At 40.1% G+C, this 144,179-nt stretch overlaps 2 protein-coding genes and 1 long non-coding RNA gene across 5 annotated transcripts in view; 1 reads left to right on the top strand and 2 right to left on the bottom strand.

The window, feature by feature from the left end:
• The first annotated feature begins 7,409 nt into the window (after window positions 1-7,409).
• Window positions 7,410-80,982, top strand: fbln2 (fibulin 2). Of its 3 annotated transcripts, none has more exons than XM_067505231.1 (17): window positions 7,410-7,501; window positions 16,177-18,084; window positions 41,629-41,752; window positions 43,752-43,881; window positions 44,870-45,056; window positions 51,101-51,310; window positions 52,941-53,069; window positions 57,518-57,619; window positions 65,323-65,457; window positions 68,548-68,685; window positions 70,149-70,292; window positions 71,131-71,259; window positions 73,174-73,299; window positions 74,364-74,480; window positions 75,872-76,000; window positions 77,074-77,197; window positions 79,206-80,982. In XM_067505231.1, the coding sequence occupies exons 2-17, from the start codon at window positions 16,284-16,286 to the stop codon at window positions 79,564-79,566; spliced, it is 4,086 nt and encodes a 1,361-aa protein (XP_067361332.1). In that variant the 5' UTR covers window positions 7,410-7,501; window positions 16,177-16,283; the 3' UTR covers window positions 79,567-80,982. The 3 variants fall into 3 exon arrangements, with proteins under 3 accessions (XP_067361332.1, XP_067361333.1, XP_067361331.1); XM_067505230.1 differs by lacking the exon at window positions 7,410-7,501 and adding an exon at window positions 14,025-14,376; XM_067505232.1 differs by lacking the exons at window positions 7,410-7,501; window positions 70,149-70,292 and adding an exon at window positions 14,023-14,376.
• A 46,887-nt stretch (window positions 80,983-127,869) lies between these two features.
• On the bottom strand, window positions 127,870-139,464 carry wnt7aa (wingless-type MMTV integration site family, member 7Aa). Its single transcript, XM_067505641.1, has 4 exons — window positions 138,957-139,464; window positions 138,311-138,537; window positions 135,765-136,036; window positions 127,870-130,365 (listed from the first exon to the last, which is right to left on the bottom strand). Exons 1-4 carry the CDS (start codon window positions 139,223-139,225, stop codon window positions 129,886-129,888), a joined length of 1,248 nt encoding a protein of 415 aa, XP_067361742.1. The 5' UTR covers window positions 139,226-139,464; the 3' UTR covers window positions 127,870-129,885.
• A 1,810-nt stretch (window positions 139,465-141,274) lies between these two features.
• Window positions 141,275-144,179, bottom strand: part of LOC137126955 (uncharacterized) — a 3,567-nt gene continuing 662 nt past the window's right edge. The window contains exon 2 of the long non-coding RNA XR_010914365.1: window positions 141,275-141,788. This is a non-coding gene — a long non-coding RNA (uncharacterized lncRNA). The remainder of the gene's footprint in view (window positions 141,789-144,179) is intronic.

Here is a 144,179-nt window from a genome sequence, read left to right on the forward strand (position 1 = left end):
CTATTGTGTGACAGATGGAAGTGTAGTGCTCCAGGCCAAATCCTGTGGATCTGCTGTCCATATGGGAAGAGATCCTTTGTCCTATTTTTCTACACAGGCACAGGTTTTTTTTTTTTTTTTTTAAATGGCATTCAGAGCTGCATAAAACAATGGTGCACTGTCGCCATTCAGCTGCTGATTGGGTTGACATTTGCAGAGTTCAAGGGTTCCTCATCTGAATATCTGTTATAATGAAATGACAGAGGAAAAAAATACACGTGCAACAACAAATGTTTTTTTTTTTTTTAAATAAATTGGTTCTCTTTAAGTTTTGTTTTCAGTACAAGATAACATAATGGCTTTACTGGCCTATTCCTAAATCAACTACTCAATACTGTCTATTGTGTTGTCTGGACAAAAATTAAAATAGCAGGATGAAGATTTCGAAAGCAGTGTGGAGGAATTTTCCAAAGCAAGCAGGATAATATGTGATATTTGCAGAGCAGATCCAAAAGCAACATCTTTTAACTGATGTCTCTGTTAATTCAAGGTAAAGGTTGGAGTCTTATGACATGTTGAACCGTTCCTCATTGAAGAAATGTTGTTTTTTCCCGCTGAGAGAAGGAGCAGTGGACTGTACTGCAGGTGTTGGTTTTGTTTTTCATGGTTAAAGGTTGGCTTGTCCACTGGCTTAACTTTACATCAAAACAAAAGGGAGGTGACAACAAAGGTCATAGCTGTTCGTTTCCCATGTAGGCCCGTTCACAGGTGAGGAGACGAATGCGTCTTGCAGTGAACACGAGGGGAGTTGAATCAGCCCTGCAGTAGCCAGTCTGTCTAACCACGGGGGCTAAAAAGGTGAAGGAACATTTGAGATAATGTGCAGCTCTTGCTGTCAGAATTTCATAGCCTGAAACTTTTGGACTTGGTAATGCTATGACTGTGATTTTGCCGCAGTGTAGAGGGCTGGAGACACAGGGAGCCAATTTGAAGCAATGCATAATTTGGATGTCTCCTCCATACCGAGCAACATCCCCTGGAAACCAAAGCTCCCCACCGAGAGCCTGCTGGTACCGCATGCATATTTCATGAAATCAGAAGCTGATTAACTGAATGGGTGTGAATAGTTGCATTCAGCAAAAACAATAACTCAATATACAGAAACCTTTTTTTGTTTGTTTGTTTTGTTAGGATACACGTGGAATAAAGTTTTGAATAAAAGGTGAATAAACGTTTTTCTGCCTTTTGCTTTTCAGCTAATGAAAACTTCTTTTACACTATAGTGCTTGACTTCAAAATATAAGCGGCTATAAAAACTTGGAGGAATGTGGAAAAATAAATGAAAAAAGAATGCAATGATTCAATGAATGCAGTGAATTAAATTTGATGGCAGAAACACATCTCAAAAAAGTAGGAAGAGGGGCAACAAAAGGCTGGAAAAGTAATTGCTGCAAATCAAAAACAAATGGAGGAGAATTGTAAAACTAATTAGATTCATTGGTAAAAGGTCAGTAACACGACTGGGTATAAAAGGAGCCTTTCACTGAAGCGGAGCCTCTCGATTGTATAGATGGGCAGAGGTTCACCAATCTGTGACAAACTGTGTCTAAAAATGGTGAAACAATTTTAAACAGAAATTTCCTCAACATAAAATTGCAAAGACTTTATAGATCCCAACATCTACAGTATATGATATTATCAAAAGATTCAGAGAATCAGGAGGAATCTCTGTGCTCAAGGGACAAGGCCGAAGGTCAGAACTGGACATGGATTGTGTTTAAATATGAACAAAATCCAGAAACGCTGCCCTGTTCTCTGCACCAAATTTCCTTTAAAATGATCTGAGGCAAAATGTAAATGTATTAGCCTATTAGTGCCTATGGATGTGAGCAGCTTCCACATCTGGAAAGACACCATCAATGCTGAAAAGTACAAAGAGGTTTTACAGCAAGACAATGCTAAACCACATACTGCATCCATCACAACTACATGGCTTCGCAGGTGAAGACTCCAGGTGCTGAACTGACCTGCCTGCAGTCCAGACCTTTCACCAAATGTCGCTGTCATCAAATACAAAATGAGCTCATATTTTTTTTATTAAATGGTAAAATGTCTCAGTTTCAACATCTGATATATTGTTTAATGTTCTATTGTGAATAGAATATGGGTTAAAGAGATTTGCAAATCATTGCATTTTATTTGTATTTACATTTACACTTCTTCAGTTGTCAAAGGCAGTCATCCACGGACCACAGGGTCAGTGGTTTGATCCCCGGCCCCAGCTATATGTCTAAGTGTCTCTGGGCAAGACACTGAACCCCTAGCAGCCCATTCCCCTCCCCAGCTGTGCAGTGCCTGTCCAAGCCCGGTAGAAATTGGGGAGGGTTTCGTTAGCAACGTGATCCGGCGTAAAAACTGTGCCAAATCAACATGTGTACAATGATCCTCTGTGGCGAACCTGAACTTACAGGATAAGCTGAAAGGAAAAAAACTAAAAATAAAAAATGTACACTTTCTCCCAACTTTTTTAGAATTGGGGTTGTACAAGTACCCCCCCCATTTCTAAGTGGGGGGTACTTGTACAACCCCCAATTCTTAGAAATGGGGGTCACCATTTCTTTAGTTTTAACAGGGCCAGAGCAACTTTCCAAAGGGCATAATTGAGCTTTGGGCCCCAGGTATTCTCATGGTATAATATCCAGATCCTATGTGTCAGTTTTTGCTGATGAAACACAAATATATTGAATTATATGAGCTACAATATTTAAGGCATTCAAACTACCCTTTGACACAGGGCCCAGGACCTCAATATTAGCTAAAATGTCATTGGCGCTTTACAATCGGCTTTTTATTATTAAAGAACTAGTATAATGTGGTGATGGCGGTGATCCTCTCGTTTTGTAAGATTACATGTGTGAAGGCTTTATTTCGATGACACTGTGAAGCTCAGCTCCTGCTCAACGCTACACTGAGAGGTTACGGAGCATGTGTAACTTCTGTAGAAGGAGCTTTTGTAGCTGGGATAAGACAAGGCTTTCGTTGTGTTACTCAGGTGAAACGAATACACAATGTTTATGCAATTATTGAAAATCATCACAGATTACATTTAGGAGAGATTGTATAGAGAATTCAGTTTTTACTAGGCCGACCTTCACACTTCCAGTGAAGGTTAACGATAACAATTCCCTTATAATGCAGGTTACAAGTTACATGATTTCTCTTCCCAACTGCAACTGCATGCATGAACATTACCCTCATAATCATAATGAGCAGTGATTTTCATACTCTTTTCTAAACGCTGCCAGTCGGTTAGTTTAACCTCGCCCTAAATGCTTAATTCCCCCTTGTTTACTGCACAGACGTGAACAACAACCTATTAACTCCAATCAACACACACAAGTTTTAGGCATCCTGTTGACTGGCAGCAGTCAGGGCATATGTGTGTCAATGCCCTGCTCTTTGCTCGCTTTTCTCCATCCAAACACACTGCGCTGCCAAATAACACGCGATGGACAGCAGCTAAAACAAGCTGACACACTAGCAGACATTTTGTATCAGATGATCCACACTTTTAATGAGCAAAAATATTGGACTAGATAGTTTTCAATTGAATAAAATATTATTTTTGGTTGCAGATCCTCAAACCGTGACACTACCTCCACTGTGCTTTAAAAAATGGCTCCGTATCGTTTGGTACGATAACAGATCTTTTCTTTAACACCTTATTGGTTTAGTTTAGTTTGGTGTCATTGTTCCATAAAAGTTTTTTCCAGAATCTTTTTTCACGTTTCTTCATCTTTTATGTTTAACTTTTTTTTTTGCAAATTTCAACCTGGCTTTCTGATTTTTGCTGCTCCTGGTTTGTTTGGATCCTGTGGTACAAAATGGTCTCTGTACTTCATGACGTTTTCTAAGAATGGTGGATTGGGACAGACACCTGCTCAGTGGAGGTTGTTTGTAATGTTGCAGACATGTATGTTATTTTAGGATAAAACCCAAAAACTTAAACAGAGTAATCATTTAAAGCTATAATTTCGCAGGACACACCTGGGTCACGAGAAAACACCCATTAGTCACAAGTTCGAAAACCTTTGCTCACTTAAATTTGGGGTGGGCGTTAAATTGTGCCCTTTGGCGTTACTACTGGATACTCTGGAGGAGCCACTGGGAACGACGACAAAACTGTTAGGGCCACACACAAAAACTCTTAGGGTTACACACAAAAACTCTTAGGGTTACACACAAAAACTCTTAGGGTCACACACAAAAACTGTTAGGGTTACACACAAAAACTGTTAGGGTTACACACAAAAACTGTTAGGGTTACACACAAAAACTCTTAGGGTTACACACAAAAACTCTTAGGGTCACACACAAAAACTGTTAGGGTTACACACAAAAACTGTTAGGGTTACACACAAAAACTGTTAGGGTCACACACAAAAACTGTTAGGGTTACACACAAAAACTGTTAGGGTTACACACAAAAACTCTTAGGGTTACACACAAAAACTGTTAGGGTCACACACAAAAACTCTTAGGGTTACACACAAAAACTGTTAGGGTTACACACAAAAACTGTTAGGGTCACACACAAAAACTCTTAGGGTTACACACAAAAACTCTTAGGGTCACACACAAAAACTCTTAGGGTTACACACAAAAACTGTTAGGGTCACACACAAAAACTCTTAGGGTTACACACAAAAACTCTTAGGGTTACACACAAAAACTGTTAGGGTCACACACAAAAACTGTTAGGGTTACACACAAAAACTCTTAGGGTTACACACAAAAACTCTTAGGGTTACACACAAAAACTGTTAGGGTCACACACAAAAACTCTTAGGGTTACACACAAAAACTCTTAGGGTTACACACAAAAACTGTTAGGGTTACACACAAAAACTCTTAGGGTTACACACAAAAACTCTTAGGGTTACACACAAAAACTCTTAGGGTCACACACAAAAACTGTTAGGGTTACACACAAAAACTGTTAGGGTTACACACAAAAACTGTTAGGGTTACACACAAAAACTCTTAGGGTTACACACAAAAACTCTTAGGGTCACACACAAAAACTGTTAGGGTTACACACAAAAACTGTTAGGGTTACACACAAAAACTGTTAGGGTCACACACAAAAACTGTTAGGGTTACACACAAAAACTGTTAGGGTTACACACAAAAACTCTTAGGGTTACACACAAAAACTGTTAGGGTCACACACAAAAACTCTTAGGGTTACACACAAAAACTGTTAGGGTTACACACAAAAACTGTTAGGGTCACACACAAAAACTCTTAGGGTTACACACAAAAACTCTTAGGGTCACACACAAAAACTCTTAGGGTTACACACAAAAACTGTTAGGGTCACACACAAAAACTCTTAGGGTTACACACAAAAACTCTTAGGGTTACACACAAAAACTGTTAGGGTCACACACAAAAACTGTTAGGGTTACACACAAAAACTCTTAGGGTTACACACAAAAACTCTTAGGGTTACACACAAAAACTGTTAGGGTCACACACAAAAACTCTTAGGGTTACACACAAAAACTCTTAGGGTTACACACAAAAACTGTTAGGGTTACACACAAAAACTCTTAGGGTTACACACAAAAACTGTTAGGGTTACACACAAAAACTCTTAGGGTTACACACAAAAACTGTTAGGGTTACACACAAAAACTGTTAGGGTTACACACAAAAACTCTTAGGGTTACACACAAAAACTCTTAGGGTTACACACAAAAACTGTTAGGGTTACACACAAAAACTGTTAGGGTTACACACAAAAACTGTTAGGGTTACACACAAAAACTGTTAGGGTTACACACAAAAACTCTTAGGGTTACACACAAAAACTGTTAGGGTCACACACAAAAACTCTTAGGGTTACACACAAAAACTCTTAGGGTTACACACAAAAACTCTTAGGGTTACACACAAAAACTGTTAGGGTCACACACAAAAACTCTTAGGGTCACACACAAAAACTCTTAGGGTTACACACAAAAACTGTTAGGGTCACACACAAAAACTCTTAGGGTTACACACAAAAACTGTTAGGGTCACACACAAAAACTCTTAGGGTCACACACAAAAACTGTTAGGGTCACACACAAAAACTCTTAGGGTTACACACAAAAACTCTTAGGGTTACACACAAAAACTCTTAGGGTCACACACAAAAACTGTTAGGGTTACACACAAAAACTGTTAGGGTTACACACAAAAACTGTTAGGGTTACACACAAAAACTCTTAGGGTTACACACAAAAACTCTTAGGGTCACACACAAAAACTGTTAGGGTTACACACAAAAACTGTTAGGGTTACACACAAAAACTGTTAGGGTCACACACAAAAACTGTTAGGGTTACACACAAAAACTGTTAGGGTTACACACAAAAACTGTTAGGGTCACACACAAAAACTGTTAGGGTTACACACAAAAACTCTTAGGGTTACACACAAAAACTGTTAGGGTTACACACAAAAACTGTTAGGGTTACACACAAAAACTGTTAGGGTTACACACAAAAACTGTTAGGGTTACACACAAAAACTGTTAGGGTTACACACAAAAACTGTTAGGGTCACACACAAAAACTGTTAGGGTTACACACAAAAACTGTTAGGGTTACACACAAAAACTGTTAGGGTTACACACAAAAACTGTTAGGGTCACACACAAAAACTCTTAGGGTCACACACAAAAACTCTTAGGGTTACACACAAAAACTCTTAGGGTCACACACAAAAACTCTTAGGGTTAGGGAAAACAACTTCAGGGAAAGCTTAGAGTTAGAACCTAAATTACATAAAAACAAAATGCTACAAAGAGTGACAATGGCACACGTTACTTTCTTACTAGAGTAACCATGTCCACCACATTTTGTTACGATCATCATTAAGGCACACAACGTCCCAGCCGAGCCTTGTTGAGCCTTTTTCATTTTTCATTGCTTCAGGTGTCAAATGTTGAAGCGTCAGGGTTTCGATTACGCTGAAAGCTCCAAGCATCGATCACTGACGCAAACAGTCATCTCATCCCAACAGGCTGGGATGAGATGCTGGAGGGACTCGACAAAGCTTTGCTTTTTGAGGCCCTGGAAATGAGATGGCTAGAAAGGTGCCGTGTTCTATGTCATTTAACATTGGTTTATAGGTGTAAATTCTAGTCTATTAAGGTCTTGATTCAGGACATATAATTGTTATAAAGGAGAATATTCTTTAAATTTGCAAATAAAAGGGCCCTTGAGCTAGTACTCTAACCACAAGGGAATCGGTGTCACAGGGCAGCTCCACTCTGTCGCCTACAATGCTGGGCTAATGGAGATTCCAGACTGCAACACCACCCATTTCCCCTCTCTCTTCACAATTCATTTATGTTCTCCTGTATCCTTCAGATAACCCAGCAAGACTGAGACTGAGTGAAGGTCTCTCCCCTTTTAGCTTATGAAGCAGTAGACTGGACCTATATGTAGCATGTTCTCTTTTTCTAAAGGTAGGAATGTTTCTGTGCTTTTGCAAAATCAATCAGGGATGGTGTGCTGATGCTTTAACCAGGTATCTTCTGTAAATCATTAACTACAAAGGAAATACAGTCTGTTGACTGTCAGTGTTCGGCAGGAAATAAGAATTTGCAGTTGAGCTGATGCCAGAAGTTAATTGTAACATGCTGTACAAACTGTATTGCAGAGAGGCAGATATTTCCAAACTTTTAGCTTCCAAGTCAGTCAGTGATGGCAAAAAATGTTCCTAAAACATTCTACTTATAATTACAATACACACTGCCGTCTGAACATAGTTAGTCTGGGACTCATTTCATGCATTTATTCACCAAAGTTTTTTAGCTCGCAACAGCACATGCCAGAAATGTAATCTCACTATGTCTCAGTGTAGCTTATTTCCTCCTACGGTTAAAAAAAAGTAATTCAAGGACAAACCAGAATTCATCACATATGCAGAGATGTGCACTGAATTATAATCCTACAACCTAACATTTTTTTCTATTTAAAAAAAAAAAAGACACTGTTGTGATACATTTGCATGATAATTAATGGTGACCTGTGTGTGAACTGTGTAGCACATGGAGGTGGTATGTTTTATGCTGTATTAGGTGACTAATGGGTCCCAGCCCATCCTGTTTTCTGTGTGTTGTTCTCACAGTAGATCTGTTTCTACTAAACAGTCAAACTACAAACAAAGCAAGAAAATACTGTAGTAAAAGTCAGTGAAGGGATACAAACACATGCTATAGATGAGCTCATTTAATTGGCTTTATTTTAAGACTTGCATGGGCAAAACACATCAAAGCGCTTATTGTAAATGACCTTGAAAAGCTGATTAGTTACATAATGAAGCAGACATGTATTAGATGTAATAGACTATTACAGGTATGGTTTGTATTTATTTGTTCTGTGAAATTCCTCTCAGACTGTTTGATACATGTGGATGACTGCAATGGAAACATACTTTTAGGCTTTTCTGTGTTAAATTCCTGGATTATTTTAACTAATTATGTGTAGGTTTGTTTCAGTTGTGTACCTGAATAATAACACTAAGTGCCTCGTTATTTGCATCTGGTGAACTCAACCCAACTCAACACAAGAGTTCAGCGTCTTGCCCAGAGACACTTCAACATATAGCCAGGACCGAGGACCCTGTGGTCCTTGAGCTACAGCCACCCCTACTCTGTTTAAAGGGTGTTTAAACTTCCCTCTGACGGTTCTACCTGAAAAACTCCTCGGGATGACGTCACCCAGATGAGTTTTTCCTCATTAGGAGTTCAGTTGATGTCATCTGGGGAAACTGGTTCACCATGATTACAAACTCCATTGTGTGAGCAACAAGATGACATCAAAGGTTCATTTGGAAGTATTTTTCTGCTAGAAGTCGAGAGAGATTTTAATATAGGGATGTTTAATGGTATTTGTGTACAGGTAGTACCCAAAGTAGAAAAAAAAGAAGTTTAAAATCACTGAAGGGGTCATTTATTAGATGTTATTTGTCTGTTGTTATCCCCACTATAGCTATGGGCCAGTAGATATGCAAACAGGCTCCGTCAATCATTTTCATGCAGTATTTTATGCTGCAATGTGGTTCCGTTTGAATGTGTTTAATGTTTTTTATGTTTGTGTGCATGGCTATGTGTTTTTTTTTTTTTTTTTTTTGCTTGATAGTAAGTTTCTTGTTTGATTTTTTATGGTGAAGCCTTTTGTGATTCTTTCTGTGAAAAGTAAAACTTTGGTTTTAGCTCCAAATGAGAGGGTTAGGGTTCTTCTCAGGCAGCATGGTGGTGGAGTGGTTAGCACCGACTGCAACCTTTCTGTGTGGAGTTAAAAGCAGCTGCTCCGCAGAAGACCATCACTGGTCCTCTTATTAGAAGGGCCAAGACCCGTACATATAGGAAGCAACCTTGGATAAGGTGCATTTTTAATGCTGAATGCAGGTAAGCAAAGCAAATATGGAACAAATCACGGTGCCAAGTCCATTATAAGGCTATGAAGGAGTTAATAGTCCCATAATCCCAGATATTTATTGATGACCGCTCCTGGTCATTCAGCCATGTGATGTGGACTGTTTTTTTCAGTGATAGAGTTAGTCACAACTTATCTCAATATCTTTAATGTCATATATGGCACAAGGTTAGGGTTAGGTGATTTTACTCCTTTTTTTCTAACTGAGTTGCTCGAAACAGTATCACATGCAAAAGTTTAGATTAACTTATTTGATGCAATTCCAGTTAGGTTTTATTGTGGTATCGAATTTGTTGCCCCCTGTCTGCTGCTAAGTTTTAACCGCTCTCTGTGCAATGCCTATTTGCAAATGGCTTGCGTTCAACCTTTGTTCAAAAACACATTTCCTGAAACTACAAACCCATCTCCAAGCTACCTTTTATGTCTAAGCTTCTTCAAACGAAGAGCAAAAAACAATAAACTCAGACACAATGGTATCAAATGGTTCATTCCATACCAAATAGATGCTTCTGTGTCCCATTGACAATGGACAGACATTATAACGTCCTGCTCTTAATTACGGTGCCCCTCAGGAGTCACTCTTGGGACCAGTTTTATTCTCTTTATACTAGAGTCCCAAATGCAATACCAGTATTGGGAATCTGCCCGATCCTGTCGTTCTGTACTTGTACTGTGTGTGTGGTTTTTAGTTGTTTCAGGATAATTAATAACAACAAACCTAAAGCCAAATGCAAACTATGCTGTGCTACAGTCTTAAGATCTAATTGCTAACAGTCATCCTCATGTTTCTCAATAATATTTTAAAAATGTTTAATAATTGCGGCTGACATCGGCAGCTCTTTTCTTTTTGTATTTGTGATGCTACTCTATATAGGTGAGTACTAAAATGTAAGTACTTGTACCTGTAACTCTGGGAAAAAGTGGTATCAGGACATCCCTACTTTATACATGTTTCCTCTTGGACACACGTTGCTTTTTTTCACTGTTGTGCAGATAAAACTAAGCTGTGTTTGTCTGTCACAGTTTGGATGCTGAGATCCTTTTTTTACTCTCTTTACACCTCAACTTCTGGTCCCACCGTTAAACTCTTTTAATCAGCTCCAGATTGTACAAAACTCAGGTGTGAGATTTTTAACTAAAAGAGGAGAAGTGACCACATTATATCTGTTTTAGCCTTCTTAAACTTGCTCCCAGTACTGTTGATTTTTAAAGCCAGTTATGACCCCTCCCCAAGTTATATTAGTTTCATATGAAATACCTGAAGAAATCAAGTCAGCAGAGTCAGCATCCATTTTTAAATCACTTCTTAAAACATACTTTTATCAAAGAGCTATACTTCATCTTTTTATTTTAATATGGAGTTTTTGCGTTTTATTTTTATGTCATTGCTGTACATACCCTAGATTTATTTTTCTTTGTTTTGACATTAGTTTTATTCTTTAAAAGTTGTAACTTGGTCTATGCTTGTGTTAAACACGTTGCAATGCATGTTTAGAAAAGTGCTCTATAAATAAAGACTGATATTATTAATATTTGCTAAAGAACATTTTGTCACCTACCCATCCACTCTGACCGCCTCCCTACAAAGACTTGGAAAATATAAATCAAGTCAAAAAATTAAACTGTGCTGTCTTTAATATTTACTGCGCTTGCAACATCAAGCAGCTTAAGCCATAATAACTACGCCAGTAGGTAGTAGGTGACCTGGCGAACTCTAACTATTGGTCGATAAGCACAATACAATGACACGATAATACTCTGACTGTTAAAACAGAGCTCTTCAGCTCCATCATTAAAACGGTAAATGAGGAAATATCTTTAGAGAGATTTGTAGAAATGCCAGGGTGCATCGATTCTGCAATTTAAACCGTTCGAATTCTGACTATTTTAAAAGATGACTTTTTATTTTAGTTTTTTATTGATGCAATATGTTTGACATGATATAACAACCTCCTGACAAAACCTCTGAATGCTTTTTGATAAAACATTCTCTGACAGCACATTAATATGTTGGTGTTCTATTGCCTGTTAACACATATGTGCAGCTATTATGCAGCTTGTTTACCTTCAGAACTTTTATTTAAGAGACAAAGTTATTCCAACTTAACCTCAAGCTGTTTTGGAGAAAACACTGAGAATATTCTGAATTTCAGGCCAAAGGTGGAGACAAAAGTTCTATGAAGATTTTTTAATTTTTCACTGTGGTGAACTGACTCCATAGCAATCTTCATACTAGTATTTGTGGCTTGCGTGTTGTATGGTATTAAACGTGGCACTCAAAAAAGGCCCCAGACATAGTTTAAAAAATGATAGCATGATTAACTGAAGCCTCACTTCAACAAATCATTCTAGAGAGAGACCAGTGAGATGCTCCCTGGTGACCCTGTACACGAAAGCTGACTCCCTGAGGCCTTCTCAGCTATTTCAAAGCGTTGTCTGTGTCTGATGTCTTTCCCTAGAGATCACACTGGGATTCCACAAATCTCACCCATGCGTTGTTGAGTTCCACTCAGCGTTTTATAGTGGGGCTGAGCCTGATCCTGTTATATGTATGCAAAACCAAGATTGTTCACTACACCATGGCAACCCCTCTCTGATCTTGTGTCATTTGTGAGACTTCAGACAAAACTGCAGTTAACTCGAGGGAGCTGTGCTGTCGGACCGAGACTATTTTTATGCGTGGAAAAATAAGACAGCTGGCACCCAGTACAGTAGATTTAAAAAAAAAAACAAATGTAGCTTACAAGCAAGTTTTGACATGTCCTTCCACTGACCCAATCTGAATGTGAGCCTTCTCTTTTGTTATACCTAATCTCTCATCTTTAGTTGAAAGCCAGCCCACTCCCCTGGCATCAGCCTTATCTGCAATCAGAGCTGATGTGTTTATCACATCACTGGCAACCACTTAACCCCAGGCTATGACAAGTCCTTATTAGAACCTTTATGTAGACTGCTGGGAGGGGTCCAAACTGGTGATTAGGTCACTGTGCTCCTACATGATGAGTGAGCCCATCCAAACCTGCAGCATGCCACATTTTATTACAAACCACACTTACACTCCCTATGCTCTTTGAACTCATGTCCTCTTAAGGTGAGGTGTGGGGGCCCAATTTACTATTCCCCTCCAAGCAGGCTGCTTCCAATAAAGAAATGGGAGTTGTGAACATGAGGCACGAGATTTGTTTGAAGTCATAAAGTTATTTAGTCTTATACAATTGGCTGTCACAGTGTCATGCTCCCTATAAAAAGTGGAAATATATTAAATTGACTGAAGACGGATCATTCTTTTGCCACATGCAAGTGTAGAGACATTCTTACTTGAATGGCATGCATCATTATTCCCCCCCGGGAGTCAGGCTCAGCATGGAATCAAACAGGTAATTAGAAACAGGCCTGTATTTGTAGAAAACTTGATCTTTTGTGTGCAGTTGCGATAGCCTATGGCCTTGTGTCATGCATGGGCTGCAACTGGCAGGAGACAGAGAGCAGCGTGAGTTATGATGTGAGTGCAAGTCTATGTTCAGCCGAGGTCACAGGCTTTAGTTTAAGAGGTACCTGCAGGACCCTTAAAATCACAGCAGTGGACGGCAGCTAAGGTTCACTGCGAGGCCTGACAACATTGCTTTAAAGAAAATATAAAACCGTGCAGCAGAACTGTAACTCTGTTTATATGACTATTTACTACAATTAGTTAAATAAGAACTTTGTCCAAAGTTTAAACACACATACACACACACACACACACACACTCACAGTACCTACAAGCGCATGTAAGAATATTATAGAACAATGCTCAAATTAGCTTGCTATAATGTGGAGGAAGTGGAAGTTAAGTGAGAATATCAGAGCAGTTAGGCAGACCAGGATTGGACAGAGCAGAGCGTATTGATCTCTGGTCCTAAAACTAGCTAAACTTGCAAATTATTAAGTCTTGCTTTAATTTGTACACGACCAGTAAAAAGTAACAATGTTATAATTGAATGGTTTCTTAAGAAACAGCGGCAAAAATGTTGGTAGCAATAAACAGTAGACAGTAATGCACACAATCACCATGACTTAATAAGTGTATAGTTTTAATATTTTAAATGACTGTTACTTAGGACAGTCAGGCAGACGTTGCACAGTGAGTTAGGGGGGCTATTATAAGCTTTTCAGCCCGGGGCCCCACGCAGTCTAGGATCGGCACTGGCTGTTTCCTGCTGCTTGCTGTGTTTAGGTTTCCCTTGTAACAGTAGCTACCTCCCTAACACATAAGTGGCACAGATGATCTAACGATGCTCAGTAGTGAAGTTGACTGTAACACACACGTGTTTCACACTAGTAATTGGCCTCCAATAAATTTCCACACACTTAAAATGAGATTAGCAGTGTTTTGTCTTCATGAAACCTGAATGTCAGAGCTGGACTAACTTACAAACTTACACACAGTCTTACACAAAGGCAACAATCACATTTATTTTTAGGGATTTATTTTCAGTTTCCTTTCATAATTTGGCCGCTAGTTAAAGCTCCGAGATCCAAAGTGCGTCGTCAGGATATGCGCAGGCCCACCGGTTTTCTGTGGGCCGTCCCCGCCAGCAGAGCCTGCTCTTTATTATAAATCATGTTGGGATCTCCTCCGGAGTCTCCAGCAGGGGAAACTTTTCGTTCCTCCCCCTCCGCCTGCCTGCTCTGTCCCAGCTGCGCTGCGATGGTCAAAAGGTTCCCGCGGCGCTCAGAGGACCGGTCCTGCAGGCAGCGGCTCTCCAGCTCCGGCCCATCAGTCCGTACGCGACAAGGAAGGACGAACACACGGCTTTAGTCCTCAACTCGTCCTAAGCGTCCTCTTCTTTTTTTTTCATTTGTCACAGACAATCTGTCCGCCTCCGCAACACATTCACTTTAACCCTGGGATGGTGTGGTAAGGAAAAACCTTTATGTCTTTGTACCTAAAGAAAGCTTGGCTGCAATTGTGCAATCAAGTGGTAATGAATTAATCAGGTTATTAAATAGTTTGTAAATTAAGGTTCTTTTGGTTACATAGCAACATAGTGTTTTATATAAACATATATAATCAGCTGCAGTTTGTTCCTTAAAGACAAAATACTTGTGATACATGGTTGTGAACACATGCTTAACAAGTAAACCTTCATATAGTTATTAAAAGTTTTACTAATATCTGTAGTCTTTCAGGTTTGCCTTTAACATATAACCGAGTTGCACTGCCTTCATCCATCTCCCTGCAGTGTTTTCTGTAGCAAAGATGCATGTTTTTTTTTTTCTTTCTTAGATATAGAATACACATCTTCTGTATGTCAGTGTCTCGTGCCTCATGACATGGGTGACTGTTCGGAGATCAGCTGAGTGTTTGTGCAGACCAGAGAAAGAGAGGAATCCCCCATCCCTCACCGCTCTGGGAAACACTGCTGGAGGGGCCTTGCTTTGCATTGCCAACTCTTATTATGTTTAGTAAGGAAGTGATGCACTTTATCACATCAGCGCTGTCAGGGAGTCAGTTGTGTTAATGTGAAAAACAGACTTGGAATGGGTTGTTTCGGAAAAACACAAAATAAAACTTTATTTATACAGGTTAGGAAGACTTTACAAGAGTTTTTGCTTTTGGCGAATAACAGCATTTTCTGTGTGTTTTGTTTATGCTTTATATTACAGAAGTCATGCGAAACACAACACAAGCAGCTGTTAACATAATACACTGATGAGTAAAACGTGTTAACTTTTCCCACCCTGTTAAACTCGTTTTCTGGTCTTTACTGTTCAAATGACTCAGATGACAATGTGATCAACAGATGATGAGGAAAACTGTGCTGATTTAGAGCAAATTTGCTGACCTGTCAGCAATGTTCACCGCAAACTGGCCAGTTTGTGTGTCAAACGTCAGATATTTCATTAAAAAAAAACTGTTGTAAGCGTCTTTGTTTAGATGCAGAGGTGATCGGTGCATTGCTAATATACCTAGTCTCACTGATGATATATCAGATCTGTCGACATTTGGCCAAGAGCGTAGCGTTTGGATAAATAGTTTTAATACAACAGAACATAATTGAAACAAGGGATTCCTCTCCAATGTTGAGGCTTTGATTCTTTGAATGATTCTATTTTACAAAATTGCTGACAAATTGAATTATGTAATTGATGAACAATCTTTTTTTTAATTTCTTCTCCCTAAAGGTTGAAATGGACTAATGAGCTGCCTCTGAAATGTGTGCGCTGTGTGGATGCAGTCACACTGAGTGTGAAACTACAGCTTTTATTAAACACATCATTTACAGCAAGAATCATTAGCTGAGGGAGGCCATGCACTTTGGTCTCTGCTCCTCTAATTACCTCTGAGAATGTACTTAGCATAAAGTAATCAATTTCAACTGCTAAAGCATTATGGAGTCTCTATATTCAGTATTCAGATTTGAGTCCTGATTGCAACACTAGATTGGTTTGGCATTTCTTCTGGAGATAATCATGGACATGGTAGAAATGTAGAACTTGGGCAGGTTCCATGTTTCATCACGACAGCCTGCGTATTGATTCCAAACACTGCGCTGCAGCTGATGTTAATGAGAAGTATAAAGCCTTAATCTTAGAACATCTATGAGGGTGTAAAAATTAAACTCTTGTGAGCTCAGCCATAAAGCCAGATGTTTGCCTGCTTTGATTCTGGGAAATAAGCTTTTGTCTGTCTTCTTTGCTCTCCTGTCTCCTGCAGAGTCGACATGAGTCATATGGACAGAATGTGCCAGAATCCTTGAAGATTAACTAAAGGCCTTGGATGATAATTGATCTCCTTTGATAGTTTTATCTACACATACTGCCATGGCCTGTCTCATAAGAGCTGAAGTAGCGCTAGTGAGGTGTACCTTGCTTTTTCTCTACCTGACCGCCTGCTTGTGCCAACGTGACTGCACTGGTGTGGACTGTCCCCTGTTGGACAACTGTATCGAAGAAGCGCTAGAGAGCGGCGCCTGTTGTGCCTCATGCTTACAAAAAGGGTGCACATGTGAGGGGTACCAATACTATGACTGCATCAATGCTGGATTCAAGAATGGCAAAGTGCCAGAGGGAAACTCTTACTTTGTGGACTATGGCAGCACAGAGTGCTCCTGTCCTGCTGGAGGTGGCCGAATCAGCTGTCACTTCATCAGCTGCCCCGACATTCCGCCAAACTGCATCGAGGTTTCTGAGCCTGCGGACGGTTGCATGCAATGTGAACGCATTGGATGTGTCCAAGATGGACAAAAATACGATGCTGGACACTCCTTCCATATTGAGCCATGCAGGGTTTGCCATTGCCCCAACGAAGGGGGGAAGCTGATGTGCTACCCTGTACCTAACTGTGATCCAAAGAAATTCCACAATCCCGTGTTAGCTGCAACCAAAGAGGAGGACAAAGTCCACAGACATGACAGTTACCCCTACACGTTTGACCAACAACGCTATGCAGATCAATTCCCCACTATGCATCACCTTTCTCCAAGTGAGAATGTTCCCCTCTTCAAACCGTTGCATATGGATAAAGACGAGCAAGAAGACTATGATTATAGTCCTACAGACTTTGCAGAGACCTACCCTCAATCTCTGATCTTCCCCACACAGTCCTCCTCCTCCAACAAGGTCATATCTTTGTCCACTGGCGCTGACAGATCTGACAGAATCTCTCTCTTTGACAGAAGAAACAAACTGGAGCTGGTAGAGCGATATGGAGTTCATGACCATGCTGCAGACATAAAGGAAAAGACAGAAAATCCCCTGAGAGAGGAACAGAGTACTGTCAGGCCACATACGCACAAAGACACTTCTACTTTTCCGCAGCACTCACAGGGTTTGACAAGTGTGCAAAGTGTCTCATTTGGTGAGCAGAGTCCACAGATGGAAACAGAGAATCCTTTAGATGCACATGGGATTTTGGGTGGTGTCATGTTTTTATTAAAACAAGGTTTAGGACCTAAAGAACACAAAAATGATTCACATATGACGTTAGAGAGCGAAGTACACGACTCTGTGACCAAAGAACATCACCAAAATACGTCAGATAGTGTCATACCCAGAGGCTGGAACAGTCAGATTAATGTTAGTCATCAAGTCAGAGATGCAGAGAGTCAGACCAATCACCAGAGTCAATCTGAGAGGATGAATTCAAATGGTCAAAAAGAATTACTGCCCACACTCACGTTGGACAGTGAGGAACAGGTAGATGCAAAGGACATGGAGAATCAAGAGCTGGAAGAAATAGTAAATTTTCAGAGTGTGACTGAGCCTGAAGGAAAGAATGAGCCCTATGAGGCAGAGACAACACAACAGGAGAGAAGTGACAAGGCACCAGAGAGCAGTGATACAACCAGCAACTATGAAAAGACCACGACTGAGCCCAGCACCTCCAGGGGGTCTGAATACTACCCAACCCCCAGGGGCCATTTTACCACAACCACCACCACCCAGCTGCCTGTCCAGGTTAAGCTGGATGAGAGTGAACCCACTTTAAAATCAGGTCAGAGCCTGTTTAATTTTGACAGTGAAGACCAAGATGAGGTGGAGGCAGTGAAGAAGCTGGAGGCGGTCACAGAGAATGAGGAGGAGGGGAAAGATCACCATGTTTTAGTCATCAAACCCAGTGGAGGTAAGTCAAAATATGTCATTGGTGTCACTATTTACACACTTCCTTGCAAACTTTGTGTGTCTGGAGGATTGAAAAGTTTGGCCACAAAGTGGCTAAATAAACCCTGACTGACAATTTCATCTTTGTGAACTTCCCACATCATAAACAGAAGCCATGGCCACCCTTGAAAAAGTTAATGATGAGCTCATGGCAGAACAATGTTGCAATAACAGATGGATAAATAGCAGATGGAGATTGGGGTGGTTGTGGACAAGCTCAGTTGAAGATTTTCTTGTTAGATTTCATCTCACATACACGTAGCACTAATTTCTGACTACGTGCAAAACCAACGCTCCGATTTAAATCAGGACACTCAGGGTCACCATGATGTGCATGCGAATGCATAGTTTAACAGCCGGTGTCTCCAAGGCCTAACTGGATTGTCAGCTAACGGAGGACAGAGCACCTAAAGCCTGTGGAAAGGCTTGTATGCAGTAGTATAAGAACTCGGATCAGATCTGTGGTGGTGCGTTCCACACCAGCTGCTCACTGACTTTATTAGTCTGTATTTGGTGCTTTGGCAGGTAGTGGAGAGTAGGTCTTGAATCATTGTTTTGGTATAAAGCTATTGCTTGGTACAGCTTTAATGCTAATGTTCCACTCTACCTGATTTTATATACATCTTTAGCCATTCATACATCATCGTAGTATATTACTTTTGCTCTAAGACAGTATGTGATTTAAAATGTTGTCTTTCTTATAGCTTCAGGCTATACAACATTGTCCTCTCGGAACAGTGAACTCTTTCTCTATCTTGTACCAAATACCAAGCCAGGCCATATGTCATGAACGTATGGGAGCAGTGGAGACACTCACTGGTCCCCAGGTATCTGGACATGGAGCATAAATAGTGAGCCTAGTGTCTGTCTGGAGCAGGGAGTCAAACATTCTTCCCACGGTGAAGGTTCTCTCCCAGCAGTCATTACCATCGCTCACCCAGAGAGCAAGTCCTTGCTACTGTTTTACTGCCAGTTACCTCACAGCTCTCCCAGAGGAGAGAACAGGCAGCACTGGCAGTCTGGATATGTTAATAAACTCTCTCTGACCTCCTGCCTTTAAAAGGTTTAACTGCACAGGTGGGTCTTTGATGGAGAACGAACTTGATATGATTGTATCTGTCAGTGATCAGATCTTTGTAGTGTCTTTCAAACAGTGTAGTTCAGTGAGTTCCTGTGACATGTACTTCTTGAAGGTAATGTTCACTGCTTGTGTCAAATACTAATATCCCCTTGCAAAAGTACAAAACTTGGATTCCTGTGTATTTTTCTCGAAACCTCAAGATTTAAATGGACTCAAATTAGCATGGCTGCGTATTTTATATAAACTGGTGGCATAGTGAAGCATAAAGAATATTGTTCTAGCTTCCATCTGAACATGTGGTGTCAATATTACAGCAGGTCATTTCTGTTTGAATGGGATAGTTGGGTTAATACATCCCTTCATGATCCATATGAAATACTTTCAATATCATATCAGCTTTCAATAATAAGAAATAATAATTGTTGAAACAATGGATCCAGCAGCAGACTTCTCATTATGTCCTTTGAACATCAATTTTGATTAATTCTATTGGTCCTTGGTAGCTAATTAAGTTTAGATGGCTACTATTTCTGGTGGAGCACACTGGTGGCTGAATGGTTACAACATATGACATGGACAGTATCTGCAGTATCCTCGCGTTTACTGCATGACCCCCCTCCCATGTTGTCATCTCTTCACAAAAAAACTATGAAAAGAGAAAAGAAAAAGAGCAAGAAAAAACAACAAAACACTGGGCAGGTTGGTAGGACCAGTAGCTGCACACTTGAAAACACACAGCTTCAAAGCTCGGGGACACCTGCAGAGAGGGACAGAGAGAGGGAGACAGAGATGGAGAAAGACAACTACGGGAGAAAAGACACAGAGTTAATGTCATACAGTGGTGACAATTGTGGGGTGAGAGGAGGAGAAGAGAGGGGAGAGGGTCAAGAGGAGGAAAGGAGCTCAGTGTATCGGGGGGTGGGTCACCCAGCAGTCTGAGCCTATAGCAGCATAACTATAACTAACTATAAGTTTTATTAAAGAGGAAGGTTTTAAGCCCAGACTTACGGTGCATGCAGAAAGTATTCTGTGTGCTTCACTTTTTCCACATTTTGTTATGTTACAGCCTTATTTCAAAATGGATCTAATTCATTATTTTCCTCTAAATTCTTCAAACAATACCCCATAATGACAACGTGTAAGGTGGGCTAATACATGGTGCATATGAAATGGGTTTTTAAGAGATTTGCACAGTGTGAGGGAGTAGTAGATCCCCAGTTAGACGCCCAGGAGGACTTTGATATGATATGTGGCACAATAAGAGCAATATCTGTACCAGTATGATATGATCTAACAATAATTCTGCAATAAAAACTGCCTGTGTCTATATCTTTAATTTTACAGTTTCAATTCAAACCTAGTGGTTTTATGGAAAGCTATTTTTAGAATCAAATTTATAACTTGATTTCAAACTATTTCGATAACCCACCTATTGTGTTTTTTGACTTACGTCAGGTGCATATTGCTCCATTCGGGTCCATAAATCCCCTTCAAAATCACAGAAAAGATGCTTCTTATAACTCCACAACATCCCAGAAAATCATCACATTTTTAAGTTTTTGTAAAGTCTGTGCAAAAACTTCTCCGCTGACATGGGACACACATACTGTATTAATTAAAGTACTCTTTAAATAGAGCATGTAGATGATAAAAGGATTCAGCTCTTCAGATATTAGAGATAATGTGCGTGTATAATCACTGTGTGTCATCTTTGATTTATAGTTAGGCCATTTGCACTCTGATCCATGATAATAAGATGGAACTGGTTATGCAGTGGACTGGCCGGCTGGCATCAGCACCTGATGCCACTTTCTGCCCCAAAATGATCCCAAATCCCGTATCCTCTCTAGCATATGCAGGAGGATAAGCTGATGAGAAGTTATCTATCGGGGCGACAGGGTGCTCTCAGTTCAGATAAACTGCTTTCCTCCAGAGAGAGACACTGCTAAGCTACAGACAGGTGGCTGTTTGCAGCTTAGCTGATAACTAAGTTTATCATTGCTGATGACACACAGTCTCAGGATAGGACTTGCCAAGCATGCAGGATCTGGCAACTCTGTACCATTTGACACAAACGGCCTGATTTTGTTCATGAGCTGGTTTTTGTGGTTAACTTGCAGAAGATGAAAAGCTTAAATGAAAATGGAATTGTTGCTTTCGCACCAAAGTGTATTCTAATGTAATTTATTGGTTTATAATTAAGCGGCAACAATTTATAGACAATATAATTGACAGAAAGTTAATGACAATCGATTTAAATCTATTTTATTTTGGCTGGTGTTTTGCGTCTCCTTGTAACTTACAGTAACAGTCACGATTAATAGACCGAGCAAATTAATGATTTAGAGAATAATCAGCAGGCACAGTAAGTTCACAAACAAAATAATTGCTATCTGGGTCTAGTTCACACTTGAATCTTTTCCTGTGTGTATTGACTTAAGGAAGTAAGGTGTCAGGAATCACGCACAACAGCCCAGGATAGTGTTCCTGCGTTTGATGCTCAGTGATTGAATATACGGGTGAGCCACACTCAAAAACCTTTATGCTAAATTCATGCAACTGACCATAAATTGCTGGGCTTTGGCAAAGCTGTTGTTTTGGGGCTATGTTGTGTTGAGCATGTTAAATTACATGTTATACTCTGACTGGCTGGGTGTTTACTGACATATTTGATTTAACTTAACTTGTTAAACCCACGTAGTGAATCAGAAAAAAACCAAGACCACAGCTATCTGTTCCTGATTTTTATACAGTAAAAGTACTTTATGTCGTGTAGTTAAACTCGCTATCCGCTTCACTTTCTGGTGAAATAGAGATGCTCCATATTAACTCTCCCCTGGCTGTCAAATTTGACAGTATTTGCCTAAAACTGAGCTTTCGACAACAAGGTGGTAGTGTGAACACACTGGTAGAAGAGAATGTCCGTGCACTGCTGCCAGTGATGTTTGATGAGTCCAGATCAGTGAAGGCTTTGATAAAACTTATCTGCATTAAGATCAGAAAAGTCACATATAATCAGGTCGTTTGATGAAAATTTTTAAGAGATACCTGAAAGAAATCAGTCATGAAAGGAGAAGGGTTGATAAAGCCTGTTGTTAGCAGGAAGGGGTTTTCAATATTTACCCAAGGGACAGTTCTGCTGACAGATCTACATCTTGTTACATGTGGGATAAAATGAACACGTGCTTTTAGTACAGTGGTGTAATGTTACTGTTAATTTGAAGTGGTGGACTCAGGCTGTTTGAGGGGTGAGGACAAAAAAAAAAACCTGAAGGGCATCTAATATATTTAAACCCCCCCATCAACAGCAAATAATAATAATGCAGGCTTTGGTTAAAGCAACATGACTTTATTGTGTACACTCCATTCGTTTGGCCTCCTGTGGGGGCAACTTAGTCCACTGGATATTTGAAACATACCACACAACTTTATGCTGCGTTCACTTGAGGTGTGAATTTCTGCTTATTTCCACATATTCACCAGCAAGTTTGCACTGAGATGGAAGTTGACGTATCTATTTTATATCTTAAGACTAAAACAGTAGTAGGTAGTTGTGGGGAAGGTGAATTTATACATTGGAGTCCACCTCCTGTACCCCCTTCTTACAGTGACATATAAATGATGTGCAGCTGGTCAAATATCCTGAACAGTGTGTCAGAGCGTGATAGAGTGGGCAGTCAGTTAAAGGAGGATAATTTATTTGTTGGGTAGCTGCTTCGCTATGCTCCCTGTCCCTGGACTTGTGTAGGTCAGGCTTGAAGTGTCTTTTCAAAGGTTAGCGTCAGAATAAATCAGAGTGGTGGACAGAGCTCAGATTACCATCCGTGACACACAGTATCCCTGCTGTAGACGCTTTGATACACATTTGAAACAAGATCACGCTAATCTTGATTTTGAAAATGTGCGCTCATGGTGTTGGTATGTTTGTTAATAAAATTAAAGGAATATATATATATATATATATATATATAATATATATTTAATTAGCAAATAGACTTACCAATAGTACTGCACATCAGCCTTCAATAATAAGAAATGATGATTGTTGAAACAATGGATCCAGGATCCAGCAGCAGACTTCTCATTATCTCCTTTGAACATCAATTTTGATTAAATTTATTGGTCCTTGGTAGCTAATTAAGTTAAGATGGCTACTATTTCTGGTGGAGCACAGAACACAGCGCTTTTACTGCATAACCCCCCTCCCATGACCCCCCTCTCATCTCTTCACAAAAGAACTGTCAAAAAATAAATAAAAAAGTTAACTTGTTCTAAACTTAATTCAATTCAACTTCAGTTCAACTTTATATATATAGCGACAATTAACAAACAGTGATCTCAAGGCACTTTACAGAAAAAAGTCAAGACTATAAAGCTGTATAGAAAAAAACCAACAATTCCCCCTTGAACAAGCCCTAAGCAACAATGGAATCAAATTCATTATTTTCCTTTAAATTCTTCAAACAATACCCCATAATGACAATGTTTAAGAAGGTTGTTTGAAATGCCTGCAAATGTATATAAAAAAAATACAATAAATTAAATTAAACAATTAAAATAAGTATAAGTATTAATAAGTATTTTCTGCCTTTGGTTAATACTTTGTTGAAGCACCTTTAGCACCAATTACACCCTTAAGTATTTTTAAATATGATGCTAGAAGCTTGTCACACCTATGTTTGGGCAGTTTCTCCCATTCTTCTTTACAGTATCTCTCAACCTTCATCAGGTTGGATGGGGAGCGTCAGTGCACAGCCGTTTTCAGATCTCTCCAGAGAAGTTCCATAGCGTTCAAGTCTGGGCTCTGGCTGGGCCACTCAGGGACATTCACAGAGTTGTCCTGTAGCCACCTCTTTGTTATCTTGGCTGTGTGCTTAGGGTCATTGTCCTGTTGAAAGATGTCTGAGTTCCAGAGCATTCTGGAACAGGTTTTCATCAAGGATCATCAAGGATGAAAACCCCTTGATCCTGACTAGTCTCCCAGTTCCTACAGCTGAAAAAGATCCCCACAGCATGATGCTGCCACCACCACGCTTCCCTGGTTTCCTCCAGACATGACACTTGGCAGTCAGGCCAAAGAGTTCAATCTTTGTTTCATCAGACCAGAAAATTTTGTTTCTCATGGTCTGAGAATCCTTTCGGAGGCCTGTCATGTGCCTTTTACTGAGGAGTGGCAAGGCAAAGGCCATGAATGGTCATATAGCTAAAGGCTCTGCTTCCCATTCTACATTTGGAAATTCTGAGAACCACAAGTAGGCCTACATTCTGACATCGAAGTGGTCTATTGGGATGATTTGATACTATGAGGTCTTTTAGATATGATGGAGCCTGACTGTTTAGAGCTTTATATGTAAGGAGCAGGGTTCTAAATTCTATTGTAGTATATATAGGAAGCCGATGGACTCCAGTGCCGCATTTTGGATTAATTGTAGGCAGGGAGTTACTGGGGGAGAGCACCAGAGCAAACAAGAAGGGGCTATGTACTTCCGTTTTTTGTGAAAAAGGTCTATTGAATCCCACTAAAAGATCCCTAACATGATTTTGACAGCTCTGTACATGATCGAGCTAAAAGACACGGACCAAAGCTAGAAGAGGCACAGTACAGGGTGCTGCTTACCTTGATCTGTGTTTCAACAGAAAGTTGTTGCCATAGGCACTGTGTAGTTACTGTGTAGTTACTGTGTACTTACTGTGTAGTTACTGTGTAGGTACTGTGTAGTTACTGTGTAGTTACTGTGTAGGTACTGTGTAGTTACTGTGTAGTTACTGTGTAGTTACTGTGTAGTTACTTTGTAGGTACTGTGTAGTTACTGTGTAGGTACTGTGTAGCTACTGTGTAGGTACTGCGTAGGTACTGCGTAGTGATGTACTCTATGTTGTGGTCTTAAATGCACATTCACAGAAATATGACCACACATGATGCAGCTGTGATTAGTCCACCTGGTCCTTCTGTCTCAGTGGGTTCAGAGGTCATACAGGCCATCTCTGACATCTCTTGTTTAAATATAATCAGCGGAGTTGGATAGAAACCCGACTAGAGGTTTACTTCTATAATCAAACCCAGAAGTTCTAATTTCACTTTGGCTTTCTATACATGCAACATGCTTTCATTTTTTGACATTTGTTTAATTTCACAAAAGAACCATCCTCCAAACTCTTGATACTATAACACCTACTGCCACTAACAGGCCTGCCATGCAGAGCTATAGCTGCTAAATTTTATTTGACAGTGGTGAGGGCAGATTAAGCAAACAGTCTTCCAATAGCATCTTGAATTTAACTATAGCAAAACAACAAATAGTGGAATAACACTGATTAACATTTCTCTTTCAGAAATATTTTGCATCAATGATTGCTGCTACGAGCATTTGGACAATGATAAGTGCCGACTAATCGTTCATACTTTTTGATTTGCCTGCAAGTTTAATTTTGGCAAATCTACTAAAAAGTTGTATAAGAAAATTATTTGTACGGTTTTAACAATTAGATACATAACTGAGGGAAGTAACTGACTATAAAATGGCAGATTTTGTTTTCCCTTAAGACTAGGCCCTGCTGGATTGGGTGTGCCTCATCATCCACTGAGTGTGATCCAGTTTTAAGATGCCTGTCAGTCCCCTGAGAAAAAAAAAAAAAAGCAATCAAAATGCCAGTCACACTCCCAGGCCCTGACAGATAGGGTGGTCATGGAATATGCTTCACACAATCTGGTCCATTCATGGCTGTCCATGTTGTTACACGGCAAGGAGACAAAAACAGTTTTCACATCATTATTTCCACAGAATCTCTTTTCTTTCCGTGAACAGAGCAGTTTCTCTTAGACATGTTTCAAAGCAGTCTGCATTTGTACAGTAAATGCAAAACAAAAGTTTCCATCTGTTCACCTAAAATCACATTGTGTTGTTTGGGATATCAAATAGCCAACCAATAAGATGTTGAAGGTTGGAAATATCTGCCTGATTGAATTAGTAACAGAAATCTCAGGGTATGTACAGAGAATAACAATTCAAACAGGAGCTAAATATTTTATATATTAGTGGTGTCCTGAGCCTGGTCCTGATACTGAACGGATCTTATTTTAATATGAGCTATTCTGATTCAGTACTTGTATTGAGCCATTCTACATTAAATGTTGATTAACAATGTTTATTTCACATTAACACAACAGCTGTACGGCATAAACAAATATGACGTAAATATCACAGACCCTGGTTCAAATTGCTTACAAGCTTAAATTGTTGAGGATATTATTAATATTTATTAAAAAACAAAAACTGATTCTACAACTGATATGACCGGATCCTCTAGAGTTGATGCATCCTTCTCCTGGATTTTCTAGAACTATGGAAACTTGGCTCTCTTGCAGTTGTACAGTTGTGTTACATAGAAGTATGTCCCCCAGACAATATTTGTTTGGCTTTAAACAAACAGCGGCTACAGTTTAACCAACAAATTACTTACGGATTTAATGTTGATTAGCGTAAACTCAGTCACTCTCCAGTTGTTACGTACATTTTCCCAGTCACACTCTCATTTTTATTTTTCTATGCAGCAGAAAGCTGTACTGCTGTGAAATGGGCTTTGGACTTGCAAACACAGATTCTTTTTTTAAAAAAATACTTTGATTGGCACCAAAATCAAGTGACCAGATAAAAACACCTCTAGTATATATTGATGGAATGCTGTAGCCAAGGTGTTGTTTCCTTATGATTTGCCTGCTTGTTAAGGGTCCCAGCACCCGCATTGTATTTCCAAGACGTCAGGTGGCTGCTTGGGTGAAATACATCCTGCTCTTTGCCAACATAATGTGTTTTGGAGATTTTCAGAGCACTAGGATTTCAACTGTTTTTACTTGAAAGGTTTGGGATTTCATTTCTGTCTACTATTGATTTCCAAGGTCAATAATGATTCATCAAGTGTGGGTTAAATGTTCTGACTATTGCAACTTGGATTTTATTTTCATACTGTAGCTCTGATTGGTTTTATTGGCTACATTTGCTCTCTATTCAAACATCAAAGTACATGATCTTAGTAGAAATCTAAGCTACTGAGCCTGTTTTGTTTGGTAAAACCAAAAGGGAGCATAACTTCAATGTCAGTTTCACATAGGAAGTGCACACAACTATAACAGCTGCTGTATGGAAGGACAGTAAAGCAACATGTTGGACTGCAAACTGTGGTGAAACTTTACTGGTAACATTTTGGGCCAAAGTCATTTTTCCTCTTCCCTAACCTTCAGGTTTGACCAAGCATTTTAAAATGTCAGCCTATAACTTGGTGATTGCATTTTTATTATATGGTGCTGAAGTCATTAATTCATATGTATGAGCATCAGCAATTTAATGCAATCACCCTTTTAGCATTTGCAATCTTTCAGTCTTGTAGCTGTATCCTATGGTGTTTAAAAAGCTCCAGAGTGCTCAGTTCTCTTTTTCCTGCTGTTGTTACAGACATGTCTGAACTCACTGTCACCCATCAAGTCTCTCGTAGAAAGCCTCTCACGCTGAGTCGTGACATTTAGCCTGCAAATGCCTAAGGCTCATGGGAAATGGTGTTTGTTAAAGGCCATTAAAAACCTAAATATTGCAAATATGCAACCTAGTTTCACTTTATTTCTCTATTACTGGTAGAAATTCTAAGCCATAGTTCTCCTCTAAGCAAGACCATAACTGTTATAGACCTATAATCTAAAAAAAACTGTATCCTAGAAACGCAAAGGGAAAATCTGGCCTGGCTTTTTATCAGTTCCTTCAGCAACAGATTCATTGGTTCTGCAATGTCTCATGTGAGTTTGCAAATAGGTCGGGCATGGCGACAGACAGATGTAGCGTTTGTTTATTTTTATTTTTTTTTGATGACAGTTAAACACTGCAATCGCTCTTAGAGGCAGTTTTCTTGGCTTCGCTCCATGTCATCAAGACAAACTTAACCCATCTAGAACTGTCTTGTCCCGGCGCCGTGCTGGCACCTGCAAAGTTTCTAATTACCAAAGAATTCTCACACTGAGGTCACCTTTAAAACTTTGCATACTGTAGGTCGATTTCTAGATTACGAAATTAAGCAAACAGAGGAGTCAAAGTCACTAAAGTCATATGCAGTATGTCCTTGGCTGTGCTGGCTGCAATTTAATCCAGCTCTGGTTTTACCAGCCAAATGCTTCCTCCAGCACCAGTGTTAATTAGGAGCATTCACATTGTGACTATTTCTCACTACCTTGGAATGACAATTGAATCAGTGTTGGTAGATGTAAGGGAGATGGGCACAATATTTTAATGGTTTTCATGCAGCAGCTATCAAAGTAATGGTCCATAACATTCATACACATGAAACTCTTTTTGGTCTGTATTTACATTTGCACAAGGTCAAACTTTGTCTTAAGAGCTGGGGCACATCAAGCTGATTGGTCACCAGCCAGCAATGGGCTGTCAGGGAGCATCAGTTGGTCTAGTCTTTGTGGTGTGTCCTACACTAGTCAGAGCCCCGTTGCAAACCTTTGATTTGTACTGTAGATTACAAAGTAAAAAAGTTCCTTAGCTGTTTAGCTCTGTGCTTTCTGTCCTTGCTTTTTTATGAGGATTGATCTCCAATTGTTTCTGGGACTTCATCATCTCACACAGATGTAAGAATCCTTCAGCAGAAACAGAATTGATAAATGCTTAAGTTAACACTTTAATTAAAGAGATAGACAGGTCAGCCAAAACATTAGAACCACTACTAGGTGAAGTGAATTACACAAATTATTTTATTACATTGGCATCTGTCAGTGGGTTGGACGTATTAAGCAGCAAATGAACAGTGTTGGTGTGTTTGAAGCAGCAAAATGAGCAAATGATCTCAGTAACTCTGACAATGACAAAATTCTTCTGGCTAGATGACTGGGTCAGGAGGTTCCAAGCCTGCAGAAATTGTGGGGTTTTGCAGTATGCAGTGGTCAGTGCCTACCAATAGTGTCCAAGGAAGGACAACCAGTGATGGTCATACACCTCATAAGAGCTATTGTAGCTCAATCTGGTGAAAATGTAATGTTTGCTTTGATCAATATCTTGTCAGAACACACAGTGTATTGAAACTTTTTTTGTCTCTGAATAAATTAATTGTTAGAGTGAATGGGCAGAAAAGATTTTTGAAATAAAGAAAAAATCTCTATAGATCAGGACATTTTTGGCGCTTCTCACTTTCTTTGCATTTTATAATAACTTCAGTTGTGGGTTACAGTCTGTCAGCTACAGGCCAGGGGTCTGTGGGATGATGGATGGTTTTGAACTTTAAAAGCACAACTTGAAGAACACATATTTGATTCACTAAGATTCAACTTTTTAGATTTCAGAAAGCACTGGAGTTGTCAATATTGGTCAAAAATGATATGCTTAATAGTTCTATTATATATACGGGATAAGCCGAAAGGACAAAAAAAATATATATATAGTAGGATATTTATTTTTATTGCATTGTGTCCATAAGAGGGCAAAGCAAGACAAGGTGAAAGCTCAATGGCTTTTGGCTTGTCCCTTTAGGGGTCGCCGTAGCAACACGTTCCACACGTTGCTTTAGCATGAGATTTTACACTGAATACCTTTCCTGCCAAAAGCCTCTCATTTTGGCCAGGCTCAGGACTGGTGATGGGAACTTGCCTTCTGCATCCCAACCCAATGCTCCACCACTTAGCCACCAGGCCTCTGAGACAAGAGGAGATTACTTGTATATTACAGACATACCAACACATTACAAAACAAAAAAACAAAACAAAAAAAAACCCTAAGTTACTGAATAAAAAGTTCAGCTCAGGTGCAAGCTTTGTCATGGAAAAACAAAAAAACAGGTTGGGTCTAAATGTTGGTGAAATAATTGAAGGAACTGAAATGTGTGACCATTACTTTTTCATTTTAGAGGTTATAGAATAGACACTTTCTATAAAGTGAGTTGTGCTGTGATGAAGTGAAAATTGAAATAATAATCAAATTGCTGCATATTTTGAAATGTGTCCTCTGATTGCAAGTTCTGGCTTTACCTCCGAAGTTCACCAGCTTACTGACCAAAATCGTTTTTAGATTTCTTATAGTGACGGCTCGTATCAGGCCAAAAAAAAGCTCAAATAATAAAGATTCACAATTCAAAGAAATTATTAATACTTTCAGAGGGAGATTGCTTTGCCTTGTAACAGCTGCTCTCTGCTCTTAAGAAACATCAAGGGCACAAAAACCTGCACATTGTGAAGGGTAAAAATGTGGACTACTACAAATTATAGCCTCTGACCCCTAAAGGTACAATAATGTCACTTTTTTACTGAGAGTAAAGGCTCCTGCAGTACTACTGCTTTTATACAATATTAACTTTCACAATTAAATATGTTTCATATAATATATGTTCACAATTATATTATGTTCTTGTTAGGTTTAGGATGCTCCACAGATCAGTTAACCTTTCCAACTAGTTGCATATTTCTGCACTGACAGCAGACCAGGCTATACCTTAAAGACACAACCACAGTCATCAGTCAGGTTGTTGTAATCTGCTTTGATTGGCTTCCAATCTACTTTCAGACTGGACCCAGAGGTAACAATATATCAAAACACTGCAAACAAATAATTAGATCAAGTCATTTGACCAACAGATCATAAATGAAAACAACTCTAAATAATTAATTCCTGAATGTTGTGCAGGTTCTTATTTCCACGGGCACCAAATACCAGAGGGTTCTCTCAGAGAATTGTCCAGGTTAGCTTTATTTGGATGGAACAATACAGTCTCCTTTGGAAACCATGAATAATTGTAAATGCAAGACTCAAAGCTATAAGTTTTTCATTTCCACACTGAGCAAGTAATATCTCTGAATGATTGGACAGTAGTGGTAGTTGATACATTTATTTCAGAATATCTTCGGTGATGGTTTACAAAGTGAATCTATTGGCCTGAATATTGAGACTTCAGTTTGAGTTGAGCCAGGTTAAAATCCACACCATAGCTCGGTCATTCCACAGCAACAGGGCAGAGAACAATAAAGAGGGGGGGAGGGGGGTCCATCTACTATATTGCAAAGTCTGTTGTCCAGTGAGCTTTAGCTGCTGCTTCTGAGTTACAGTTTTTTCACAGGAGTCTGTAGAATTAGTTGATCAAGATCAAGCTATTGAAGTCAAGAGGTCAAGAGGAAAACCTTTATAAATGAGGTCATTGAGGCTTAGCAGCAGGAACAAATCATCAGAATCTCTAGTGTTGCAGACAGCATTGAGTTGACCAAGGTTGAGTGTCAGTAGCTAAAAGGCACAATGACAGCTGTTTACAAAGCTCCATCTGAAGATCTGCCCCAAGGCACAGTAGACAGCAACTCGGGTGTTTTGCATCTGCATCGTGTCCAATCAGCTGATAAGTACAAGATCTTATGCTAAGTTTTCTTGGTTTTAAAAGCAGCTGTACATGTGGTGGGCAGGTTCTATTAGACTGGGCCCCAGTATGAGCATTAACAGTTGTTCCATTCTCCATCTGCTGCTAATACCACTGTGATAAAAAGCCACACCTCTGTCAGCCAACCTGCCTTATAGCTCTGACATTTTCTTCCCAGGTCTCAATGGAATGAAGCCTAGCTCTTCATTTTTTCTTTTTACTGTAATTGTTTCTATATCAAACAATGAAAAGAGTGTCTCTTAAGTAATCTGCATTAAATCCGACTGACACAGATATGGTAAATAATGAATGATATTTCTTCTCATCCCGTTATAATTGTTGCATAAATCTCAACGTGATGGCTTTCTTTTACATATCTTAAGTGGATTTGTGAAAGCTTTCACCTCGAAGTGTGCTATCTTAGTTCTCAGCTGCTGTCACAGCCATTTTGCTCATGGGGCTCATCGACAGGAACCAAATGCTCTAAATAAAAGCTGTTGATAATGTAGAGTGGGTGCTTCATCTGTCACCAAGGCCGTTCTCTTTATCTCTGGGAGATAGCTGGGTCATGAGCGCTGGCTGCCTACTTTTGTTATGACCCCAGTCACGCTGGTTTCTGCCAGCAGTAAAGTGGAGCATCAGGCTTTTAATCATGCCAACACTGAATGTGTTTCTGTGTTTGTAGGAAACTCAAGAACAAAAAAAAGATCTTCGTTTATTCTTGAAGCCTAGTGTAGGCAATTAGGGGAATGACGAAATGTGATTTTTGCAACTAATCATGGCAACAAGCTCCCTTGCAATAACATAGTGCAAAAAAGTTGGAGGTTGGAGCTGAAGAGCCATATCATGGTGTTCTGCCAAAATTCACATGAACAAAATAAATGTGTTTGCATAGATTTTTACAAACATAGAGCTCAAATATGATGAAAGTGAGTAGCAATAGCAATAATGTTTGAATTGAAAAAGACTAATTTGACTTTTATTACACCAGTCATTGGGATTTTGAGTCATTAACCCAAAGTTATTGTTCAGTAGGTGGCCTCCTAGCTTCCAGTCATGTGATAGAGAGACAGTGTCCAGTGTTGTAGTACTACTTTTAGACCACACCTGTGGCAAGGTCACTAAATTTCCTGAGCATTTACTTTGATTGGATGTATAACGTCCTGCTTCAACCAATTACTTCCCTTAATTCTAATAGGAAACTCTTGTCTGTCACCCTCCCCACCCGCCTTATTTGCTTAAAGTCCACAAGCTTTAATATACTGTATGTTGAGTATTTGCAGTCTTCTCTGCCCTTTAAAAGTTGAATATTTGGCATCCTTTATACCAATTTCTAGATTTAGATTGGTAGTTCGAAAATCGCACACGAGTTACAGAAAAAAACAAAAACACTGAAGATTTGAGTATTGAATAATTGATTGAAACAAAGGAAGACAAGATTCACCGAGAAATGTATGAAGCTGGAGCTCATTTGTTTACAGTTGGGAACAGCTGACTGGGCTGCTGCAGATCGGCACCGTAAATGTAACTTTCTTTCTGACTTTAAACATTCTAAATGAAATAAGAAGGAAAACAGAAGGAAAACAGCGTGCGGTCATAGAACTGCTAAAAAACGGAGGGGTGGGAAAGAAAACAGGTGAGCAAGGGTGAAAACATTGAAACCGCATCTCCCATCTTTCATTATGGGCAATGTGAGGTGTCTGGAGAACAAGGTGGATAAGTTGACTGCACCGGTGAGGAGGGAAAATATCTTTGGAGAGGGTGGACCACGTAGTTTCACGGTCACATGGCTGCAGGACAGTATGCCTGACACATGCATCTCCGCACATGACGCATGTGACGTCACACACTCGGTCGCAGCCAGACGCCAGACCTGACATCCTGACGCCGTCTTTATGATCTCCGGTGACTTTAATCATGCAACCCTCTAAGAGACCCTCCCCACCTTCACACAGTTTGTTGATTGACACGCCAGGGGGGGAAGGACACTAGACCTGATGTACTAAAATGTTAAAGAGGCCTACAGCTCGTCTGCCCTTCCCCCCAAGGCAGGTCTGTCCACAACCTGATCCACCTACTACTTGTGTACAAGCTTGTGCTTCAAAGGCAGCCCCCCAACACCAAAACAGTGAAAGGATTGTCTGAGGGGGGCACAAATCCCCTGCAGGGATGTTTTAAGGCCACGGATTTGAAAAAACTCTGAGACACATGGTGAGGACATTGATAGACTGACAAACTACCTTACAAATAACCTCAACTTCTGTGTCGACATCTGTGTACCAACAAAAACTGCCTGCTGTTTCCCAAATAAGAAGCAATGGGTCACCAAAGACATTAAAATAATCCTGAATAAGAAGAAGGCAAAGTTCAGGTCGGGTGACAGAGAGGCAGTGAGGGAGGTCAAGTGACGGCAGTTGGTGAAGATCAAAAAGGGGAAGGATGCCAGAGTAGTAGGGAGTGCCATGAAAAGCATCACTGGATATAAGCCCAGCAGCCAGACACCATTCCTGTCTCTGCAGCAAGGACCATCTCAGCAGAACAGGTAAGGATAGAGCTATGCAGGTTTTGCCCAACAAAGGCTGCAGGTCCTTATAGCCAGTACCGAAAGTGGCCAGTGTCCCCAGCAACTACAGACCAGTGGCTCTAACCTCCCACATCATGAAAATGTTGCAAAGACTGGTCCTGGACTACCAATGTCCCCTGGTGAAACCATCTCTGGATACCCTCCAGTTTGCTTATCGGCCTCAGCTGGGGGTGGAGGATGCCCTCATCCACCTTCTACACCCCATCTACACCCACCTGGACAAGCCTAGGGGGACTGTAAGGATTATGTTTTTTGACTTCTACAGTGGTGTTAACACAATCCAGCCTGTCCTGCTGGGGGAGAAATTAAAGAGCACGCTCCCCCATGGTTGCCCGGATTTTAGACTACCTCACTGACCGACCCCAGTACGTCCGTCTGCAGAACTGTGTGACCTGCAGCACAGGTGCTCCCCATGGGACAGTTCTATCCCCCTTTCTTTTCACTCTGTGTACCTCTGACTTCAGGTACAACTCAGGGTCCTGCCACCTTAAAAAACATTTTCTGATGAATCTGCGGTTGTTGGATGTATCATGGAGTATTGATCAGTGGTGGACAGTTTTGTTAACTTGTGTGAGCACAATCATGTCCAGCTCAACTTTCAGTAAAACAAATGAACTGTTGGACTTCAGGAAGTCAGGGACTCCTGTCAATCCTCTGGAAGTAGTTCTGGAAGTAGTTCTGTAAAAAGGAGGGGGGCTGAATGGTCCAACTGGACAATTTGGATTTGGATTTATTTATTGTTTTGGTTTGCTGGATGTTCTTTTCCTTTCTTTTCTACAGCAGCTGTAACAAGGCAACACAATTTCACCATGGGATCAGTAAAATCTTGAATCTTGATACACTAAGGTCTTGGTCTTGACTTGGCCTCGGTTAAGGTGGTCTAATGGCTGCACTAAGTATAACAGAAGCAGGTAACTGTTGATCCAGAGAGTAAAAATCAAATCTCATAAATATATAATTTATATTTCTCTTAATAATTCTTAGTAGGGTTTGAATTGTTATTGTTATGACATTTATAAATAAAAACGTGTTGTTTATTTGGTGTAAGTATAATGCAAAAACCCAGTGACAGTGAGGACTTAAGGATAAGGGAGAACAATTCATTTCCAACCTTGAATCATCTTATCAAACTTTCCCTAAATCTCACCTGGATGTGTTTGGGCCTAAACAATTATGGTCTTTGTGGTAAGTCTACAAAGTTTCATGTTTATTTTGTACCACGGTGACAAAAGGACATAATAACAACCTACAGAACATACTAGGAAGTAGCTCAGTGAAGCATAACTATGAGCTGATAACAAGTGGTAGCATTACATTACATTACATTATCCTGGATATGACAGATGACATGAGCAGTGGTTCTTTCTCCAGCATTAGGCCATTTTAAAACTGTTTAAAACACCAAGTGTTTCCTTTCAGCTCTGGTATATTCATTGGTGGGACTTGGCTAAATAAAACCAAAACCTCAAACAGAAAGTCCCTTGTTGCAGTTGCTGCTTTACCCAAATGATAATCCAACCTTCCAGTATGTTAAGCCAGTTTCACCCAACAAATGTTTCTCACTTCATCCTGTCTACTTTCTTTCTCATCTTCTGCAGTATAAAGATACTTTAACAAATGGCAGGCGCTATTACCCCTTCGCCGTGTCATACCAGGGGCCTGAAGTCTACATTTTCTTCAGGATGTGCCAGGATACATGTCCATGTAATGATGAACTGCTTCTTTTTTTTCCATTCAAAATTGATTTATTTTTAACTTTGGGACCAAAACTCCACAGTGCTGCTGCTATGACTGGCAAAATGTAAGGGGTTGACTTAAAAGTCTTGGGTTTTGTTGCCAGGGGTGCAGCTCTTTTAAACTCTGCTGTCAAGGCCATGTCTGGCCTAGAGCTAAGATATTATCCAGACTGCTGTTCGTGGCGGATTCCTACCAGAATGATCTTTCCTGGTGCTGGCAGCAATGAGCATAACGAAGTATGACAGCGTGAGGATGTTTCAGAATATAAAGGAAATAACTAATTTCTCACTTTTTGTGTGAATACAGTCAGTTTATGAACTATGCCAACATGTTGGTGAATGTTGGTGGCATTTATAACGAGTTCCATATTTGCACTGCATGCTTCTCAAAAAGTGAAACTCATTTTGAGGCCAAATTTGGATCATGGAGTCCGATTTTGTGCTTGAGCCACCCTGCGGGCTTATATTCGGAGGAAAACAGCAGCAGACATTTCTCACGAGGCAGCCAGTGCTGGACCCAGGGGGTGCCGCTGTTGATGGTTGTCGAAAGCTGATAGATTGCCAGACATGAAAAGAGCTGAGTGGTGGTGGGAGGCCGGATGGGCACGCTGGGCATTGCAGGAGATTAGCATTTCTAGACAAAGAGGAATAATTGTTAAGATCAACAACAAAGTAGCTGCTAGTGCTATTGTGTCAGAAACAAGAGGCAAAAGGTGAGTGGAAAACACTTTGAACAAAGATGCATTGGTGAACTTACAGGTCTTACACACATTTCAGGGACAACCTAGAGTTGGTGTAATGACAGTCCTTTCAAGTTACAGTCCAGCAGTCCATTGTTTTTCCATTGTTTTACAAATGAGGCCCTCTGGGACAGGGTGGGAAGAAAGGCAGAGAAGAAATGGAGATGATGCATGTCACTATGAACCTCAACAATGTCTGGGCCTTACAAGAGTGTGACAAAGAAAAAGGCTGCTGGTCACAGTTGTTTACCACATGACACAGCCAGTAAATCGGTGTATTGTTGTCTCACGTGGACTTTCTATCTGCACAGAGTTTTTATGCCTTTATGAGTCGTTTGTGTAACAGCTGGATATTCCCCTTTTATATCTCTGTAAGGACAATGTAGATTAACTTATTTGTGGCTTTACTTGACCTCCACAGAGTATACATGGACCCTCATGGACTTGGTAACAAACCTTACATTACAGTCACCCTAGTGGACACTAACAGAATGAATGAATGAATCGGCCTTTTTCCAACTTCTATTCACATTAGAGTTTCTTTTATTAGCGTATCAAGATGCAGGTACAGTCAGTGAGCCAAGGGAGGCCATTCCACTTTTTGTGTAGCTGTAGAATAAAGATAATTTATCAGGCTTCAGTGGTGGTATTTTATACAAGCTTACTTGCAAACATGGACACAGTTTTACCTCAGGCGTCTTTGAACACTAGAGGATATTCCTGACAGCTGAATTGGAGACACTGTATAATTTTGACATCCTCCTCACATTGTTTTGGAAAAAGTCATTTCTGCTCTGCATGGTTTATTTGTTTAGGAGTCATACTGATGAATGAGCGTTGCCTTGTGTTTCGGGGTGAGAAAAGCTTGTTAGTGTTTCCGAGCAGTTTGGGAGCTGAGGCTGTTAGCATCCTCACATTGTTTTAAACCATTACCCCACGCTGTCCTGCTCGTATTATTACAAAGTAAAAATGTCACTCACTGAACGCCCCGAGTGCCTCGTGGGTCCATTCATACTGGCTGCACAAATAAACACATAGAAACATAAAAGCACTCAGAGGCGCAAGAGATAGAATCCATCATGTTTTTTCTCTGCGAAAGTTCAACGGGAACATTGAGGCTTTTTTGTTTTCTAAAAACATGTGTTAGAGACAGTGTTTTTTGACTTTTTCCTGCCAGGATGTTCACTTTGTATTTCTACTGTATTTCTCAACTTGAATTCCACTTTATGCGTTTTGACTAGCATTGGATTTTATTAGTCAGTAAATAAATGGTAGATCTTTAAATTCCAGCTTTCAGTTACAGGAGGTTTAAGGGTTATCTTGCTATTGTATGGAATTAAAGCAGATTGCAGTGGTTTGGTCGATAACATACAACCCACTGGCCATTATTTTAGTAAATGGTAAATATTACAGTCACCAGAGTTGCATTTTTTGACATTGGTTAAAGTCAAAATCTTCGGGGGATGGTGGTCGGGGTGGATGGGTGGGAATTAGACTAGACTATACCTTTTTTATTTGTTATTTCACTATAAGGGGTACAACATAATTATAGATACTCTGCCCAACAACAGTGCACTATAAGACATTTTAACAAAATTTAATGGCAAACAACATTAAAAATGAGAACAGGTGCTACTGCCAGCGAGGCCAGTTTAGCAAGTGGGAAGCAGACTTTTTAAACTTCAGGAAGCCCATGATGGACCAATTAGGTGCTGGCACTGCCCCCCAGTCCAGCCAATCAGACAGAGCATCTATAACTCAGATATACAAATTCACTCAAAGAAAGAGCCGTCACTCAAAAACACTCACACGAAACACACTTCAAAAAGCATGAAATTAAAAGGTAGAACATCACCTCCCTGTATAGCCACAGACCAGTCAGAGTGGCCATACTGACCCCTGTCACTTGCAACCTTAATACCACCTGTGTTTTATACGTTTCCGCTGATCTGTGGTTTTTGGGGGGAGCTGTGCACCAGCGTGATTAATCAGCAAATCAATATTCCATCCCCTCATTAGCACAAAGTGCAGCTGGACGTCTCTGACTTTGAACATTAACTATGCCACATGCTGCACTTGGGGCCTGGATGTTGTCATTTATTCTCAGTCGGTGCAGACGTGTCTGACTTGTCTCAGTGTGGTGTGAGACAGGTCTGCATTTGGCCGGTCAAAGTATGATGATGATGAGCAGTGTGAGGCCCGGCTAATCAGCCCAGAGAAACCCCATGGGAGCTCCTTCTGTAGATGGATGCGTCTTATTTTTCATTCATGTGTTACTTAACAGTCCAGTTTGGAGGAGAGGCTGTGCTGCCATTCTGGAAGCAATGCTGACTCTTCCAACAACAGGTTATTTACAGCAGTGGCGCCTATGTGCTATAAATACATTTACTTGTTTTTCAGGGAATTAGCAGTCTGCTCATGTGTGTTGAGCTGCATCTGACCCTGTGGCTGAACCTCATGTTTGGCCCTTGGCAAACACTCCCTGAACATGCTTCAGATAACAGTGGGAAATTACACTGCTTCCAACTTTCCCATTTAGTGGCAGTTTGAACACGTGACATTTGTGCAGTTTTCACCTCAGACAAAGTGCCACACTTCTTTTTCCTCAACCCAGCTGGGATAGTGCTTTTGCTTCTTGAAACCATCCAATAGATCTGTGAGCTGTAAACCAGCAGAGATGTTACTTAGAGCTGCTGCATTAATCAAAGGAAACATAACTGAAATGTTACCTTATTGCTAGTTGGCGTCAGAAACAGTGTAATTGTAATGTTTGGGGGTAAAATAGAATTGCTAAAAAGTTGTTTTCTTTTCTTTTTTTCTTCAAATGTGACACTTTTTTTAAGACAGGGCTTATAAATTATGCACACCAAGTTGCAGGCAGCCTTTGTTTTAAACATTTGTACTTAGCTTTTAAAGGAGTTGGACGTGAAACTAAATGCAGCCAAGTGAAATAAAGAGTTTAAAAGTGAAGCTCACAGTAGAGCTACTTAAGGCATTCTTCTTTTGTTTCTTTTCTTTTTTTTTTTATCTGAATGTTCGCTGTGCAGTATGGGATTAGCATAGTTTAGACTATTACACGAGGTGAAAACAGAGGAAAGTGTGTTATATCAAGGAAATAATTCCCAGAGGAAAGTGTTGAATCTGATCAAAATGCTTTATTTGCGACAATGTGGAGCAAATTCTGATCCGTTTAAACCATAAAGCTTCATCTTTTTAGAGTGGAATGAGTATGTGTAATGTTTTAATAACTGGATGATTTTATGACACAGAACCAAATGGAAGCTATTGATTTTTTTGTTGTTTTGTTTTGTTTTGTTTTTCCTGTTTTTTATTGACATAAATTAGGTTCATGTCAAGTTCAGTTATAAAACAAAGCTTCATTTTACACATTCATTTTACAAGTGTGAATATATGAAATATGCAAATGGCCAACTGAGGTTTATTGAGCTGAAAAACAAAATCCTTTTCTCTGGGTCTTTTCTGCAAAGGCCCAGAGTGAAACGTAGTGTGTGGCTGTGTACAGCTGTGTATGAATTGTATTGTATATGTTAGAGCATTCAGCTTTTGGTTTGATGTGGAGACAATGGGGAGGCTGACAAGGTCTTGGAGCACTCTAGTACCAAACAGCAGTGTGTTTAAGCCCCACACAAAGCAGCCCTGCTCGCTTTTACCCCATCAGTGGGAGGCGGATTTAAGTCTCTATGGGACCTGCAGAGTAGTGAAGAATGTCACTGATCACTGATGTTTGCCACGTCAGCTTCCTCTTGACGTATGAACGTTTATTCAACTCAGCTCATTAGAAGCAACGAACATTTTTTTTTTTCTTCCTGATTTTAGTATCAACCCCAATGTGAGGTTAGGAAATTTGAAATGTAGCCACTGAATTACAGGGATTTAATGGGTTCCTGGCTAAGCTTGTTTTAGGCTCATTTCCCTCAGCTGGTGACATTGAAATGATGCAGGTTTTCCCTTTGAATAAGTGAATGGATGAGTAGAGATGATATTGAAGAGAAACAATTTAACTGTGGTCTTTTACTGACTGAGAAACTAAAAGATGACAACTGATGTAATTCACATTAATAAAGCTTCCTAACATCACATTAACTTTTCAATATTAGCTTCACAGTGATGCTTGATCAACTTTGTGTGAGCGAATAAAATACTCTGGCCGCATGAGATATCCCAATCCAGACATTCATTAAAATATAAATACTCCACTTTGCCATTAGTTTAATTTGTTAAATGTATATAAATGGGGTAAAACTTATTTATAGTATAATGTGGTGAAGAATTACACACTCACACAAACAACCTCAATAATGAACTAAAGTACAATTATTCATTTCTGAAAATACAATTCATGGCTCCTTTACCTTTGACTATAAAGCCTGTGATGAGAACTGTTTGATAGATTTCCAAGAAACCGCTTACTTTGTAAAAATGTCTGTGATCTGTTGACTCTTTGTGTACATATTCTTCCATTCTAAAAATCCAACATGTGCACAAAAAAGGAAAAAAGGAAATTCTCATTAACTAAACTAAGGTGGTGAGCATATTAAACATAACACATCACTCTTTATACTGATGATTCAACCAGAATATCTTAAGGTCAATAAGCCTTGGAAGTGCTCCTTCACCCTAACCCGGAAGACTGCCATACTACTTGTGAAAGCTAAATACTTTATAACAGTAAATTCCCCCAGACAAGAGTAAAAAGTTTCCAATCATAAAAGGGGCTACTGTATTCTGGTAACGTGACTACACCTTCTTAGTCAGCTTCAGAATTCAGCAAGGCGCCTTCAAGGCCTAGTGCAGTCTACCATATGCTTCTGTCTGGCTGCTCACTTAATTCCCTGCACCGCTCATAAGTCTGTCTGTTCCTTTACAGCGTAGCTGTGCACACATGGAGGATTTACTGCACAACTCTTTTTATTCCATCCGTTTTTGTCTGATTATGTATGCATATCTATGTGTCTCTGGGCTGCAGCTCCAGGTGTGTCTGCTGAAGACCTGTTGCCGAGCTGTTGTACTGCTGGTATGAACTGGGCCACAGAGAAGCACCACTGCAACCACATGCCTCTGCTGGACAATGAGAGGAACTCTATATGCAGGTAAGTGGATTAGGTACCAGAATATATTGTAGTTTACTTATACAACCTTTTAACAACTTTGGAGGAAAAATAACGTCGTTTCTTGGATGAAACATCAAGCCTTTCCAGGATGCACCCCACCTTACACACAATGACAGCTAGGATTAGCTTCAGCCTTCCCACAGTCTATACCAGGAAAAATAGTTTCAGTAACAGATGGATGAAACACCAGTAGATGGAGCGAAATCCCTCTAATTTAGACTTGTTGTGATGGATTTGTTTACTTCTTCACTGATTCTTCAATCATTAGTAAATGGCTCACTGGGTGAAGGGACTGTACCTTACTCACTTACTGTACCTGCCTCCTTCCAACACACACTTATCCTACCAGGCAGCCAACCTATTTATAAAGACCGAAACAACAAACGTGCTGCACATTTAGTTACTGAAACCACGGACTCACACACAGAGGAGCTAGCGTTCAATGCTTGAGAACATCTAAAGTAACTTTGTGAAATTGGAAAAATAAGAGATCAGGTTTGGCTTCAGACTGTTTTTGCAGATTTTAGTCTGCTGGGATTGAATGCATGCACTGACAAGTATGTGATGTGGAAGGCAAAAGTCGGAGTTTGCTTGTTTAATGGAAGATAACAGCTGATGCTGGTTCAGCAGTGACGGCTTGGTGGCTTTAGTTCATCATGGAAAAAACATCTTTGACAGGTACCACCACATTTCACCAAACCAAAGAGGACATCACCTAAAGTATCTGTTATACAATATTCACTGGGTATCTGTCACTTTTGAAATAGATGCATCTGTCCATCAATCCATCAATTATCTGTCACCATTTATCCTGTTAGGGTCACTGGGGAGCTGGAGCCTGGACAGGTCGCCAGTCTATCTCAGGGCCACAGAGCGACATACACAGACAAAAAACCATTCACACCTTCAGGCAATTTTAGATTCAATACTTAACCTAACATGCATGTTTTTGAACTGTGGGAGGAAACTGGAGTGACTGGAAGAAACCGGCACTCGCATGGGAAGAACTCTGGAGGATATAACTGGGTTCCCCAGGCACTTAATTGAGACTGAAGAAGCTGCTTTGATAAGTAGTGAAAGGTTTCTGACCAAGAAAAAAGAAGTCCAGTTGACATTATTCAATCTTCAGATCGCTTCCTGTCCTTTGCACCAGATGAGTCCACTATCTGGTCACATACACTATTTCTGTCAGTATCTCTGACATCTCTACTTGGATAAGACAAAGGCATCTTCATCCCAACCTCTCCAACACAAACGTTCTAGTTTTCCCAGACAGATGTAAAATACAACACACCATCATAAGGTATTCAGTGACTGTCTGCCAGAAATCTGGGTGTCATTACTGATGACCGACCACATCCCCTCTGTCTCTAGGACATGCAGATTTGCCCTCTACATCATCTGAGAGATCAAATCCTACCTTTCTGATTATGCAACCCAAGTCATTGTGTGGGCACTGTTCACAATCAAACCACTCCAGATGATCCAAAATGCAGCAGAATATTCTGTTTTTAATCAGCCCGAAAAGGACACATATCACATCAGTCTTCAGATCTCTGCACTGGTTTCGAGTAACTGCCCACATCAGGTTCAAAGCTCTGTCTCTTGCCTACAGAGAGACCAATGCTTCTGCCAACAAACAATGTCTGGTGGTCCCTTTACAAAGCCCTTCATCTCAACAGTCCCACAATGGTGTAACGAGCTACCAAACTCTGCACGGAAACATTTCTTCTCGTAGCCATTTGCTTTAAAATTTTCTCCTTGACTGAAATGTTTTGCCTGCTTTGCACCAGTGTCTGCCAAATGACTACACGCAAATGTTTTATACATAGACACATGACATACTTACATGGAAAATTATGTACTTTTAAGATGTTTTATGTTATGCATTATTATTTAACATGCATAATTTGTTGTTAGCCTGACTCACTTAGTGTAAATATGTATGCATGCATTTACATAGAAGTGTGTGTGTCAGTGTTGCACAGAAGCAGTGCTGCCTCAGCTCAGTGAAGGAGAGCCAGTGTGAATTGGGTATGGCTGTAGCCAGGAGAGGGGACACCTGTGAAGTGGAGGAGAAGGACCAGTGCACAGATGACTCCAACCAGGTACCAAACGTTCTCATCACCCTAAGAATGTCTAGATCAGTGTTGTTTTTCTAAAGTTAACAACTCACGATGTAGAATGACAGGGAAGAAACGAGGACAATGGTTGAGTCATGACTGAGAAACATGATGTCATGGGTAGGTGCTGCCCACATTTTCCTTCCATCAAATTCCCAGTAAAACAAACAGAACTGATTAAAGGTTGTCGGGTTTGCCTCCAGACCAGAATAGGAACTGTTTTTATGAGTCAGGTAGAGTGTGATTCACTGCCTCAGATGACCAGTTTCACTCAGTGGCAGTGGTGGAGTGCTATGGTGAATGCTTAAATCTGCCACAGCATGGTGAAAACTCACTTTGTTGGTTTATGTTACACTTCAAAACTGTTTGAAATTTCCTAGACTGCTTCATTGTTTTGGCCAAAGTTGGATTTCAAAATAAGTCAGAGCCAAGAGAATGGCTTTGATAAAGGTCAGACTATTCATTTGTGTGTATTGGCAGCTTGGAATGTATTAGTGCAGGACTGCCAAAATCTCCCCTTCATCCTTCAAACCTGTGAATTATTCCATATGGAAATGAGACTCAGGCCTTTGCTCAGACTCAGCTCAAATAACCTTCCTTGTTTCTTCAAGAGGAAACGTGGTGGTTTGGCCCTTGAGTCAAGTCCTCATGTGTTAGGGCAGCTGAGCCAAACCACTGTGCCAGGCCATTGTTTTAGAGAAAAGTTAAAAAACGGTGAAAGTCTGGTTTTCTTTGCTTAGCATGTGGTTCAGCTTGAGGCTGCAGCTGAAACCTTTTTGCTGTATGTTCTCAAGAATGAACTAGCCTACGTGCCCTGTTAGCTGTTTTGCAGATGCCCCCCCCCCCCTTTCTTTCCTCTGCTGTTTACTAAACAAGAACTAAGGGGCCAAAAAGACATCTGGTGATTAAAGACGTGAACGGCACCGCGGTGACAAGCTCCTAATAGGCTCTGCTGTTGTGTCTGGATGGCCAGGTGTGCTGCAGCTGCTGCACCCTTGGGTTACGGGTTCGCAGTGAAGGACGGAGCTGTGATGCCCACCAGTATCTGGGCTATCCGTGTGGTCACGTCTTCCTCACCTGCTGCGAGGAAGAGGAAGGTCCAAGCCAGATTCAACTAAAGAGACAGCAGAAACCCAAACCAACTGCATTGCCAAAAAAAGGTACCTGTTACCCACTGACATGAAGCATTCATCACATTCATCAGCATTGGTTAGTGTGATATGGACAAGGACTAGGACAACTTTAAAAAAGTTTAGACTTTTTTCATAGTTCTGACCTTAGACTCCGATGTTTTAATTCATCAGAATTCTGACTTTAATTTTGATCCTAAAAAGTCAGGATGCTTCTTTTTAAAACCCAATCGTGATACTGACCTGTTGTCGATCAGTTGTCTCAAAAAGTTTTTCCTAGCATCATATCACCTTTCCACCCTTGTGTTGCCCCTGTCCCAACTTTTTAAAAATGTATTGCTGGTGTCAAACCAGCAGATGTTTTTTTTAAAGCGCATTAAGATTTCAAAGTTTCAACATTTGACATTTTTTCTTGATATGTTTATTTACAATCAAATTACGTTTTTTTTTTTTTTAATTATCAAACCATTGTATTCTCTTAACAAGTATCTGAAATTGGCTGTCAAAGTGTTATACCTGTAATTAAAGCTTTTTTTATTTCTTAGTTTAGACCACGTGTCTATTTTAAACATCACAGAAGCAATAAATTACAAACAAAAAGAATAAAAGATGTATGTTTCATTCACAGACTGTCAGCCTTAATTGTATTATTTGTACAGATGTTAATAATTCTGATGTCAGATTTAATACCAGCCCCTCATCTTCTAGGAGCCACACATTTCCTACAAAAAGTTGGTCAAGTGATCAAATGTAAAACTGTAACCACCTTGATTATCATTGCTCACAAAAGCTGGTGAAGCCAAACATTAAGGGACAGTTATTTAGTCGGTCAAACATTAACAAAAACCATTGACGCAGAAGTTTAACAAGTGGAAAGATTTTTTAAACTTTTATTGGTCATTTGTCAAAAGTTTAAAACTCAAATCTAAAACAAAGTTAGAATTAAAACCGCACTGATGAACAGTGGCAACCTGTTGTGTATGCAGACAAAATACTTTAATACCTATTCTCAAACTGACATTTCATTTTATTTCAAGCACAAACAAACAAACAAAAAAACAAACAAAAAAACAATCTATTGTTTTCGTTGCCTGTCTTGCTGTGGGAAAAAACCAAAGGTTGTCCCAGGTCCATGCTGATGCTATGCCTCACTACATGTTTACTGTACCATCAACGTAATATTTAATGCACACAGCTGTAAATTGTCTGGACTTATATAGGGCTTTTCTAATCAAAGCACTTTACACTGCTTCTCATTCACCCAATTGCTCTCACGATCACAATCACAATCACAGACCTATGGGAGAGCTGCTATGCAGCTTTGGGGTACAATGACACTTGGATATGTGACCAGAGGAGCTGGGGATCGATTGCTGTACCTCCTGCACCACAGTCACTGTCCACAGTACTGGACAGTGACATAAATTTGGAATAATACTAAATAAATTGCATCTAAATTTAGCAAATACTCGCAGTAATCAAACACTCAGTCATACTATTCTGCTCCTTTGTGTGCACGTTGTCCACAATGCAACTCACACTCCAACTAAGCTGGAGGGGATTGATGTGAGTTTCTAGTTACCTAGAGTCTTAAGCAGAGATGTGGTGCAGACCAAAGGGGTCTGGTAAGCTTCCTTCATTCTAACGGCACCATCCAGGTTTTTTTTTTTTTGATTCATATTATTTCAGTTTATTTTCACAGTTGTGGCTCAAAACTCATGCCAAATTCCACCATGCCCCCTAAAGGGACAAGCTGAAAGCCCATGATCTTTTTATGCACAAGTTATCAATATCTAAAGTCTTTGAGATAACTCTATAACACAAATGAAAACACAAATGGCCTTTCATTTCGTTTTTCACATTTGGAGTCACCAGAAACATATTTTAATGTGTGAAAATTAAGTTCCTCTTAAAAAAGTTTCTATTTGAGGACTTTACATTTATTAGACAAATTGACTGTCATGCTAGTCAGTGGAATGTAATTAGTGGTGAAAATTGCCAGAGTTATGCTTTAATGGGCCACCTACTACCTACCAGTATACCAGTGCCTTTATTATTATTATAGTGTGTAGTAATTTGGCAACATCTCTCAGCCATATCCCAGAAGCAAGAGTGGAAGTCAGTGACGTAATGAAAAAGTGACAAAATCGGTTTAGGGAGGAGGTCGCAGAGGATGGATGAGAGAAAAAACAAACACATGACTTGGAATTTTCAGACAGCAGTTCATTGCTCATTTCAAACTAACAGGCAGTGTATTGTAACCATGACAATGAAGATCCAGTGCATGATGGTACATCACCTACTGTACCTGCAGGCAGGTTTATAGCATGATAAAATCTAATATCCCTGGTTAGTTTATATCAAAAATTTGGTTCTCTGTGCCTCCTCAGCCCCTCTGCCTTAAAAACGTATGTGTAGCTGCTGCAGCTGCAGCAATCGTTGCTCTATACTGACCTGTTGAGCCCTCACAATTTTGTCCGTAGTGAAGGCACATCAGAGGTGGAGCTGAGTTTTTTTTTTTTTTTTCCTTTTCAAAAGACAGATGCTGTAGGTTGATTGGTCAGGAGTCGTGTTACTGTTCAGAGAAACAGGAAAAGATGAATCCAAGCTGCTATGAATCAGGAACAGATGGCAGCTCAGGGTGTTGTGTCTCTACTTGTGCCAGCAAAGTTTTCCTCAGGCTCTGATCCATCAAGTACCTAATGCCAGTGACATTTAGACTGATGAATTTCCAAGCAGTTGAGGTTGAAGATAAACATATGCCCCATACTAAAGCATCTACAGAATTATTGCTAAAACACTCAAACAATCTGCTTCTGTTGAGCGCACACCTCTTGAATATATAGCCTCTACAGTATCTTCTGTGCAGCTGTACATTTGTTCAAGTCAACAAAATCAAATTCAATTCAATTCAACTTTATTTATATGGCGCCAACTCACAACAAAGTCATCTCAAGGCACTTTACAGAATAAAGTCAGAAACCTCCAGCAGAACCAGGCTCAGGGTGGTCGGCCATCTGCCTTGACCGGCTGTGGTGAGTGGAAAGTGAAGAGAGAAAAGAACAGAACAAAAACAAAACATCGGGCAGGTTTCTAGGACCAGTAGCTGCAGGCTGGAAGACACACAGCTTCAAAGCCCGGGGACACCTGCAGAAAGGGACAGAGAGAGGGGGGACAGAGAAGGAGAGAGACAACTACTGGAGAAAACACAAAATATATAAATAATTCCCACCAAATATTGATTTGGGATTTGACCTTTGTTCATTTTTAATAATTTATGAATTGGGACCTAAACTACAGCATGGAATTGCAGTTCACTATTAGTCAGCTGTTATACTTTATTGAAAATTGTATCCAAGTATGATGGTGATGTAAAGTCAGTCTCCCCACCGCCAATGCCTGTTTTTTCATTTACAACTTCAGGGGAATTCCTCCATTCCCAATTTATTATGGGCTCTGTTCTAACCATCACTTGCACCTCATTTTCGTTTAGCTTTAAAAGGGAACTTCATATGATGTCATCCTAAAGTGGGAATCAATTAACCTGCTGAAAGCCGTGAAGGGGTTAGGAGCCTCAAGAACTGCTCAAGCTCTTAGTCAATGCGTGTGTTTTTCCACTCTCCTTCACACAAAAGCTCTCCCAGGCTGCGTGAAGGATGCCTTTACTTTGTGTGTCCTATAGATGAAAAAAATGGATGAGATGCACTGTAATTATTTCCATGGGGGATATGTTTTCTGTCTTATGACTCACTGCCTTTTAATTAAAACAGGAAACATTTAATCGCCTTGCTCCTTCGAATTTAAACTCCAGGTAATGACTGAGAGAAGTATTTCTTTAAGTCTGCAACTGGACCCTTTATAGTACCAGTATACTTTTGGGCGCTTGCTATCTAATTGTATTGATGATACATTAACATGTTCATAGTCAGTCAGATATGTTTTTGGCACAGTATAGATTAGACAGTGGTCCTAATAACAGCTACCCAACTCAACTAGACTTTACGTTCTCCCTAACGCTGGGCTTATACTATTTAGATTGAAGGCGGTCGCTAATATCAAGTCTTATATAGGGTTTGAAAGAAATGGACACCCATTCAAGGTCCATTATGGGGAAATGCAGGATCCACAGTTTCTAGTTCTTGACCAGCTACAAGTCAGGATATCTTTACTACTGTTGTTAGGGTCTACCCTCTTCAGAGTCCTCTTCAGCAGGTTAAATAAAGTACATGTTCAGATGGGTTAAGGTGGGAGGTTAAATGCTTCCACTTCTTCCTTCTGATAAAGTCCTTTGTTGAGTTCACAGTGTGTTTTGGATTGTTGTCTTGCTGCTTCATGAAGCTCTTTCTAATTAGTTTTGATGCATTTCTCTGTAAATGTGCAGTGTGCCTCACAGATGAGCTTGAATGGTTTGGGTCATGGGCAGATCTGGTCCACACTTAGCCACTATTCTAACTTTGGTAGAGGTCAATATTTGAGTGCAGGGGTTGTTTTTAATATAATTTACCTCTTATAAGAAGGTCCAGTTACTAGTTAAACAGAATCCAGAAACAAAACAATGAAGATAAAAAGGACACTCTAATCATCGATTTGAAAAGCTCAAGTCAGGGGAAGGTCCTAAAAACATTTACAAGTCAGTGAGTATCACTTGCAGTACAGCACATTCACCATTAAGAAATTGAGGAATTATGCCACATGCATTAATCTGCCTAGAGCAAGCCTTTCTTACTGAATGACCACCCAAAGGTTACCTAGTAAAGGAGGCCAGTAAGACACTAATGACCTCTCTCAAGGAATTACAAGCCTAATTGGCAAGGATAGGAGAGACTGTTGATAGGCTCCTTGTTGTCTGGGTTCTTCATCAATTAAAGCTTAATGGCAAAGAGGGAAAAAAAGAGTTTGTCAGAAGGATTATAGGAAGCCCTGAAGTAAACTGGAGTCAAGGTGCCAAGTCTTTGGTCTAGTGAGAGGAAACATGCTCTTTTGCCATTCAACTAGATGCTATGTTTAAAAATCAAATAAATCAAATACTGTATGTTATCACAAACACACAGTGAAGAACTGTGGTGGCAGCATTCTCTGCAGCATGCCCGTAAAGGTGGTGTAAAATTCTTACAGCAAAACATAGAAAAATCCATGAGGATCCCTGATGGAGTCTGCAAGAGAACTGTGACTGTGGGAAAATATTTGTTTTCCATTAAGACAGTGACCTCAAGGATACAGCAAAAGCTACACACAAATTGTTTAAATATAACAGAATGAATGAGGAGTGACTGAGTCAGAGCCCAGATCTCAATCAGATTGAATATTTATGGCTGAACTTGAAAGGAGCACTTCACTCGCTGACCCCCCTGTAATTTTAGAGACCTTTTTTCATAGTAGAAAGAGGAAACATTGTTGTGTCCAGATGTTCAATCTGATTGGCAGCAGTTTCAGCATTGAGCATTGATGGATAAGTCTGAAAGGCATCTGCTAAATAGTCACGTTTGTGTAATCATCTGTCATCTGTTTTATATTTATAAATTATTTGGATGGCTTTGTGCAGATCTGTTTTCAAAATGTATTTTTCTGTTGATCATAAAAAAGCTAAATTGACCATAAGTCTGTGTCAACAAAATAAAAGGTGAAAACTTCCAAGGATGATTAATACTTTATAGGCACTGTAAAGTGCAGCAGCAGAAGCAGTAAGCTAGAATCATCTTTTCAGTAAGTACCACATCCTGTATCATTTTCCCTGTACTCAGTAGAATGGCTCTCTAACATGCCTAGCATTTTGTTTATTTCCTTTTCCAGCCCTTCACTTTCACATTAGAGTCTCGTTATCATACAGCTACAAACGCATTAAGGCTCTGACCTTTGCACTTACTACTGTTGGTTTTCTGTAATGATGGTAATTTAGGAATTGAAGCTCCAGATAAAAGCATCTTTGAAACCCTCTGAATGTAAAGAAGGAGCAGATGTTATTTTGTGTCTTCTAGTCAGTTTCATTAGGTAAGTATCCAGGATAAATTATGTGCTGTCTCTAATTGGAGACCTCCTTCCCAACTCCCCAAACTCTCTTCTCTTACTCCCTGCAGTCTCAGACACCAAGTTCCCCAAGGAGGCTTTTTCTATCAGTGCCACAGATGAGGCTGCCAACACGGTGGAAGAGCAGGAGGATGTGGATGAATGTCAGCTCTACGCGGGCCAGCTGTGCCAGCACACATGCATCAACATCTGGGGCTCTTACCTCTGTGAATGCCACCAGGGCTACATCCTGCAGCAGGACAGACACTCATGTGTACCAGGTCTATACTCACCTTTAACTCTTGATTATCAGATTTTTTTTGCTGACGTCTAAACACATTTATGATTCTGAAGAAAAATGATATTGAAGGTGGTTTTCAAAGCTGATAAAGAAGGTGAAATGTATAATATATTGATTTTGCATGGATGTTCATGATCATGGTCACGGCTTTACTTTCCAGCAAGCAACTCGTTTGTGCTTAAATACATAAGGGAGTAACAAACAGGGAGAATTTTCGTGTGCAGGCCCAGAGGAACCGACAGGGTCGTAGGAAAGTTGGGGTCAAATGAAGTCTCAGATCATCAAACAGTTTATCAAACATTAGCTCAACACCTTCTTCAACATCCTTTGTCCAACCACTTGCACTAAATACTTGAACACGCATTAGCCTCCCTCCTTTTATGCAATTTCAGTGTAAAGGGATGATTAAGCCCCCCAAAATTAAGCCCTAGACCTGACGTAATAATAACGCACATTCAGCTAGTACAAATGTTCCTTATGATCAGAAGTAAAAAAAAAAATCTTTTGCACCCAGCTGAACAGTGTCGTCCGATGTGTTCACAAACAGGGGAGACCAGAGGCTTGGCTGAGCTAAATGTGAGGTCTGTTTACTGTAGTCACCATCATCTATTGTGTTCAGAAAGTTCTGCACACAAAACAAGGCTCCAGTTAACTACTGTGCAGTTCACATTGGCACAGAACTGAAAGTCCCAAACCGAAACATTTTGGTGCAAAGACCTTTGTACCTTTACACCCATAGAGAACTGCTGACCTCCTACCCATGAGGTCTAACCACATAATCAAAAAATAAGTCTTATCACAAACAGTCTGGGGCAGCAGTGGTTAGTGCTGCTGACTAACAGCTAGAAGATCCCTGGTTTGACTCCCCTGCCAGATACACCCTTTCTGTGTGGAGTCTCCATGTACTCTGGTTTCCCTCCGACAGTCCAAAGACATGTATGTTACGTTAACTAATGATTGTACATTGTCATTAGATGCGAATGTGAGTGTGAATGGTTGTCTGTCTTTGTATGTCTCTCAATGTAGGTGTTTAAAGATAAAGGATGGATGGACAGTTTGGTCTACTAGATTTGCTTATATAGTACATAATGTGTAGTGTTTCGTCTGTTCATGTGGTCTCCTTTTTGGGTTTTTGTTGAGAAAATACAGATATGTTGAATTCAATTGCAAGTGATGAGGAAACTGCTAAACAGTAAAACTCAGATATTTTACATGCATTAAATACAAGAATTTTAATTTTACTATATATGCATTTATGGTCATTTCACTCTGATTATGCTGTGGTTTAACCAACAACAGATTTCATCATCATATTGAAGGCACTTAAACTAAAGCCATTTAAGCAGACTCATTAAAATTCCCCACAACCTCAAATCAAAGATCATTTATTCACAAATCTCTGTCTGCTATAAAAGAGTATAATGACAAAAACATTCAGCATGGATCAAATTGTAGCTTGTTATTAGGAAAGACACTACGTAGACTAATATTTTTGAAATTGGTATCATAAATTAGGGGCACCATAGAGAAGTAATTTAACCCTTCATTTATCTTAATACTTCGTATACTGATATGTTTATATTGATCTGTTATTGTGTTTCTACATGCAGTGAGTCCGGATGAGGACAACAGAGTCAGAGAGGACAGTCCTGCTGTGGTCCCGACACAAACCACTACTACCATGGCCACCACAGCCAGTACAACCACTACCAACACTGTCCCCCTTAATCCTTGTGCAGGTAATGGCTACTGTAGACTACAAGAAATGTCATATCATAGTGCACATGTCATGTCACTATTTTGGTTTTTTGCATAAATTGATGACCTTTTTTGTCTTATCTTCATCAAAGTCACAAATCAACAGACACTAAGCTGATAAAACAAGGCTTCTGATGTCACGAAATGTTAACTGGAGTCAGGCCTCAGTAACCCTGGAGTCCCATCACTAAAATGAAAATGGGCGCGTGATTTCGAACTACGCTGACTTATAAAACCACTCAAACAGTGTCAGTGTACTATTCACAAGCAGCATCAGCTGAGCCATACCTCACAAAATAGAGATCTTAAAAACCTACGGTCAAGAGTTGTTTGTTTGCATGTAGCTGGAAATTGTTAGATCAGGGGTCTCAAACTCGTGGCCCGGGGACCAATTGTGGCCAGCGAGGCGATATTTTGTGCACGATCCAAAAGTTGCCCGCGAGTTTTATATGAATGGCACTTTACCACGTTGCTTGTGGAAGGTCCCTTTTTTGTGCAAGCTGGAGCTGAACGAACCCACCAATCACAGTGGAGTATATGGCTCCCAGGGGCGGGCCATAGTCCCAGCTGATAATGAACAGCCCGGTAGCAGTCGCCTTTTTTTGCGCTCGCTATCCTGGTACTTTCTACCATCTAACAATGTTATGATGTTCATGTCATCATGAAAGACCTGACCCCTTCTTCTTTAATGTGCGAGATGACACTCCTGTGCTTCAAATGGAGCTCATTGACCTGCAGTGCAACTCTGACCTCAAAGCCAACTTCAGGGAGCTGAGTGGAAAAGCAGACAAGCTTGAGCAATTGTTGAGAGAATTGACCCCCGGCTCCCCTGAGCTTTCCAGAATGTTCTTTCTCTAACTTGAAGTTCAATAAGTCCAAGTACAGGTCCAGACTTACTGACAACCATCTTCAAGCCATACTGAGGGTCTCAACTGCTTCCTCCCTCAAGCCAAATGTGGCTCAGCTATGTGAGAGGAAGCACTGCCAGGTCTCTGGAGGCAAGAGACTCCTGCTTTAGATATTGATCACTAGCATAAAAAAAGATCATTGGCTTTCAGCTTGTTCCTTTAGGGGTCGCCACAGCGGAACATGCTCCGCACATTGATTTGGGTTTTCATGAGGTTTTTACGCTGGAAACCTGCCACAACCGTCCCATTTTATTCCTGGTGGGGTGGTATTCAATCATGCGGCCTTCTGCATCCAAACCCAATGCCCTACCCATTGAGCCACCAGGCCCGTGTTATATCTATCACTTTCACATATTGTGTATAAATGAAGATGATTTGGAATTGCAGCTGCTTTCCGCATTAATTTGCACCCAGTCAAGGTCACTCCGAAGGCACAACACAACATGCTTAATCAGGCAAAAAAGAACCCGACTGTAAAGAGGAGATTCATTGAGACTTGATTGAAATTGGTTATTATTTCACAACACAAAACACTGAACGGGCACGGCATCCATGGCCGGACACCATGGAGGAAGCCACTGCTTTCCGAATAAACACTGCAGCATGTCCCAAGTTTGTCAAAGTCCACTTTAATGTTCCAAAACTGGGAAAATGTCTTGGGGACGGATAAAACCAACAGTAGAATTTCTTGGGAAGAACACTCAGCATTAGTTTTGGTGTGAAAAGAGAACATTGTACCAACAAGATAAAATCATCTTAAAAGTGCAGTACAGTATTGGAAGCTGGGGAATGAGAGCCGTTCACACCAGGCTTCCTAAGTATGTGTGATCTGAAAGAGTTCTATAAAGGTTTCAAATTCCTCCTGTACGTTGTGCAGGTCTAAACCATAGGTACAGGAAGTGCTTGCTTGAGGTTATTGCTGCCAAAGGTCGTTTCGAGAAGTTATTAAGACACTGTTGACATTAATTTGTATGTTGAACAATTGTGTTCAATAAAGACACGAAACATTATGACTGTTTGTGTTTTACTTATAATATTTATAAAATATTGTGTTTGTTGACATTTGTGACTTTAGTAAAAATCAGCTGACAGTTCACGACCAATTTATGGAGAAAAGCAGAAAAAAACCGAGCCTTGACATTTCCTCAGGACTGAATGTATCAGAAACCTTTGTGTATTACTTATTATGAGAGAGTGAAATATTCCAGATGTGTTGCCTAATTCAGTTTAGTTTTTTTAAACTTCTAGTCCTTAAAATAGCCAAACTAGCCTACAACCACAGCTCTATGTAGTCTGGGTTGTTAGTGTGTTGGCATTAGTATGTAAATCATTTTTATGCCTGTGCGCCAGTGATGAGTCTTAATTATGAGTCTGGAAAGACTTGCACGTAAACTGCAACCTTAGTGGTTTGGGAGATCATACAATTGTGATGCTGACCTGAGTTACATGACCTGACTTGACTCAGACTTGAGTTGCAATTTTAAGGACTTATGAATTCCTTGGCTAACACTGATAAAAGACTCAACTTGACTTTGGTTTGATATTCATGACTTGAGACTCAAAGAGACTTGAACGTGAAAGGACTTGTTATTACATTTTCATGTATTTTTAGATATTTAAAAGTTTCGTTTTTTTAAAACGTGATTGGGCCGAACGTGAACGTGATTGGGTCAGAAAAGAATGAAAAGAATGCAATTTGCACTCACGTATGCAACCCCTGCAGCTAAAAACTTCACTACATCATCGACAAAAGTGTTATGTGAATGTGTCTATTTAGCTGCCTTACTGACTGGCCAAAGCAATACATTTTACCACAGCCGCTGCCCGGCATTTGGTGAGGATCTTTCTATATTTTACAGTTATACAACCAAGGTGACAGGTGAATGATCTCAGCTCTCAACAGCACTGTAGAGTTATTCAGTCACTGTGTGGTCTGCATCTTCTCCCCATGATTGCTAGGGTTTTCTCCAGGTACTATGGTTTCCTCACACTGTCCACAGACGTGCATGCTCTAAATTCAATGGTTGTATGTCTTTGTATGTCTCACTGTGTTGGCCCTGAGGTAGACTGGAGACCTGTCTATGGTGTACCCCACCAGCCCACCGTGACCCTGAACAGGATATGTGGTCATAGATAATGGATGAAAGGGTGGGTGGTTGCACACAGCACAAAATGTAAAGGTTATAAACAGAAGTGACTCAAATTTTTTATAATACAGTGTAAAGTGTTTAATAAGCTCATATTCATTTTTACTAGAAGTGATGTTTGTCATTTTATTTATCAGGATGCCATAGTCGGTGTTGAGTGAAATGGATTGGGTTATAAATAAAGCAGGTTTAGCTTTAGGCCCTGTGAGTAGTGTGTTAACTGGTGTGTCTGAGAGGTCTGGAGTTGACTACATTGTTGACACACCTTGAAGACACAAAGCTTGTCTTATGTAGGTGATATTTAACAGGTGTTTTGTTAATTGGGGCTTAGCAATGTTACTTTTTACTCTTATTGGACCAAATTGTCTCCAATTTGTGATTCGAAGTGACATCTGGAGACTGACGGCTGGATCAGGTGTCGTCAATGTCAAATATCAGCACAACCATGACTTGTACTTTGAGACTCAAAGCTTATGACTTATAACGTATTCCCATCTCTGACAGTAGTCGTTGAACGCAGACTCTTTTTCATGGAGCCCTCCCTCGGCTAAAGTAGAGTCACAGCTTTACAAGTAAAGAATGATAAGAGTGTTTGGACCCTTAGAGAATGTTACTTACATGGCAGTGAATTGTACATAGGTGTGCTGGTGTCTCCAGCCTCTAACTCTACATGTCTAGGGCTAAGTTGTCTAGATACTTGTGCTCAACACTTCAGTTCAGCTTTTATCGAATCAAAGCAAGCAGAATGCTGCCTGACTGTCCTGAGGCGCAGAGCTCACTCATGAACCGAAGTAAAAACAGGGACGCTTGCCTCGCCGCATGCTCTTTCACTGATAAACTGTTCAGTCATGGCTGATGAGCTGTGTTTACGCTGCTGCAGCTTCACGAGCTGAATCTTGATCAAGTCAGGATGAGAAACCCTAGAGCTGCTGGAGTCTCTTCCCCTTCAAACTGTCTCCGACTGTTAGTTAAAATAATTTCTCAATCAGTGGATCAAGCGGCATTCTGGCACTTCAACAATATTGGTGAGAAATTGTCGGGAAACTGTTTACCGACCCATGCCTCTCTGTGACAGGACTATTGAGCTGCTTAAACAAGGAAAATTGATTCTATTGTGTTGAACAGGATGACTCACGAGAGGCTGATGTTTAGTGTGAGCGTGAGAAGGTGGGGTCCATGAGAGTCGGGGGGGGGGGGAGAACAACAACAGGGGAATGAATTTATCAGAGGAGCAGAACAAGGATGAGAAATTCAAGTCATTATTAGTGAATGAGTGTCCTGGAGGAACAGCTGTGTAGAATCCAGAAACTACTGTGATTATGTTGATTGTATGTGTGTGTTTTTTAAATTAATTTATTTTTTTGTCACTTGTAGGAAATGGGCCGTGCAGTCAGCAGTGTATAGTGGCGGTGGGCCGGGCTCTCTGCTCCTGCTTTTCAGGGTTCTCACTGATGACAGATGGACACACATGTGAAGGTGAGGGCTGCCGCTCCTTCTTGTCAGTTGGCTGTTGGCAGTAATTGGAGCACTTCACCAAGTTCGTACATATCCCCTAAGCTGTCTCCAACAAACTGGGGTTGCACAAGGTAACAAACAGCCAAACACAAATAACAATAGCCTACGTACACCAACGCCGACAAACACACACAGCCATGACAACAGGACAAAAGTGCAATGGAGCTGTTTGTCCAGGGATCGGGACACTTTTTAATTGGATTTAGTCACTCATGAAGAAGGAAACAATGCTTCGACTGATTGGGCCCTCGCACCCTGGTGGTGGAAACCATTGCCTGCAGCATGAGTCAACCATAGCCAATTACTCTGTAGCAGCTATAGCAACACTACACACAGCATCCTTGTACTTGGCTACGTTCCTTCAGCTCTTTGTCAAAACGTAACACATCAGATTGTCATAGCTGTGCTGTATGGCACTTTAAATGACTCTAATTAAGTGTGTGCTTCCTGCTGCTCATCTTCATCATATAAAAGCCAAAATCTGGACATAATCTAAATAAGAAATAGCTTTATTGGCCAACTACGCTGGGACCTACACTTCTGGTTCTTCTGGTCTGGTCTCAATGACAAGTCCGCAGTGGTGGAAAGTAAGTTAGCTGATTAATCAGTAAGGTGACTGAGATTTTCACAGCCAAACATGGAGAAAAAAACAGAGCTTAAAGATGAGTTCAGTTATTGAACATACGTTTATTGGATGGTCAGAAAAATGGCTTCAAACTAATCTGTCATTTGTGTGATGTTATCTATGACAACTTTAAACTACTCTATTGCCATTAGGAATTAGTTGTAGGTTATAAAACTAAGAAATAATTATAAGTAATTTAAATAAATAAATTATTTTCCAAATAGTTAGAAATCCTGTTTTTGTGGCTCTCTCCTTGTATTTCTGCATGAATTCAACTCAAACAATACTGGAACATTTTAGATTTCTGCAGAAACCTTATTTATAAGGCACATGTGGAGGAAATCTGAACTTTATAGTATCAAGAGCTGAGTATTCAGTATGTGTAAATTCACTAACTCCAAATAACTTCTAAAGGGACAAAAAAATTTGGCAAATTTGATCTGAACTGACTTGAAAACATGCTTGGTGTTACAAATATGGTGATAATGAACTCAGTTGACATTAGGTACAACTAATGCAGTTTTAAAACGAAACCTTTGCACCGATCTGGCCGTCACGATAAATGGAACGGTGAGTTTTAGTGCTGTTGAACAAACCTTGTGGTCATTTGGAGCTTGAAGTTTGTTCTGCTGTTGATATTTGTTATGTAGGTCCTCAGAGCTCATTAGATATATATTAAAAGGCCGTGGAAACATGTTCTGTTACCAGATGAGTCCACATTTTAGCCTGTTTTAGGAAAAACAAACAATGGATTCTATGTACCAAAGCCTAAAATAACCGGCTATACAACGAAGGGTGCAAAATCAATGTGCCCACAGCAGGTTCACTTATATATGTGTAAAGGTGCAATCCTTGCAGAGGTGTATACTAAGATTTTAGCGAGACATAGGCTGCCATAAAAGGCAAAAGTTTCTCAATAGGACAATCCCAGGCCTCTTTGTGCACATGCTACAACAGTGTTTGTGTTGAACAGGTCTCCTACTGAAAGTATATGGAGAATCTGACATTGGGAAACATGGACTGCTGAGCAGCTAAAGTCTTGTATTGAGCAACAATGGGCAAATACAATTAGCATCCACAGTTTCCAAACAATTACAGGGTGGAATTAAAAATGAACTACGCCTCCCTGTTTGTTTGAGTGTGTTGCAACATCAGTCCTTAAATTTGCTTATATGTACAAAATACAGTTAAGTTCTTTGCTTTGTACCTTTGTCAGGTAATAAATAAAGGTTCAAGCGAATTTAACAAATCACAGATTTTAGTTTTGATTGCATTTTTTAAAAAGTGACACCTTTTTTAAGAAATGGGGTTTGTAGTATTTAGTTTATGATTAATGGAGATAGATACTGTCTGAGTTACCATATATCTATCTCTACCAGGCAACTCTAAAGGGCCTTAAGCTGAGCAAAATGCATTTTTACACCCTTAATGTGGTTCCTACATCCCTGGTTAAAATAAAATTAAAAAGAGATAATTAAAGGTCGCTGATGTGTTGGAGCTGCTGCACAAGAACAAGCTTCCGCTTCTGCAACAGAGGAAAAAAATCATCACATCTATAGATCATCAGCATTCAGCCTCTCCCTAGAACAGAATGTAATTGTTACCATGCCAAAGATCATTATCCATAAATGGCCTTACGGTCATAAATAAGCTGCAGTACTTAGTAAACTGATCCATGAAACTGCAGCAGGGTGAAAACTTGGCAGTAGGCTTTGTAAAAAAAAAAAAAAACGCCAAACATCTACCTCTGGACTTCTATACCCACCAGAATGAACAGGCACAAAGTCCATGAAATAAAAACGATCATATGTTGCTTAGTAGGGAGCTGCTACGAAACACCTGCAGTCGTGCGACACCCTGAATGTTTCCACTGCATGTGAAGTCCTGGGTGAGTTTGTTTAATCTGTCCTTCAGCGTGCAGATGGAATAATAACTCGAGATGCAAAAGCGCTACATAGGAGTTAGTGTTTCCCCCTCCTATCAGCTCATTCAGTGACCAGAGTGAACACTCTGCTAAAGTGTTCCCACATGTGAACACGTGGGTGGGCGACATTTAGTTTAGACTGGAATGAAACAAAGCTAATAGTACTATGTTATGTGAGAGTGAGGGACGGTTGTACGGTGCTGTAAAAGCCTTCTTCTCTTTTTGTGTGGCTCTTGTACTAAACTGGTTCAATCTAACAGAAAACAAACATCAAATACAAGTTCTACCAATACATAAATCACCAGTGTTGAAAAGCAATTTCTTGTCTGAATGAAACGGCTATTTCGGGTCCAGACTTTTACTGGGTCATTTTCAAAACTTTCTCTTGGTTCTTTTTTAATCATCCTTAGCTCGACTTACAGCCCGCACACTGATGAGCTGAAGCATAAAGATGAACTTTATGTTTCCCTCAGTCGCTCTGGCTCTGATGTAGCGACGTTCCCCCACTTTTGCTGAAATTTGTGTTTGATTTACACCACAACAGGAGCTCTATCTTCAAAATAGAGGATTCTCTTAAAGGGGGTTTGAGCTTGCCACTCTCCCATGATACCACATTCACCCTGGGTCTTTCAAAGAGGAAAGTCGTGAAAACCGGCCGTTTATTAATGTGGAAGAGGCTGCTGTTCATTGGATGTTTTCCTTGTGTCTTTTGTGACTTCTTGGTTGAGTTGTCACTGTGCTCTTGGACTAATTATGGAAGGTCAGATTCTTTTGGGAAGGATCATGTTTGTGACAGTGGAGCTGGAGTCCCAGAGCCTTAGAAACACCTTTGTCACCCTTCCAATCCTGATGAATTTCAGTTTGATAGATGTAGCAACTAAACGGACAAATAGTTTTTTTTACCAGAGGCCGACTTCATGTTACGTCACCTTTCTGTTTCAGTAAATACATTTCCCATGTGAAGCTTAAATTTTGAGTTTGGTCTTTGTTATAGATTAGTTTGAGGATCAGAACCTGTTAACACACACAAAGGTTTACAAAAAATCAGGAGGGGATCCAGTATATTTTCACAGCTTTTATTTGTGAACTCAACAGAAATGTTTAGTAAGTAGACTGAAGAAAAGTGTGCAGTAGTTGTACAGTAGAAACGCTGTATCTCAGAGTGTAAAAACCTGCGAGAGAATTAACACCATGGATATTTTGTGCACTAAAAGGCAGAATTATGTAACTATTGCTATATCAGTCACAGATTGAATTGCTCCACTCTGTAGTGTTTTTGGCTGACTGTTAATATTTTAATGAGTTGTATTTAGAGGGTTTTATGCACAACCTGAGTAGTACAGTAAATATGTTACATTATTTCTGGACATCAACCAAGCGGCAAATGGACATTTGTAGGTTTCCTGAGCAAACACATGCACACATAGCGAGACATCAAAGTTATTTCTAGCTGTAATGGATGTGGTTGCCACCAAATCCTCTGTGAGGACTAAATAAAGTGGTGCGGACAGGTTTAACTTTGTTTAACATTCCTTAAAAGAACGTATCGTTTTCAGCTTTCAGTTATCACGCGGATGATAACCATGGATGAGATCCTGCACTAAATAGCACTCAGGGCTTGTTGCATTATCATGTATGTGGTCACATTGCTGTCGTAAATAGCCGGGATATTTGGAGAGACGTGTTATTCTTCTTCACCAAACCTCCTGGAAGATAAGAATAATTGAGCACATGGTTTTTCACACTCATAGGCTTTTCACTTTTAACACACACAGGCTAAAGTTCATCTCTTTATGCCGTTGCTGTCTAAATATACTAATATAATCCCCATAGAGAATGTCATGACAGGGGCCATGGAGAGGTTTCAGGAGTGTGTTGTGAAGCCTAGTGTAACAGCACTACAGTTTAAAGTTGTCTAACCTTTAAATGCTCCAGAATATTCTGGTACCATGTGAAGTGCACATGGTGCAGTGGTGGAAAGGGAAGATACGAGATGATCGATCCATCGAAACCTGCTGAGCTGTATAAGACCAAAGCATGTGTCCTCACAGGATTTGACCGGTTATCCTGAGAATTCTGCGACAAACAGTTCTGCTTCATGTGGACTTCCTGCTGTGCTGCTTGTTATGTACCAAGGGTTCAAAATTACCAGTAGCAACATGACCAGTACTAGTGCTACTAGCTTTTAGTAAAGATGAGAAGTGGTTAAGTGCTGTATTAATCCGTGCTGGGGACATTCAGGACACAGTGATGTGTGACAACCTGCTGTACCTCCTGAGCCATAGACAGCTGTAATATTACAGCATCTAATCACTGGAGGAGACAGTACACAACTGTCTCCATATGGGTTGTCATAGTATATAGTAACAAACAAAACATATCAAACTGTAACTGAGAAATGTGATTTGGAAAATCTTTTAGATTGATGACAGCAACATGTTTCAAAAGGTTGGGACAGTTCAGGGTCTCCTTTGTTGCAAATGTTCTTCTTATAGAGCACTATTACTCAGAGCTTTGCATTCACCCATTCACACACACAGACACACTGATGATGGTGCCTCCCATGAAAGGTGCTCACCTGACCCATCAGGAGTCAGGAGGGGTTCAGTGTCTTGCCCAAGGACACTTCAACATGTAGAAGGGACTGGGAGTCAAACGACCCTTATCCCCTGAGCTACCCATAATGCTCTGACCAAGGACCCCATTTTGTGACCCATTGAGGTCAGAATCGAAAAACACGACAATCATTAGTTCATCTCCATTCATTGATGGTTAAGAAACTGCGCTTGCAGTTTGCACTTGGGTCCCACCAGTCTGCATCTATGTAACCCTAAACCCGCCTGTCTCCAAACCAGATTTGCAAACAAGCCAAGTCTGACTTCATCTACCACAGCTTAAAGCTTTCGAAAAGATTGTCTTCTGGGTCCAGTCTGTAAGAACAACAGGGTGTGTGTGTGTTTTCTTCTGGGCCTAACTGTGCTGCTTCTCAGCCGTCTCCCTGTGCACAGCTTCCCCTGGTCTCTTGATAGAAATCTTTTGCTATCTTAAATCTCTCTTCAACTAAGAATTTGTGTTTCTCAAAAATAGACCGTTTGTTTCCACCTTGCATTGGATCACTTTACTCCTTAGTACTGTATAATGTGGCTGTCCCCTGGGACCCGTCAGGATTTCTCTTTTTCCCTCCTCAGATGATGTATTGGAAACAGTGCTGGCCACCAGAGCCCTGTGGCGGAAGGAGAAGGCGACTTTCTGCACCACTGGCAATGTGCAAACATTGGAACCAGTCCCGTCCATCCCTGGGTTTAACAGAGAGCTGGGCCCAGAGGATGGGGTGGACTCGAATTGCCCCTGCAAATATCCTCCCTACAACGATGACAACAGATGTCTTTCAGTTACGGGCAAGAATTGGGGACAGTTAAAAAGCTGTCTGCATAACATGGGTTACAGCGTCAAAAAAGAAAAATATTAATGCTTGTCAGTAAAATAAATGTGTGTGTTGCAGCTCTGCAGAGGCTTCATATAACTATGATCTGTGCTGTGAGCGCTGGTTCTTGTGGCGTTTTCTGAGTTGAATAACCTCACAGGTAGAAAGCTGCGGGAGGCTTCTCATACATACTGCAAACCTCAGATCAGTTTTTTCCTCCTCCTACTCCCTGTGGGAAGGTGTTTAAAGCATGCACTTCATTCAAAGTCCCAGTGGCAGAAACTTTGAAAGTTGAAGAAGCCATTTGAGCAAAAGAGTGAAACATACACAGGCAACATGGGACAAAAATGTTCATGTCTCGTTCTTACTTCCACGTACGTTTCTCAGACCTTTCCATGTGGTTCCCTGTGGAATGCATGAAATTCAGGGGTGATCTTCAAATCTGGATGTCTGCCACACAGTCGTGCAGATACACAAATACCATAATCCATTCATCCAGCTCTATCAGCGCATCCAGCTAATCGGCCATTCACTGCGATGCATGATAAGGGAACGCGGCAGCTTGATTAAGATGAGCAACAACAAAGCGAGGATCCACTGACTCAGTGTGAGCCGCGTCATAAATCAACAGCGCCTGTTTACCAGCTGCGGTGCTGTTTGACTGATAAAGATTTAAAGGTTTGCAACTGTCTATTTTATTTCACACAAACGAGTGTAACAAGCAAAACATCACTAAGCTGTTGCCAAGAGCTGATATATTTAAATTTGACTTGGGATTTACAACGCAGTCACTGTCCAAAGTTGATACACTGGCCTGCCAAACTGCACTGCAGGACACATTCTGTGGGGGTAATGTGTGCAGCATCAACATGACTCAACACAATTCTGCATTTAGTCCAACTTTTTCCCACAACTGCACATGCAACTGATTTACAAATGCATGTCCTGTGCTCTTAAAAGGAAACCAGTGGTAATCGTTAGCAAACAGCAACGCTAAACCAAACAGTCCCAACACTTTGCAGCAGGAAGAGACCCACCGACTCAACCCGTGTTGGCTTTAGCTCATTCTTTCTTGCACACTTCAGCTTAGAGAAGAAGGTTAGGCAGACTTTGTTGGATACTCATGGCACCGTTTACCGTATCTGAATGCACCAGCTTCATGTCTGAATGAGCATCTGCTAGGTCAGATGAACGAGCCTAAACTGCATGCAGTCACAGTCCCTTATGGGTTCACCAGAGGTTTATTACTGTATGCAAAAATGGTTTTGAAACATTTATATGAAGACGAGTAAAATGATTTCCCAATAGAAACGGTAAAATTAAAATGAAAACTATGTCAGACCTGATAGTCAATCTGGTTCCGACCACTGGCAACAGAGGGAAGCATGAGCACACAGTAAGCAGCAGACCCTAACCCACTAAAAGCAATCAAAAGGGACAATCAGCTCCAGTCAATGCAATAAACTGTAAATCACATTCAGTGAGCTTGATGTGTTGATAGCTTAGCCTATGTGATTCTTCTCAAGCTTTGAAGGAATTTATTGCTGCACTCAATTTGATATTCTGAACTGTCTGGCCATCAGTTATTGTGCCGAAAATGCAAAGAGCAGCAGAGAGCTTTAGTGAAGGAGACGTGTCGACCAACAAACGCACCCTCACATCATTTCACTCACACAGTTGTCTTTCTGCAGATGTGGACGAGTGTGTGGCCAGCACCCACAGCTGTCTGGCCACTGAACGCTGTGTGAACACCGTGGGTTCATTTGTATGCGAGCTGCAGGTCACTTGTCCTGCAGGCTACCAGCTGAGGAGCGGCATTTGTGAGGGTGAGTACATTGTTACTGAAGTATTTCATTAGGCCAATTTAACCAGAAGTCCTTTCCAGAACCACTAAAGTAGCTAGTGGAAAGCTGAGGATGTCTTCTTTAATGTGCTGTGCAGGACTTTTAGCTTCTTTTTAGAAGGACAATAACAAAAGAACAATAACAAAAACACATGCAAATGTACATTAACGCTTTTAAACTTCCTTCTGACTTCACTATATTTAAATATTTCTCTGCTTCTAGCTGAAGTACTCCTATAGAGGATATCACCTGGAGGAGTTTTTTTTTTTTTTTTTCAAATGATGTCATCTGGAGGAGCTCTGGAAAAGCAGGTTGACCATGATTACAAACTCTACAGTGTGAGCAACAAGATGACATAATCTGAAATGAAGGTTCCTCCAAGTGATGTCTTCTGGAGGCATTTTGCAGCTAGAAGTAGAGACAAATTTTGATATAGCGAAGTCAAAGTTTAATGGCATTTATGTACATGTACTACCCAAAGTAGAACCTAAAGAAGCAAGTTCAAAATCAGTGACCTTTAAACTATCCAACCACTGACTGATACACAAACGTCATCAGGCAGCATCGGCATCATTAAAAGATTTTGCGGGAGTCTGGGTTAAATGGGATATGTGCATGTTTGATTATCTGATTAACTGATTATCTTTGCAGCAGTAGAGACCTGAAATGGTTTGGTTATGCATAAAGTTATGTTCCAAAATAATCCTTAGAATTTTATTTGTGGCTAACTTGGAGGAGCCCACGGTTACCATGGTAACTGCAGGTGTCATTGTAATGCTACAGGTCCCATTGTTGAGCAGCTACTTTGTGAGAAGAGCAACTGGTCTGCTTTGAATTGTTGTGTAACATTGGCAAAGATGTGTTTTCAAGCAAAACCACAACATTTTTACTTAAGCTAACCATGTTTCCTTCGTGCCTAAAACCAGCCAAACCCAATGTGTGCACAGTTGTAATCCAGCATTTTTGCCAGTTTAGAAAAGCCTCCATTATGGCGCCTGGCCCCAGAGAAGTGCAATTGCAGCACATGCCCAGTGCCATGGGTGCCATCTTTACAACAAACTTTTCTGTTTGTCGCATAAGAAGGTATATGAGCGACAAATGACTAATTTGGTCCAAGGACTTTGGGTTAGTGAACTGCTTACTAACTTATTGGCCTTGGATTAGCAGATCCTGACATTAACAAACACTGCTAGAAAGAGAGAATATAACACAACATCAACGGTCTGATAAAAGTGAGCATTGTAGCTTTGAGGCCAGATGTGACTCCGGATTAATGTTGAGAAATTATAGTCATGGGTCATAGAAAAGCAAACGTGAGAGTGCACAAGCTCTCACATGAGAGTTAAACTGTTTTCAAACATGCACCAGAAGCGTGAACGTATGCTGATGCTAACCGGAGAACTAAAACTGCAAAAGTTAGTTGACTCGGACATTAACTGATAAGAAGTCTGTGTAAAGCTCGAATGAGCACATGCGTGAACAGACCAGATCACTGTCCGACGACTCCGCAGTGAGAAAGTCAGCTCTTGATAATACTAATTTCAATGTCGAGCTAAACGTTTGTCTACTATTAATGGAATTTCTAATAATGCTGGGCCCATTAGATTGATTGACAGCATATTCATGGCAGTAGTTGCAGCATTCATGTAGTAAGATTGCAAACACTGCTTTACCGTCAGTGTATTTCCACTTCATAACACAACCGGGCACAGAGACATGTGTTTGTGTCGTAGTGTGATACTCAGTGTTTCCAGTTTCTAAGCTACAGTACTTAGAAACGATCCAGCAACCAACAGCACACCAGTCTGTCATCTCTGACTCAAACTGACACGCTGTAATAGAGACTGCAGGCACTGGCGCAGGCTATTCTGGTCCTAATGTTTGCCATCAAACCCCCTTTATGGCTCTAATTGTGCTGCTGCAAACTCCAAATAATTTGTCCCAAAGAGTCCATGTAGAATAAAATAAGGCCTGAATGGACGAGTGCGGTTTAGTTCGACGTGAATAGGTACTGAGGCTATTGGAGCGTTCTGCCATGATTATTATGGCAGTCAGTTGTTTTCAGAGAGACTCTAACAGAAGCAGGAAATGTTGAGACACCCCATTTCCACCCTCACTCCCTTTTCAAATTAATACAATCAACCTCTGTTTCACACAAATCTAAACAAATCCTCCGAGCAATGTGTGGAAATCAAATAAGCAGTTAAACGATCTTTAGAACCATTTTCAAACTGAGATTCTGATCTTTCTTTCTTTCTTTTTTTCTTTTTTTTTTTGTGAATTGTATGTCTGTGGTCATTACTCAGCTCAGTCAGCAAGTCTCCATTAAGATTTATGCTAATGTTTTTTTGGCCCAGCAGTGATGTTTGTGCTTCGGGCAGATGCCCAGGTTCAGTATGTGACAAGATAATCACCCCGATTGCGTTGTAGAAAGGCGGCATTGTGCGGGTGGTGCAGCACTTTGAAGATCTGTGACTCGTGTCATCAGCACTTGGCACCAGGGAGGACTAATCAATGTGGCTGGATAATGAAGGTAATATTTAGTCGACCAGCCAACAGAGGAAAAACTAATTAGCTGCATGAAAGAAAGGAGTGCTCTCCACCGTGACGTCGCCTATCTAGCCCTCTGATGATGATCGGTGGAGAAAAACTCAAATTAAGACCTTCCGCCTGTTTACCACGAGACCAGTCTCAGTGGATGGAACGTGAACTCCGGAGAGACAGGGGCTCGCAGCACAAAAGCTAAATCTTTATATTCCATCCACTGCTCATGGGATTCAATCACTGTCATTTAAGACAGTGTTCAACTTCCGTTAATTGCTGACTTGGAATAAGTGATTTTTTTTTTTTTTTTTTTTTTTAATGGGAGGGGGATTTATTCTGAGGTCAAACATTAACAGAGTGGAAGTTTGAGTTCCTGGGATTCTGTCCTTGTGTCACAGTGCCACCTACTGTAATGTTAACAAACTGGGAGCTGGAGCTGTGAGCAGCTGGAAACTCTTTATAATTCAACGAATTTGTCAAGTGGACTCACGACTTTAATGTTTTTTTTTTTCTGTTCTTTCTTTCCAGACATTGACGAGTGTGCGCTGCAAACCCACAACTGCCGTGTGGGCTTGGTGTGTGAGAACACAGTGGGCTCGTTCCTGTGTAATCTCAAACACAAGTGCATCAGCGGCTTCACAGAGGATGCTCATGGCAACTGTATTGGTAAGAGGGTGCAATGGAAACCAAGGGGTCTTCGTCTCACTGTCTTACCATGTCCAGATACATCTGTTAGAAGGGCTTCAGGGTGAATCCGGGTTTGCACGTACAGTAGATGCGGAAGAAACAAGTTGTGAACTGCCTCCTAAGGGAAATATCTGCAAACACTTTCCCACTGTAACGTGATTTTCACATCGTCATTCGATACAATGATATTATTGATGACTACTGGCATATTAATTCTAGCCACTGACTGTCTTAGCGGTGTGGTTAGCATTGCCACCTCACAGCTTGAAGGTCATTTCTGGTTCTGCTGGCTGAAAGGAGGCTTCTCTGTGTGAGTTCCCATGTTTTCCTGTTGCTTGTCTCTGGCAGTCTGGTTTCCTCCTACAGTCCAGAAACCTGCAGTTTGGATAAGTGGAGGCTCTGTGGAGGATTGTTAATGATTGTTTGTCTCTGATTTTCATTTGAATGTTGCATATTGTTTGACTCAGTTACTGGTTGTGAAAATGTAGTTCATGAATATTGAAGTTATATATATTTTATGTTATATTTTCATGCCAAAAATGACATCCAATCTGCCAAAAACGTTGTCAAAAAAGACTGACTTCTTTGACCTCAACATCTGTTTTGTTGTTGTTGTAATTAAATTTGTATTGAGTTTAACACACAGGCAACAGCAACTTCACAATTCACAGAAATATTTGCCACAGCCGCCCCAACCTCCGCACCCCCTTCAAAGAAATAAGTAAAGAAATAAAAATAAAATAAATCATAAAAAAATAATAAAAAATAAGTAGTTAGTGTACAGATATTTTGTAGCCGTGCCAAGACCACGTCCTCATCTTGGAATGAGGGAATAAATTTGGTACTTTTTACATTATGTTCACCCATTGGTGCCTGATACCATCAAAGTCTCCAATATGTAGTACTTCAGCTATTACAGTTACAGAGAGCAAACAGTCATTAGACTTATTGTCTGCCAGCAGACGATTGCACATATGTTACAGATGGGTCCCTGAGAGCGGAACGCTTCCATCAGCTTTCTATAAATCTTACAGCTTGTGTGTTTTAAAATGGTTTTAGGAGTTTTCCACATTAAACTTTCTTCCCCAGTTCTGCAAATGCACCTAAACACTACTTGACATTCCTGCGACTGTGTTTGTTTCCTCCAACCATCCATGACCATATTCCACACATTGATTGATTTTATAGTTTTTAATCCATTTCATGGACACTGCTCCCTGAGTGTTGGAACTGCTATACACTGAGACTCCACGATCACTGTAAACAAGCCAACACGTGACAACACAGCTCCGTAATTGTCGCGTTCAAATTACTCGGAGGAAATCGGCATAGTAGATAGATACGTCACTCAGGATTAAACCTGCTAACAATTACTCTTCTCTTGAAGTCCACATTCTCAGCCGTCTTGAGGCTTGATGCTCTTTGTGTGTGTGTTTCTGTAGACATAAATGAGTGCAGCAGCCTGAGTGAGCCGTGCATCTCAGGATTTAACTGTATCAACACAGTGGGCTCCTACACATGCCAAAAGAAAATCAGAAAGTGCAGCCATGGATATCACTCCAGCCCTGATGGAGCCAAGTGTGTCGGTGAGATTTAGCTCTTTACGCATTAAGCTTGCAACTTCGTAAAATTAAATAAGGGACAGTCAGAAATACATTGTAATATTTGAATCAATGCAAAGTCAGTCATGATTCTGCTTTCAATAGGTATTTATATTTATTACACATAGTTATATATTTTTAGTTATGTTCTGTAATTGCTTGTTGCTTTGGTGTGAAGGAGCAAAAACAGACGAGTTATATAAAAATGTTTTAAATCTCATCCCAGTATCACAGTGACATAAATAAACCGTGTAATATATGTCATATAAAAAGGGCAGCACAGTGGTGGAGTGGTTAGCACTGCTAGGTCCCCCGTTGGAATCCTCTGGCACACATTGGGTATTTCTGTTTCGAGTTTGCATGTTGTCCTTGTGTTTGTGTGGGTTTCCTCTGCATACTCCGGTTTCCTCCCTCAGTCCAAAGACGTCCATGTTAGGTGAACTGTTTAAAAAAAGAAAATGTGTGTTAACAAGCATCTTAAATTGAACTTCTCCGGTAAAGTTCAAGCTTCTCAAAATTGTACTTATGCACAGTACATAAGTAAATGTAATTAGGCACCTACCAGCTCTGGCAAGATATATTAATAACCACTCGGGAGGGTATTCTTTAGGTCATTTGAAGTATTCTTGCAGACTCAGTATCACTACATTCTGACTGTAAAAGGACTAGTGTCCGGATTTGTGCGAAACCACTTGATCAGGACATTATGTGTCTGTACAGTATTTGTACTGTATCTAGTGGTGTTGGTAGGAGTTTGTGTTTCGGATCAGGACACAGTCAGCCGAGTTGTTTGTGGTTTTTATCTTTCTCTCTGTCGATCTAGACATTGATGAATGTCAGATGGGGACGCACCACTGTGCTGTGGGCCAGATCTGTCACAACCTCCCTGGCAGCTACCGCTGTGACTGTCAGACGGGCTACCAGTATGACGCCCTCCGCAAAGTCTGCACCGGTACGTATCGCAGTGTCAGCTCTGTGAAATGGTGATGAGGAGATTAGAGATTTAGTTGTTCAAACAGTTTTTTGAAGGCAGAACTGCCCTGGAGGGAGAGAACACCTCACATCTTTAGTTACTCTTCAAATCCGGAGTGTTGTCACATTTCACATATTAATACCATAAACAGTGAGGACTGTGGAAAACAGTCATATGCTCCAAACAATTTGATTTAAAAGAAATAATGGGGGATCAAGGTTAACAGCCTTTAATTGACTTTTCATTTTTACATTTTTACATTCAGACTTTCTCGGACCCACTTGTCCAAACCAGAGAAACTAAGATAAATGGACTCAAAGCAATTCACAGGCTGCACCACCTTCCACCACGACAGTTTGATTTTCCTACAAACAAAAATGATGCAATCAGAATCATTTGAAAGATTCAATTCAACTCTCATTCACATTCTTCACACATCAGCTTTGAAAAAACGTGTGCATATGGCAAAGAAGAAGAACAGACAAATAGTGTTAGGCTGAAGAAGACTGGCAGACAGATACTAATTCTGAGTGTGCAATCTGTTATTTACCAGTGTGGGTCCTCGTGCATGACCTTGATTAAACTAGAGTCTACCTGATTTTTTCTGGACTCCCTTTATTGTTGAGCAGAGATTATAACCGTGACCTAGCCACCATCTGACTTTCCTAAAATAGAATGCAACTGCAGCATGAAATAACAAGTTCTCACAGAGTTTAATTTATTCCTGCAGCAGTCACTGCACAGGTTAAGTTAGAATTGGGAGAAGCGAACGAGGAGATGCAGATGTTCCTTGACGCGACAACACCTGCATCTCTGGGAGAGGCAGTCGACCAGAGTGTGGAGGAGGAAGAGAAAGTGTGGATTTGTGCTCCGAAATCCACCAAGATAGTACAGACAGGTTCATAAAGTAAATACTAAAAGTAAAACTGTAAGTACTTTCCTAAAAAAACAAGTAGAAGTACAACTGTTTGTTAGTTAAGTTGGAATAATAAATATATGAATATAAAACTAAATATAACATTTCACTGAGAAAACCGATTATTATAACAGTAATAGTGTTAGAACTCTCAATGAAATAAATGTAAACGTCTGGTCCAGATTTTAAGAGATAGTTAAGAAAAAAAGATCCAAAGATCTGTGTTACTATAAAGGTGGAGCTGATTTTACTCATAATAATACTTCACAGTGGATGTGATGCTGTTTAAAAAATCTGCATCTGCAAAATAACTGAAGACAAATATTATATAAGTACAAGATTTCGTACGAATTGTTTTGTAGTAAATGTAATATAGAATTGGAATACTCTAGTATAGTACAAGTACCTCAAAGTTTTAGTGAAGTGCATTACTTGACTAAAGGCAGGGAAATTGCAGGGTTTATATTAACTAGAGTTTATATGAGATTATTTATAAAAGTGTTGCAGATACATTTTCTTTCAAATGGGTAACTTTAGTAGCGTGGAGGGTTTTCTGTGCTCCGTACATGAGCAGCAGTCAAACAGCAACGGTTTCATTCCTCCCAACATGCTAAAGTTAGTGATCAGCTCTTTTGTGCCTATTCATAGTCTGGGACACACTCACAGTTATGAACCATCTCTGCAGAGACTGTTAGCATTGGCTGAATATTAATAGTTTGTTCTTACACGGGAAAAGAATTAGGGATTGTAATTTCCTGCTTCAGTGACATTTTAATGTAAAAACTAAACAAATGCCAACTAAATGTCAGGCCTATTCCTAAACAGATGTAAGTATGAATAAGAAAAATTAGCCAAAAAGGTGAAAAAGGTGACTTTCAAATCATTTGGTACATGTCTGAATGAGAACTGACGTTGAGTCCATAGTCGCCTGGAGGCATCTGTCCGCTGCCTAATAGCTTCTACTCCTGCTCTGACAGATGTAAATGAGTGCTGGCGCTATCCAGGCAGGCTGTGTGCCCAGACCTGCGAAAACACCCCAGGCTCCTACCACTGCTCATGCACAGCTGGCTTCTCTCTAGCCATTGATGGCAAGAACTGTGAAGGTAAGCTAGATGTTTTTGTTTAACACCTTTAACACATCCACGATCTCAATCCACCTTGCTCAGACAAGACGGCTCAATTTTCCTTGCAGAACGGAAACGTAGAGTGAAGCCTCAAAATGCAGGCTTTGCACAGACTTTGGAGATTATATATATATATATATATATATATATATATATATATTGATATAAAACTGTTTATTTGTCCCTTTTAAGTCTTTTGTTATCAGTTTAAACGTTTTCTGGTGGAATTTAATTTAGTCTCTATCTCTGGGAAGCGGAGGCATCAGATGGCTGCATACACAAGTGTTTACAGGTTCAGGTGCTGTCATTCATAAGTCAATTGAAGATGTGGTTGAACTTCAAAAAGCGAAGCTGACCCGGAGCAGAATGCACATCACACTCAGCTTGTCCCAGCTGTTACTGAGGGAACTTAATTGAGTTGTGTATACTTCTGTGCACAAATCTAAAAGGTGAAGCTTTGTATTTATCTGGGTTTATTCCAAAACCTGATCTGGTTTTTAAATTTGTACTTTTCAGATTGATTTTTTTCCACGTCCTGGAAAAATGTCTTTCTGGAGTAATCGCTTTAATAACAAATAGCATTAGAAGGTTTTAATTCTTAAGATTGTTTTTCTTTTTATTCTTATCTTAGTTTTAATTTACAAACCCTCTCAAAGTCAAATACCAAGTTCTTTTACCTCAATTTTCCTTCTTACACTGACATTTCTGTACATGGTGCTGTTAAAAATTAGTGTATATATAACAAAAGACTAGTGGTATTTTATATTTTTCATTATTGCTATTGTTCAATTACACAGAAAGACCAATATTATATTTGTCTCTAGCTGCTACATTGAGCCACATGGTTGCATTAGGTGACATGGTTCAATTAAAGACAGATTAATGGCATCATGATCCTACAAATGCTCAATGAAGCACAAAATGTGTATTAATCCACTGATCCATGGCTTAAAATATTGTGTGTGTGTGTGTGTGTCTACAGTATATAGCCTTGGACTTCATGGAGTGAATTCTAACATTCCTTTTTCCTCGTCTGTGTTTAGATGTAAATGAATGTGACAGAAACCCTTGCGGCCAGGAGTGCGCCAACATCTATGGCTCATATCAGTGCTACTGCCGCCAAGGCTACTACCTGAAAGAGGACGGACACACCTGTGAAGGTATTTTCTTTCGCAGTTACCGAAACAAAGCTCATTTGAGAACAGCTGAGGAAATACACTACACTACCTCAAATACACATTGAAAGGATGATATATTTGTTGCGCAGTTGCTAACAGGTGGGGCAAACTTTAAGAAGCCTGCCTCAGTGGAATTCAGTGTGCTGCATCATCGTCAAATCAGCAAAGTTTATTTACAGTTGAAAAATCACAGAATTGCCTCATGGGGCTTTACAATCTGTACAAGAGCAACGGCCCCCTGTCCTACAACCTCAGAGTAGATAAGAAAAAACTCCCCCCAAAAACCCTTTAATGGAAAAAAAATTCTTTGGAGTCAGCAACAGGGGAGACATCCTTCTCTCGCGACAGACGGGTGCAACAGAGGGAAGAGGAGAGCAAGAGAGGCACACTCAGCCTGATGGATACGTTGAGACTGAAACCAAGCCATCAGCCATGCATTGTAACTGGCACAAGCCCTGAATAATCTGGTGCTGCTGAGCCACTGAGTAAAAGTTAAGGCATATAAATAGGTTTAAATTCCTCTGCAGTTTCCGACTGTCTGGTGTCAGCAGGGAGGTGTTTCCCTTCAGTGGCCCCGTCCTCTGTCAGGGCCCTGCAGCCTGCTGACTTTGCCTGGACCCAGAGGCCCAGAGAGTGCAGAGCTTCGGTGCAACATTAGGTTTAAGGAGATCAGATAAATGAGCATTCTGAACTAAGAGCTCCACCTGATAGCATATTTGAAAGGTGCCCATGTTTTTTACTTTTGAAGAAAGTTTCAGACCTAATCATGCAGATACTAATGAAGACCAATAAACCCTCTTGCTGCACTCCTTGCATATAATCTAACATGTGATATATGCAATGAAATATCCATGTGTGACACATTTAAATGAGCCTTTACCATCAGTTGTTGTGGTCGACTTTTCTCTGTATTTTGTTATTGAAGCTGCACAATAATGGAATTAATGATGAAATTACTGTCGTATCAAAAACAAACTCTAGACTCAGTTTTCCATTAAAATAATGCCACAGCGGAATGAAATGTCAGTGCCAGTGTAATAGCTGTAAAACTACAAGTCTTGTCATCGTCTTAAAAATAATTTAATACGGGCTGTCAATGATTGTGTACATCTCAGACCATCACACAGGGGGACAGGCAGTATGATGCCCAGATGTATTTACAGTGAATGTTCCTCAGCAGCGTAAAATCTATGGTGTTAAGCGTTGAAAGTATTAACAGGCAGAGTTTTCATTAATAAACAAGAGCAAAAAGTCCACTGGTCTTTGTTGTAGCTTACCGACGCTGAAACGGGTCTGAATGCAGCACGACTCTCAGCAGTAACCGATTGGATTTGGTCACTGAGTGACAGTGTGTGCGCTTGTGTATCTAACAGATATTGACGAGTGCTCGCAGAGCATCGGGAACCTCTGTTCCTTCAAGTGTGTTAACGTACCAGGCAGCTACCAGTGTGCCTGTCCTCCTCATGGATACGTCCTGTCTTCCAATGGACGCACCTGTAAAGGTGAGGCCTTTAAAATGGGAACATTAACAGCAAAGCAGTTTCAGGTTCAGTTTTGATTCCTATCATTTAACGTATTTTTCTCATTTCACAGCTGAATTTATTGACATTCATCTTAAGTTCTTATAAAGATAATAAAAAAACTACACTAAATGGAAACTTGGTGGCTACACCTGCAAAGAGAGGCACTGACAGTGTTCAGCTCCTTTTATGCTTCTTGTGTGTCAAAATTTGTACTTGAGTTACTAGCTTTTGAAAAAGCTTTAAGTCATATCCCATTATGTCCATCATTAGTGGACACACATAAGAAAATGCTGGAAACCAGGGGTGGTACCTGCTGTAGAACTTTCAGAGTAAAGAAAGCTGAAAAAAAAATCACTGTCATTATATATAGATACATTTTTATTTTTGTAAATTTAGGGTGGTTTCAAGTGTTTGGTCATGTTAGAATTTTGTAGCAGTTGCAACAAAGTGGATTATTCCTGCAAACTGTTTATTATTATTTGTTTATGACTATTTTTGTAAAGGTTTCCAAATTTGTGATTGTCTGGCTCCACCCCTGCTGGACAGGGCTCGGCGTGGTCACTCTGACCGCTCTGTGACCGCGTGCAGTAGCTCCATATGCATCATCTTTGTTGTGTACGTGATGGTCTGCGCTGATCTGGCTTTTGTGGACGCAGCCACCGTTTGAACAAACAGAAACCAGTTAGCCTGTGTGGGTCTATGAGTTTCCCCAAATTGTACGATAACACATTAACCTGTTTAACTGGTGAAACCCAGACTGTTCAAAACACAGGAAAACACACCTAAACACAGCAAACCATGCACCGTGGGTTCAGACACCTCTCAACACTGTCCACCACATTAAACACCACCAGGTGGTATTAATGTTGTGGCCAATTCCTGTATTAAAACAAAGTGACCTCAACCTTCTCGTCTCTCTCTCTTAACAAGTGAGACAAGGTACTTTAATGAAACCCTTTCACTTAAATTCAAGCTAACCGAATTCAGCAGGTTTATAATTACAGATGTGTCCCTCTTTGGTGTTCTGTCCCTTCTTTTGTGCTATTTTTCAGATATTGATGAGTGCACCACTGGCACCCACAACTGCTCCCATGGACACACATGCTACAACCTGCAGGGAAGCTACAGATGTCTTTCCTTTAACTGCCCTCACAATTACAAGAAGGTGTCAGACACGTGAGTCACGTCCTAAAATGTTTTAATGTTTCACTTTTCCCACCTGATCACTTCACACTGATCACAAGGTTTTTGCAGAGCGAAGCATAAGGACCTGATAGCAAATATGATCTTGGACAATAAAAACTTGACTTACTGCCTCTTTAAGGATCAACCTGGATTCGTTTTTCTTTTGAGAGCTTTTACCTTAGTTCAGCTCGGTGCTTCCCAGGGCCGTCTCTGCAGCTCTCCCCGCTTTGTCCTCCGCTGGACAGAAACAGCACACACGCTGTCTCCGGACGGGAGGCATCTTATCAATACTATGAAGAGACTAAGAATGAACCTCAGCGTGACGTGCCCTGGCTCTGCACGGGCAAACATTTTTCATCCATGAGGACACTTGGCGGCCATGGACAAGGCGGCTAAGATTAAAATGCTTTAGTGCCACTCTGTGATTCACTGCAACAAGTTTCCAAGACACACAGTAAATTCTGACTGATGACTCTGGCTGAGTCCTGTCAGTAAGGGGCAGTTGGGGGAATACCAATGCTGATAGGACTAATAATTTAACATTTTGTACAAGCATAGAATTAGACGCTTGAAGTCATACATATTTATCCAGCTCCTTCCTTTTTTTGATTTATGGGCAGCATGACAACATCCTAATTTATCTGCTAACACACTGTACATCTGCAATGGATAATTGTCTGATTGAGGAGATAATCAAATACAAACAAGCAAGAAATGAGGATGAAAAACTTGCCATTGATTAACCCGTTGAAGTGAATAGAATTATAAATATGCTGTATTGTCTCTGAAAACTAGCTTTCTTATGTTGCACACTGCAAAATAACGAATGCAGTTGTTCATATTATTGGTATCAGCTTTCCTCTGTCTTTTGTATATTAAAATACCTTTCTTCTTCTTCTCATGACATAATCTGGAGGAGTTATCCAGTTCAGATGATTTCATCTGCTTGCTCATACATTTGGATGCTTTCCCTAAGTTTGAAATGGCAAGAAATTCAAACAAAGTTTATTGTTTAATGCACATTCAAGTTGTGCAGACGTTTCTTCAGAAATTACAGGGATGCAAACTTTTGCACTGATAGACTGCATTATTTTTCTATAACCTTTTTTATACACTCCACCATTTTTGTTACTTCTAAAAACATTTGTTCAAGCTTAAGGTCCCTGTTAGCTTTAGGGTCAAGTTGGTATCTCCTCATATGCCATTTTATTGTAATGGGGCGCATGGTGTTGTCTTTTCTTCTGGCCTGGCTCTAATTTGCATTTACCAAAGCAGTTCCAAAAGAAACCTGAAGTAAAAGTGTGGTACAAGGCAGCAAAAATCCAAGTTAAGGAGAAACAGTAGTGCTATGAAAAGAAATGTGTCCATTTTGTCAGATGCAAGTGCAGGAGAGAAAAGATACAAAGTTTCTTTTTTTTTTGCATAGAAAGTCGCAGAAGAGTTGTGTTTTCAACAGTTTTTTGAATGTTAGAGGATTGAGGCTGCTCAGCGTGCAGAGTTTGGAAGCTCGTTCCACCATCATGGGACCAATGAGTCAAAGAGTTTTGCTTGAGATCTATTATATGGTGCATGAGACAGAAGATATGGTCGGTCAAGCTCAGTTTGCTGTGAATGATGACCCACAGATTTCTGGCAGAATTTGATCCATAATTTTACACGTGATCTGGACATTATTCAGCGGACGGTAGTCAGTCCTTATCAGGGTGATCATTGTGGTTCAGTGATGACCTACTACCGTCCTGCGCAATGGTGCATCTGAACATTGCTGTCATGATTCCAAAAAATAAATGCGGAGCCACAGCCTTCTTAGGTCTAAGCAAACAATCAAAGTGGTTAAGTTTAGGCACAAAAACATCTGGATCATGTTTAGGAAAGATTGTGTTGGAAAACCATCTTTAATGTTCTAGTAGAAATTCTTTCAATACAGCAGAAGTATCAGGCCTCTGAGCTTTGTCTCACTCGTAAATCTCTTTCTCTGTGGGTTTCGACTAATTTTCAGACGCTGTGAGCGGCTCAGCTGTCCCATCAACTCCTTGGACTGCCAGAGCTCGCCAGTGCGGATCACATACTACCAGCTCAGCTTCCAGACCAACATAATCATTCCAGCCCAGATCTTTCGAATTGGACCGTCCCCGGCCTACTCTGGTGACCACATCGTCGTTGGCATCACCAAGGGCAACGAGGAGGGCTACTTCAGCACTCGCAAGCTGAATAGCTTCACAGGTGCTGTCTACTTGACAAGACACGTTCACGAGCCCAAAGACTTTGTAATAGACGTGGAGATGAAGTTGCTGAGGCAGGGGACCTTCACATCGTTCCTTGCCAGGATCTACGTCTTCATCACATCTAGCACTATGTAACACCAAATAGAGACTACAAATTTCACATGGTGCTACAGTTTTTTTAACGCCTCACCACAATGAAACCTATAGAAAACCTTGTAAAATTGTTGCCAAACACAGGCAGGCTTCTTGCTGCGTTTATATGACAATCATACTTCCTGAGAAACCTTGTATTTCTATGCACCGGAGAATTTTTTCAGCCTGGCTTTGCGAAACGCAACCTTGCTTGCATGTACCACTGTTGTTCTAGGGTCCATTGAAGCGGTTTGTTCATACAGATGGTGGCACAGTTGACTGCACAAATGAGGGTTGGTGGTTTGTGCTCTGCTCTACTCATTGACACTCACACACTTTGAACTCCCTATGTAAAGGTTAATTTGGATAAGAATTACAAAACCCAGTGTTCATGCCGCTTGCCACCGTCCAGGAAGTGACCAAGTCCAACATGTAATTACATATATTGATAAGTTATATTGTTAGGGAAATAATTAGAATGGAGTGTACAAAAATACATGTGAATGACTGATGAGTTGCCAAAATACTATTCGTTCTTTTCTTTCCTTTAGTTAATAGCAAACATAAACCTATTTTCATTTATTTGACTTTTACGGAGAAAAATTCAAATTTAACTGTTATATTAATCAGCGCTGTGGCCATAACTTCCATGTCTTCCCTCTCATATTAAATCCCAAAATAATAAACAAAGAAACTTTATTAGATTGTTTTGCTTCTTGTATATTTTGATATTGCCACAAATTTAGTTTCGTACTTTTCTCAATTGGTGTCTACATATGCCCAGACCAGGCCAAGTTAGTTGCTCCGGTATAATAAAGAATATTAATAGAATAAATTATAAAATAGTAATTTTAAACAATTTTGTATTTGTTTTACAATTCAACATTATAATTCAAATCTTTATATTTTTGTATTTTTACACTCCATTTTAAAAATGTTATTAACACCTTTTTTTAAATTAACTTTTCTTCAAAACATAAAACTTACATTCAGTTTTGTGCCTCCACAGTCACAACTCATTTTTTTTCAACATAGGTAGAAAGGAGTAGCTGATCATTCAAATATTACATTTTCTTCTACAGTTTATTCACCAGTTGGTATAAATCCCTTTTAATGCAATTGGATGAAATCTGACTCAAATCAGAGTTTTTGCAAATCACACTAGAAATTTTGTGTCTTCATTATGATGTAATGGTCCTGTTATATTCTCTTCTTTATTACTGGATATGTTACTGTGTTGTAATTATCTCAGGGTTAAAAAAAATCTTGTATACACCAGCCACAGTCTGCTGTTATAGCTCCAGACTGTCCTGGTACAGCATGTACAGTTTCAGCTGCCACATGATATTTATATCTATAAACCAATCAACAACTGATGATCAAAGTATTATTTCTCAATAAAACTACTAATTCCATGTTTTTCAGCTTCACAGTTTTTTTTTTTTTTTTTATGTTTTACTAATTACATGTTGTCAGCCATGTACTGTGTGAACAGTGAGCCAACAGCTCCATCTACTGGTGAACGAATGAAGAGAGCGGGGCCTCATTTTTTAAACAACTACTTTATTAGAATATGACAGCATTTTAATTTTAGTGCATTGCAGTAAGCCCAAGCACTTCTTATCTTAACTGTTTTATCACCTGTTCCACTGCTCCACCAGGAACATTTACTATGTGTTACACCCTCCACAATTCCCTCCCGGAAAGTTGTGTGTGCTTTGCTACCTCAGCCTATTAATACATTCTAACAGATAGCGTTTCAAATGGAAAGTAGGGACAGTGAATCACTCCCAGGTCACCACATAAATATCCACCATAGACTGTTGATGCCTTAAACGCTATTTACACGGTTTACTACACATGGTTTTGGACTAAAGATATTTAATAACAAATTTATGGACAAAGCAACAAAATGAGTAAATAGTAAAAGTAAAAGTTTTCTTTCCAACACATGTCCCTGCATTTTGAGTTCGAGTGTGTGTGTGTAGAAAACGCCAAATGCATTTAAAAGTATTCAATAAGGTTGGTAACTATGTACATCCTTTTAATAGCCCCCAGCACACTATGTTCTTTTATTCATATCTTCCATCCATCCCTAGGCTTTAATATAAACCTAAAATACCTCAGTCTTTGACATTGGTACAAATTAGATAAAAAAATGATGACTCACATTTGAAGTATATGGATCAATGTGATTTTAAGCAAAGAACTCCCAAAACTATTGCAGTTAGATTTGTTTTAAACCTACGTTTCTTTCTTTCTTTTAAACTCACATATCCAGCGACTCTTAATCTCGCTCTTCAACAGTTTGACTGGTGCCCAATAAAATCAATAAATCATTTCTCACGATCCATTTCAGTACATTTATGGACTCGACCATATGCATCCTGTACGGATGAGGGCATGTATGCAATGAGAAGATGCAACACGTTGTATGAAAAGATGCCTAATTTGCCTGATTCATTTTTAAGACTTAACAATTGCAGGCACAGCTCACTAAGTACTAAAATGAATTTCTAAATGGGCTTTCCCCAGTATAACCTAACCTCCTACCTAAACCACAGAGAGGCTAAATCATGAAGATAAGTATTCAACCAAGTATCTCACACATGTGATATTACAGGCTGTGACTTTCCCTGTTAAGTTAATTATATTCTGTAACAGCTTAGTTGTAGAGGGCCATAAAAACAAAGGAGGGGACGGACGAGCCAGTGGGGTAGACGTCTCACACTATGCATATAAAAACTTTGCACCAAGTCCTGCCTGGTCCACAAGTAGCTGGAGATTCTTTAAAGAAAAAGGCATTTGTAGCTTATTAAATGATAAACTGGACAAAGTGGTGGTGACACAGAAAACATGTCAGTTAATCTTTGGTCTGCTTGTGTAGGAGCTTTAAGTGGTTTCGATGCTTGACAGAGCTAAAGGAACAGAACATCCCACTCAGTTATGAGTTGTAAGAGGGCAGAGACTGCATCCATAAGCCCACACACGTCTCACATCCAGAACTGCAGCACTGACCAAGGGCCATAGAAATGATGTCAGGACATTATCTGGCTTTTCAAAGGGGCAACACTCCACCGCTTTGATTTTTATCTCCTACTTTGGTGCAAAGAACTTGTTTCCATGATGTTACGTTTTTCACATCATGTTCCATTACTGTGATCGTTGAACTGTGAGTTTCTGCTGCCGGTGCCAGGCTTTGTGTTTTGTTACAAAACACATATGTCAAAAAGACATCATTTCCTGTGAAGCGTGGACACAAAGTCCAGATTCCAGTGCCTTATACATTATGTTACTTGGTTGCATTAAACATTTAAACTACTTTCCCCAAAAGATCTCAACAATTAGACAACAGATAATGGATTGTGGGGAGGTTTATAAGAGAAAAATCATTAAATCACACGAAAATCATTAACCTTCTAGACTGGATGATACAAAGCTTTTTCAGGAAGCTGCCCAGCCAGTACAGTGGTGACGGTGCTCTGCACTGGGTGGCCTCTTTCCTCTCTGCTGAAGCCCAAAAACATCCGGCTATTGAGGTGGTGTCCCACACATGTAGGGGTGTGAACTCTGATTATCAGTCTGAACTTCAGAGGCTTATCAAGACAACTAAAGATACGTGATGAGGTCCCACCTTGTTTCTGTTACATGAACACATGGTTTTATTCTGCCTTCAATCACTGCGTCCCGTTTTACTGCTGTTTTCTGAGTAGTCTTCACTATAATCATTTCCTTTTACGTTCACTCTACTCCAGTTATGTAGTTATCATACTTTTTACTGCACTAAGTTTATTACATAGTTTTACTTATAAATGGAGATTCTTGAAACAAAATTGTGCACAAAGAGTTTTACTTTACCAATTTCTCCTTATTTAATATGTTTTTTAGCAGTTGCTGGTTCAATCCCCGGCTCCACCGGTCAAAGTGTGTCAAAGTGTCCTTGAACAAGACACTAAACCCCAACTTAGTTGACGTGAGTTTGTGTTTGCGAGTGTGAATGGGTGAGTAAGAAGCAGTGTAAAGCGCTTTTAGTGCCAATAGGTAGAAAAGCACTGCAGATCATTTACTATCTGATACTTGAAAGGCACAGCAGAGCGTAGCAGAGCAGGTCTGGGTGAAGCAGAGTGAAAGGATTTTGAGTTGAGTCTTTGAAGTTGTAAGACAGTTTTTTTTCCAAATGCATCAACATTCATTTGTTTTATTCACTTATACAAGGCGCTGATTGGATGTACCTGGATTGTCATAGATGTAGATGTAAAGAGACAAAGAGAACAATAGGAGGAAGTAATGTTTCATTATGTTTCATGCCTTGTGCACTATGACACTTTGAAATTGATAAAATGCTTTTATGGACTTGGAAACTAAGCTTGAATTGTTGAGGAAGAACACACATTTGCCATTGTGCGGAGGACCATAAAAAAGTTTCCTACAGAATAATGTCACCGTGATCTGCAAGCTGAAGCAGAATCTGTCGCAGAATGGTTTGAGAAAAAAAAAAAAAAAAAAAAGAACATCTAGCAATGATGAGTCAAGACATAATCTAATCTGTTCAAACCCAACATCTTGAGAAGATGTGTGAGCTAAAAATGAACAACGTGCAGGTATCATCCACAGCTAGAGCTTACTTACTGTTTCCACCTGGACTGTGAATAATTATGACTGGGTTCACACATGTATGCAGATTTGATCGCCCATGACAATAACTCCAGTAGCCTTGTAGAATCACGGCGGCTTCGTTGTGAAGCTATCAGGACAGGCTACAAAGAGCCACATCAATAAAGATCTAATAAAAGCACATCCCAGCTCAGGCAATGAGATGAAAGCAGTGTGTTCCTGAAAGTGATCAGTGACCCTGATATTGAGTATTCAGGTCAGCTGGCTTTGATCTTAAATGGGGATGTGAAGAAAGGGGAGCTGAGCACTTACTTTTAGAGGGTAAAGTGACTCGGAACCGATTTCACCAAGTACAAACCCCATTTCAACCAGCAAAAGTTGGGAGAAAGGGATGTTTACCACTGTGTTTCCTGTTCATGACATTTTGTAATCGTTTGAGAACTGAGGATACTAATTATGGCAGTTTGGCCAGAGGAATATTTGGCCATGCACAGTTCATCTTTGGGCACATCACCATTAACATCATTACAAATTTCATTTCCAAATCTATGGTACGTTACCAGCAAGATAATGTACTTAAATTAGGTTTAGGGTTAGTCCACAACCATTAAAGCTTTTTTATTTCCCACATTAGTCCAAATGTTGCTCCCTCTGTAGAATCAGATTATTTTTTTGTGGTGTTTAAGTTGAGTTTCATAGCTTGTTTTCAGTTTTGCCCCATAAATGCAGTAATATGTCTCTATGTGCTGGTTCAGAGATTGTCCTGTCCAGGGTGGACCCTGCCTCTCACCCAGTGACAGTGGGGATGGGCTCAGCCCCCCTCCCACGACCCTGAACAGAACGAGAGGTTACAGGTAATAGATAAATGGATGGAATGGAACATTATTTGCAATAGTGAAGGTAAGCAAGGCATGTGTAAATCATATGTTCAATTAATATTTACCTGTGGCAAATGTCCAGACAACTGAATCTAAAAAAGTTCATGTATGTGTGTACGTCAGTGAACAAGTTGTACATATGTACATGTAAAAAACTTTAAAGGAAAAATTACATTATTATTGTACTTTATTCAAAAAGATACTAGAATTTCAATGATTAGTAAAATGCTGACAGTGACAGTGGTGAGTTGTCCATATTTGGGACGAGGTCAATTTTCTTTACAAATTACAACTAAATAACAATAATAATGGATAGTTCTGTCGGATTCTAGTAATTTTTTTAAAATTAAGCATGTTCTGAAGTTGACTAGTTAGTTATTTTACTGTATATATGTATATTATTGACGGAAAAAGCTTCATCGGTATGGAAAGAAAGAGGGTGGATGATTGAGGGATTTGGTGGAGGGCATCAACAAGGTCATGGTTGGCTGCGTTGAAGTTTAGAGTTCAAAGTTTCCCTGCTATTATTTAATCGTTGTTGTTTTTTATTGATTTTTATTGATTTTTTTTTTGCACATGGCAACAGCTACCTAGTACCATCTTTGGAGGAAGCCGGAGCCCCCCGGGAGAAAACTCAAGCACAGGGAAACAGCCAGCAGGTAGAATCTAACCAGTGACCTTCTAACTGCGAGGGAGTAGCGCTAATGAAACTCCACCACCCTGCTGCCTGGAGAAGGTTAATTAAATGTCAATTCAACTCAAGAAGTGAACCTATTTTATATTTGGTAATATTAATTTCATGATGCAGGATCTATTTTTCCTTTAACGTTTTTTACATTAACATATGTACATCCTGTTCACTGACGTAGACACATACATGAACTTTTTTAGATTCAGTTGTAATCTGGACATTTGCCACAGGTAAACATTAATTGAACACATGCCTTGCTTACCCGAACCTTGAGTTACATTTCAGTGTTTCTTCAGCTCTGAAGTCATGAAATTCTGCAGATGTATTTTCACCAGCACCCAGTTTGGCTTGTTATAATGATAGATGGATCACCGAGGAGGCCTATCGGATACGTCCCCAGGGCCCCTGGACCAAATGTCTGTGCAGTGTGAAGTGACTTTACATTTAACAGCTTCTAAGCCCTGAGTGTCAGACATCCCCACTGTGAGATTACTGTTGCAGCTTCTGTGGTTCCCTCAGTGAGCCACGGTTGACAGTAGAGGGCAGGAGAGTCCCTGCAGCCAGAATATGCTGTCAGAAGAACCTTGAACTTGCACAATGCGCTTGCATGACCCCTGTAAGCGTCAGCACATATATATGGCCTTCATTTTCCATTCCAGCGCATGTGAGCACAAATACATTGCCATCCTTCTCACTGCAGGACCATGATGATGCTATTTGAAATGCTGCGTTCCTGCACATTCCCACCGGCTATTAATGGATGGTTATCATGGAGGCTCTGTGTGAAATCATGAGTCAGCCTTTCCATGAATGTGATGTGATTCTTCCAAAGCAGAGAACTCCCTCTGTAACAGCAACTCTCCTTTGTAGGTGTGTGTGTGTGTTGGAGAGAGAGAGAGAGAGAGAGAGGGGGGGGGGGGGGGGGGGGGGGGGGTCCGGTTACATTGATTACAAATGATGCCTTTGACATTAAATGTTGACTTTGATTGGGTGATTATACACTGTTCAGCTTCTACTCTGGCTTTTATGATTCTGCAGCAGTCTTTGAGGCGTGTGTATGCTTTACAACCCCCCCCCCCCCCCCCCCCCCCCAAAAAAAAAAAAATCAAAGAGCTTCTGTTTGCTTTTTGTTTACAGTGCAGCATACCTTGCAATTGTGGGCACACTCATGATTAGTCATACTTATCTGAGTCTTCCAGGTTTAATGTGTTTTGGAATGGTCCTTGATGTGACAAGCAGCGTCTCATCTTGATTACCTCTTCTTTGTCATAACTGCAATCATTAACTGAAATGTATTTTTCTTGGATGGGCTTGGGGAAAATCTCCCTTTTTTTTTTTTAATCATAATTGCTCCCACCGCTCCTCTTAATTATACAGTGCGTGTGGAAAGGTACACAGTTTGACAAAAAAAAAAAGGAATTATACAAAATAATAATATGAAAGAAAAGATTTGCATTTACTGGTTTTGAAAAGCAAACAGCAAACTGTTGTGTGGAGTATTCACTTGTGGAAAATCTTTTGTGCTTGAGTCAGCAGGTTTGATCGCTCAGGCCACACACACCTGCCAGAAGCAATAACAAAACAGAAAATTCAAATGTCATAACAGGCTGAGTGGATTCTAAATGTTTTTTTAATGTATTTCTACATAACTATGACCTAAAATGGGACCTGATTTTCGTAAATCTAGATAAAAGGAACCCATCCGCCCAACTGCTTATCCTGTTCAGAGGCAGGCTTCACTACAGGATACGGTATTTAGAGTCACCAAATAACCTAACATGGAAAAAAATACGCTGCAGCCAGACAGGGATTCAAACCGGGGACCTTCTATCGGTGAGGGAGCCCAGTTAAAGGGAACCCAAATAAATAAAAGACAAAAAGAAATACACTTATTAATTTATTTATTGTGGAAAATTATGCAACATGAAATAGTTGTGTACAGCAAAATGACGTGAACCTGTGTCTTTAGCAACCGGCATGATCCGTTTTGCAGCAGCTTAAACCTTCTTGCGTGAGCTGCTGTTCTCATTAACCATTTTTTGAAAAGTTGGAACGGGGCGATGTTTGAATGTGGCTCAACGACTGTGCCTACACAAGTCCTTCTAACTGTTCCTAATAACAATTTGCTTTTTAATCTCACTCACGCACTATTCAAAGATTCTGGCATTAAGAAATGTTTTCTTAATGGGGATTTGCCATAAGTTAGGAGAACTGGACCACACTTTGACATGTTTGTGCAAAGCAATTACTTATTTGTGGGGATTTACATGGCAAAGTTTATTATAAATAATATTGTATAAAAATGGTTATACATTATTTTACACAACATTCTACTCTTCAAACGAGGTATAGCTAAACTAAGCAGCCACCTCCTGAAACATGCTCACAATGAGGACTTCAACAAACCCCCTAGTGAATTCTGCATGAATTTTGTAATTTAAAAACATGATAAAACAAATTTGTTTTTTGAAAAACTGTATTAAAAACCATGAATTTTCGGTCAGCAAAATCCTGGAGAAGCTGACTAGGAGTTCACCTTGCATACCATCACCATGAAACATGGTGAACTACAATAAGTGGAAGTGGGTTTTGACCACTCCTGGCACCACACAGCAGACTCATTCAGCTCACATACTGTAACTCCAGACAAGCCTGTTCCTCACAAGACAGACGTGTGTCTCCTTTCTGTTTGGTGTGTGTGTGTGTGTGTGTGTGTTATGTTATATCCACTATTGACACTACTGAATACAGCAGCTAGTTTGCTGTTCACTTCCTGAACTACTGAAGGTTTGTGTGCTGTTTGGAGCCTGGTCACTGTCTTAGAACCAACGGTTTCAGTTCAGTTTCTGTGTGAAAGTCTTGTTTGTGGCCCTTTTTATGGGCAACGGTGAGTGTTTGCTTACGCTAAACAGAAACTACAATGTGCTTTCAAGTTACAAGGACAATAGAATTAATCATCAGAAGGTCCCAGTGCAATTTAAGAACACAGACCTGGACCTGACAGCCTTATTTAAGACTTTTCTGAAGATCCTTCACCAATCTGCGACAAACTGCGTCTAAAAATTTTAGAAAAATGTTTGTCAAGGTAAACTTGCGGTAAAAGACTTTGAAGATCCCCCCATCTATAATATATAATATCATACAAATATTAAAAGCAACAGGAGGAATCTCTGTGTGCAAGGGACAAGGCGGTGAAAGGTGATCTTCAGGCCCTCATGCGGCACTGCATCAAAACCTGTCATCATTCTCTCCTGGACATCACTGCATGACGCCATCTCCTGTGGACTAAAGAGGAGAGGGACCAGATGGTATGGGGGTGCATTAGTGCCTATGGTGTGGGCAGCTTCACCAATCTAGACAATGTCTCTTTCAGTGAAGACCTGACTTGACCACATTACTGCATCCATCACAACAGCATGGCTTCGCAGGAAGAGTCCAGGTGCTGATGCAGTCACGACCTTGCATCATCCCAAGATGTTTAAACAACAGTCCCAAGCACAGTAGTAATTGGGGAGGGTTGCGTCAGGTACAAAATGTTTTTTTAATAGACAGGGACCTGTCCAGGGTGCACTCCACCTCTCGCCCGATGACAGCACTGATAGGCTCCACCCCCCCGCGACCCAAATAGCAGTTACATAATGGATGGATGGGTTGCTTAAATTAATCTTATTAAAGTTTCTTCATTCTTCATGTCCATTCGACTTTTCCCCCTGGTCAAAAGACGGTACCCCCGTTGACAAGCTGTTTCTCATAGAAACTGCCAAAAGGAAGTGGAAGAAGCCAACTGTGTGTTCGCAGGAGGGGAGTCTACCAGTTTCAATTTGAACTTTAACTTATTTTCAAGCATCATGTTTGTTGTTATTTTTGGTTTAATAGCAATATTTGTTAAGTGAATACTTGTGTATTTAGGTTAACATTAGATCGGTTTAAATGTGTAATCCTGGCCCGTTTTGTCCGGTGAGGCAAAGCCTTTGTCCATGTTTTCCCCTTTGTGTCTCAGTATTTGGGTCAGTTATGGTTAGTTCTGTCTTAAGATACAATTTCTTTAGTTGACCTCAGTTTATGTTATAAGGCTCTCAGTTGTTGGTTTAATCCCTGGCTCCTCAGGCCTCAGGTGAATAAGAAGCAGAGTAAAGCGCTTTGAGTGCCAATAGGTAGAAAAGCGCTATTCAAGTTCAGACCATTTAACCTTTTAGTGTAGTTTATTACAGTTTCAAGTCCTTAGAATTGTTAATTGCAATCTTACCCTTGCGTTGTTGAGCCCTACTGCTTAGTCCCTGACAAACTGGAAAAGTTACAGAATGACTTTGAATGGCCAATGAAGGCACAAATATATTCTTAAAACAATTATTTCAGCACCTGGCTACTCTAAATATCTGATATTCCAAAGAGTAAACCACTGAACGAAGCACATGGGTGGGGTCAGTCTTTGAGTACAGTCTGCTCACACATTGTATGAATGAGCAGGATTTCGTTTATTCCTTTGGACAAGCAAGCTAGGATTTCAGCTAAAAGGAAAGCATGTCATACCAGCCTCTTAGCTCTCATTCGGTGTTTAGTTTTCATTCTTAATTCGCCTGTTTGTTCACTATTGAACACAACCAACAAACCTGATTTTGATTCCGTTATTTTCCAAAACTGATAGGTTTTTGGCTGATCTCAAACACTATTAGCCAATATGTTGTGTACATGGATGTATGAAGAGAATTTTAAGCACTGACTTTCCCTGTGGCAATGACAGTAAAAAGGGGCCAAATGACTTGAAAGCACACTTCATCATTCCTTGACACTTAAAGGCATTTCCATCCCTCGGGGGAACACAGCTGACATGTAGCTCATCATTATCTGAAATAGTTTCATGTGTTCTACATGAACAAACCATTCATACTTTTCACACACAGCAACTAAAGTGCTAACAACCAGGTAAAAGATAACATTTGTACCCTAATATAATTAATGTAGTTGTCATTTAAGCATTTATTTCAGGCTTTAATCTCATGACTTGTGTAATTTTAAAGCCTTCCAAAGCGCAAATTTGTACTTTTGTGTGATTTGTTTCCCGCTACTGTTGCCGAATGCGATTCACTTTTAAAGGACTCGTGGTCAGGGTTTGAGTCCACATGAGCAGTGGTACATGTGAGTTTGGTTACAAGCTGAAGCTGTCAGAGTTGGCATGTTAGAGCAATATAGGTTTTTTTTTTTTTTCACACTTTTATTGTCACACTGAAGATGAACATTGACATCCAGACAATGGGGGCACAATCATATAATCCCAGGCTTCTCTAACAATCTTGTCTTGTTGCCAACACAAACAAAACTCACTTGCATTATGACAAAGATGCGTTTGAATGTAATTAATTTTCTCCCCGTGTACAGACAGAAACAGATAACACAGTTCTCATGAGAGGTCTCCAACACCAAGCTGCCATTTGCCTCATTGCGCGTCGGTTTACCATCAGAATTTTAAAGTGGTTGTGAAAATAAAAAAGTTTCACACTGGATCTTTAATTGTTATATTAAGCAATCGTGTGGTTACACCAGATTTGTCTTTAAAGCTCAATGAGAATGAACCAATGTAAAGTGAAAAAAGCTCTGATTAACACTCTGGAAGCTACTTGACCATTTAAATGTTGTGTCTATATATTGTGCCATATTTTGTTGCTAAAGGTCTGGGAAAGTCAAATAACTTTTTGGGATTTTAGTGGCTGGACGGGTCGATGTCAAACCCCCATGGTGCTTCCCACAGCCCTGCACAGCTCCTTTTGGCTGAGTGCGAAAAATAACCTTCCTCTAATTCTAAAATCTATTGTTTCCCATATTCACTGAAGAGTAGCTGTAACACAACCATTAGAACGTGGCCTCATTTCCACAGTGGAGTGTGATTAGTACATTATTTTGTCAAACTACTTCATAAGAAATACCTGCACATCATTGGAGGAGTCAAAGAAACCCACAGGAAGCAAATGAAAGACTATTTTTTAATTAGAATTTTGTGTCACACTGCCCTTTGTGCTGTTGTGATGTAATGTGACAGACAAGAACCAAACCTGCACTGTGTTCACAGAGGTCAGTGAATTGCATCAAACGAATTGTCCAGCTCAGAGGAAAGATGAATCCCGTTTTTCATGTGAGGTAATAAAGTTCAGAGCTGAGTGCTGTGTTTGAAGTTGTCCACTAGTGTGTTTATTGAGGCTGGGTGGTTTCACGTCTGAGTCAGTTTGGGTGCCGCAGGTCAGCTCCGCAGAGGGTCGGCCTGACAGCACGGGCCTTTGTACTCAACAAGTGATGCTCGCACAGGTACATGGAGCCGCTTTGATCCTTGGGTCAGCTGAATCCCCCCCCCCCAGGTCACACCAGAGCTGTGACTGCGAAGCACTCAGCACTCAGCACTCAGGACGTGTTTCAGGCTTTTCGAACAAAGCTCCTGTACAGAAGCCATCTTTTTGATTTCCTTAAATTATATCATCAAGATGTCATTATTTTCACTTCTTTACCACAACAACAACATATTAATGGAGCACTTCAAAGACACTCTAGACAGAATAATGCTCAATAAGAAGTAATCCATACGAAGAATGTGAAGTTATGTCAAGCCGTGTTTACTGCTGGGGGTGGGCTGGGGTATGCGCTCACCATGCTACCGTGGTAACAATGGAGTACCTGCATACATTTTGTTTTGTTTGGCTAAAAAGGCACAAAAAAAAACCATAACACATAACATTAACTTCACATTCTCTATATTTAACCTTTAAAATAGTGTGTGTTCGCATATCTAACAGACACACAGCAATGTTAGCAGCAGATGAAGTCATGATTTAGTTCACTTGATATCTTATAGGTCCAATGTTCACTTTACTTTTCTTTGTGTTTTTGTTGACCTCAGACCCTTAGTGTCAAAAACATTCAAAATTGTGCAGCAACTCGATACAACTGTGGAAACCACAACGATGTAACTGAAGTTATAAGATGCTCCATGGAGCTGCAGTGTTGGCTAAAGTGTATCAGTGGTTTCATCACTTTGAGTGACTAATCTGAACTGTTTTTAATATCAAAGTATTAATTACTGCAGTTTTAAGCTTGTCTAATACCCGTTAAGTACTCAAACATGCAGTATTTCAACTCATGGTTTCCTTTTTTTACAAAACAAAAAATGTGCAGAATTTCATGCTACAGTGAAAAACAGTTGGCTTCTAAAGGTGGTTATGTTTTTCGTGAGGGAGCATGAAACTACAGGTAGCTTTTTAATTACTCACTACCTGTCATGATGAGTGCTGTGCAGCTATTGTCAGGTCCATCTCAGCCCTTGGGGCAAAGTGGTAATTTCATCTGCTCTTCTTCCAAAAGCTATTTATACTATTTTTTTATTAGCTTGCACAATTTCACATTTAGCCCAAATCCCCCAAAATTCCCATGAAATTGTCCCTCCAGTCATAGCAGTTCACATGACTCTGTTAAAGCAGCATTAATTGATTTTCTTTCCCCATTAAAGGGCAGAAGAACAAACTTATGCAAACACATGATAACATGTTCATTGGCCAACGGTAGTATTTATTTGAACTCTTGGTTCTGCCCCCCTAGTAATTAATATACCTATTGTTTTCTCCAACAACTATTTTCACCAAGATTTGGGGTTTTTTTGGGCAAATGTTCCATTATGTCCCCCCTCACCACCCCCCACCACCACCAAATTCTAAGCTAAACCCAGTTAAAAACAATCTCAAACAGGCCTTCAAACTTGTTAGAACGGCAACATATCCTCACTTTGCCAAAAACTCCTGACTCTGTTAGGGGAAAAAACTATTTGGCCCAAGGTAACTAGGTAACAAATCTCTTTCATTTAAACCATTGTTAATTTCAAAACATTACTTTGTGCAGATGTCTGTCAAAGTTCTTGGCCCCTGGACAAAATTGAAGTGGTATCTTTTAATGGCTGGATTGGGCAAAATCATTTTGATGTATATTAGCGTAATGTTTAAAGGACAGAATATTGTTGGTTTCTGTTACCATCCGGTCACACACAGAAAATATGTGGAATGTACACATTATATCAAGATACTTTTGCTATGCACTCACTCCTATCACAATGGTTTGATCCTATCTCAGTTCAGTTTCACTGATCTACTTCAGAACTTAGCAGCCGGCATAAGCATATCTGCACATATATGGGTCAGTCGTCACCTTTTAAAAAGACACAGTCATGTATCATTAGTTCAAACGTGCCAATGACTTGTATGGGAAACTTCATCTTACAGTACGTGGTCACATTAGTAATAGTCATCAAGATTTTTATACAATGCTTTTGTTTTTTTGAATAAAACAATCAAAGCAGCTACAAAGGTATTTCATCGTGGCTGTCAATCTGTCTCTAACGACCTGATTTTTTATTAGAAGAAATTGTGAAATACTGCACAAGTGAGGTGTGCACTTGATATGCTACATGACACGAAGGTAGGGGTCCCGTCATGAAAGGAGCTGTGCTGTGTGATGGGGGATCGCCTTTTATTTAGCCTCAGATCATAGAGAAACTTTGCTTTATATTGATGGTAAGTCTGGAGTTGAGTTGTAGCATCTGGGCATTCCCGGTGCTCATGGTTGCATTGATGCAGAGCACACAGTAGATGACAGTAGATTTTGTAGATCACTATCTCAGAATAGGGAGAAGATGAAAGGCTGATTTATGTAAGCCTGCACTCCTGCTTGTGCTTGTTGGGATTTGGAACTACTTACTGTATTATGGTGAAGTACTTTGGCACTGTTACCTTTTGAATAAACTGAGTTGATTTTACTGCACTCAGAATTGTAAAGTCTCGTGTGTAAGTCGCACTGAACTAAAAAAAAAAGGAGGGTTTTATTTTGACTTTATGTCCGACAGTTGGACAGATGGTTGCTCAATAGGTAGAACATCAAGCCAGGATGCAGAAGTTCTGGGTTTAAATCCCAGCCCACACAGGGGGACCGGTTAGAACAAGTTTCATTGTAACATGTCTGTGTACTCAATGAGAATAAAAAAGCTTCTTCCTCTTTATATTTTCATGATGTACAGAATTTATTTATTTAAATTGTTCATGATGCACACATCCATTATTTGTTGGGGTAAGTTAAGGTGTTAATTCACAGCTACGGTAAAAAAAGAAATATGCAAGCTGAAGGCTTTTTACAGTACCCCAATTGAAGGTTTATGTAAAAGTTATTACTCATGACACTGATTAACCGAACATATTTCTTTTATGTCAAAGCAAAACAGATATCTGCAAGTAATTTTAATTTCTTTCAAAAAAAGACACATTTTTAATGACTCACCTAAATCATCACTCTTGCAGCTTATTATTTATAGAATTCACACAATTGGTTAAATGGTCAAATGCACTGGCATAGTAGATAATAATAATAATAATAATCACCCAGTCAAACAAGCCATTACTTGTTCTGGTGCACCAGCTTGCTCTCCACTGCTGAAGCAGTTGAATTACTGTAGGTATCCTCTGACCCCAGGTGGCAATGGTGAGCGCATTGTTTCTTGGTTCACTAGAATGAGAGGAAGCATTCACGTATTCAGAAACACAGCACAGACTGTATCGTACCTGTGTTGCTTTAAGTTTTTTCAAATATTGTAGCTTATCAAAAAAAAACAAAAAAAAAAACTTTACTTTACATAAAAGCGTAGAAGACAATGGTAAGAATTCGATTCCCTGGTGAATAAAAACTTTGACTTATGTTAAAGTCAAAATTCAACGGGCAAATACAAAGGCTTTACCAGGACATACCTGTGGTATCAAGATTTTCAATTCATCCCCCCTCGCAAAAAATGAAATTCACTAATGCCCCAACAGGATTGGAATTTGAACACTTATGATCTGGAGGGAATGAGTAGGGCTTCAGATTGGGTCTGAGCAGTAGCCAAATGGTCCTGACCACTAAAGTGCAGTGCCATCAGAAAGTATAGACCACCACTTGTATTGTATTCACATCCTATAGTGTGAACAGAAATTAATATCTTTAATATCTAGCATCAGGTTTTTAACTGTAGCGCTCTTGGCGTAAAAGCCGACTCTCCTACATCAGTTTTCGTGTGATACTGTATGGTTTTACTGAATTCTAAAAGCTGAACAACCATAGCTGCTGCTCATGGAGGGAGTGTGTGTGGTGTCTGATAGCTTACTCTAGGGTCAGAGGAGAGATGACACCCGACCAGCCAACAAAGCACGGCTCTGCTTCCGTTCCATCAGTTGTCTTTCGACACACGACTTTGTGTTTCTTGTTAATTCCTTTTCAAGACAGGCCAGACTGTTTTACCCCCAACCTCTGATGTGGCAGATATTTTACCAAACTGCCTGTTGGATAAACAGAAAGAGTTCAAGGATCAGTTTCATCTATTCAACGAACACACCATAGGTGATAATGAATTATTTGGGGGGGGGGGGGGGGGGGTGCATGTGCCTCAAACACTTTGTAGATGACTTCTTCATTGGAATCATGAATTAGACTGATTATGTCTTAAAAAGATTGTTTTTTTTTTTTGTCAGTTATTAACGACTGCACAGACGACGATGATGATTGACAGGAGCAGTTTCAACTGATTCTTGGACCAGATTTCTGGAAAGCTCCTAAATGAGTTTTTTTTTATTTCTGGCAATGACCTGCCCACAGCTGAGGACTTTACCGTTAGTTGGGGTACGGCAGAGGAAAAGTTGACCAGCTGCCTTACACAGTAATTACAGTGTAAACTAGGAGGCTGGCAGAGGAGCGTGTTCTTATTTATCTTGGCTTTGGGCTTATCAGTGGAGATTGTAGCTGTTATGAGAAACATTTTTTGGTGGGTGGCCTCTCCTGTGTTTGTGGTTTGGCTGTGAGACCATGAGGGAATTAACTGTAACCTTGTGTGAATCTGTAAAATGTTGTCCTGATGCACACATCATCAGTTTTCCCTCGACTTACTTTCTTTTCCGCTCTTGGGAATGTGAAGTTTGTAGTCGTTTTTCAAATAAACTCTATGAACTTATTTTGCGCGGCTGAAAGAGAAGAGTGAGACGCTGATCATAGAAAAGACATATCTTCAACCCAAGAGGGAAGGAGTGGAGGAGGATGTGTAGCTTGATGTATGCTGCTTCGCTCTGGAATTAAGGGTCTGCAGATTTTAATTGCTCGTTCTGATGTGGCCTTCAGAAGGTCAAATATGAAGGTACTGTCTTCCCAGGAGGTTTTATCAACCACAACAACAAAAAAAAAAAAAAGACAGAAGGATTTTTGAGCTTTGGGAACCAGGAAAAGAGGGTGAAAGATGACAGTGAGCGCTGAGAGGTTCAGGCTTGAGAGCTGTACTGAAACACTAGATCCAAATCTCACTTTGTCCAATGCTGCAAAACATTCTCATCAGAATTACTTTGCCTGATTGTTTCAGTGGTGTTCACTTATATGATTATTAGCAGGCTATCATGTATCAGAGTCTCACAGAGCTGCTGTCATGGCTGTAAACTAACATATGGAAAATGGTCTGCACTTTTCATTCACCCATTCACACACAGTGGCTGGCCAACACTCAGCGGGAGCAAAGTTGGGGTTCAGCGTCTTGATCACAGACATGTGAACGGAGGAGCCGGGGATTGAACCAACAGCTGTGAGATTGGTGGACAACCGCTCTGCCTTCCTGGGCCACAGTAAACCTGACATATTCCAGAATACTGAAGTGATCCCACCTGCTTACATTTCATACTCCTTTTCCAAAGACTGTGTAAGCAGGAAATGCTTTTTGGTTGTGGTAACACAGTTTAAGGCTCAATTGCTTAACAGCAATGGATGTTTTTAAGAGAGCTGGAAATGACACTCAACCCATTTTTTTCTAGAATAACACGATACCCATTCACTCCTATGAAAGTTTCTTATTGGTGCACGTAAGGTCATAATTCAAATCCAAATGATGATGGATGGAATCAATTAAATTCTGATAATAAAGACAGTTAATCCACTAGGTTTACAAAGCTCAGGCCAGAGTGATCAAACTGGCAGCATCGTGGTTTAGACACATTCCCTGTGGCATGTCCCTGGGCTTAAGGAGCATTAGCCTAACAACTCCAATCTGTGGTTCCAACCTTCTACATCAGCTCAACTGGAATGCATCAGAAAAGAAACTGGAAACGGTGTTTTCCAAATGTTTTCCTTGGTTAATTGTGTTTTTACCTGATGTTGGATTATTGGTAATGCAAAAATGTTTTAAACCATAATCACGCTCTTTTTGTTTGTCTTTACAGAAACCTCTGCGGGTAAATGCCCAGTGAAGTAGAAAGTGTTTGTTAGCAGGAACGTTAGCAGTCCCAAAACAAGACGCGACAGAAGGACTTTTCCTCGTTTCATTCTGTGGGGATGGAAGCTATGATATGCAACAGCAGAATATGTAAACCTTGTATATTAGTGACACTGCACTACAACCATGAGCATCTTGTACAGAGCTTTATTTGACTTTATTCAGTCACATGTTAAAATAACTGAAGGTGGAAACATCGATCCAACCCCAATTCTGCAGACTCTCCTATGTCAATGTCTCAAAGTAAATGTTCTGCACTTATTTGGCGCTTTTCTACCTATTGGCGCTCAAAGCGCTTTACACTGCTTCCTATTCCCCCATTCACACTCACAATCACACACACACTCACACCCCGATGGGGGAGCTGCTATTCAGCTGGCCAACACTCACTGGGAGCAACTAAGTTGGGGTTCAGTGTCTTGATCAAGGACATTTTGAACCAACAACTGTGAGATTGTCGGAAACCTTCTCCCACCACAAAGTGACTTGATCTTTTTATGTCTATGCCCGAAATTGTTTATCAAAGCTTCAGATTATTGGTAGAGTATGGTATCAATGTCAATGCAGTTAATGCGAAAGTATGTAGGTTTAAATGTCAAACTGAGATACTGTTTGTTGTTTGTGACACAGAAAATTCTGTAAAACAAAAATTTTCCTGGCCAGAACATTAAGGTAGAATTATACTTTTCCATTGATACATGTAAATGTTGACGCTAACCCAGGCAGACAATGAAATTATGTGCAACTATAAGTCACAGAGGCCCTGGATTTGCACACATCACAAATATATTATATATATAATTCAGTTCAGTAGACCACAGCTCAGCAGAGCATCCTTGCAAAGAACCATTTCTGCAGAGGTCTGCGTGCTAACCCTTGTGCAGAAATCTATTTACAGAAAGAAGATGCACATTTAATTTCTGTTTCCAGATTGTTTGTTGATTTTCAACAAACTGAGGTTAATTGAACGTGATACTGACCCTTTGTGGACACATACGTCTGTTATACCACTGTAAAGAAACATATCCAAATATAATCCATGTAAGTATAATTCTGCCTGTAAGTAAAATTTTGTAGACTATGCTACATGAGAGATATTGCAGGTTAGCAGGGTAGATACAGTTTTTTGTGAAAGAATATATATTTTTCTTGTCTTTGTCCTTACAAATAAAACAGCTTCTATATGTATGTTTGCATTTTATTGGCTTTAAATACTTGGCACCGGGGATCAGACCACTGACCCTGTGTTCCATTGACAACTGCCTTTACCATCTGAGCTACAGCCACCCCCAAAATAGTTTCTGGTATATTGAAGTCTAACTAGGGAAAGTTAGACATCAAAGTTACAACATGTACAAAGTCATGTCAATTAATTAAAAACATAAAGTGTAAATGGTTCCGTACGTTTTCACCCGCTGAAAAGTAACTCACCTAAAAAAAGACGCGTGCTACCAGTGGGTTTTAGAAGTGGCACAGGTGGTTATACGGAGATCACCTGAGTGCAGAAAATGTCTTTAAAGTATTGTAGTAAATATAAACCTGCATTTGGTAGGTCAAGTTACTGGTGAATTAGTATCCCGATCATAACTACACAATGACGACCGATAAATCTCCAGTTAACTCAATGAAAAGATTATTGAAAATCAGATGGGTGGATTCATCTCTTCGAATGTCTTTGAGTACAGTTATTCATTAAGTCAGATTATTGCAGGGCTTGTACCTGCTACCAGTCACAGCACAGTTATTTGTTATGTATTATGTTATTTGATATGAGTGACCAAGTCAGAGCCCAGACCAACTGAGAATTTGTGTCTGGACTTGAAAAGGTTTGTTCAATCACTTAAGCAGTTTTGCAAAGAAAATAGGGAAACATTGCAGTGTCCAGATGTTCCAGAAGCTGAACTACTAAACTAAGCAGGGCACAGATGTCCACTTTGAACTTGTGTCTGGAGAGAGAATAATTGAAATAGGAATAATACAACCTGAGCTCACTTAATAATAAAGAACCCCCCACCCCCACCACCACAAATAGCTCTCTTTGTAGATCCCTGCACAGTCAGTAGTGCAATCATGTAACTGATGCAAACATTTAGGTCCCATCAAGCCAAATTAATCTGGTGGGGGGGTTGAGAAAGTGGAGAGCAGAGAGGTTTTCTCAGCCGAGTGCACTTTAACCTGAACTTTCATCGCCTGACGTGGGTGGGTCCGGCTACAACAAAGGATAATGGTTCTGATGACGGATCCCAGTGCTGTCTCACTGTGTGGCATGCGGTGTGCTTCTGTGCTGTTGCTGCTGTGACCCACCCACCCCCAACCCTCACACATAAACTCATACACACGCACACTTTGACATTGCTTTAAACCTTAATCAGAGCTACTTGTTGGGCTCTGCCAGGATCAGCTCAGCTTCAAAGTGATTTATTTACACCTTGGAAAGCAGATTCCACGTGTGAATCACTCGCGGGGTTTTGCCCAGGTACATCCAGCAAGCAATGGCAAGCAGGGTTACTCACAATCCCAGCATGCATTTTTGAATTATAGGAAATTTCCGACAGAAATTTCGGGTTAAGTTCTGCGGCTCCTTTACAAACAGGAAAACAGAAAACATCCTCAAATTATAAAAAGTAATTGGAGCGAATATTCATCCTATGTTTATACTAAGCATCGGGATGTGATTACAGCTTCAAATAGGCTGGTAATAATATTCTTGTTGCAATATGTCCACCTGCATATTTCTAGGCATTTAATCACTCATTAACATGACATGTTAACATGTTGGCATTTTAAGAATCCATTAAATTCTTTTGCCTTACTTCTCAACGTCTGACTGCCTAGTTTAGTGTTTGACACACCAGGTAGGGATGCTACACATAAATATCCAGTTTTGCTGGATATTATGGCTTTCGGCTTGTCCCTTCAGGGGTTGCCAAAGCAGAATGTGTCAGCCACCAAGGGGCGAGGCCACACCCACTACACTGCTGGGAAATGTCATGGAAAAATGAAACAAAGGAAGAATTGTTAGGAAAGAATACAGGGCACGTTGAAAGTATCGTGGAGGGAGCTTTATTATTTAGGCTTGCTTTGCTGCCTGGACCACTTGCCAGTGTGGAGGGGGAAATGAATCCTCCTGGTCATCAAGGTGTCCGACAGGATGATGTCAGGGTGACTGTCTGAAAGCTTTATTTCAGATTTCATTTAATGGGCATTGTCAGTCCTCTTACTTATGCTCAGCTCAGTGTGGTGACTTTCACAGCATCCTCAGCTCCAGTTCCTGACCTCCACATGTTAATGTGCTAACGTGAACCTCTGTCTGCTCTGGAATCACGGCCGAACTTCTCACTTGAGGATCACAGCTTTCAGGGTGCAATTGTCTTTTTGTTGTCTTTTGTTGAAATGTGTGTTGCAACTATGGGCCACCGTAGTTTAAGGCCAACCATTTTCACAAAACAACGAAGAGCTGGATTATGTCTTGAGAAAATGTTGCTAGTGTTGAATTTTATTTGATATTATCTTCCAGGCTGTGCTGATAGCTCAGTCACAGTGTGAATTAGAGCAGGAAGGACGTCTGATTTACAGCTCACCTGCTCCGCTCTAAATCAACAGGTACTGTAGGGTAAATGTAGCCTGACCTGGCGTTAACCGGTATGGTTTCCAGCTTCAGTCGACCACACTACAAAGGCCAGAGATTTTCCGATTGCAAACAGTTCCTATCCACAGCTAATGAGCATCTTTTCACTGGATGACAAATTGAGGAGACAAAATGCGTGTCAGGTCATCATAAAGTATCCTCCCACGGAGCTGTGCAGAGTGCTGCCTGTTGGATGTGGGGAATGCGAATCTGCTCTGTTGTGCAGCAGTCAGGCAGACAAAGAGCCGGGACAGGCCCGTCAGCAACTGTGGGACACACTAAGCATCTGGTGACAGATCCGTCGGGATGCATGACCACTTTACACTGGGCTGGCTGTGTGTGGGAGTCCTGGATAGATACATGGAGTGTTTTTACTGCCGACTTAGTGCACACCTCAAGAATTCCAGCGTGGTCCTGTCCTCACTAGTAAAACCTGCCTGTGTGCTCTATTCCAAACAGCCATGTGTTTGATTGTCTGCGTAGGAGCCTATAAAGCGCGAGTGCCCTCTTTTTCTCCACCTGTCACATGGACTAGGTGTTCTTCCCCGGGCTGAAGAAATCCAGACAAAAACCAACATGCTGCTGCATTCATGAAACGGATAAAATTGTTCATGGGAATTTTGAGGCTTTGCAGACACAGCTGGATGATTCATTGCTGATGAATCAACAGAATCAATAAGAAACGCTACTTTAAAAGGTCAGAAATTCTGGGAAAGTGTCGTTTGTACCTGTTCACGTGTGTCCACCTCCAGACAAATAAAACTCCATAGTGTTATTTTTAACAATTTTCTCAAAGGAAGTTGCCAGTTTGATCAAAACATGAGACTTTCCTTTCACTCTCGTGTCACGCTGTCTGAGAAGATATAATGAATCATGTTATTGGGTGGGGAACTGTGTCACAACTGTAACCCTGTACTTTCTGATGTCAGCAAGTTGTGAGCAGTTAAAACCTGTATACTGTACAGTTTTGTGAGGATCCATGTGTTAGCTAGACTGTCTACAGAGCCATTCACCATTTTCACTGGCCATTGAATGCCTTTGTAAATTGTCAGTGATACCATGTCTAGACAGTATAACAAATGAATTTTCACTTGGAAGGTATGTTCAAAATTTGCCTGGGTTCTCATTTATGAGTCATTATAAGATCATGTATTGACTAATACAAATTACAGATTCATTCATTACAAATTAAATCCATTGTCCAAAAGTATATACTTTTTGCCCTGATATCAATTTGCCTCTTTTTAAATACTACCTATATTTCACAGTATCACTTGCTGCTCCGGTGGTTCACTCACAAGGGAAAAAAATTCTTCTTGTCTCCTTGGGGGATAACGTCCTTCAGCAGAAGCAGTCAGGCTCAGCTCAGACCTGATCACAAGAAATTCCGCATGTGCTGCACACACTGTAGCTCTGTCCAAGACTTTTGACCCTGTTGATTGTAAGATTTTGTTGGATAAGTTGCTTACAGTTGTGTTTTTTTGTGTGTGTGTTTTTTTTTGTTTCTAGACAATTTAAACTGTTGCTGCTGATGGTTTCAAATCAAGTTTCCAGACAGCTGATAAAGGTGTTTCACTAAGGATCAGTTTTAGGTCCACTGCTTTTTATTCTGTATTTGAATAACGTTTCATTGAACTGCAATGTCCATTTTTATGCAATACAGTTCTACATTTCTAGAGACAAAATCATTAGCCTAAAATGTTTATTAGAATTTATGATTTAATTAGAGCTCCCATGCAAGTGTATACATATTGTAGCAGCACTATTAAATTGCTGGGAGCAAAGAACAGCAGCAACTCTTAAGTGCACTTACTACTTTGCCACAACCGGTTTTATAGGAATGAGCTTGTTTGGCCTGCTGACATGTTTTTAATGGGAGAGAGTGGAAAAATGTTCACTGTTGTCCAACTGAAGCCAAACTGTGCAAGATGGTGTAAAACCCCGAGTGTGCTGCAATAACATCTTAGCATGGACCTGCACACCGTGGTTTTTGATTTGCTCTTTGGTCTGAGGAAACCCTCACTTATCTACATGCTTCTCTGCCTCCTTCAGACACACTGATTAGAAAAGCATATTTATAGACCAAAATAACATGAAGCAAACATAGCTATGTACATAATTTACATACTGGGATTGTAAAGTTTTGGCAAAGAAGTGCTTGGTAGTTTTATAGTTGATGTGGCTGAATGGCAAATATCTGCCCAGTAATTTTTCCCCCAAATAAATTTGAATTTCATAGGAGACGTCGATGTTTTAGACTTTCAGCTTGGCTGCCAAAGTCTGACCAAATTCTCAGACAACTCCTCACCTTAAAAGTTGCATACAGCTGCTCTACTGGAATCTACACCCTTGCAACAGCATAGTGCTGGTACACCACACTCAGTTTGTTATCAGTCTTTAACAGTCTCCTCCAAAAGTATTGGAACAAGGCCAATTCAGCAGTCCATGATGTACACTGAAAGCATTAGGGATTATAATCAAAAGATGGATATCAGAATAAAGTTCAGAATGTCAGCTTTTGTTTGAGGCTGTTCACATGTTGATATGTAACATAAAACCATTGCACCATTTGTATCAGGTGACCCAAACTTCATATGAGTAAAAATATTAGAACAGATAATTGTAAAAGTAAATGGAAGTAAATAAGGCAGCGCGGTGGTGGAGTAGTTAGTGCTGCCACCTCACAGCTAGGAGGCTGCAGGTTTGCGTGTGTGGAGTTTGCATGTTCTCCCCATGCTTGCATGGGTTTACTCCGGGTTCTCCGGTTTCCTCCCACAGTCTAAAGCAATGCGTTGTAGGATCGTTGGTGACTCTAATTTGCCTGTGAGTGAGTCAGACTGACTGAGACTGACACTGACTGAATGGGCCTGGAGATAGTCCAAAGACCTGTCCAGGGTGGACCCCAACTCTCACCCTATGACAGCTGGGATATACTTCAGCGACCCTGCCACTCTGAATAGAATATAGAGTTATGGATAATTGATGGATGGATTAAAGCGAATAACTTAATATTTTGTTGATACTTTGTTTGCAACAACTGCATCGGGCCCATATTATCGGGCCCTGGTTCAGAAACAGCCATGCACGCTCAAGCTTCAACACTACCTCCACCATACTGCACACAGTCTGGTGTGGTTCATAAGCAGTTAGTTTTTTCTCTCTAAACTTTGGCCTTTTCTATCACTTTGATTGGGGTTCATCTTGCTGTCTGTTTTGGGGTTTTTCTTCACAGCTCTCACAACGTCTGTCATCAGCCCTTTTCTGTGACTGACATGTTCGTTCAATGTTACACAGTACAGCAGTGGTTTCTCTTTCAGGGCAATACTAATTGTTATATTGGCTATAACCCAAAGCGTGTGTCATTATTTTGAAATATTAAAAATGGGGTAAGTTTCTACTACCGACAGGTCTCTGATCCTTTTTTAACACATACAATTAAAATAAAGACTAATCTTTAAAAGTAAAATGCTGGTGGGCACCTAAAATGCAGGTGATCAACGCAAAATGTCATTTTCTATGTTGTCTAATGGGTCATAGATATCATTTAGTGTTAATCCTGTCTTCTATTGAGGGGACTTTTCTATGCTGAAAGGTATAGACGTATTTCAAATGATATCATTTCAAGGCATGTACAGGCCCTACTGTAAAACAGACATGTTTGGATGTTTGTCTAAAGACGAGGATTCTTGAATCCCAATCAAAGAAATCACAGGTAAACTGGGGTTCACAGGGCTCACAGCTGGCAGAAACTGGCACAATCCTGTCTTGTTATTTTATGCTGCCTGTAACTTGATGTATTGTTCCCTTGGCTATAAATACCTGAAAGGATGCCAAGCAGAAAACCTTTATGTGTAAAGTATGTGTAGCTGATACGGTGCAGAAAAAAAGGCTGAGTGTGTGCAGCGTGTTATATACTGTATTTGCATAGGAAGTAATTTCACAATAATAACTGAACATGAAATAGTGTGTGCACTATACACACACTGACACAAATCAGGGTCACCTGATCCAAATGTGTCTATGTGCACTATATAACATGTGATGATGCCTTCATCTGCTGGTGTATTTTTGTTGTTTTCTGCCTAAACCAGCACCAGTAAAAAGGAAAAACTAAAGTTCCACCCTTATAAATACTTATTAAGTGTCCTTGAAAACATTCAGCTTCCTACATAACTGATGGGATTTTAAATAAAACAGAACATTTAGGAAAAAGTGAATTTCACACATCCATGTATTTCCTCAGGCTGAAATCATCCTTCAAGGTAAAATAATGTAAATGTCACTTTAAGCAGAAAAATCTTCTGACAACCAGCAAACCGGATCCTTTCCTAGATATAAGCCTCGGAGCAAAACCTTCCTTTTTTCTATTAGGAGCTTCATGTGAAAACATATTAGGGCTATGTGTAGTGGAAGTATCACAGCCTCGGGACACGAACCTGGAATTCACCGTTTGTTTAGTGGATAAGACAGCACTGCCGGTGCTGCCGGCTACAGCAAGAGGTGGTGCAGAGTTCAGGTGCGGGTAAAACCCGCCTGACAGACTGACCTGGAGCTGTCTGTTTGCTGGGAAACCCAAACGGGAGGGAGGAGATGAGGGGGGGGGGGAGCTGACAGACGATCACAGGAGGATACACATAAAGGGAACATTGTTTGAAATAGGCCACCTCTGCATCAGCCACTCATATTGCAGTTTCTGTGTTTATAAATTCACTGGTGACACTGTCGGAGTTTTCCTCGGAAACAGGCACAAAAGTCTCAAATACCAAATTTAAATTATTCCATCGCAGATATTTTAAGCTTGTTCAGATGATTTTCAAACGACGCCTCAAAGACACACATGATGGTTCTTGCAACATACAAATTTAATTTCCACTGCACTGACTTGCTTCCATTCATACTCTTCCAAACTCAACCCATTGTTTATTTTCCAAAATGAAGAAACCTTTCTCTTTATGACCCCTGAGGCTGTTGACGTAAAAGTATCTGCAGGAGTGGTGCTTATCTATCTTCCAGATGATTGGGATCTCACTTCAAAGCCAAGCTCTGTGCTTCCTATCATTACTGCTGAGTTATAAACCTGTAATTAGGTCCAAATTATGCCTATTAATAACCTGCATGACATAGGTTGAGAACTTAATGATTTAATTCAGAGGTAGGATCAGTGAATGGACATCTCTAAAGACATGATAATTTAGGAAGATCTTCTGTTTGCCCTCCTTGAGGACAAATAGCATGGACCAGGTGTTGAACTTCCTGAATACAGATATTCAGTCTGCCTGTGAAAGGGCTGTCACCCTCCCTCTCATTACTCACAAATACCTCCCTCTAGGTTACCCCTGTCCAGCCAAAGGTAGCGCTATGACTGATACGCCGAGACACATGCGTGCATCTCTGCCGGCCACATCACCAATTCAAGTGCAATTTGTCTTTGTCAACATGCAAATCAGATTTGGCTCTACACCAGGCGAACTCCAAATGTTTTGTGTCTTAAAAAGGTGGCCAGTGTTACTTCGTTCTCACTAAGAGAAAATATTCTGTTCGTGAACTGATCAGGTATCTGATCCACTTTTTTCAAAGCATCAAGCTTTAGGGAGAACAATGTGTTGTTTTTGCTTTTGGTCCTGTCAATCCTGGAATTTCCATTTTTTTTTCCCTTATGCTCTATAATTAGTTTAGGTTTAGAAAAGAACTTTTTTTTCTGTTTTAAATCAAGGCCACCCCATTTCCCTATGCTTACCCAAGCGGGCGTAGCCATGTAGACATTTAGAAATGTTTTAGTCACTACAAGTGGATGTATGTGCTGTCAACGCAATAATGTATTAAGGCTAATTCCTTTTTTTGACCCCCTAAATATGGGATCTTTTATAATGACTGGTTGGAGTCTGGTTGGAGTCTATTAGTCTTAATTAGCTCTGTTCTTTTCTCTCTCACTCCAACCGGTCGAGGCAGATGGCCGTCCACCCTGAGCCTGGTTCTGCTGGAGGTTTCTTGCGTTAAAGGGAGTTTTTCCTCTCCACTGTTGCCTATGGCTTGCTCCAGGGGGAATTGTTGGGTTCTCTTTATATATCTTTATAATCTTGACTTTATTCTGTAAAGTGCCCTGAGATGACTTTGTTGTGAATTGGCGCTATATAAATAAAGTTGAATTGAATTGAATTGAATTAATCCTGTCCCCCTCTCTCTACCAGTTAAACCAGTGAACCACATTTTAAACCTACCCCGGTAATTAATATCAAGACAGTTTTTAATGTATGAAGATATAAGAATAAGGGACATTATATACTGTATATCTATCTATCTATCTATCTATCTATCTATCTATCTATCTATCTATATATATATATATATATATATATGTTGTAGAAATGATTCATATAAATAATAAAGAATTATGTTTTCACCAATTAGCTTCATCAACAGCAAATTCTGAGTAGATAAGACAATTCTGATTAACTACAGACAGTCTGGGATTAATCGTGATTAAAAATTGAATTACAATATTATATGTTCCGGTACAAAAAATAACACATTTTCACTGAGCATTTTATTTATATGTCAAGAGCGTCAGCATTTAATGGCTTGATAAATACATTAAGACTTTCTCTTAATTTTAAACATTCGTGAGGCTTTAAAATAGATCAAACAGCTTATTGGTGTAACCCAAGGTTCTGTACTTGGGCTGCTTTTAGTCTCATTATTATAAATAATCTAGATGTTAATGCCGATGGATATACTTCTTTAGTGGGTATAGGGGGATTTAAGTAACCAGGTTACAGTGGATTTCTTAACTGTAATGTAAAGAGAAAGGCTGTGTTCCCAATTCAGGGTAGGGGACTTCCCCAGGAAGAGTTCTCCTGAAGAATGCTGATTAAACTCTCATGTATACAAGTACCCAGGTTTCTAATCAGCTTTGTTCAACACCACATAACGTAACAAAAGGCTGGATGAGGGAGTCAGTCCGAAAATTTAAATAACACAAAGTGCCTTGTAAAAGTCTAAGTAAGTCTTAGTTTGTGCTGTGGATCAACTGTGTGTCTCTCTTTTTTTTTTTGCCTCTGTCCACCCTGGGTTGTCTATCAGCTGCAACAAAAAAACACAGCAAAAATAAACAATAAAACACTATACAGTTAAAATCTGTGCACGAGGCTTCCACATTTTCAGTAACCAGGTTTCTTGAGCGCACGTAACTGCAGTCATTGTTATACTGACGATATGCTGGTCTATGTGCAACATCGTTCACAGAGGGACCCTATACACTTCAGTCTGCACCTAATCGTTTTCACTCTTAGAGTATTCAACACAAACCTTTATTGAAAGAAAATGGGGCGTTTTTGCCCATTACTAATACTTTTAACATGGAAAAAGGTCTTTACTTTAACCTGTTCTGTCCTTCTTTCTCTACACTGTGGTTACATGTTTGCTATATTTTCACTGAAAAACCTACTTGGATCGCAGGGTTTGCGGCTTAGTATTATTAGAGAGCTTTGCACTTTTATTGTTTCCCTCATGTCTGCACACAAACACACAGTCTTCTAACGTGCATTTTCACAGCTTCAGAAGTTCAGTGTTGCCACGTGAATACACAGTCCTTATATTTCTGAATGTAAACCTTAAACACTGACCTGTAGTGACATATTTATAGCAATTTGAAGTAATTTATTTGTGTGTTACTGAAAGGCACAATAATATTAGAGTAACTTCAACATGTAAAATAGCTGTTCAACACATGACTTCTGCTAATGTAAAGTTCATTACATAAAACTTAATTTTACATGATTAGACAAAGAAGTGAAGCGCCGTCATGTTGCCTTTGAGAAATACGTTGTTAGCCTCAGTGGGGTTTACTTAGTTAAATATTAATTAAAACAATACAGAAAACGAATAAATACAAGTTGCAACTGGCGTAATACAACTTTTCCTCTTAAACTGTGAAATCATTCGATTACGACCGTACAAACACAGTGGCTTGGTTTGATGTAGGCACAAAAACACCTGGGTTACTAGGTTTAATCAGACCGTTGTGGTTTGGCTTATAATCACTTCTTCCTAATCATACGCCGCATTACAACACATCCTCTTAGTTACAATAACATCAAAAACAACAGATAGTCGTTTCACACTGAACTCACACACAAGTTCTCGGCTTTGATGACCCATCCATCCACACCAACTGCTTCCTCTAAACATTTCTGTATCGAAATCCAGTGTGACGGTGTCACGTTCATCAGACCGTTAGAACATCTTTGCTGGCCATTTTACTTTGAGTCATATTTTACAGAATAATCTCAGTGATACAGATACAGAGGAAGAGTTCAGCACTTCTTCAGATAACAACCCTCAGTGATATTCAGCACAAACCCACCTGGGCCTGTTTTGCTGATACGGTAACTTGTGGTGAACAGCTGTTTCATGTGATGCCAGGTGATTTGGTTGCTGTTATTAAGGATCTCTCCTCTCAAAATTAATTCTGTTTTGTGTCTCCTTGTTGCTGAGGAACCTCCACCTGCCTCTTTGTGTGCAACGATTGAGATCAGCCTTTGTCTTTATCTCCACTGGGCTCTGTGTGAACTGTGTGGAGCTCTGATGTGATACCTGGGTACCATCAGACTCTATCTTGCTTGTCTTTGTTATTACTTATCTCTCAGCCACCACACCACCAATAGCTGAAAGTGACAGTTCTTTCATCGGCCCCTTTGGCAGGAAACAGGAGGTGGGGCTGTGCTCACATCTATCTCGGTTTTCCATGATGCTGCGCTCCCTCTCTTTGACTGATGAAGACAGCTCAGTAATTTTCCTGCTGTCTGAGTCATCCCAGCATGTGAAGACTTAATTAGCTTCATTTGTTTTCAGCAGAAGGGCAATTTTTGCTTTAGATCGCAAAATGAATCATAAACATGAATCATTTGACTTCTGCTTGAAAACAGGTGCAGAGTCACATCTTATTGTTGTACATTGGACGATTAGAAGCACTTGATTCATGTTCACTTGCAAGGCTCCTTCTCTCAGCACATGCAATAATAATGAGTTAGTAATCAGTTTAGCTCTGAAGTGCAGCTATATGCAGGTGATGATGGAATAGATAAATCACCTGCCCTATAATTCCAATCCTTTATGCCATTAAGGGCAGCAGGTGCAGATGTGAACTGTGACCTTGGTCTCTCTTAACAGTCCTCCAACAACATAATGAACATCGCCGTTCCCAAATAAATGTGAACTTTGCAGAGAATAAATATTACTACAATATTAATACATTTCCCTGTTATGGTTCTTGTTTTTATAATGCTGAAATAACACCATTCTCTGTATGAAAATACCCTCCACAGCATTTTTGCCCACTTAACTGTTGGCTGTTCAATGAGTCTGTGTCTCTGGGCATTACGGTAGGTTTTGGAGCCCATTTCTACAACATGTGAATAGTTTAGTTGTTTTAATATTCCAGCTGGTGGGTTAAATGGTTGGCAAAAGAAAGAGCAACAAGCAGGGTTTTAAACTTCTTTACTCTCCGTTACCCCTTCTGTTAAGTTCAGCCCTCCTTGTGTGTAGACAGAGCAAGGACACCATAAGACACTTTTTTTTAACTTCTTGCACTTCGTGTGTTTCTTCACTTTGCTTCACATTAACCCCTTTCTACTCTGGGAAGCCTGTTTTTTTTCTCTATGTTTTTAGCAGATCCCTGTTGTCTTTCGCGTTTTTGACTCTCATAGCCTTTTACCAGCGTGCAGCAGGGCTCAGTTCTTGGTCCTCTACTTTTTTCCATCTTTACTACTGTCCTGAGTATTATCATCCACTTACATGGCCTTTCCTATTACTGCTATGCTGATGACACACAGCTACTCCTGTGCTTTCCACCAGATGACTCCACTGTCTCATCACGCATTTCTGCTAGTCTCTCTGACATCTTTGCGTGGATAGATAGAGACATCTTCAGCTCAACACTTTTGTAACCAAAGTTCTTGTCTTCTCAGCCAGACCTTTGACGCAACACAACATCAGCATCAACAATGGATCTGCACTGACTGTCCCCACTAAGTCGGCCTGAAATCTGAGGGTCATTATCGACAACCCACTGAGCTTTAAGGAGCACATCTTCTCAGTCTCTAGATCATGCAGATTTGCTCTCTACAACATCAGGAAGATCAGACCCCACCTCACGGAATATACAACCTAACTCATTGTACAGGCGCTGGTCACATCTCGTCTTGATTACTGCAACGCTTTGTTGATGGGGTTACGGCTATGCACAGTCAAACCCTTGCAGATGATCCAAAATGCAGCATCATTTTTAATCAGCCATAAAGGTCTCATGTCACACTCCTATTCAGATCTCTACAGCTGCTCGCATCAGTTCCAAGCTCTGTCTCTTGCTTACAGGGTGATCAACCCAACAGATCCACAACAGGTCTACAATTCCTCCCGTCCGCTGCGCTCTGCCAATGAATGACATCTGGGGGTCCCAGAGACATCAAGCAAAACTCTTCAGCTCATTCATCCCATGATGGTGGAACGAGCTACCAAACTCTGCATGCTCAGTAAACTCATTCCCAATATTCAAAAAACTGCTGAAAACAAAACACTTCCACACCTTCCTATGCACTTAAATCTATAAAAATCTATAAAAATATTAAATAAAACTTCTTGCAACTTTCTTGCAATTGCATCCCATGTAACGAAAACACTTCTTCTGATAGGACTTTGCTTTGACCCCAAACTTTTTATTTGTTCGTTAAAATTTTGTCTCCGTTTTCATTGCCAATGTATTTTTTCCTTCTTCTGAATTCCCAGAATAAGAGGTAACGATAAGATAAAGTCACCAAAATGTGAGTCTTTTCTCATCTCACATAAAGTATAAACATACCTTTAAAACCTTATTGATTATAAGGGGAAATTATTGTGGAGTTACTACTTGTGGGTCAAGGGTCGTTTTAAAGAACACTTGGTCATGAGAAAATAGCAATCAAACCACTAACCCTGTAGTTAGTGGACAACAGCTCCACCAGCTTAGTCACAGTGGCAACATTTAGTCCTGCTGTAGATGCTTTACACGTCCATACATTGACTACCATTATAGCTGATGCATATGTCTTTACAGTAATATTATTTTCCTTATATTAAGGATAAAATGTAATAAATTAAAATAAGAGTTTTAAATGTTTAACTGTTTAGTGAAGTTATCTTTCACTGGCCATATCTTTCACATTATTATTTATATCTATTACGACCGTGGACAAAGACGAGACACATCTACACAAAGATTGTGCTGTAGAGCCTGTTGTAATATTGTATTTCAACTAGGTGTCTTTCCCATAGCACCAGAGGTTTATTTTCTATTTAGCCTGCATTATAGTATTTCAGCTGCTTTCATTAATATAATAATAAATCAGAATTGATATTTGTGATCTTGGCTTTGGAAAGCTGGTATCAGATCAACACCATATCTGTTGATCTGTTGATCATAAATATACATACAAATGGCATAAATTTCATTTCATTTTACTGAAACGATATATGTGGAACAAAGAGTTAAATTCATGGGTTGTTTTGTGTTTGTGTGTATTTGTGTGTCTAAGGTGTGGACGGGTTATGTGTGAGTGATGACACATGATACACACAGCTGCTTTTTGGTGGCTTGATACTTTTGGCTTTGAGGTTTGTCTGTGCTTGGAAGAACTTAAGCTCATTCACATTAAACACTAGATATCATCTTCATAATAAACACAGCTGAAACTGGCCCAGACCTCAGACTGAATGGAGAATACAGAGTTTTTTAACATTACCCCAAGTTTCATTTTTTATAAATAAATATAAGTTTCATTTCTTATTGAGAACAATATCATCGTAGCAGGTTTTAATGTTATTTGATACATAACATTTTGTTTGGCGCAAACCTTTAACAGTTCTAAAGTTTATTATTTGTACTGGACATTGAACCACGCTGATGACCATATAAAGTTGTTAAGGAAAATAGAATTTCCCGAATGACCTGGTAAAAGATTACAGCTTTTTGTCTTTTTTTTCACTGCAGTGTCCAGTTAATTCAATTAAATAAACACAAGTGATCAGCTAAATAAAGGAAAATATTATGATTCATCATTTACTGGTACAACTAAAATTTTTTGAAATTGTAAGCTTTGTACAGTTTTGTACACCAATGTGTGTGTGTGTGTGTGTGCGTGTGTGTGCGCTATGATGTGTCTCTATGAAAACTGGTGCGGAGCCCTCTGACAGCATTAACCTGCAGATGGCGCCCCAGGTCCTGATCTCCATGACAAGATGTTGTGTCCTCTAACATATTTTGGGAATATACAACCATAATAAATCTATGACTATTCAACCACCTATTGACATATTTGGGCATCTGGTGTCACTGAAGGCTCCCTCGAGTCATCATCATAACAGGGAAACTGGCCTCGTTAAAATATTTGATCATTTTATGGTAAAAGAAAAACATCATGAAGATGTGACAGTGGAAGCTTGTCCAGCAGCGTGTAAACGTGACTGTGTTTGCTTGAACAGAAGCATCCTGTGTCTTGCAGCACATTAAGCCAAAGTCAACAGAGATGAGCTTTAAACAAACTTCTTTAGGGACAGTCAACTGGACAGTCACAGAGCAGATCTCTGTTAGGAAATCAAGGAGTGAACAGGGGAAGAGTATGAACCAGCCTTGGTATTATTTTATTAATACATTTTTAGATGGCTGTATCTGCAACAAAATACATATTTACATAAGATACAGAGTTATGTGTGTTACACAAAGCCAGATTAATCGTTATCATTGGAATTACATTGTGTACTGCTGGGTAACTGAATGTTACAAGGTGATGAATTAAGTCTTATGGTTAATTGTATTTAGTTTTATTATTACAATTCTCGAAATTAACTAGTAGGAGTAGGAATTATCAGAATAGTAATTATCAGAATAGTATTTAAGTAAATGTTCTGTGTTACTTTCCACCTTCGCAAATACGCAGTATCAAATATCAAAATGAAAAGGGAGTTAAAGGGTTATGTGAACAACAGAAACCTCTGACTTGTTGTGGATTAATATGTTTAGACTTTGGCAAATACACGTCCACAACTTCACACTTTTTATACCCAATACACATAACAGAAAAACAAAGAAATACAAACACAATGGTGATCTTTGCTTTAAAAGAAAAAACCTCACTGCACTGCTGGGGAGGGGCTGCACCATGGCACTGGGAAGAGCTGAATGACTGGCCTTGTGTAGGAGCTGGTCCCCATGGCTGGCTAACTGCCACTGGGAACACTGGAAGTGTGAAAGGGATAGCAAAGCTCCTTAACTGGCTTCCAATGCTGAGCTTAGGAGGCCTCTTTTCTTCCGCGATGTGACTAGCCGATGAGGCAGGATCTCCAAGGAGCCTGTCACTTTTGACCTAATCCATTTTCTGCCTGGCTGTGTGTGTGTGTGTTGGGGGGGGGGGAGGCGGTCATCTCTTAGTTTTATCACATTTGAATGCAAACAAGGCTGGAGGGGCATTTGTGGGTCACATTGCAGGGCCTGTGAGCTCCTCTAAAAGGGAACCCCTGTAGTCAGGGAGAAAAATGTGACAGGCAGCTCTATCATGGCTCGCAGGGCAGACAATTTGAAAAATATCGCCTCGTCTTTTCTGGGAGGCCTAACCCAACAAGCCAGGCTGTTTAGCATCTCCACAGCCATGGGATTGCTCCTGATAACCACATTACGATGCATTGTCCATGTTTAACATTGCGTTGGAGCTAAGAGGATTAACTTTAACAAACCAGTGGTCGACATGCACTACATTTATTCATTCATTCATATGGAACCTTTTAAACGTGTATCACCAGGCAGTCTTCCCTAAAGAAAAAAAAAAAAAGCTCACTACTGCATTTTCTTTATACTTTCTGTGAATTAAGCCGTGTTAACATTATACAGAACTTGATTTGCTATGTCTTGCATCACAGATTAGGTGCAGCTATAACTCCCTGAATGTGGTTATCCCCTGACATCACTGTCGGACTGAATTACAAAGGAAAACACGAGTTTGTTTTTTGGACAATGGCGATATGCCAATCGATCTGCCAAAGTCACAACTGTACCAATAAATGATGAGGTCATTAGTTAAGAGGGAGCAACAGATGTGTCGGCTCAGTTGTAAATTCTGACGCAATGGATAAATACAGCTCAGACCATGTGTGTTCTCAATCGATTCTTAAAAACAGATCTAAAGTGTTTTTCTGAGTATACATTTCAACACATATCAAGTACATGAGCTTCATTTGACCTACACAGTGAAAACACTACTTTAAGAAGGCTGCGTGGAAGGAAATGATCATCTGTAAGAAATAAAACGTCCACAGAATTAAGACAAGAATAAAATATTTACAAAAATGTTTCATAAATGAGATCAGGTTCAGTTTAACTTGAATTTGTTAATGGAGCTACAATCTGTGTTCAATGAAGGTGGTGTTCACAGGTGTTCAGTGCGTTTTTTTGTTTGGCCTTATTGCACATCTTTAGAGATTTTACTGATGAAACTAACTTGTTGCCAATTACCCTCATTACCACAACAACAACACAAAACACAGCAGACAGCAAGCAGCTAATAAGTTATTACTTACTGGTCCAACACCAAAAACATCAGCTGCAACCTTCTGTTGTTCAAAGTTGAAGCTGGTGCTCTGCTATTGTGCTGCACAAACTACACTTTCTGTGCAGACATGGTATTTAGCCTTTGATGTTTAGCCTTGGATTTGATACAATAAAGCTACACAGTCCGTGGGACGGGACTCCAAAGTTGCATAGTTCTGTACTGCAGTAATTATTTTAAAATAGAAATGATTAAATATTGAAGCTTTAATCGATTTGCACATTGCATTGCATTGTCTTCTTATTTATATTTAATACTGTGTTTTTTTTTCTCTTTTGGAAACAGAGTTGTGGAAACATCCACATGCATGCAAATGTTGATTGTTGTAAACCACAGACAGCGTTCGTGCTCTCCTCTGTCTACCGCACCACAATGACAGTCTGCTCTGGGTCAAATGATGAATGGGTTTAATAAGTCTGCAGCTCACGGCTACAGAATAGGCAGATGAGACAAAACAAACCTGTGTGTTTTTGTGTGTTTTCTAGAGCATGCAGAAAACACACGTGTGCAGACTAGCTTTGTGGCTCCGTGACTCCCTGTCTTTTTTTAGACTACTGACAGATTGAAACAGAAGAAAAACAAAAATTCTCAGCCTGCAAAGTTTGATTAATAGGTGATTTAATGGGAGGAGCAGTGGAGAAACTAACAGCACAGATCAGTGGGTGTAAAAAGGACAGAGAGATTATATATTTCTCTGTATAATTTTTCCTGTTAGACACATGAATGATTTTTAGTAGGGGCACACCTTTGTGGTACCTGCACCTGTAACCAGAGAATCATTGGACCTCTGGAATCGCAATTTCTGGTGACTGTGATCGCACAAGTATCATCTGACAGTGCCTGTGCCACATTTAATTTCAAAGAAGTACTGTAGCTGTGTCAATGGCTACTGGTAATAATAGTATAGCTTTCCCCTCTGAGAGAAAAAAGTGAATGCAATCTTGCCACACCATCTCCCTGCTTTTAAGCCGGGCGCACACTGCTGACATATCGCACAAACGCTTCTTTTATTACCTGGCAGTGATTGTTTGCTGAATGGGGAATGGCCTCCAGGAACCTGCTAAGCATTCCAGAGGAGCGCTACATTATTCCAGGGGGAGGAACAGCTATTGTGTATCTGCTAGGTCGGCCTATCATGTAGCCCCGAAATTAAGGACAAGTTTGTAAATAGCTGGATTTGATCTGATTTTCTCTTTCAACTAAGGTTCACAAAAGGGGTCCATTCTTACAGGTGTTTAGATGTAGAGCTGCAGTTTTAGGCTTCCAGAGCTGTATTTGTAGGGCAATTTATAGCACAACCTTTGACTAGAATTGGGATACGTTCCAGCAGTACTATAATGTTGTATGCACAGCAATATATCATTAAAAGTACATATTCTTAATTACCTCTAGTTGTCTTCCAGTCAGGAGTAATGTATAGAGTTCCCTAAGAACAGTGTTGACACTGTAATTTGTTGGTTTTCTAGTGTAATGTGGAAAAAGATGTTCTGCAAAGGGACGGGCAGAATATCAACACCCCTGTGGTGCCTTTTAAGAAGGTCTTTAATCCCAACTCATCCAGTGACAGAGCTCGGTGACCACAGGTCACACTGTGGTTGCCCTGGAAATCTTCCAGGTGTTAATGTGTGTAATAAAATATGTACTAATTAAAACAAGAAGCAGCATCTCAGTGAAACACCTAACATCGTGTCATTTAGTGGCTGTTATCTGTTGGAGGTACGTGTCCTATATGCTAGTGGCGACTGTGGCGCAGGAAGGTAGAGCGGTTGTCCACCAATCTCACAGTTGTTGGTTCAATCCCCGGCTCCTCTGGTCACATGTCAAAGTGTCCTTGAGCAAGACACTGAACCCCAACTTAGTTGCGGTGAGTGTTGGCCAGCTGCATAGCAGCTCCCCCATCGGTGTATAAGTGTGTGTGATTGTGAGTGTGAATGGGTGAATAAGAAGCAGTGTAAAGTGCTTTCAGTGCCAATAGGTAGAAAAGCGCCATATAAGTGCAGAACATTTACCATTTAGTAGGCTCAGTGTTAGTCATTATCGTGGCGTATGGTCCACCCCAAAGCTGTTAGGTGTTACGTACCAAAACAAGAAGGTTAGATTGGAAAAGACAGTGCTGTAGCTTAATAGATAGAAACAATATCAAAAGGGACACAAGCCAGTTTCTCTTGCCTCAAAGTGCTGTGTTTTTCCACTCACCTCTCCACCCGATTAATGTTATCAAAAGCACAGCATTTGTATTATTAACCAAGACTGATAAATGTTACCAGTATCCCACAGGACTTCCTCATAATAACTATGGCAGTTGTAAGAAGGTGACCAACTAAACCATAACTATGGGTGTGATCATGATAAAGTCCATTCAATGGCATGATACCACTCAAATTACCTGCCCCGGAATAAATAAACCATTTGACTCAACCTCATATTCAGCCACACTACGCACCCCCCCGTATGTTAGATAACTTACCTGTAACATTTTTGAAATGTTGGCCATCATTCCTGCATTGCTCAAATCTGCTCAAAGTCCAACATGGAAAAAGCATGAGACAATCAGGCTAACAAAAAATAAATTAAAAGTAAAATTTTGGGGGTTCACTTATTTTTATTTTTGCCTTTTATTTATTGTGTTTTAAAAAAAAAAAAAAAAAACAGATAAAACTGATTGTGCTTTGCAATCACCACCAAAACGACCACAGAAACGTTTCCAGGGAGCAAGTTCATATACATCTAAATCATGTCCCTAGGTTACAACAAAGTACCACTAGCTCACCACCAGAACAACTAGGGTGTGTCTGAAATCACCCCCTACTCACTCATTCCCTACTCCCTATATAATGTTCACTAATTCATTCAATGGTGAGAAACGTAACTTTCGTTATCTACTATCATGTGTCCCATGGAAACACTGCATCTAATGTTTCCAATATTCCAATCAAGTTTCCAATGTAGCTGTTTCTTCATTTAAAACAAGTTTTTCTATATTTGGTTGTGTTTTATCTGTGTTTTACTGATTCAATTCATTTGTGCAACCAGTGCTGTTATTGTACGTTGTGTTAAAGCATTTCGTCTGATTTTTCCAGCACTGTTTCTCTATTGTACATCAATAAGCATCAGTTATTTAACGACCATCTTTGCTCTGACATCACTTTGTCTGGCCAGCTGTGTTTTTCTGGACAGAGGATGACACAGATGGAAACCTCTGACCCCATGCTGAACTATATTTTCAGCCAATGAAGCAGCAGCAGAGGTCTGCTCCTGCAGTTAGCTATCACTGGATCCCACTCAGGACCTAAATGGAGGTGAAACATCTGTTCAGATCAGTCGGAAACAAAAAGGAGCATCCTGTAAAATATATTCGGAATAGTCACCTGTTAAATGTGAAGGCCACTATCTGAACCTGCCTGTTTATTCCCAAAGAGCTATGAATAGGTTTGTCTTAGTGTCAGGCTGCCTGAGTTCGGGCAAAAGTTCCTCCTGCTTGTGGTTAGTCTGAAAGCCTCAACACAAATATCAACTTTCCCTTCTTGAGGAGGCCTCAAGCTGTCTAAACAATGATAGAGGGGGGACAGCAACAAGCACCATGAGGCAGCCATGGGAAAGGAGAATGAAGATCTCAGGGAGCAAAAGGAAGAAATAGCCTTTATTCTACTTATTCTGAGAAAAGCTGTGTGCTGGTTTTAACTTTTTTACAGTCACCAGGTGCAGAGCTTCACCCGTTCACCAGAGCTTGTTATTTACATGTACACACTGCCTCAGCCCACATTAGAATGCAGACACCATGTGATGTTGACAGCAGTGAGGTTAGAAGGCAACAATTTGTGCATTTGAAGATCTTCAAAAATACTTAGAAGTGCTTCTGTCAACACTGCAGGTGACTCAACACCTGACTTCCACTGAAGTCTTCTGAGAGTTAATCTGCTAATAGCAGGGTTCTGTATTAACGCTCATCATCAAGTACATGCGATGCCGACTGTTTCACTAGATTGAGATTTTTCTGTCAGCATCAACCTTTATTTAAATATCTTCTTCTGTTCTAAAAACCTGCTGACAGACGAGCACGTCATTATCAGATGATTCTGGAAAACTTTGAATAAAGAGCTGGCATAATGGAAAACAAAAAGAATTGCTTGGGTTGGATAAGGTGATAGTGATATTTAGGGGCCTGCTGTGCTCTAAATTACAGAAATTCTAGTCTCCATGGCGATTTCAAACAATGTAAAATTTGGAATCATCTGGCTGGAGAGCGAGCGCTGTTGAAACTGCTCCCAATGTGATGTCAGACCGGACCTCGAAATGTGAGCATAAGTGGCGCAGAGTATTTGTAACCTCTGTAGACAAAGCCTGCATTGCAGCAAGTCCACTTTAATCCCAACCGATGAAATAAAACAAGCACATTCTGACAATTGTTTCTTCCTGTAACTGGATACAGTATGTCTATGCTAAAGCTAAGCTATCTGCGTCCAGCTAAGCTGGAATGTTACATGTTAGGGAAGCAAGACACGGTTGTCAGTTGAGAACACACAAGTGTCTGACATCTGACCCAACCCTAATCCGCAACTGCCCCATTCTGACTTTCCCAGCCAAGGATACTTAGGACGTAAGTGAAACAAGAAAAAATACCAAAATAAAACAGGAAATGCTGGCAGATGTGTGTGTGTCTGTATGTCTGTGTGTGTGTGACTGGATTTGTTAGGGCCAAAAATGTTGCCAAATTCAGGGCACTTTGCTGGTCCTAATAAGCTGTAAAGGCCCGTTTGGGGTCAGGTCAAGTTAAATTTCATTTCCTTTAATTAGGCCAAATAATTATCTCTTTCTCATAGGACCACAGCACGACAGCCTCAGTTCTAACCTCTTCACCTCTTCATGATTACAGAAGTAAAAACTGTCAATTGTATCAGTTCAGTCACCGGATTTTGAATTCGACTGCTTTGACCTTCACGCCTGTATTTTGACTGCGACATGAAGGACGTGGTAGAAATTGGCACTGGACACAGATGTAAACTGTAAAGCTTACAACTGTCAAATTTTGACACATTTCTTGGTACCGAGCCTAAAAATGTTGGTGGTGGGTAGAATAGTGAGAGTGCCTCGGTTTCCTACTCCCTTTAAAAGATTTATTGCTCTTTTAACAATAACAAGAGGTGAACCCATCCTACAACCACTAGTCGCAGGTTAAATTGACTACAGGGGTTTTTTTATAGTTAGAAACAGTGTCAGAATATAATTGCATTAGGATAGAAGGTTTTGATCTCTGTCTCCCTTTTTACCTCTGCCAGACTTTGTCTGAACATCAGAGGCTGCAGAGAGATGAAAGGTCACCAAGCCCACAGGTACAGTAACGTTGCTACTATTGTTGCTTCTGCAGTATCATTACCACGACAGCTGACATGCACTCTGGCTTTGAATAAATCTAACAGACCTGCCGAGGGTCTGGATTCACAAACAACACGCAGTCACTGCTTCCAAAGCACGAGGACTCTTTTCCCTTTAGAATCCGAGTCTTGTCACTTGTTGAAACTTGTTGTTTTAAAGCAACACAGCAGACAGCTCCCCAACGCAATCCTAGGCTAATGTTCCCAGAGTGAATGACTAAGCTTTGCAGTCATCATTATTACACTAATCTCCTAGTTTCCACGGTTTATAAGGCCGTGCCATTCTGGTAACCTTACTGTGAACCTCCATACTGTCAAATCAAAAGCCTTATTTATTTCACATTTTGTGCTTCTACAGTCAACATCTGGGCAGAGGGGAAAAAAGGACTTTCTTCCACAGTGATTAAGGGCTCTACCACTTAAGTCATGCACATTTACATGTCTTATCTAAGGTAATTCTTCATGTGCTTGACGAATGATAGCAGGACAGTTTCCCTACTGAGGCACTGCATACATGAAAACAGGCAGGTGATTGGACATTTAGATAACATGTAGTGAGGCCCTGCACAAGTAGACACACAACCAGAAGTCAGATAGGAAATAAAAGCTCAGAGTTTCTGTCAGTTTCAGATTGTCAAGAGGAGACAGCAGGGATTCACAGGGATTTTACTCTGTAAAATGGTCAACAATGCAATTAATTTCTCTGATACAGCAAAATATTTGAATGTCCCTAATGTTATTTTACTTTCCTAATGTGTTAAAAGATGCATTTTGTGTAAACCTGCATCCTAGTTTGGTTGATTGATTTGAAAAAGTTGGGTAGTTGTTTGAACATAAAAACCTAGTAGATTAAAATGCATCTTAGTCTTAATTGTTATTAGTTTGGTTATTTATTGAGCCTCCTGTACAAATAAGCAACCATAAATTTCCCTCTGCATTTCAAACTGAATTATTTATTTGAATCCAAACCACATTTTTTTCACACCCTAACCCTAAACCTAACGGATTTGCTTTGATGCCTGATCTTAGAGCTTTTGTGCAAACATGTAACAAAATTGTAGCTTGGTGTTAAATATTGTAACCATGACAACTAAAGTCCAGCGCTTGATATCACATAATAACCACCCACTATGCCCAGTGTTATGGGTACGTTTAATTAAGACGTACTAAAAATCATGAGTGTTTTATCAGCTTAGAAATATTCATATTATTTATGACTTGAAGATCAGATCATGTTTTATGAGCAATTGATGCAAAAAAATGGGAAACTGCAAATGGTTAACTTGCTTTTTCTTATCACTGTAGTTCCTGATGATCGTTCGCATTTTAATGCATTTGCACAAGGCCAAACTGTCGTGAATATACTGATATAGCATTAGTCTGTCATCAGGCTGTTCATTACTCAAACTTATTTTAGCATGACTGTCACAACTGTTTTCAAGTTCCTCCTGCAGTCCTCTGTGCTGCGAGATGATCCACCACATTCCTCAGCCTAAACCAACTGTGAATGGTGGAGGTGATGAAACCATCAAGAATGAGCAAATACTACACAGGAATTTATGCGTCACTTAAAGCATACCTGTTCCGTGTACAAAGAACCACCTCTGCTATGATTAATCAGAGCTGTTCGTGCAGTGAGCTGAAACAGGATACAGGATTTGCATTAGCTGTTGATTCGGCCTTTTGGCCCGCACTCAGCGTGTTCTCGCCATTTATTGTCTCAATGTGCTCGAAGAACTTCTCTCGTTGTTTTGTTTAGGGAGAAATTATAGCTCACCGGGGCTAAAGCAGGATGTCGTTTGTGGCACTGGTACTTACTTATTTAGTTTATCATGTCAGCATGGCCACAACGACATGGCTCCCGTGTTCATACGGTGCACACCTTCTGTCATTACTGCATTCTTCACGCATTTTTACAGTCAAAGGAGCAAAGGGAGTAGCGTCTGATGTAAACCCTTGTAGGGACAACTCGTAATTTTGTTCCTCCGCGCTGTAAGCTCTAATAACAGCATGATGCGCTGCTGTATACTTCGCCAATTGGTATGAACTGCAAGCTAACACAGGCACGAGAATCATATCTAATCCCTTTCATACGTGGAGTGTAATTTCAGATACATGCCACACATGTGGTAGAAAGGCCTGCAGGACAAAAAAAGTGTAATTAGGTGCATCTTGATGTTATTTCCTTCAGCTTCTCTGGGATTAGGCCGCCTGTCAATCACTGCTGGAGACAAAGGGGGGCCTGGGACCTCCAACATGGCTTCATGTAACCACACACATCTACATGATGCCTCAGTGGCACTGAGATCTCTCCTGCTCCACACATTTACATCTGTTTGGAAAAAGACAATAGAAGAAGCAGGATGTTGGCAAGACTGCAACCTTAGAAAACTAAAATATGGAGTTTTATGTAGTATTTTTAAAAGGTGTTTTTCTTTTTTTTTTACAACATGGTGTTACCTTCACTCAGGTAGGATTAGCAGTGAAATGAAGTGTAAAGTGGATGTCACTGAAGACACAAGACTGGGTTAAGAGTGTTCGCATGCCATATGTACACTACTGGGTAGCTGTGGCTCAGGAGGCAGAGCAGGTGGTCCACTAAATGCCACTGTGCGCAAGACACTGAACGCAAAGGTAGTCCGGTGAGTGAGTCCTTCACAGTGGAGGACTCAGACCATCTGTGTCTGATAGGCACCTTATATCACCAAAGAACAACGAGGGATCCTTGGCGAAAAGGCCGCATCACTTTTTCGAGTTTGCACTACTGCGGGTTTTTTTTATCACATTTACTTTAAGGGGAAACTTCAAGGGCATAATTTTTAAAAGTAAATATTAAAACTAAAACTGATGCTTAAGCTGATCAGATCAAATGAGGCACAGCACTGCAACAAAGAATGTTAATGCTTTCTCACCTCACACGTACGATCATTTTAGCAATGAAAACATTTAAAGGCAGACAGCAGAAGTTTAGCTGAGGGCTATAGATTCATCAGTATCTGGACCTACTTCAACCTTGGCCTATTGTAACCAACAAATAACACATCATTCATTTGATCACTTCGGAGCCAAACTTTGATTTACTAGATGCAGTGTTTGAAAGTTATGACATATGAAGCGTTTGATTTATGCATCCTTCAATTAAAGTCTTCACAACATGCTTTGGTTTTCCAAAGTATGCGAACCTTGTTTCTCATCTCATTCCTCTGCTGTGACATCATTGTTGGCAATGGTTTCTGTTTGGATCCCGATTGGCCCTCGATCCCAAGGTACTGCGATAATAATAGTTATTAAGCAGACCTTAAAAAATTCACACTCTGACAAAGACTCTCTCCTTAAACAAGCCAAGTATAAACCTTCCAGCCACATTTACTGTGGTGCAGTACTTATTTCACGCTAAGCATCCCAATCTAAAAAAGTTCTTCTTTATAAAAAATAGGTTCTGAATTATTAAAATACCAACCGTGGAGGGTCTGGGAGGTTCCTCACATCACATTAGGAACTCAAGCAACAGATGACAGGCAGTCACAGTAATAACAGTCAGCTCACGCCGTAGACTGGCGGTCGTAAATCTTGCTGTAACTCTTCAATGCAGGTGTTCACAGGTGCACTGCACGCAGAAAGACACAGGGAGGGTGGCCCCGGCAATTCCAGACCACTTGAACAAGCAGAGGCATCAAATGCTGGGAACCTTGGCAGTGACGCACTGCTGTTTATAGGAAAACGACCAAAAAGTACTGCTTCAATGGTCTGCTTTTGGCACAGCTTTTGACAGAATTACAACTGTGGAAGATGGGTTGGTGCTGTTCTTTGACTTAAAGTTGTGCATTCTCTTTGTAGTCAGTTTCTGTCAGTTTTCTCTCATGGTTTAAATTGAGATACAATTAAAGAGCAAGTATGAGACACGTTGCACAGTTTAAGAAATAAAATTTGATTGCATGGCTTTGTAAAATTTTGCAAGGCTGTAACATAAGATGTGGAAAAAGATAAGCATGAATATACTTTCTGGATGCAGCTGTTTACCGGTTCAGGGGCTCTTTTCTTACATTATTCACTTTAAAAATGTTTGTTACTGAGGCATGTTGTTAATAAAGGCAGAAGGTAGTTTGAAATTGTGTTGCTAAAATAAGCAGGACCTTTTCTTTAGCACGTATTGCTAAAGAACCTGTGTGTACAAATGTACTCTACACCATTACAGATGCTGGTTTTTGAACTGTGCACTGATGACGTGATTTTAAAACAATTTCAAATTTGGTTTCGTCAGACCACACAGTTTCCCACTTCATCTCAGTCCATTTTAATTGAGCTTGGCTCACAGAAGGCAGCATTGTCTGTTTCCTTAGATAGTAGACTTTGATATGGCAGGTATCTAAACCAAGCTAAACATTTGTGGATACAGAAACAGTTTTCACATTGATTTTCAGAGGTGTTCCTGAGTGATGTCATCTGCAGAATCATGTCTATTTTTAATGCAGTGGTGCTTGGCGACCTGAAGATCCCTGCCATGCAGCATTGCTTGTCAGAAGTTAGGTATTTTGTTCCTTTGGTCCGATTTACTTTGTTCCCGTGTCTTTTTGTTGTTTCCTCTTGGTTTTTCCGCGCATCAGCTGGCGACGGTCCTCAAACCCCATTCACATCATTCATCCATTCTTGTTTATAAGGACTTTGATTCCTATTGTTTGTTGCTAGTGTGTCTCCTCGTGTATCTTGTTTTTCCCTGTTCTCTTCCAGCGTTTTTGTTACTCTAGTGCGTTAGTTTGGTTAGTTTGTTATCACAGTGTGTTAGCTTAGTCACAGAGTTGTGGTTACTAAATTTTTGTTATCTTATGTATCTTATATATATGTTTTTGCCTCGTTAGAGCAACCTTTCCTTAGTGTCTTATGCTTAACTATTCACCTATATGTTCACCTTCCTTCTGTACTGAGCGTTTTTCGTTTCTCTGAAATATTTCATTACCTCATAGGGAACGTTTGCTGTTTGTTTTATTTCCTTTAGAATTTCTCTCATTGTTAATAAATCTGCCTTCTGCACTTCCTGTCCCCTGTTGGCTCTTGCTATTGAATCGCTGTGTGTGTGTTGGATTCTTTCATTTGCTTTTTGGCCTTGTCCCTTATGTACAGCGATATCTCTGGATTCTATTAATGTTAGAATGATAGTATAAACTGTCCAATTTCACAATTTACAAATTTACATTTTGTTATTTTCAGGGCGTTGAATATAGTGAGTTTTTTATGAGCATTACACAACTTTTCCAGGCTTTTGTTAGGCCTGTCCCAGATTTTTTCAGATGTGCTGCGGATGCAAATTCAAAATAAGCACATTTCTCCAAAATAATAAAATTTCTCAGTTTCAACATTGATTTCTTGTCTTTGTACTACATTTGCACTTATCAAAATAGGTGCTAATGCATTGCCAATTATTGCATTCTCTTTATATATATATATATATATATATTTTACACAGCATCTTAACTTTTCTGGAAAAGTGGTTAGTAGAAACAATGCTCCATATACTGTCTAAAGTTAAGGGTTAAAAAGCATTAAGCTAAGATAAATAATAGATAATTACATCTGTGTATTTCATGTTGACAGAATAAGATGGAATAAGAAAAAATGGAACCATTTAACAAGCCAATGTTCTGTGAGATAATTTTGTTGAGTTTTCTGTGACAGATCCCTGGTTTTACTCTAACCGAGACTGTTTGGCCAGCTGCCTTTTGAAAGTGTCACTCTATTGAGGCAAAGTTTAGCTGAGGAATGTTTTTTGCCAATTATTCTGGGAGTTAAGACCTTCTCTATTGCCCCAATTGAAATCCTGCTTTGACATCATCCTCTTGCAATTGTTAAGGCCCTTCCCCGCTTTCTTCCCATTTGCCGTTTCCACAAAATAAATAGCATCCAAACTTTATCTGGGTTTTGCATGGTTACCATTTTGTTAATAGGCGGTCTGGCCTCTCGATGAGACGAAGAGCATTTTTCGGGGGCACAGTGTGGTTGTTGTAGCAACGTTGTTGAGGAGTGAATGAATCAGATGTCAGAGTAATCCATCAGCCAACAGCTCCATGAACACTCGGACTGAGGAACACACACTGCTGTGACACCCCTAGTCACACCTCTACTCTGTCCCTGAAATAAGATTTTGGAATTTGAACAAAGGGGGATCACTTGAAAAGGAAAACAAAACAGCGCAAAATTAACAATTGTCTTCATTTTAGACAACATTTATTAACCCAAAGCAAATAAAAAGACAGCATAGGTTTACATGAAAAACCTCAGCAATAACTTTCTTAAAAACACTGCAGCAATTGGGGGATTTCATTAGTTTAGTCACACATGAGGCAGAACTGACCGGCACTTGACCAGACAGGATCTTAGAAGTAACAGACGAACTGTGAACACATTCATGATTACGTAAAATCGTGACTGGTCACTAGTGTCCCTGTTAGGGCATTTTGTATTATTTTATATTCAATTTTTCGAGCTTCATACGTATCAAATTCGCCTACCATACCTGTTTACTTCTTTGACATTTCGTGGTCTAAATGAAAACTTTACATTTTTGTTTAATCGTTTTACTTACGAGCCTGTTCATATAAAATGGGAGACAAAGAGCAGATGGTGTATGTGGCTACTGTAAGTTATAACACAATGCCCAGGTGGTTCCTGATGTAAGATGATGTTTTGTTTTTTGGGGGGTTTTTTTGGTAGGTGAACCTGGAAGTTACCATCTTGCTAAATCCCTTGTCAAAAGCCACTGGCATTTTCTATTGGGATTTGTTTTATTGCAGAAAATAATATTTTTGACCTACAAAGGTTCATATTAAATACTCACTGTTTGGCAGAAACGTACACAACTTTTACATTTTTAAGCTCACGCCAACCTTGAAACATTTGCATGGTGAAAAGTATCATGTATCCAATTTTTTCGTAATGAATATTAAAAAAAAAACACATTTCTTTTTATTGAATATTTATTCTGGTTTGTTTTTAGGTTATTATTATTGACAGCTTTCCAGCATTTGCAGGTTTACCATTAACATTAGGGCCTCAAAAGAAGTCAGTGTGGACAGAAAAGGCAGCAAAGACTACAGCAAAAAAGGTAAAAGTATGACAAAAGTACTGTGAATTTTTTTAAATTTCAATGAAGCATTATTGGTAATATTGAAATTATTATGGAGGTGACATTAAGACTTCAGCTTTCTACAGGCAGCATGGCAAAGTGAGATGTCTTCTAAAATGAGTTACGCATAATTAATGCATAATTTAGTATGTTGTTATGATTTTTTCTTGTTTCGGAACAAGGCACATTTCAAAACAGTCAGTGGTTCTTTTCTTTTTGCTAAACTGTAACCCGCAACAGTTAGAAATGCTAAGGAAACATATCTTACACATAGAAAATAAATAAAAAATATATATAAAAATAATCTCTTACAAAATATATTCTATTAACCAACGGGTATGTATGTCTGGAAATTTGCATTTTTCTCGTGGGGATGTCAACTTAGCTTAGCGACGCAATGACTGTTCCGTCACAAACTCCAAAAGTTTCCAGACAACTAGCAGCAAACTGGAAGGGGAAGGGAAAAAAAACAAGTAGAAAACAATATTCATCAATAATTATCATAGTGATCCTGGATCAGTAGTTTAATGTTCTTCTGCTAAGCTTAATGCACATTAGCTCCAGGTTCCCAAATCTGTCATTCAGTTGAGTTCAGTTCAGATCGCTTTAAGTTTTAGATCCAGTGTTTAATATGTTTCGCTTTTTAAGTGCACTGTGACTAAAATGCCAGGAATCTAAACATATGTGAAATCTAACAGATTTCATTGACAGTGAATCTTCAGTAGTTTGCTCACGGAATAAATAATTAGTCTAAAAAGAAAAAAAGAAAAAAAAAAACAGTTTGAGGTGAGTCATGCCAATAGACCAGTATGGCCTGCAGTGACATCAAGCCTAGGGCATGAAATGGTGTTTGGCTAAAAAAAAAAATAAAAATAAAAAAAAATTATGAGCTCATAGGTAGAGTCCAGTGTGACGACACATGTACACTTTTCAGTCACCACAAAATCAGGGGGCGGTGGTCGTTGCGATTGCTGTTTTGCGCAGTCACTTCACGCAGCCACCGAGAACCTTTATTCTCAAATACATTAACAAAATGCACGCGTACACATGTACTAAGTCCAGTGTAGCCGTAAAGACACGTCCAATAAATATCTCTATTTGCAGGTATACACCTCTGTCCTCTCACTGCAGGTGTTGCATTTGACATAGCAGCACCACAGGAACTTGCAGTTGCACTGCCAAACGCGTGAGTACTGGTGTGTGTTATATCCCCTTCCACAGCACATGAGGCCACAGCTGTTGGGCTGTTGGGCTGTTTTGTTGCACAGACGACCTTGTGTTCCCATGCTGCCGGTCAAAGGGTCGGCCTCGCAGTAGTTGGGCGACCTCTCAATGTAGACCAGCTCTGTGTCCATGGGCTTGCGGTAGGAGTGGGGTTTCTTGATTTTCAGGAAGGTTGGACGCTTGTTGCGGCTGGCTTGCACCGGCTCCACATGTAAGGCTTGGTTGTACTTGTCCTTGAGGATGTACCCTAGCTGACGGAACTTAGGGAGCGTTGTCCAGCAGGTTTTGGTGGTGCAGGATCCGGATACACCGTGACACTTGCACTCCAGACGCATGCCCTTCTCCAGGACCTACAACATGGAGGAAGGGTTCAAATGAGATTTACACTACAAAGTACACAGGTTTACTTAAACTATGAATTAAAACTACCCTCCACACCTTTGTAGGACCGAACAATCCACTATTTTTCATTTTTCAATAGAGAGAATTCATAGCTTGTTAGTTGCTGTCTTTGCATAATAACCAGCTAAGTTAATGTGATCAGAGATAAATATATATTATTCAGTTATATTGCATGAATATTTTCAACAGGTTGAGACAAAGGTTTTCGAGTATTCCAGATGAATGTAAGCATTCCAGAGAACTCAAAGCTGCTACAGTATGTCACCCTATGGCTAGTAGTTATGTATCATATGTGCCATTCTTTTACAAGGCAGAATGAGCTTCAAAGCAAACGCCTGCATACTCATGCATGTTGTGTTATGCAATACAATGGTATGAGTTATGTACAAATCACTTTCAAAGGGTTTATATTATAGCATACAGTATAATTACATCACACAGCAAAACAAGCCTTTTGCTTTTACGTATCAGTTTTCTTAGCATCAGTTATTGTTATTTCTCAGTCTGTGAAAACAGAATAATAAAATAATGTTGTCTGTGGGATTTTAGAGGCAATATCTGTGTTTATCTCAAGATCACGGGAACAGTGCTAGTGTAGTAATAATATTACTTTATAGTAAGAAAGTAATAGTATGAAAATAGACAAATAAACAGAAACGCCAAAATGACCATGCAGCAACATGGTTCAAAGGAGTAAAAATCTGAGCTAAAACTAGTGTTTTTACCAGCTAAGGTGACTTGTAGCTGAGTATGCGATGGAATGTATTTATGCTTTATCATGCAATACTCACTGGTCCAACAAGTATATTCCAGATTACAATCATTGGATAAAGAACCTCTGTTAAATGGTGAAAGCATTTTTTTTGCATCACTAAGTCATCACTAAGAATATTAGAACTGATGACTGAAGTGTTGGCCTACCACTTTCAAATAATATATTTCTTATACCCAAATAGTTTTATTGATATTTAATTTGTGTAATTAAAAAAACAACAACTTTATTTTTTAATTTATTTCAATATGGCAGGAAAAGTGTTGACCAATAGCCTTGTGCTACAATTATTTCCATTTTTGCAGTATTAATATTTTGCAGTATAAATAATAATATAACTGATAACTAAAATTATAGGTCCCTAAATATTGTGGATGCATGCAAATATGTTAGGCTCTAAGACCTCTCACTATTTTGTTTGTTTTTTTTTTTGTTTTCACAGTATTTTCATAAAGTGCTTCACTGGACACTGGGCATAAGCTGTGTTAATATATGAGTTCTTGTCGTGACACCACATTTGATGGAGACATTTAAAGTGGCAGGATTGGCAGCAGTGAAAACCCTGAAAACCTTTTCAAGCTTTTGGTGCATTTGGCAAAGCAGCCAGGGAATTCTCTGTCTGCCTCAGACTGAATGACATCAACTTACTCCCCTTCCTCCTCACTGAGGAGGGTTCAAGGGTTCCCTTGCTGGCACACTGCTTTTTAATTATTTCACTCTGATGTGGCCACAGACTTTCTGGAGTCTCGTGGGGTAATTGTCAAAATCCTTGGATGCGTAGAGCTTAGTGTGGTCATGCCCCAGAGACCTGACAAACATATAATTCACAAAGTTGAGATGAATTGAGGTGCCAATGAAGCTGCCATTGTTTGTCTAACAGAACCCCTGTAAGCCTCCTGTGGCATCTGTTCCCCACGTTTATTCTTCTCAAGAAATGTGAGGGTCGGCACTTGAAACCCAGACTGACATCATCTCCAATTAAACATGAAACCCTTGCTACAGTAATTACAGAGGTATCGGTTTAGTCCGGCTGATGCCACACGTCATGGACGAAGCCAAGTTCCATCCAAGTCCACAGGCAAAACACTTCCTCTTTTTCTCCATGCATTAAACCAGAGCCAGTCACTGTGCCACTGACATGAAATCTGTATGAACAAATTCATTTCTTAATTTTTACATGTACACTCCAATCCAAAAACCATGTCATTGTATATTTCGCAGCTTAAAAAAAAAAAACGGAACAAAAAACAACTCGTCTGAATGTGGCATTGAAGGCGCTGTTAAATCTGTTCTTTCTGCGTGAAACTTTCAGCATCAGTCGTAAATGCTTTCATAAACATGTACTGAAATAGGAATTTATAGGGAATTTATAGATAATTTGGTTGCTATGGGGATACGTTTGACTCCAGTGTCAGTGACTGAGCAAGTACTTCCAAAACTAAAGGCTTCTCTGCAGGTGGAGTTAATGTGTTTTTCATTCATTTACTTGTTCTGTCGAACCCATCCAAACTCTGTTGAAAGAGCAGCCCCATGGAGGAAGGCCGGCAGGTGTTAAAATGGCACCTTTCGGGCTCGAGGCTGGATTACAACTGTGCAAACATACTGTTTCATGTTGGGTTTCGGCACAGACATTAGGGTTAAGGCCAATCCAACAAATCAAATTAGCCACATAGCCCCCTTGAAAGGACTAGTCACAGTTTGCCTTGAAAAACCACTGCTTTCTTAAAAATCACATGTTGTGTCAGATAACTTTCACCCCAATTTTCACTTTACAAACTTTTGTATGTTACAGCCATTAGACGTCGCCAAACAGTAATATGTGTTTTTCAGTTGTGTTTGGTTGCATGTACAAACAAGCTACAGTCATATTTCCCAGGAAAGTTTCTGTTTGGGTATCACAGTTCCATTTTAATCAATTCATGCCAAGCCAGCAGTTTTAGATTTAAACACTACATAGCCCAGTTCGGAAAAGCTCGGGTTTAGTGAAGGAAAACAGCCTATTTGGACTGGACAGCCAAAAGAGAGAAAGAGATGCAGTTTACAAAGAACAGAAGTACAATGTAAGTGTACTTACTTGTAACAAGTACTAAGTATTTGTTACTTTGTACTGAATCAATGGTGAGAGAGGAATAGCTCCACTAAAACAATCACCACGAGCAGCGAGAGCGAGAGCACCTGCACCACAGAGACGCTGCATCACAAACTCTAAAAGCATAGTTTTTTCTTCATGCTGGTCCTGCAGAGCCCTGGCTGCAGTGAAGGTCTGGCATAGACAAACCTCTGGTTAGATGTAATATGCTGAAACTGTTTTAGCATCAGTGCCTACTTCAACTGGTGTGTTCAATTACACTTTTTTGACCCAGCATGTTTTGTTTTCTGCCAACTAGGTGACGATGATTTGAACTCTCAGATTTGAATAATAATAAATAATTGGCCATTGTCATTGTTTTGCTTCAGGGTATTTCAGATTGAAGGTAACATCCAAAGAAAAATCTGGCTTATGAGCCAAATCATTGGGAAAACAGTAGAAAATACCATCACAATTGATATTGTTGATATATGACAAACAGTGATTATAGTGGAATGTTCTGATTTATATGTATTTTACAACAAAGAAAAAGTCCACAGAAAAGGAATGGAGGAATAAAACCTCTGTATGTACTGTAAATACTTAAGAAATGTAGAAATGTCAGTGTGCTGCGTTTATTAGGTTTTTTTTTTTTTAACTTGAGGATGGTTTTTCAGTACTTCACTGAGTACTTATGGCCAGAAGTAAATAAACTAATCAACTATAGCTTATAGTCATTTACACACATGGTCAGTACTGTCAGAGGAAAGTGAAATGCATGGTAATGTCAACCTTTGTCCATAAGCTACCTGCTTTTTTTTTTTTTTTAATTTAGATTAAACTGATTTTAGGTGCATATTTTATAAAGTAATACTATTTTCAACATTCACCATACAGACACTAAAACCATCAATGAACTGTCTCTATGCAGGGTTGGTATTTCTGGACCAGTGGGCAACCTGGATTAGCTTATTTGCTTGTGCCATAGACCACTGTTGCCACGTGGAGCAGTTTGACAGATGTGTTTTTCGTCGTTTTTTTTAAATGTCTTGGTGTCTGTATAGGGATTGTTGTGATTAATTTGGAAAAGACCAATGTTTTCCTGTAATATAATGAGCAGCATCTACAATCAGCATTCCAGTAGATCTGCCTTCTGCTGCCTTCCTGGCAGTTTACCCCAGACTTCCACTGATCGACCATGTGCCTGCAGGGGCTTTCCTGACAAACTGCTTTCCTGTAGGGCCACTTTGTGGGCGATCTTGCAATTTCTATTGATCTGTCATTTGGCTCCCAGCTACTGTTAACTGGTAAATAACATCATAGTTGGTCTAATGCACTCTCATGGATTATGGTGCCAGGTTCACATCACAGTACATCTTGTCAAACACTGGAACCTCTTGACTCAATGTTGTTTGTGTTCCCTAAGTGATTTAAGCATCTGTAATTGGCCACCCTTTGTCCTCAGTGAGTCTGAATGTCTCAGTGCTTGTGACTTGGCCTTGTTGTGACCTCTTTCAGTGAAATGTGGTATCATACAATGTCAAACTGTGTTTTTTATATTTATAATATGTTTGCATATGGTTATGTAACAACAAGGGCTTCTGATGTGTTAGAGCAGGGGTCCTCAAGGAGCCGTTCCGCTTGTTTTCCAAATATTCCTACTCTGCCAAGTGCTGATTACCTGGACCAGGTGTGTTCTGTCAATTCACTTTGTGTTTCCCCACACCACCCTCATCTAAAAGGTCAGCTTCTGATTGGCTAAATCAGAACAGCTGATCCAGGTAAACAGCAGTAGTTAGTGCAGTTGGAAACAAGCGGAACAGGGGTCCTTATGTTCACTGTTCATAGCCCCCTAATAGCACTATGCATGTGCAGTGTGTATCTGTTACCAGGAAGAAGTTAAACTTCACAGATTTTGAACTTGGTTTAAATTCAACAGTTACAAACTTCCCTTTGCCTTCTCTTTATTAAAATATCTCTCTCCGCCTCCAAATATGTCATCTGGAGGGGTCAGTTTAAATGATGTAGTATGATTAACCAGGTGAAAAACTGCAATCAGAACTAAAAACTCCTCCTCTAGAAGAGACGCATGTTAATACATGGAGGCACATTTAATACTATTTACATCCACTGAACGAAAACTATAGGACGCAAGTTATTTGTCATTATGTTGGTTTGTGGTCAGAATGATTTATTGGCCTTGGCATAATGTTAGATGTTATTCATGCTTGTCAACAAATCCCAACAATGTGTCAGTGTGTCTCTCTGACAGCTGGTTGCTGTCCTTTCTATCAAACACTACTCAAACTATGGTACATAGCAACATTTCTCTGGGACTTTTCAGCTCTAGATTGATTCCCATTTGGTGCTGTAGTGACTAATTCCAGCATGACAGTGTGAGCGGGATTTACTCAAAGTAAAACATAGTGTGTTGGTGCTAATAAAAGCTATGACTGTGCTGAAATAGGAGCAAAAAAAAAAAAAAAAATAGGTTGCAACAAACATACCTTACGTCCCACTTCATTGTTATGCAAATTCATCAGAGTCCTCGCATTTTGCTTAATTTCCCTTGCGTCCACAAACATCTTGGAGAAGCTTAAGCCGTAGTGGATGTCCGCGGAGCAGCCACCCCACTTCCAGCCCTCCTCCTGGTTGTAGAATCCCTGCTTCTCCTTGTCGCAGCCGCAGCCGCTCAGACTACCCTGCGTGCAGGCTGCGGTGACTGCATGGGCGACCCCGGCAGCGATGATAGCGTAGGTGAACGCAGCCTCCTTACTGCCTGCAGTAAAGAGAAAACACATTTTCAATCACAATAGCCCAAACCAGCATCCACTATTTAAGACTCTGTCAAACCTCCTTGCATACTTGGCATAGCTTCCCGAAACCAAATCATAGAATACACGAGCCAAGCCAAGCCCAATTCATTAATCTTGTGCTCTTAAAACAGATAAACTTCAGGAGGAAGCTCTGAATCTTGCGGAAAATATAATGGAGCTGTTTAGAAGAGCAGAAAAGCCCTAATAAAGGAAAAGTATTTGCAGAGAAGCAGGACAGTTTTTATTGTATTTAAGAGTTATGATCAAAGTGCATTCAGGTTTGTGACTAGTCTGTAAATCCAGAAGTATAATTTAACAGTTTTACCAATTACCATTCATCCTGTGCAAGATAAAGCGATAAATGTCTCGGCATAATTCTGGCCCTGGTCCCAGCTGCAGTTACACTGGGATCCACCCTGTGGAGGTGAATCTAACAGGCATGGACAGCCTCCCCACACTACATAGATACATTTCCACTCCATAAATCTGAGGGCTTCAGGTCAGAAGCACTGTTTAAATTATTAAAATGGAGATTAATACCGGTGAATCACACGTGGAAACTATTCAAAACATAACCACAATTTGCAAAAAGTTCCAATAAAGTCATGATGTTTAACAATTAAATTGCAGTAGAAAAGGTCGTAGATATGCAAAATGTGGACGTCTATGTGCAGGTGTTGAGCCTTGTTAGAGCAAATGAATGTGAATCTGTGCAGTGTGTGAGATTCTAAGGTGCGTTGCTGCACCGCAGCCAATAACAGTCCCAAGTTCATGTATTCTGTCAGTTATCAGTGTTCCAGTCTGCTGAAACAACACAAAGGCTCAGGACAGACTCTGTGCTGAACAGCTGGACCTGAGCAGTACTCGAGCCTAAACCTGCCGTCCCCCTGGAACCTCTGCTCTTTTTCGGAATTTAGATTCGCTATCATCAGTTCTGTTTAAATCTGCTCATGTGAAATTTTGAAATAGTGTTGCAGCCTCCCAGAAGCTCAGGTTTAAAACGATTCAACTTCAAACATCCCACACCGAAGCTGCAGAACCTAGAGGTAGATTTGTAAAACCAGGAGAAAGTACTTGTTTGGACATGATGTTTTCCTTGGGGATGGGGTGTGTGTGTGTGTGTGTGTGTGTGTGTGTGGGGGGGGGGGTGGGGTGGGGGGGGGGGTGGGGGGGGGTTAATATGTGAACATGCATAATGGCAGTTTAACTAAGAGCACATAAAAAGCATTGAGGACTTTGTGTTGCAGCTATACAACAACAATAGGATGGTAAGAGAAAGGAATTTAGTTCTGGTTTGCATGATGAACCCCGTTGAAATGATTGGACCAAAGAGTCAATCATCTTAACTATTAAAAACAAGGATCAATTATTTATAATGACTGGAATAGAACCCTGATCAGTAGAAGTTGGAAGGTTAAATATAATGTGAGCTGTAAATCTAAACTACGACTCAAAAACTCTGCATCTTTGTCTATGAGATGAAAGGGGTGAATTTAAAGACCAAGACAGTGGAGTACGACCGTGTTAAATATTATTCTTCACTTATTTCCGCAGTCCTTGGTCTTGGGAGCAAACATTGCCTCGAGCCTTATTCCACATACAGGATAAAAATCTGCGATTTATTTTCCCACCAAGAGCAGATGCACTGAGTCTGAGTTGCAGACTTGCAAACATTTGTCGGAGGGGCAGAGGTCAGGTACCTCAGAGGAATGTCTTTTTGGACTGTTTTTGTACATTTTGTATGTCAGAGCTCACTCTGCAGATGTTTGGTTGCACTCCGAGAATTATATTCAGATCCTTCCAACAGTGAAGATAAAATAGAAATGATAAGAAAAAGTTGCAAGTTGTGTAATAAACAGCTATGGAGCTGCAGCGTTTTTTTAAAAAAAAGGACAGTTTATGCTAAATACTTTTTTTTAACCTTTGGACGGTGTAAATTGGTGATAAATGGATGCTGACATGTTTCAACATGACTTTAATGGAACTTTGGTAGAATGAGTCAGAGAACAGCTTCAAAAACATCAGAAATATCCAAGTAATGTTGTAGTAACAAGCACATTGATATTCCCCTAATGGAATATTAGTCTGCATAAAGTAAATGCCATAAAACATTATGGAGCAGTAAAAGCACTTGAAATTTGAGGCCCATCTTATAAACCTTATTTCATATTGTAGGGGAGCAAGACAAATCCAACCTGATGGTTACACGAACAAATGATAACCTGTGTCCAACTTACCCACTTTGAGCTCCTTCCCGAACACGGTCCTCTCTCCCAGGGCCGAGCAGTTCCAGCGCCCGTGTTTGAACTGAAACTGACACTCATTGATGCCCATCTGAACCCCTTCTCCGATCACTATGATCGCGTCGGGGCGGCTCTGACAGATAGTCCTCTGACGGGGGGCCAGGCCGGGGATTTTGTTACAGATGATGCTCGCTCCCAGTGCAACCACCGATGACATACCCCTGCGATGAAGGTGAAACGTTTAAATGTGGTGTGTTTTTTTTTTCCTATCAGGACTTCTGCAGGTGTATCACACCGACTTTTCTGTGGACACTTTGAAGCCTGTAATAATTGGATGTGGTCTGATCACATTCCTACACCCCCCTCTAAATGAATGTAAGTCGTATTATTTCACTGACACCCTATTTGCAGGGTAAACAGACAGAATAGGCCCCAGAACTGACTTTAGGGGCCCCTAACTTTTCCACAGTTCCGGGGGTGGGGGGGGTGGGTCTCTACCATGAGTAGAAACCATCATTAAATTCTCCAATTTTCTAAAAAATCAACTATGACTTTGAAAAGCATTTCTTAGAATCTTAGCATCGCCCGGGGTAAAATGCACACAGGTAGGACAACCTCCGGGACATCCCTAACAGCTCACCCGATTTTCAGATACACTATTCCAAGGCACAGGAAAAAATGGAAACTCCAGCGTCGCGTCTTCCTACTCATGGTGCTCAGCCCGGTGGAGCCGGTGGAGGTTGGCTCTGCTCTTGACACAACCAGCTTTAGTTCTCTGCCGAGAGCCGCAGAGCCTCCAGGTGCTCCGAGCTGCAGACGCGGATCGAGCTCCTCAGGACAAACCAAAGTTCGTGGAAATGGACCCGTGCTGATTTCATTTGGTAGGTGTCCGCCGGTGGGAGCCTGCATTGGGCTCGCGCTGTTCAGGTGAGCGGCTCGGCTCCTCAGTGATCTGGCTGAGTGTGTGTGCGTCTACCTTTTCTATCAGGGCGTGTTCTGCGGAGGATCCGTCTGGGAGCAGCCTGCAGGTACACGCTCAGAGCTGCACAGCCCGTTACATCCGCAGGGTCCCCACACTGGTGACGCTGGACGCTGGATCGCAGCTCTGAACAGTAGCGCTCTGACAGACGTCCAACCACCGGCACGTTATATTTAGCTATTTTCCAACAAAAAACGCCCCTCCCACCGATCCCGTGTTTTTTTGGCAGTTCAGACACCCCCACCTCCACATCTCCATCAGATCACATTTCATCTGAAGCGATTTGGGCCTGTGTTTCAATCAGTGACCCCACAGGTGAACGTTTGTAGCCTACTGTACTTAAATATACTCTGGATTATTTCCATTTTATACTACTTTAAACTTTTAATTCATTTACTTTCTATGGCCTAAACGTATTTGACAAGTAAACCCTACTAATTTGAACGAATAAACCTGTTCCAACCTCTCAGCACCTTACACAACGTTACTGCATGTGTAAATGCGTTATTGTAAATGTACATGGCCAAAAGCCGTGTATGGTTTTTAATGAAAGGGCTAAAAAGGCACAGACACAAGAGGTCAGGGAGCCTGAGTCTCTGATGACACTGCTCATGTTTCTTGTTTGAAAGATCTCAGTTACTTTGGAAGACAAAAACTGACCTGAAGCCATCAGAGAAATGCACAATGACCAACAACAACAACAAAAAAAATGTCCAAAAAGACGCACAGCTAAAAACATACACAGTATGTCCAAAAAAAAGAACCATCAAATGTCTAAAAAGAATAGGGGGGCATTTTGTCATAAGCCATTCACGTCAACACTAGGTACACGTGCATGTATGATAACGCAGTAATCATTTATTTTTCAATTTGTTTTAAACAGGCTGGTGTCAAAGTTACATTACTGATGGAGGTTAATATTAATTAGTACAGGATGTTTATATATTTTTAAAGAAAACAATTATAGATGTTTTTAAATCATAATCAGACGTTAGTCTATTGATTATATTTAGTTGCAGGTTTGATATTTCAACACAACAGCACATAAAAAGAAACTAGTTTATCACTGGCATCTTATCATAGCAATGACTGTGTTTAAGGGACATGTTGACAGGTATCTCATATCATGGAACAGTTGCAGAGGTATCAGGAATTAATCCCATTTCCCTCATCAATTATGACCAGCCAGTCATTACTGACCGAGTTTTTCTTTTGTGTAGGACAGATGCCTTAAACTGCCAAAGGGCTGTTCCGCCACCTGCTGGCCATCTATGAAAACGCAGTTACTACGGTTACTCGTTTGTCTGGGCAGATCACGGAAAAGCAACTGACGGTGAATCTGAGATTTGTGGCACCAATTTAAGGTATGTGTTTATTTACTGTACCATTATTTTTTGTAGAGGATACGTAACATTGGGAGTAAATATTTAGTATTTCTTAGTGATCATGATGTGTCCTATATTGTAGGTTGTATTGTTTGCAAAAACCCAATCTTGCCGATTGTGCATATTTAAGACACTACATAATATTAGACATTAATTTGAGGTGCACCAGTTGAATTGACCCCAACTTCTATAACATTGCGCATTACACTACAATAAATCACTGCGTTTGTAACTACACCGTTACTTGCCGAGGAAGATTTCAAATCCAATGTTGAGAACATTTTACTACACGGCTATAGATTCTTCTACCCGGCAAATACAAAATGAGCTCCACCTCTATCACACACTGCATCAAAAATTACGGCCAGCTCATATTATACCATATAAAACACAATGCTATACTTTTAAAATGAAACTGATATTAGCTCTGCAGCACTTGCTACTTTGTTAGGCACTTTAAACCAAGGTCGACCAAAGTGCTTACTTCAAAAACCGTATGCTTACATTATGGTGGAACGACTTTTAATAAAGATGGTGATTTTTATACTTAAAATTGTACGTTTTTAGTTTGATTAAAACTCCACAACTTGTAAGTGCATATTATCACATTTATTTACAACATAACACTGATCAGAAGTAAAACAACAAAACATTAGTTGATACCTCAGAGAAAATGTTCTGCCGTGTATGTATGAATTCCATTTATTATTACTGAAGACATGCGACTCCTCAGGGAAGGCAATACATTGTATAGTTATCTCCAAAACAGGGCAACATCACTACCCTACAACTATACAATCTACTACCTCACACTGCATGAGCTGTTGGACTCAGCCTCTGGATCCAAACACTGATTGGAGATTGTCTGGCCTTCAGAATCCATGTGGGGCCTGGCTGCGATGTGGATTAGGCACTTTGAGAAAGACAGTAGGTTGAATAGTTATCTCCCAGTGCGGGTGTGACCCTAAAACTATACAACCTACTACCTCAACCCATAGTGCAAACACAGCTGTTTGCCGCAGCCAAAGAAACCACTGGGGATGTTGATAATGAAGAGCCTCCGTGAGTCCAAGAGCCAGGACAAGTGTTTTCTGAATTCAAAATGGGACTGTGAAAAGAGAAAAATAGGTGGTGAGACGTTCGGTTTTATGTTAATAGATAATTTAATAACACTTGACAGTTTAAAACAGGATGTGTATTACGTAAGGTATTTATTATATTATAGTGTGCAAATAATATGTCCATAAAGTATAAATTAGTATTTTTACGTTTCTACTACTGACTCGTGTGCTTGTGGGAACCGATTTTTACGAGCTGCACAAACATGTCCATCATAATTACGATTAAAAGAAGGTATTGTTTTAGTAGAGAAACTGGCCAGTGGATTGAACTAAAATTAGCTAAAGTGTAACTTTTTTTGGTTAGAAGGTTGTTTTTTGTTCTCCAAAACAAAAACATCTGTTCGCTGTCACTCTGTTCAGCGGTCGCCTTCAGTTACTTCGAACGCTGACAGGGAAACCTAAGAAGTATAGGTCGGGGATTAAAAATGATGATTTGATAACTGATTTGAATTTGATCAACTGCTTTGCTAAGCACAAAAAACGACACAGCAATAAACCAGCCAGTAGGGCTGTGGTTCTGCTCTGGACAATAAACTGAGGGTAAACTGTAGTTTATATAGATACACGATGCAAAAATCAACACTACTGATCATTTCAGTACCATGGACAGCAGCTGGCAGAATAACACTGCTGTGCTGTGAAATAAACACCGGCCTGTCATATGAAACACCTGCTTACCACAGTGGTCCACACCGGTTAAGACGATCCGTGGACATAAACTATCATGGGGGACAAGCAGTTTAAACATCCCATGAATGTCTAAGGGCTCATACTTTGTTAATTTATGGAATGCTCTGGCTAGAAACTCATTTATTTGTAGGAACGGCCTGTATTAACTTAGCAGCAGTAAACTTGACGTACTGTACTTTACTTAACACAAAGAGAGCATCTGCTAAAAGGCGTAAAGGAACATGTATTCATACCGAATTTAAAAAAATACATTAAGAAAACAATAAACTGTTGATACTTCAAACATTTGAAACTAAGGACAATTTTATGTTTGTTTTTTCACCCCTTACTGTACCAGACTGTGATGTCAATCTGAGGTTACTAAGATTTTTGTGTATCGTTATTGGATCTTTTAAAATCGGAGAAATGTACTTTACTTTTATGGTATTTAATCTCTGGTTTGTTAAATTATAGGCAAAAAAATACAATAAATGACATAGGTCAGGTCAAACCATCATCCAGTAACCACAATGATAATGAGAGGAGATGATAGGCTTATTCTGATTCAACATGCTGGTGCTGTCTCATCGACACCAAAATCATAAGATATTAAATTTACATTAACATAAAACAAGGACCACAACTGAAGACTCAACCATTTTCGAATGGAACGTTTCCAACCTTTAAAAAAAAATTAAAATTTCAAAATTAATGATTTTCTGTGGCTGACTACTCAATTAAATATACTGAAAAGAGGGATGTCTAGCTGAAGTACTGCTTGTTCGGTTCCCTCCCCAAGGCCATGGCTAAATGGTCTGCAGTTATATAGCGTTTGTCTACCTATTGTTAGCGAAAGCGCTTCACCCATTCACACTCACACACGGATGCTGACCTATGCTCACCGGGAGCAACTAAGCTGGGGTTCAGTGTCTTGCTCAAGGACACTTCGACGTGTGAGAGACGGAGCCGAGGATCGGTGGGATCCATGGGATTGGGGGATGACTGCTCTACCTCCTGCACCCAGAATCCCATGGATCTGGCCTTAGTTACTGCATTAAGCAAGCAGCATCTCATTTCCTACAAAGTAATTTCCTCCTATTTTGATTGGTGCATGTACATAGTGATGATGTTGAAAGACTTTCCCATTCATGATTTGTTTCTTTGACTTTCCCACGTTCACTGATTTCCTCTATAGGTTATACATGAAGCTTGCGTGAGCCAGACCTACGTTTGCCCATCATTGTTTAGAATCTATATTTTATTGCATTCAAAATTAAAAACTTTGCAGCTTTGCTATTTGAAATATATACAGTTAAATTCCACTGTTTCTTTTTATTAATGACAATTTGCCAACGGATTACTCAATTAATTGTTCAGCCCCTAAAATGCCTACAAAATACTAGTGAAAATACTGAATAGAAAATAAGAGTAAGAAAACAGTGAGATGTCTTTCTTCCTACAACTGACCTTTCCGGCTCTACTTTGAGGTATGAATAAGCTCATAATTACTGTAGCAAAGTGGTCACCAACAATGCACCAGGAAGCCAAGGCCATTTAATTAAAGAAGCAAGAGAAAGGGGTCGTTTCCAGCTGCCTTGCTTCTCTCATCTTCATTGCAGTTTTTCTTCTTTCTTGAAGACCGTCTACATTTAAAACTCTTGACTCCCCCCCAACAAACAGTTTGAAAGGAAGACCCCTTTAAAACCCAT

The sequence above is a fragment of the Channa argus genome, chromosome 5 (assembly GCF_033026475.1).
Source record: "Channa argus isolate prfri chromosome 5, Channa argus male v1.0, whole genome shotgun sequence".
Lineage (NCBI taxonomy): Eukaryota > Metazoa > Chordata > Actinopteri > Anabantiformes > Channidae > Channa > Channa argus.

Bases quoted from the DNA above. Each gene is read 5' to 3' on its own strand.
- fbln2 (XM_067505231.1), top strand. From the start codon at position 16,284: ATGGCCTGTCTCATAAGAGCTGAAGTAGCGCTAGTGAGGTGTACCTTG. The intron at 43,882-44,869 runs GTACCAAACGTT...CTGGATGGCCAG, and splicing joins GCACAGATGACTCCAACCAG to GTGTGCTGCAGCTGCTGCAC. The intron at 57,620-65,322 runs GTGAGGGCTGCC...GTCTTTCTGCAG, and splicing joins AGATGGACACACATGTGAAG to ATGTGGACGAGTGTGTGGCC.
- wnt7aa (XM_067505641.1), bottom strand. From the start codon at position 139,225: ATGCAGGCTCCCACCGGCGGACACCTACCAAATGAAATCAGCACGGGT. The intron at 138,538-138,956 runs GTGAGCTGTTAG...CCTTCATCGCAG, and splicing joins ATAGTGTATCTGAAAATCGG to GGGTATGTCATCGGTGGTTG. The intron at 136,037-138,310 runs GTAAGTTGGACA...TCTTTACTGCAG, and splicing joins CGGGAAGGAGCTCAAAGTGG to GCAGTAAGGAGGCTGCGTTC.